A 144,179-nucleotide genomic window follows, 5' to 3' on the forward strand; every position below is an offset into this window, starting at 1 on the left:
CTTGTTTCACAACATTTCACCAGACTCTGCTCAGTGAACACACCCACAGCAGACACAACAATGCTCTCGCGCTGCCTCCTAAAACGTTGTCTCCACTCTGCTGTTTTAAACAACCGGGACAATGATGGATGTCATTTCTCTACATAGCTGCAGTTGTAGCAGGAGAAGAATCAATGTGAAATCCCTGGAGACTCATCCTGCTCTTTGTATCCCTGCCACAGCGCAAGACACAATGACCTCAGCATGAGAATCACAACGGGCCCCATTCATCAATCCGAACTAGCTGTGGGGGGGGGGGGGGGGGGGGGGGATCTATTCAGAGTGCGTAATGATTCCAAAAATAAATGTTCTGACATTTATTTAATCAATGCAAGGAGATAAAACTCACTTTGTTGTTTTCACCTTGGAGCTGCAACAGTCCTCAACACCCAGATCAGCCGTCAGAGATCATCGGAGGAAACTTTGAGATTCAACGTTCACAAATGTAGATGTTCGTTCAGGTTATACTGTCAAGTGTTTGTTCACTTTGTTTTGGCAGGTCAGGTTAGAAAGATGCCGTTCAAACTCCAAAAACAGGTTGTAGTTTAAACGTGGTCTTCTGTCCACGATGTTTCTTCAACCGCAACTACTTTTTGAAAACACAGTTCAAAGTGGAGGGACTTCGGGGCGAATGGGGAGTTTCAAAAATGCTACAAGAAAGTTTTGTTTTGTGATGCTTTGATATTTTGATGTGAACTTTTAGAAGACGTTCTTCTCTGAGCTGTCAGATCTTCGTTGGACCAATCAGAAAATGCGTGAGTTTCAGGAACATTTTCTGCCTTTTCCAAACAGCCAATGAATTTTAGTTTGAAAATCAGAAGCAAAGACTGATCGCAGCCAAGTACATCATTCAGTTACTGGAAACGTAACCTGTCTTCACCTTGTTGTTGTGTCAAACTGTTACACAGCGACATCAGCATTCATTTGGAGTTGTACTTTGGCTAACTGGCAAGAGCAAGTCTAATATTCACTCTGCCTTCAGCTCTGCGTTGCTTTCTGCCAACTCCCGAGGGAAACGAGGTCTTTCGCTGCTAAACGGTCCACTGTGTTCACCAGCTAACTGCTAACTTTGTCTGTCTGCTGTGTGCTGAGCAGTTCGTGTACGGCGGCTTCATCAGAGGTTTTTCACTGAGAGAAGCTTCCTGCAGCTGAGAGCCGTGAGAGTCAACCAAAACAATAACCCGACAATCAAAACAATGTTCTGTAGAGATGGTCATCACTTTCTGTTGGTTCATCGCTACGAGCAACACATTACACATTGTACATTACACATTATACATTACGCATTACACATTACACATTATACATTATACATGACACATTACACATTATACATTACACATTATACATGACACATTACACATTATACATTATACATTACACATTATACATCACGCATTACACATTATACATTACACATTACACATTATACATTACACATTACACATTATACATTACACATTACACATTACACATTGTACATTACACATTACACATTATACATGACACATTACACATTATACATTATACATTACACATTATACATCACGCATTACACATTATACATTACACATTACACATTATACATGACACATTACACATTATACATGACACATTACACATTACACATTATACATTACACATTGTACATTACACATTACACATTATACATTATACATTACACATTACACATTACACATTGTACATTACACATTATACATTACACATTACACATTATACATTACACATTACACATTACACATTGTACATTACACATTACACATTATACATTATAAATTACACATTATACATTACACATTATACATGACACATTACACATTATACATGACACATTACACATTATACATTATACATTACACATTATACATCACGCATTACACATTATACATTACACATTACACATTATACATGACACATTACACATTATACATGACACATTACACATTACACATTATACATTACACATTGTACATTACACATTACACATTATACATTATACATTACACATTACACATTACACATTGTACATTACACATTATACATTACACATTACACATTATACATTACACATTACACATTACACATTGTACATTACACATTACACATTATACATTATAAATTACACATTATACATTACACATTATACATGACACATTACACATTATACATGACACATTACACATTATACATTATACATTACACATTATACATGACACATTACACATTATACATTACACATTATACATGACACATTACACATTATACATTATACATTACACATTATACATTACACATTACACATTATACATTACACATTACACATTATACATTATACATTACACATTATACATCACGCATTACACATTACGCATTATACATTATACATTACACATTACACATTACACATTGTACATTATACATTATACATTACGCATTACACATTATACATTATACATTACACATTATACATTACACATTGTACATTATACATTGCACATTACACATTGTACATTACACATTATACATTACACATTACACATTATACATTACACATTGTACATTATACATTATACATTACACATTACACATTATACATTACACATTGTACATTATACATTGCACATTACACATTATACATTACACATTATAGATTACACATTACACATTATACATCACACATTATACATTACACATTGTACATTATACATTGTACATTGTACATTGTACATTATACATTACACATTGTACATTGTACATTACACATTACACATTATACATTACGCATTACACATTATACATTATACATTATACATACTTTGAATTGGTTTTATATATAAACCAATAATGATTACATATTGATTATTATCCAGCAAGGAACCATATATGGTAACTTCATTGATCTTGATTTTCAACATAAAAATTGAATATTTTTAAAAATGTCACAAAAGTAAAAAAGTCACAAAAGTAAAAAAAGTCTTGTTGTGTCCTGCAATGACACTCTAGGGTTGAAATTTTGTGTTGTAAGTATTTCAATGAGTCTCTGATAAAGGGTTAACCAAATGTTGAGGATTTGGACACAGAGAAATGAAAAGTGTGGGCTAGTATATTAAAACTCTTGCCTCTGCCTACCTGTCTGTCTGCCTGCCTGCCTGCCTGCCTGTTTGTCTGCCTGTCTGTCTGTCTGTCTGCCTGCCTACCTGCCTGTCTGTCTGCCTGCCTGCCTGCCTGCCTGCCTGTTTGTCTGCCTGTCTGTCTGTCTGTCTGTCTGTCTGTCTTTGCTGCTGTGACTTGTAAATTTCCCCGCTGTGGGATAAATAAAGTCTAAGTCTGCCTGCCTGTCTGCCTCCCTCCCTCCCTCCCTCCGTCCCTGCCTCCCTCCCTCCCTGCCTCCCTGCCTGCCTCCCTCCCTCCCTCCCTGCCTGCCTGCCTGCCTCCCTCCCTCCCTCTCTCCTCCCTGCCTCCCTCCCTGCCTCCCTGCCTGCCTCCCTCCCTCCCTCTCTCCTCCCTCCCTCCCTCCCTCCCTCCCTGCCTGCCTCCCTCCCTCCCTCCCTCCCTGCCTGCCTCCCTCCCTCCCTCCCTGCCTGCCTGCCTGCCTCCCTCCCTCCCTCTCTCCTCCCTGCCTCCCTCCCTGCCTCCCTGCCTGCCTCCCTCCCTCCCTCTCTCCTCCCTCCCTCCCTCCCTCCCTCCCTGCCTGCCTGCCTGCCTCCCTCCCTCCCTCCCTCCCTGCCTGCCTCCCTCCCTCCCTCCCTCCCTCCCTGCCTCCCTGCCTGCCTCCCTCCCTGTCTGCCTGCCTGCCTCCCTGTCTGTCTCCCTGTCTGTCTGTCTGTCTGTCTGTCTGTCTGCCTCCCTCCCTGCCTCCCTCCCTCCCTCCCTGCCTGCCTGCCTCCCTGCCTGCCTCCCTCCCTCCCTCCCTCCCTCCCTGCCTGCCTCCCTCCCTGTCTGCCTGCCTGCCTGCCTCCCTCCCTCCCTCCCTCCCTGTCTGCCTGCCTGCCTGTCTGTCTGTGGAGCTTGTTAGCTTGTTTTGAAGCGAGGTTTGGTCGGTGATGTCTTATCTCTCAGACTCGGGTTGTATCATCCTTCACTGACCCAAGACCAAGATAACAAGACTGAGGAGCAGAGGGCTGATAGCTGAGAGAGAAGAAGAAGAAGAAGAAGAGGAAGAAGAGGAGGAGGAAGAGGAGGAGGAAGGGAGAGGCCATTGTTGTCTCTTGGATTATTTCATCTCTCACTGAGGCTTCCTTCATGTTTTGCTGCAGTGAAGCAGTGACTGCAGTGAGAGCTTTGGTGTTTTCTGCTGAACTGCTGAGATTTGTAACTTTGCTATGAACACATGGATTTTCTGTTGAGGTGTAATGACAGCCATAAGATCTGATCTCAGATCATTTTGTATAGAATCTGCAATGACTGCTTAATATAAATGATTTGATTTGCTTTTTCAGAACTACAACAATAGTCAGTCTATATAAGCTAAGAGTCTCCAGCAGGAGTCAGCAATTAGGTTCAACCATGGGCCACTTTTTCAGCTTTGTTTAATGTGGGGATGTGGGGGGGGGGCAACAACATAGTTTCACAGGTGGAGACGTAGACGAGACGCAGCCCTGTATGCTGTACTGTGATTATTCGTTTTTTCTTATATTTACTTTACTTGTATTTTCCTTTGAGTATTTCTTTCGAGAATAAAACAGATTTACAAAGCTGGCTGTTTTTAGGGTTGTGTCTGGGGAGATCGTACCTGCTCAACACAAGCTCACAGTGCAGGAAGAGGCGTTCAGGGCGCAGAGTGGGAATGAAAGAGGCGCCATTCTCCCTGTTACAATTCAGTGTACCATCACAATGATTTTGAAGCTGTTATTTTAAGGTAAAGCTGTTGCATAATGTTGCTTTAACTGGTCCTGGTTTGAGTCCAACAGCGTGGGACCGTTCCTGCACGCCCTCGTCTTCTCCACCCTGAAACGTCCTGCCTCTCTCCGTGTAGTTCTCTCCCGGGATGACAGGAAAGCCAAAAACAATCTTGACAAAAGCAAAGTGAGTTTCCCCGCACAGCCCTGCAGTTGAGTCTGTGCAGCCGTCACTGACACACTGTCATTGAAACAACTTTCCATTTTGCTGCGTAATTGCAGGGAGCTGTGGGCCGAGAGAGGGGGAGGGAGGGAGGGAGGGTATTAGTGAATTATGGGAGACAATTGGATTGCCTTTTTCTTTTTATAATAGTACCGAGCCCAATAAAGAAACTTAATGGATATCTTCAGTGGAATGCTGTGCTAATGTAATAGCCTGATCTCTGTCCCAGTTACAGCTCATGACTCTGAGGGAACGCTGATTATTTGCTAATTAACTGGAAATAAATATGATTGGGGAAACCATTACGCAGAAAAAAAAACGTCTGCAGATAACATCAGTTTAGTTCGCACACACTGAGAAATGTAATGTAATGTAAATCCGATTTAATTAGCATTTTGCTGCTAAACTGTTCTCAGTTTACTGATTGTGTAATTATGTGAAAGTTCCAATAACATCTAGGCTATAAAGGGTTCTCACAGTGCACCAAACCCAAATGTTCCCCCTCTGCCAGAGCCGCTGTGACGAGTTGTGCATTACGTGACGTCCCCAGAGACTCACAGAAATGGGCCGACTTGCAAAAGCAATATCACTCCAGCCACGAATAAATCACTGAAACCTGAAAGCTATCAGAGTTAGCGGGTTGCCAGGGGAAATGATTATGGGATTAACATTTGGGGAAAGTGTGTTTTTTTGCACCATCGGTCACAGAAACGATTAAAGTAATACAAAACCTACAACAAGAAGTGACAATGGGAGGAAATTAGAAAGCTCTGGGCAGCAGACGTCCATGCCGAAGTTATTTAGAAGAGGCGATTGTGGCGGGAATGAGCAGCCTGTCCGTCCACCTGGTGCTCTGCCGTCTCCACTGTGGAGGTCGCTGCTTCACACACATTATAACAGCTCCAGATAATGTTCTGTTGGAAAAGATGATTCAATCCAATTTTATTCATACAGCAGCAAATCACAACAAACGTCATCTCGTGACACTTTACATATAGAGCAGGTCGAGACCGGACTCTGTAAAATCTTCATCATTCGCTCAAATGAATGAGATTTGTGAAGTTCGGTGACATCTGTGAAGGTATCGGCTTTTACATTATGACTGTTGCACTGTATTGAATTAGACTTAGAATTAGATTAGGTCTGTTTCAGGCATACTGAACCCTTTAGGCTGCCTCAAAGTAAGACATACAGCTGTTCCACATGGCCACACTCGAAAAGGCCAGTCATGAGTTATAAGGGCTCCATCCAGTGTGTGTGTGTTTATTCTATTAACTAATATTGTTGTTCACATCATTTATGTTATTTTTCATTCCTTAACATTGTCTTTCATCATCATAACTGCTTTGGCAACACATGTCAAATATCAGGCCAATGAAGAGTCTACAGGATCACCAGTGTCAGTAAAATTACCGACACTGATCAAAAAATAATGAAAAAGAACATGTACAGAAGAACACCGACTTTGTTACAGTGATGGGGGTAAATGCAGTCCGTTACCCCCACCCCCGGTGGTGAGAAGGTACACCACTGGAGGTCTACAAAAACAAGATTTTCAGGGGGCGCTATGTTACTCTTTAAAACCTGTTTTTGAGAGCATGGGGAACATATTTACCAAAGATTAAGAGCTGCAAAAAACTTGAAAACATTAAAATCCCTCAAATCTGCTGAATTACCCAAATACGGATATGTGATGCAAATACTGATGACCTTTACTTCAGAAGCAACTTTTCTGAATTTTACAACTTGTACAATCCTCATGGTGAAATAGACAAAAACAGGGATTTTTGTTTTCTTTAAAAGCTTCAGAAGGCCTCATGTGAGCCATGTGTCATGTGACTTGGATGCTTAATACACGTCAACATTGTGAAACCTTCAGTCTGCAGTTTCAGCTCTAAGATGTTTTAATTGCTGTCATCAAGCAAAATGGGCAGCAAGAAAAGATGAAAAATGACAATGATACAAAGGGAAATGGAGTAAACACGTGAAGCCACGGGTTGTTTTTAGACAGGTTTAGATTTTCTCTCCTCAGCCAAGATTGAAGAAGAAAGAGGGATCAATAAGGGGCTGTCGGGCAGCATTCAGTTGGCGGTGACGAGTGCTTAGAAAGGACACAGCGAACCAGGACTGTAATTTTATCTCCAATTTCAGATGAAAAACAGGAATCACATACCTGCTCATCTGGGTTAGAAATGGAAGAGGAAGAGGAAGACAACATGGCGGCATGTATTCACTACCGTGTTCATCAAGTTTGTATTTAATTCGTCACCACAGACAAACAGACAGGTCTTCATCCAAATATAGAAACCTTTTTATTTTACAATTTCAGCAAAAATATCATACAATTCCAGTTTAATTGTACAGTTTGTTAAATATCTAAATACACTTTTACAGTTGCAATGTCAGTAGAAAAAAATATTGGATATTTTTCATGAGATACAAAATGTACACTTCCCTACACATCGAAACTCACACAGCGTGGTGTGACTGGCCGACGCCGGCCGCTGACATTAAAAACCTTTGCTCTTATAAAATGAGATTTCCTCACATTGCTCAACGAATTTTAGTCGGACCACAACATCATGGGGTAAAAAAAAGACATCACGAGAAAAAAGGGCAACACATTTATGACGGTCTTACCTCAAAAACTGTGGATGAGAATGTGAGTACTAGAAGAAACGTGTTCGTATACTTGAACTGTGGTTATGAAGGAGATTTTCATGTAGTGGATACACAGCAATAAGAGACACAGCTGGAATGAAGCAAACTGTCCATTAAGACTCTTAACTCGACCCGAGATACAGTTCGATGTAATAAAAAGATGCTTGTGAACATATAAATATGTATATTTAAATATTCAATTAACAAACTTTACTTCAGTTAGCGACATACGGTCGAGAGAGATCATGTCAGTTCTCTTGTCTGCTCCTGTAAAGAGTTGCTTACCAGATGGACTGTGTGTAGAACACAGTAACGGCACAAACGTTCATTAACATGTAGTTCGCTTCAGATCCTGGATCTGTCCCACAGAACAGTTCTTTATCATCATCATCATCATCATCTGCTCGTGTCAATTCAAACTAAGAGTCAAATAAAGAGCGCTGCACTGACTGAACACCAGCCGCAGGAAGTGAGAGCTGTGGAATTAAGTAAATACAGACGTGACTGTATTGTCAAAAAGCCAAAAGTGTGTGTTGTGGTTTAGAGGCAGAAGAGCTCCACAACAAACTGACAGGCACACATATTATCACCTTTATAATATTTAACATTATACTCCATTCAGTGTGGTGTTTAATAATATTCACTCTCCTTTCAGCTTTGTTTTGCTCGCCACCAACTCCTGAGGAAGAAAAAGATCTGGCTTTCAAGCAGCTAATCGTTGCACTGTTTTCATCAGCCAGTCACTGATTTCGCCTGTCGGCTCTTCGGTGCTGTGCAGGTAGCACACGGCGACTTTATCAGATCATATTTGGTGAAATCAGCTGCCTGCTGCTGCTGCTGGAAACGAGAATGATGGGAGTGCTGAGACTGAACTTCACAGCAGCTGAAAACAGCTCAAATGCTCCGTTGAGCTGCAGAGTTTGGTGATGGTTTTCTGTGGGTTTCTCACTGTGAGTTACATTACATGTAGCCTTTTGGTGTATTGTTAATATCAAATAAATTGATTAGGGAAAATAATACCATGCATGACTATAACTGCTCAGTTTGGTACGTGTAAGAATCCACCTTCCGCTTTATCGAAGGTTTGACCGACAGGAATCGAGTCAGTCAACAGTTTGTTATTATGTGAAACGCTGTGACTCCACTTCACTGTGCGGCTGGCTCGGCTGGCTCAGGGCAAACCAGATGTTATCAAACTGTTCTGCAGGATAGATGTGGGACAAGAAAACCTTCTCAGTTCTCAGTGTTCATATTAAACAGTCCAGTGCAGCCCAGACTGCACGGCTGACCCAAACAGAGCTGTGTCAAAGAAAAGAAGGAACCGTAACTGGACTCAGGGTGTAAAAAGGTCCGATGGGTGTTCAGTTTGATCCTGTTTGGTCCTGTAGTGGAAACCTGGCTGCAGCTGCGACTCAGTGGTCACCTCTTAACAATCTGACAATGTACAAGTTGTCCAGGCGTGTAGCCTGAAGGTCACATTTAAAACTCGAGGCTCCTCTGCTCAGAGTGTAAAGTCAGGGTTTTGCCAAATCACAGATTACATGACATCAATGATGCATGGGCTGCCAAATGTATAATAAAGTCTATAAAACATGGGAAGTTATGCACATCCCTGTTTTATAAACCTTGTTTTTAACTCTTCAGATGAAACATGTAAAGTACTGAAACATCTTCGGGATATTCTGACTTCACAATTAGCAAATGTAATAATGGTTGAGCCATTTTCCAAAGACTTTTAGCAGATTTCAGCTTTCAAGTCTGAATTAAAAGCTCGATCTGGATTCAACCCACTAAACCAATGTTCTGAATCTTGCTTTAGTCCTCGGAGGGGGGGGGGGGGACCAGCAGATTAACATACTTGTATTTGAATATGTACAATTTGAAAAGATGAGTGAATAAACACGCTCTCATGTTAAGCTAACATCACTTAGCGTCTCATCTCCTGGAGCTCGGCTGTATGGAGTAGGTCTACCCTTCAGGTGAGGACTCCTAATGACTGTGAAGGATTTAAGATTTATTTGGCAACTTATCTTTCTTGCTTTTACAAGTGTGTGTACCACATTAATTATTCTAATTATTATTAGCATAATCTGGAAAGTTTTCAATCTAATCTACACAGACAAAGCTAGCCTAATTTGAATTTAAAAGTTCCTGGACTAAAGTGTGTTGAGGATACACCTGGCTGTTAAAAACCTGACAGGGCACAATACCTGGAACCGATGATTAATACGGCACACACCGTACATTGTTCTGCTTCACATAATCGGATTAGAGGATGATGCCGGCGACAGACCAGAACATCACGTCGAGCAGGAATTCAAACAAAATCATCACGAGCTGAACCACAGGATCAAAACAAAAAGGTGAAAGAACATTTCATTAAAAACAAAAGCCAATGGAAAAGGTGGTCAACAACAACGATTCCCTCCCCCATAAAAGTACTTTGGATTGAACAGGTGGGGAAACAACATAACAGCATCACGTCGTGATTAAAACAGAAGAGAGGTCTAACTATTCAAGGCAGGAGGAACATATAGTGGAGAAAGAAAAGTCTCTTTAGCTCTATTCACAGCCAGCAGTTACACGTGTTTTCATTTCGAAAGCCAGTGGTGCCTTCCATGTCCTGCACCACAGTCCAGGTTAAATCCTGTTCACTTCCTAATGAGATACTCTTTTGAACAAAAGATTCATTTTGGACGACATATACACACACACACACACACACTTTCTGGAAATACACGCCTACATCTAGTCCTCTTCTAACAAGGCACTAAGATTTCATTCAAGTTTATCATTACACAAGTGCTTTATGCATTTTAAACCCCCACATCTGTCTCAACCCCAGAGCTACCTCGCGAGCCTATCCAGAGTAATTCCCCCACTGGTCTCCCCTCCTGCTCACACTGTACGCTAAAGTGATGTGTCAGCTCGGCAGCCGGCCAATCAGGCGGCCCTGCTGTGAATCAGTTGGCCCGCCAGTCACAGAACTAGTCATCCAGTCCGTTCCTGCCTGCTGCTTCGTGCCGTGACGTGACCCGGCGCTCAGCCGTCTGCGACGAGGTCACTCTGGCGACTGATTGGCAGAGTCGGGTGGGGAGCAGCAGGGGGGTTCAGAAAGCAGGGGTAAACTCTGAGAGGTGCGACAGCATCTCCCGCCCCCACCATCACCACCATAACAACAAACAAGCCCTTAGATAGCAAGAGGTGGCCCGAACAAACCCTGGCGTTAGATATCGCTCTCCTCTGAGGAATAAAAGAAGAACGTGGCACAGTGACAAACCTGCAGACGAGAACGCCGCGTCTTTCCCTTACACTTTCACCTGCTACAGTCAAAGGCGCTCTGCCCACATCGGCCACCGAGAGGAGCAGACGAGGAGACTCTACAAGCCAAGCGGGGGCAGGAGGCGTGAGGGAAGGTGAGGGAGGGAACAGAGGGTGGATGAGGGTTGTAAAGGAGAATCAATTCACCAGGTGATCTTCAGAGTGGTTCTGCCTGGCTTCACCCAGGTGTCAGGATGACTTTGGCTCAGCAGAAGCCCCCCCCCCCCCAGGGAGCTTGTCAGAGCTGGAGAGACATAAGGGGATGTGAGAGGGAGAATGGAGAAGGTGGGCAAAGATGCAGTCATGCAGGCAGATAGAGACGGACGTGCAGGCAGAGGCGGAGAGGGGAAAGAGATGGAGGCCGAGGATAAAGGCAGGCAGACAGAGAGGGAAAGAAAGGCAATAGATAAAGCCAGAGGGAATTTTAAATAGACAATAGGAATGAGAAAAGACATGAGAGGAATGTCAGATAACCAATCAACAGCAAAATCAGGAAGTGAGACGGATCCACCGCCACAGCGACGCTGCGAATGAACACAAACATCTCACACACAAAGTCACTTTTAAACACAAACCCATCAATCAGAGCTCAACTCAGTCTTTCCTCTAACTCCCCCTTCGGTATCCCATCCTGCCTCACTCTGAGCACCCCAAAGAGAACCAGCTGTCACCTCAGCGCCAGGTGAACGGGGAGTGAATGTAAAACCCCATTTCACAGCATCAGCAGCACCAGCAGATCCACGCCTGCGTGCGTCAGGAGTCTGTTTTTTTTTTTGTGGGTGCTGCAGGGCCTCAGTTGGTGCCCCGGTTGAAGTGCTCCAGCACGGTGCCGTTGGTCCTCTCAAACAGCCACTGCTGGCTGAGGGAGGAGGGGTCGCACGTGTTCATGAAGATCCGCCGCTCGGTCGGGCTGCAGTCGATACAGCTGTTACTGACGGGGTGATACAGACTCTTGTCCTGGAGGACGGATGGAGGGAGAAACAGAAGGATTGTCAAAGGAACAAAAAAAAAAACCTTTTCTTATTTTAAAATGTACCATCAAAGCCCCCAAAAATGAGTTGAAACTTCACTCCACATCACAGTATCTCCCTGCGGTGCCTTCAGGGGCCATTTCAACACATTTGGCGGTGCTTTCAATGACACTTAAGATTTAAGGATGCCCATTTTAGCATTTATAGGGATTATAAACAATGAATACATGTTTATGACACACTAAAATGTACTTATTAGCAGATAAAGGGACTCTTTAAACACACACACACACGGCAGCGGGCTACCATACAAGGTGACCATCGACCCCAATATAATATAAGACAGTTGTAATCATAAAAAAATCATGTTTCATATGATCAAATATGAAGAATGTATTTATCAAATATTCATTATGTTTACGTGGATTATAGTTACTTATTCATTTGTTTAATAATGTATCTACTTATTTATAAATAGACCTTCACTCTCATGAAAACTGAGCGAACTCCATCTGCTAATGAAGGCCACCCGAGTTAAGAATTTGTTTTTATTAAACTATTATTTCTTAAATTCAAGATGCGTTCATGAGTTTTAAACAGCTTTATTTGATAAATGTGATAAATAAATGCTTTCTGAGACGCTATAAGGACGTGTCTATATACTGCTTATTAATGCCAAATAAGGGATGTTCTTAAAACGTCACAGGTTGGATGTCCCTTATTGAGATGACTGACTCAGATCCTTATTGATTCCTGTTCTTATCGAGTCCAGAATCTAATTCTTGTCAGACCCCAAAATATGTTGAAATTAACAAAAGATAAAATATATGTATTGTGCGACCCACTCACTGCGTTCACAGTTTTTAACTGACATAACGATATACAGCTGCATTCATTTACAACGCAGCAAGAAATGCTGTCTCGTGTTAGAGCATTAAAATGATTATTTTTGGCTTTTTTATTATTATTATTATTATGATGTTTCTCTAAAATTACATTTTGCTATATTACTACTGTCTTGTCTTTTTTTTGCTTTTACTGCTGCAAAGCACCTTGTTTGTGACACTAAATGAAATCCTCGAGATGTTACCAGGACGGCCTCCTGTGTGGCATGTTTTTGTAATAAGCTTAAATGCATAACAACAGCATAATGAGGTCCTATGAAGGTCCATCAGCTTCAGGGTAGATTCTGTTGAAATGTGCAAAACTTTGTAGGGTGATAAAGTCGGCGTGAAGTCAGTTATGTTTGGAGCTTTGTTGTTTCGTACAGGAGGAGGAGGAGGAGGAGGAGGAAGGGAGGGAGAGAACAAAATGTTCGGAGAAGAGAGATAATGTGTTTACAGTGTGAACACCTTCCTCTTACCTTTCTGTAGCGCCACAGCTGGTTTCCCTTCATGCCGTGACAGTCGTACAGGGTGACGGGGCTGTTGTGGGAGATGGCGTCGAAACAGACTTTTTTAGTGTGCATGGGGTCGCCCACCCGGACGTCCTCTCTCCAGCCGAACGTGAACACCTGCAGGACACACATCTCAGTTGCAATGTCACGCTCTCTTTAAAACACTCAAATTCTAAAGCAAAGGGAAAAAGATGAATGGGCCGATGATCGGTGACGAGATCAACCTTTTAAGTTTGATCAAAACAGACCAATTAGAGACGCAGCTGCTGTGGTGACCTTCAGTATATATCTTGCACTTTCCGACTCTTTATGAATCTTTATGACTTTTATCGCTTCTTTCATTTAGACGCTGGCTTTGACCTTTGCACTCAGTTTTACTGGCTGGACACGATTAAAGCTCTTTCATACAGTTTTACTTTCAAAAGCGTTGGATGAGTTGTTGTGGACTCTGGATCATGATCGGCTCGGTTTTGTGTTGGTCATACTGGCTGCTATGATGAATCCATTAAATGCAACACATGACCTCAGAGAGAGAAACAGCCTCTGTGGATAATAACTATACAGTTAATGTATCAGACAGGCTTGTGAAGGTTGCTGATTATCTTATGGAGGCAAATGGAGGTTAAATATCTTACAAGGTGTCTGAGCTGTATTGTAGCTGAAAACATGAGAGCAGGCACATCATTTATATTCTTACTGACTGCATCAAGATGAAACGTGAGAGATCCACCGACACTTTCTACATTGTTATGTACACTGCAGGTACGTTCAGACACACAGTATAAACGAAATGATTGTAATCGTACACGCGGGCTTGTTTTGCTGCTGTGTACAAACGTGAAGCCTTTAACAGCATTAGATAACACTAATGATGAAGACTGTGTGATTCTGGAGCATCTGAATATACGTTTTTATTCTAAGTATATATATATATATAGTATATAGACATAATATAATACGTAATATACATATATCCACAAAGATTACTGATAATCAATATCTAGCTTGTACTTGTGTAAATCTGTTTCTGCATCAACTTCACAGAAACACATGTTTTTGCTTTAATTTGTCAAAATAAAAAGAAGCTCTATGATTATTGCAATTGATTTTAGTTTTTGGCCGTCACTCCTCCAGCTCAAAGACTTGGTGAACAAGTTCCTCCACCGCTCTGGTTCACAATCAAAAAGCCCTGACGAGGACAGCTGCCAGAGGGCCTCCTGTGATTTGTAATGAATCCATTTCTCGCTGGCGCTGAATACAGATTGCAACTGTGACACAGATTAAACTACAATGCGTTTTCAGATTAAAGCAACTAAACTGTCAGAGCTCTGAGGCGCGGTGTTTCAGCTGTGGAAACAAAAGGACGTTCAGTCTATTAAGTTTGTATTATGAGCTCGGCTTAAAGACCTTCAGTGCGACGCGTGAGAACAAACAGACTCCTTTAGAACAATGCAAAGATAATGAAGCAGCGCCGCTCGGGTGTGTGCGGTTTATGTGTCTGCGCAAGTTCATCTGACATGAATGTTTGTTTAGCAGAAGAAACACAATTACTAAGTAAACAATATATCAACAATGGTGGTGGTCTCAAAGTTTGCCCTATAAACCCTTTTCTGTACTCACGGCAGTCAGAGTGCGGATAAAACAAGAACCAGCCAGAGCTAAAGTTCTGGACCCAACCCTGAACTGACCCGTGGGAAACCTGCCCTAAACCAGATGTGCATACATTCATTTTCAAAACAAAGAGACCCGATTCCAATCAAACCCTCCTCGGAGCAAAAACTTGAGGATAATTAGACCAGATCCGAAGTGCGGTCGACCTGAACGGACCTTAATATAGAGAGAGACCACCAGCACGGGTCAGTTTCCTGCACTACACTGTTGGTCTGCCTCAAAAAGCAGTGATGATGATGATGATGATGACGACACGTCATATGATCAGATAGTGAGTCCACTTGGATCCACTCAGGTAGTACATATATTGACGCACGGACCTGGAATAGAACAGGACCCTACTTGGACCAGATTAGAGTGATATAATTTGGACCCAGCCCAGCTCGGGACCCAGGTCGTGTCTTGGCTACTAGGTACCAAGTGAACCCATGAAGTCCTCTACCCAGAGCACCTAAGCACTGAACAATAAGTTCACGTGAGCGTCGAGTGATTCACTGAAGCTCTTAAAACACGAATACTGCATTTACTTATTCACTTCACTTCAAGGTAACTTCAAAGTGTTTGTATGCATTTACTGATTTATTAGATTAATGTCTGTCAGTTTCATCTGTGCATGTTTAAGGGTGTCCTCTTTGTCTCGTTGGTCATTACTGACAGGGTCAAAGTTGAGTCTTCTGCATCAGTTAATGCTCAGTCCTGGCTGTAAATTTAAAGTCAAGCCTAACGAGTGTGAAGAGGCTGCTCACCTGTCCATGGCTCCAGCTCACCTCGCCCCGCCCCTTCACACAGCTCTCCAGGCGGATGGGACTCCCGGACACAAAGTGTTTACTCTCCATACACATGCCGCTGCCCACGTTACGGACCTACGACACAGACCAACCGGACGGCAAAGGCATTAACAGTTTCAACTCAAACCACATTACGCACAAAACTGTTGAAGCAGAATCAAAACTTTTTAACTTAATTTGGCAACAACATGCAAATTCATCTCTGATTCAGATTAAATAAATGTGCTCTCTTCTGTCTGAGTGCCATCAGACAGCAGCGACATGATTAGATAGCTATAGATATGATTATTAGCTTGAGTTATTTTAGAAAAATCTGTTACTAATGATCCTGATCTTTTGGTCTGATGGTTATATTGAATAAACTTTCAAATTAAAGCAATTCATAAATTAAAATCCTCCAAGACAGAGCTACGTTTTAAAAGGCAGCTGAGAGAAAGCAGCGTTGGATTCAGTTTCTCTCGAGCACAAACTTTAACAACTGGCTAGTGTATTATCTTGTAGTCATGACGTCATGGTTTTAAATCGGACAAACCTACTGTTGAGAACTATCTCTCACTATCTCACTGCGTAGTGAAATGAAATCCTCCATGAGATGGTTCATGTGTTTAGGGTATGAAAGGCGACTGTACCTCTCCCCACGCTGCAGCAGGAGGCTCCACCGGTGGGTAGTGTTTGGGCAGATCCCAGGCCACCTCGCTCATGAACCACTTGAAGCTCTTGCAGTTGAGGCGGTTCCTCAGCTCCTTCTGCGACGTCATGTCACCTGCCGACAGGTGTCGGTACTCGGGCCGACGCTGGTAGACGTATTCGGCGTATTCGTCCATCCACACCTCTGCCACGCGCTTTAGGTTCTGAAATCAGAGCGAAACACTTTTGTTTTCATTCTACATGTCAGGCCTTAGTATTCACATCAACAACACTACAAACAATGAATACTATCAACAGACAATGAATACTAAGGAGTACAAACATCAGAGCCACAGAGACAATATTTTGTGTAGCGCTAGAAAAGACAGAAAAACAGAAAGACAGCGAGAGCAGGGACTAAAGGGATTTTCAGTTGGTTCATTGTGGTGCTCAACAGGCATTTGTTTGGGTTAGGGGCATCATCAATGGATGTAGAGCTGAAGGGAACTGCAGAGTTGGGTCTCCCTCTCACATTACACACAAACTTTAAACCCATTGGAAGTATAAAAATACTGATTCTTTGAATTTTCATGTTGTTGTTCGCAAGGTTGAGGAGTTAAAAGGTGACAATTTGACACTCAGTGGTTTGAGGAGTGGACTAGATAAGTTCAAGTAGCACTGATTTCAGTCCAGTGATTCTCATTGGATGTTCTCCAGACTAATATCTCGTAATAAAACAGACATCCAGCAATTTATGTATTCAGGTCCAAAAGTAGAGGGTGGAGGAAGAAGAGTTTAAAGTTTGGAGAGAAGATGAGCAACGGCAGGATGCAGGAAACGTAAAAGGTTTAACACAGATTTTTACAGTGAAGCTGTGTATCATGAACGCTGTTAATATTTTGTTATTTGGTGTAAACGCCGAAGATTATTGATGCGAAATGAATTCTCTGTCACTGCGGACTGTCTTCGTTGAAACATAAGCTAAGCCACCGTCTGTACATCCTGCCATCCTTGATGTTTTGATTGATAGGACGTGACGAAATGATCAAAGCCGCTCAGTGGAGAGGCAGCCAATCATCAGACGCGACCTGTCGTCACGTCCCAGAAGGCGAGAGAGGACAAAAGTACTGAAGAGCCAAAAAACCTGATCTACACAAACGGAAAAGCATCGTTTATTGTTATTTTAAATTCTAGTAGTTCCCCAAATTCTCCACTAACATCATATATCTCCTTGCACTACTGGGAAGTGTGCATAACAAAACGCCCCAAACAATATTAGGACATTTCTGTCTGATGCAGCGGTGCAGCCATGAAAACATGGTGTTTGTTATATTATTTCACTCAGTGTAAACATCATATAGTTCCAATAAGACACAGGGCTTGTATGTGACAGTCAACACAGATTCAAACACTGAAGAATGTAGAAAATGTCAAAGAAACTTGGGTAACTTTAAAAGGGAATCTTCAAGGATAAAAAGGAGTAAGCATCAGCTTAATAGCTTAAATGTGTACAACAATAATATATATATATATTATATAACTGTGGATATTCAAAACGAGCCAGGCGAACATATCTATTAAAGCTGAAACACTGTCATGTCACTGCGGTTTAGATGGTTATAAAGACAGAAGCCTGATTATGAAGCAGGATGTCTCTTTGTTTGTTTCACTCCACCTGCAGGTCTGCTGTTAAGACCACTTCCTGGGGAAAATAATGTGCCAAGGAACTGTGTCAACTGTGCAAAACACGCGAGTAAAATATCATTTTAACTTTAAGATACAGCTAAAGAAAAGTGTCAGACAGAAATATCTTGAAACCGGCCTTCTGTGTATTGTATCACTTGCCTGTTAGTGTGGCCTACATACTCGTCCCAAAACAGCCGCTGGCGTGGGAGCTGATTTTATGTGTTTGCATTTTGCAGTTTTTAGGTGAGAAGTACCTTTTGGTTTTTTATCTCTTCTTTAATCTTTAAACGCCTTTTTATGAGCTTGTCACAAGTGTTTTCACCGGACTAAAAGAAAAGCAGCTTGGAATTAACTGAAACGACTGCAGGCGGTTTCATGTTGGCCAAAATGTGTGCAAGAAAGAGGGTCACACATTTGGTTTCATTGGCTCTTTCAATCATTATGAAAACATCCAACATGCAAAAAAAGAAAAGCAGGCGACTAACAGACACCGTCAGCTTGATGAGTGCAGGGCAGGCAGCTTCTTCAACAGGTCCTTTAAGGATATAATATGAAGCATTTCTGTATTAAAATGTCTAAAAACGATTAGACTTATGTTATATATTCTGTTGACGTGTACTTATATTGTCCCAAATGTTTACAACAATTTTCAAATCTGAAGAAATACGTAATTTTAACGTTTAGTTAATGGTCCGTTACGTTTTCCTGTCGATGCCGTCATAGGCATCAGCGTTGTGGTTGTTTTTCATAAGTTGACTTTTTATTAAGTTTTAAGCCACATTTTCATGATACAGTTTTTAGATCTTGTCTTTTTTTAACTATTGGTTTCATTGGCTTGAGGATTTTAGTCATCAGACGTCTGGATCTTAAGTTATCAAACCAGATGAGTAAATGTTAGCGGCAGCTGGGCTCGCAGGCCCTCTGAGACGCCGAATAGTGTCGGGGAAACACTTATTTTTAAAGTGAAAGTGCTTTATTCAGTGGTCTGTTTATTTTGGAGAGGTTGAGACCTCTGCGGATAATTCAGCTCCCAGTAAAAACCTCCTGAACAATGAACAGTGAAGGAATCCTAACCAGGAGAAGCTGACTGCAATGACAACAACTCCCACTCCCCACACTACCGTATGACATCACCAAACACCATCTTTTGTTATGGTTTTGATGGAGAGACCCCATAGCGGCAGAAAAATTACATATTGTGCGTTTAGGACAATTGCAAAAATGAAAGATTTACACCCGAGCAATGGGAAATCTGTAAATCTGAAGGCTTCGAGGTGTAACAGAGTGAGAAACACAGAGCCTGTCAGCCTCTGAGGTACAGACACCTGTCTGAGAACAAAGATGGAAGCAGCCTTGGAGGTATGAAGGTGAGGTGAATGAGAATACAGGTTCAGCAAGCCTCCAGGGAAAGTATAAATACAAATCATCTGGCCTTTGGAGGTACAGATGTAGAGGAAAAAAGCCTCCAGCCACACACACACAATCTCTGTAGCATAGCTCATTGCCTGCAGCGAAACTCGGGCTCTCCAGGCGAAGGGGAGTTCAGTGGTTCTATCTCTCTCCATGTTGGCTGGACTGGAGTGAGGGTGTGCGTCTGGAGGGCCTTTGTTCTCCGTATCTCTACCTGCTGCAGGGAGTGTTCTCTAAGATAACGAAGGCATCTTAATGTGCACAGAGGACATTACTGGCACTTAAAGTCAAAATGTTTTTCTCACCATGAAACGATTATATGGATGAGAAATGCCTCCAAAATCAGCAGTAGCTTGATATTGAAACAGCAGAGAGGAAAAGAAAGACCTGGAATTAATTTTCGCCCCAGGCAAATCATTTTTAGACCATGACTGAAAGCTCCTCTTGGTGAACCATGACCAAAGCTTACACTAAATAAAACTGTGTTGACTCCCTTAAGAGAGTCCATAAAGTTGGGAGAAGACAAAGAGGCAGAAGACAATAAAAAAAAGGACAAAATCAATGCAGCAGTCTCTCATATGGGAATAGCTTCAAAAACCCCGGCTCCTACATTTCCCATAATGCAACTCCATAGTGTTTTTGGTGAACCAGCCGAGGAGCTGCAGATTCGGGTGATTGTCACATTGTTATTCTATAAATTTCCACTATAGCTGCTTTAAAGTGAACCTGTAACCTGTGACTTCTCTCTGTGAAACCATTTCCCTTCTTTCGTCTCTACAGTCGGAGGCAGACACGAAAGTTTCATGGTTGATCTTCGTCAGGTGTCCAATGGGATTCTGGTATTGACAGTTATGATGGAAATGTAGTATTATCTCCATAGATATTAAACTCCCACGAAAATCTGCAAAAAGTATTAAAGCATTTGTACGCACCACCACCCCTCTCTACTTTGCCAGTACAGAGGCAAAACAACGCAGGTCATTCGGCAAAAACTGTTGAACCTGGCTCAACCTTTGTGTTTTCCACACTGTTGTGACGGAGGATAAAATCCAGAGTTATAAAAATCCTCAATAAATCTCAAAACGCTGTTTATGTCTGAAAACAACATTAGCATTTTCAGGTCATTTTTGAGACCAAAAAATCCCAAAGAATAACAAGAAAATGGCTAAATCTCTTCCTCCCCCTCCTTCAGTCGCCCACAAAACCTTTCTGCAGAGCTCTCCCTCCACAGACTCTGCACCCAAACTACTTTCAATCAAGCTCTTTGCATTTGTGGCATTTTCTTTTCCATCTTGAGTGACAAGTCTGTTGTGTTGCTGCTTTTCAGAGCATTCAAATTGTTTTTTGTTTGCACCTTTGTGAAAACACACTTAAATGAAGCATCTCCACACCTCAGCCCAGCCTCCTCTTCCACGGAGGACACAGCTGTTTGTCTCTTGTTATGTTTAACAGCATGCCAGTGTCACATTGTGTAGTGAAAACAATTGTATGTATTTTTAATTCAGATACACAGCTTAGTTATGTCGACTACAGTCTCATCCATTCCTGACGATATCAAACAAACACAGCAGGCATCAGTTCAAAGGGAAAGGACCGCTTATGTATTTGACTCTCTTTAAACTACTATGCAGAGAAGGACACAGGGGACAAAACAGAGTTCATCGCAGCCCGAGGGACAGTAAGTACTTATGCATGCTGCCGGTTTGATATCAGCATTCGATGCAGCCTCAGCGAGGAGCTAATGGTCAGACCGACGAGGCAAAAACAAAGGCCAAGAGGTTTAATTACATATTCAGCCGAAACAAACAGAGCCAGGTGTCAGACTGACGCTGAGTCATGCATAATGAATAGAGCTCAGCTACAGGCCAGATGAACCAGTTTTTGAAAATGATCATACTGTGTTGAAGTGTTAAAGGGATAAAGAAGTGGTGGATTGTGGATACAGGGGTTTGATACGTACACTGCAAGTTAAAACATATGAAAGCTGCTAAATTGTGATTTTAATCATCACCGTGGTGCTGAATGCAAAAATGAATTGAAATGATGATTTAAGCATTTTCCGTTTTTAGATGTTTCAGTTGTATTTAGGGCTGGGTACCATTTCTGATACTAGTGTTGATAAACAAACTCATTTTCAAACTCACTTATTCCACCAATTCTCTAGTCTATCAGACTCAAGATGGACAATAAGAAAAAAGGAATCAGAATCGATTCAGCAAAACCAGAGATATTGTCTTGGCACCTACATTACCCACAATGCAACTCAGAACTCACTGTTAACAGTTCAGATTAGAAACCAGCTTTTCCTGGAATCCACTTATTGAGAAAATATTTTTATTTGAATATTTTACATTGAACTGTTCATATTTTTTGGCATTTGTTTAATTTTGCAGCATGGTGTAATAAATGTTTCAACCTCCACACATTCAATGTCAAACATTTGACAATGTTTCCACAGAAGCAGACCTTGTGTCCACACCAACATGCCATAAAATGATCTGAGACTCACCCTGGCCAGGCTGACCCCACCAGGAACTTTGTAGGGGACGTACTTCCTGTAGATGTGTCCTACCCTGGAGCAAGGGATGTCCTCCATCCGACCACCACACATCCACACCTACAGAGACAGAGAGAGATTCAGCTGCGATAAACAGTGAGAACATCAGACGAGCCGACCAAGAAATAAGAGAGATGAAACAGACAGTGTGAGAAAGACAAAGCGCTGGAAGACAGAGAAGTCAGCGTACAGTCGGACTCATGTTTACGACCAGATGCATTAATATGACGTCAGGTTAGACTAAAGCTTAAAACCCTTCTATGAAGTGCAGGAGTGAGCACGCCGTTTCTAGACTGCATCGAGACCAGACATCAAAGAGCGCAAGGCAAGTCAGTCATGCTTAGCTAAATGACAAAGACTGAAATTGGATTGGTTATGCTACTTTTGGAAGGCAGAGCCACCTTTCAAGTCTGCAGTCTGTGTGAGTATCTGAAATCTTAAAGATAGATTTGGGATTTTAAGATTAAGATTTAGAATTTCCACTTTCAGTATCTGAAGAAACACTTGCCTGGACGCAGCTGAACTCTCGTCTCTTTGTTGTGCAGGAATCTTTGAAAGTGCGACATAGCTTCGTTTTTGCTCAGGCAGGTATACGACTGCACTGAAAGCACCAGGTTACTGTTTTAAACTGTTTCACCATCCCAGCTAACCATGTCGCAAATCATGCTGATGTGTTTTAAAACCTCAAAACTGTTTTTCTTACCGTTCCACACGGTCGGTCTGAAAATCACACGGCAGACTACTGAAACTTGCTTGAGTTATGTTACGTATCACAGTGCTGAACTCTAAACTGCAGTATCACACAACAATGCAGCCAAATGGATGCCGATGGTGATGTTACGTAAGTCAAGCGTTTGCTAGTTGTACGGCTCCACCAACTGATTATTTCCATTATTAATTAGAAATGTCGACCATGGACCCAGAGAATGTTTGGCATCTTAACTTGATAAAGGACATAAATGTGACTTGATCTTACAGAGATAAACGGAAACCAATGGATGCCTGAAATGGTGAGTGAAAGACTGAACACACCCCCCCTTTACAACACATCATCATTTGATCCCCTTTTCAACTGATTGTGCAGCATGTTGGGGTATTCTCAAAATCAATCATATCCCATACAAACTTTTCAAAACACATAAACTGTGATGTAGGAGGCTTCTTGTGACTCTACGGTCGCAACCACGCTGGGTTATTCATACTTTCCTTGACCTCACTTGCCACCTCACAGCACTCCGTCCTCCACAGGCTCCCAGATCTTGCAATCTACTCCTACTCCTGTCGTGACTAGAATCCCTCAGTTATATCGATATCGTTTTCCAGACTACAACTAACATTTTTCAAGTCATTATTTATTTATTTTTTTTACAATTTTGCCACTGTAGTGCTTTTATTCAGATTGACTTACAAAGCCTTAACAAGTTCGGGGTCTTTCTCGAGGACGCATGTCTGATGATGGACATGGACTGGTCACAGGGGAAGCTGGGTAAGTCAATAATGAGTAGAAACTGACTGATGGACTTTCCTTTTGGTAATTTCCAGTTCGTTGATATTCTGTATCACTCTCCCTCCTGATCCTCCAGAGTGGATATCAGCTGGCTCTTTGTCAGGTTTGTTGCACCACTCCAGCTTGGACAAACAAACAAAATATATATAGAAATAACAGATTGAATCCACCCTCTCCACATCTCGCTGTAGGGAAGGTCTGACCTGCTGCGCCAATCCCTTCCGTCGTCTTCATCCCTGACTGAAACACTTGAGCTTAATAACAGGGGCGACTTGCTGCAGGAGGGATCAAGAGCTTGAGTTCAGCGCTCGTAGGATTAAATTGAAAGTCTTATCACTCACCTCGAACACACGACCTCTACAATCTGCTCACCTCAAACCATGAAGACTAAAACCACACCACCACCTCTTTTAAAAATAACAACTCCTTTATCTTCACAGTGCTTTTCAAAAACAAGCTCCAAAATGCAATGACGTTGGTGCCAGCCAATATTCTACAATGCAGGTGGCCTGTCGCCCCACTTCCCCCGACGGCATCGACTGCATTTACATACCAGTAATTAATCTGATTATTTCTGTTTGTCAGCAGTAACCTCATTTTGAAAAGGCATCAAATGAAGGCTGTGGTTACCTGCTTTAGGTGTTACCTGGAGAAACCAGAATTTACTTAAAAGTAGACCACTAGTATCACTAAGGAGCAATGTTTTTATGAGCGGGTCCCTGTTTTGTTTGTATCTTGTGCACATGAGGATCCATATTCATGTGCGTGTTCATGCAGGCAATGCAACACACGTCATGCTTTTCTCCTGATCAAAAGTTGGTGGCGGTGACATGCTAAGAAACGTAGCAATGCTCCACCAAAGAAGAAGCAGACTGCAGCGAAGCAAACATGGATGTAAACAATGCAGGTTTAAAATTTGACGAGGAAAACTACCTTTAAGTTTAGAGTCTTTGCATTTAAAGGACAAAGATTCAGGACAGAGAAAGTAGTAGTATGGCAACAAGGATGAAAACTGCAACCATCTACATGTCATTGTCCATTAAACTAAAATATGCATTAAGCCTAAACTCAAACCTTTTTTCTGTGCATTTGTATTTTAACAAACATTGACGTCAAAGTCTAAAGAACGATCCTCTCTCAACTGTCAACTGGCATTCAGTAATGAAATCTAACAAATCAAATATCCTCCTCCTACCTTTGGTTTTGGGTCACCTGTAAACTGGCAGCCAAACTAAAGCTGATGACATTGACACTGATCAATAACAACTTGGCTGATTGCTCTTACAAAGCTGTTAGTTGTAAAAAGCGTCTCCGTCTACACTTCGTATAGTCAACATCAGCGTAGACTTGGCTGACCTTGCTGGATGTTCGAGCGCGTCTTTACCTTTTCTGTCACTTTCAGCGTTGCGTGTTGTTCGTCTTTCTTGACTAAAATGTGATTTAAAACAGCTACTGCTCTTCTACACTCCTGCACTGTGAATGCTTTGGTCCTGTTCCAAACTGCCAAAAGCTTAAATACACGTGATACATGCTGAATCGCTTTTATTTCAGTATCAATTATCAAAATAGAGCAACAGAAAGGGTAAGCATTAATGTGAGGAAGCAGTAGAAGGTAAAACAATTTGACAGCAAATTTGATTTGGATGCTCAATTTTTATCAACAGCACATCCGCTCCACTGGAAAGGAACGACATTTAGTATCGCACTGCAGCATATGTCCAATCAAATCAAACTACACAGCAGTGGTCTTTGTGCTTAATTGAGTGAGACGACAAAAGTCCTCACTCATTCAAACCAGAATTCAATTATTGTGACGGGCCGCGCTCTCTGTCCAGAGCTCACAACATGCGGGCCAAGTCGCAAGCAGTTATGGTTACGCTATAGAATAATTCATGCTGAAGCACCAGACAAAAGCATAATCTAATATGTTATTCTGAGGATGATTAATGTGGAGCGTCTTCCATGCTTGGTTCAAATGACTGGAACAAGAGTTGAAACCATAATGAGGAACGTCTCATGGGCACGTTCTCTGTTTTTCTAGCAGAACTGTGCATAAACAAATAAAACACTCGCAGAAACATTTGGAACACACACTTTCCTCCTTAAAAAGCAATTACATGTCAAAATGTGAATGTTTTAAGATGCATCTGAGCTCAAAATCAGTAATTGTCCGTTAAGTTGAAGGAGCTCTGGAGGAACATACATCATGGGCAGAGTCTGTATGTGCGAATATTGAATATACAGCCGATGGTGATCAAAATCAAATCAAATAATCAAAACTTTCCTGTTTTGTATCTTCTTTTGAAATAGGCGTCATTTTCTATTCAAATATTGCTCATGTTTCTAACAAAATAACTAAATCTGCATGACAAAAACACACATGGTTCATAGTGCTCCTTACGTTTAACATACGGAACAGTTTTCAATCATAGTGTAAAATATTCAGAACAAAATGTACAAAGTTGGAACACTGACTTCAAACATGAAACATGGACGGACCCACTTCCAGTCAACACACTGCAAAACTGACACAGAGGTCAAAGTGACACTATTGATTATTTTCTACACGACCCTGTGTGTGTGTGGTGTGTTTCGTTTTCTACCTTGAAGGAGATCTCGTACTGTTCTCCTCCCCAGATCTCCAGACCCGTGTCGTATCCTCCCAGCTCCCAGAACCACTTCCTGTCCACAGCAAACAGTCCGCCTGCCATCACTGGTGACCTGGAAGATACAAAAGACACACAGCCACACACAATTAGGGACAATAAATCTTCATTACATGAGATAATCTACTCTCATAACATGATGTGATATTGCATCAGTGCAGCTCGCAGCTCTACATCTCTTGTCAGTTGTGGATTTTCAACAGCTGGCTGTTTTGGGCAGCTGTCAGGACACCAGGAGGTGGTTTGAAATGGTTTTCTGTTTGATTGTTAAGGTGTTGCTTGGCGGTTGCCTGGTGATCAGGCTGTTGATCCACATATATTACTTAAATTCATTTCATTAATACAAAGAATATTAGGCTGTGGTTACACTCTGCTGATCCTGATCCGATAGCTGATCCTATAAAATGGTAAAACACAAGCGTCTATTTGTGACCACAGATGATGAGAATATTTTATTACAGTTTACAGGCTGTGAGGCGAGTCAGGGTTTATTGAGATTCAGAATCAGAAATACTTTATTGATCCCCGGGGGGGGGAAATTACACTTCCTCCCTGGAAGTGGGTATTTGTCTGTTGTATGTGCCTGCATGTGTTTAGCAACCCAGTGACACTCTGCACAGCGCACAACATATCTACCCATCTGAACCATTGTGAATTCTGACTTGTATGACAAGCTCTGCGGTGCCAAACAACATAATGGTCCTCAGCTCAGAGTGCAGAGGGAGCTCCTCCCTGGGGGGGGGGGGGGGGGGGGGGCTGAATGAAATGCATTGAACAGCCTCTCATCAGGACACCAGTGTCAGCTGGAAGAAAACAGGAGCAGCAGAAGGGAAGAGAATCCATCTAGAGAGCCTTTGTGTGTTGAACTATGAAATTATACAAGATAGACGATGGTGGCTAGCTACTCCACATTCATACAAATATTTAAGAAACTGCCCAACTCCACACACACACACTGTTCCTACATTGTTAGCCATCTACCGTTAACACCTGTACAGTCTGTATATTGGTATGTTGTTTGTGATGAATACGTTTCTTTGACATAAACATAAAGCAATAATTTGCTCAATCATTACAGGGACGGAGCTGCAAGTTCATTAAGTCGAAGAACAAGTAAACACGAGTGAGCCCTCAAATCATCACACTTTAAACCTCGTTAAATCCACAGAGAGGAGATCGCTGAAACCACACTCTCGTTTCCCTGCCTCCCTTTGTTTGGACAATATGGTGGACGGCCCTCTGAGACCTCCTTCCAGACTTTCCACTGTTCTAATACTTTATGACTGCACTGCATTTATCTTGTCTTTCTAACAAACTGTAGATTTCAAATCAGTAGAAAACTGTGATCCAGGCTTGACAAACCTGATTGAGTGGAGACTCAGTCAGGAGGCACAGACGCTGCCCTCCAACTCTTTAAATATGTTTGTCACACTGACTGACTTGATTTGCCTGACTGGGTGACAGTGTGTCGCACACATACTTCCTCGTACCTCCACGGAGTAGCGCTGAATGACGTGCAGCGGACAGACTTTCATCAGCAGACGAAACAACAGTGGCTGCAGGGGGACAAAGGAAATGTGTGTGTGTGTGTGTGTTTGACTGCACAAAGAGTAGTGATTGCAAACTGCTGTATGTTCACTGGAGTGTGTGAGCTTAGCAAAGAGAGCACGGACACTGTGTGGGCACTGATTTGAGGGGTGGAGATTGTTAGCTGTTGTTTGCCAGTGGGAGAACACAAACACACTTCACCTCCCTGGAGTTGTGCGGAGGGAAACACACACTGACGTCTCACAACTCGGATGAAGCTGGTGGAAATGAGGATCGTTTAAAAGACAAGATCCAGAACAACAGCCAGAGGCATGTTCAGATACAAATGTTTGCCAATAAACACTGATGACTCTGAGCGTCACCTCTCGAACCAGTTTTTTACCAAATATTACATTTGAGGCTTCACACAACCACTTGAGGAAGTTACGTAATTCAATGGTTCATGTTTTCGGCATTAAGGCTTTTATAATGTGCGGAGATTTGACACAGCAGACGACTGCGAGGATATTAATCACTGTCACACCGGGAGCTGACGTTGGGTTTGCTGGTAGCCTTTCAATTTGAGATCTGCTGTTTTTATTGAACACAGCAGTCCAGCTAAAGGGCTGTAATCAGCTTTGGCAAGCCCTGCAAGCTTAGCCACGTCGCAGTGGGCACCAATTTGATGAATTTGTATGTAACGTTTTATACATTTGACATACCGTGATATATGTCAGTGTCATGAATATTCTTATTAATATCGTGATATTGATATCAGCTATATAAACACTAGTACAGCTCTAGATGACATCCAGTACTTGAGCTGTCGTGCATGTCCGACTGATTGTCAAAAACTACCTTTCACACAGCACCAGCATTACAACAGAAATAGGAATACTTCTCTTTTATGTCAGATAGTGAGCCACAGTTTGAACACACCTGTAGCTGCACAGCACTTCATTTAAAATGGTAATGCTCTGACCCAAAGTCACCACTCACACTGCTGCTGTGTTGCTTAGCAACTACTTTGTTAAGCTGATGTTCAGGAACTGTGTTTTAGTGAAAGAGTCTTTTGCTAGAAGGCATTTAATTGATATTTTGATATACACTAAATAACTATATTATATGGCTTTAAATGAAAACAATAAGCCTCTCTTATTCAAGAAGAACAATTCAAGAAAGGTGTTGGAATGTGTAGTTTACTACTTAAGTTATTGTTAATTTGAAAACATTGTAGTCACTCCAGCAGCGTGGCTCTGGGGGTGGCAATGCTGGTCAGTCTACCACTTAGTAGACCATTCTGGTCCAGAATATCTCAACAACTATTGCATGGATGACACACTTTTGTACAGGCAGTCATGGTTCCCAGAGGATGAATCCTAAAGGCTTTGCATCTCAACATCCACTAGATCGATTTGCACAAGATTTTGTAAACACAGACTCTGCCATGGGACACCATCAGAGACTCCTTTTCACTAGCTGTTCACACATGTTATGAGGTACAAGCTCACTATCGACCTGAATGATGGAGGCAACAAATACGTGCAGCTAAGTCTTTCAAAGAAAAGTAGAGAGAGAACGGTGGAGCTCTGAACGTCTGTAATTACCTTCTCAGCCATTGTGATGGTACATTTTATATTTTCGAAGGAGGAAATCACTTTGAAAACACAATGGCAAATTGGATTTGCACAGTACAACTGCAGACTTCTACTTTCAGCCAGTGAGCAGCTCCACTGAATTAATATTGACCCGCATTGACTGGACTGAACTCTCTCCCCCTCTCTCTTTCTCTCTCAACCCAACCGGTCAAGGCAGACGACCGCCCACCCAGAGCCCGGTTCTGCTCCAGGCTTCTGCCTGTTAAAAGGGACATTTTCCTGTCGCCAAGTGCTTGCTGATGGTGGGAACTGTTGGGTCTCTGTAAACAACATTAGAAACAGGACGGTCTAGGCCCTGAGATAACTTCTGTTATGGTCCGAAGACAATACCATGAAAGTAAAAGTAAAATACTGGGCTGTGCGTCAAACCTCAACACTTTTCGATTGCCTAGCTGTTTAGCTCAATACAGCTGGCTATAATAGGACCATAATAGGACTAGACTGCTACATGGTCCCAAACTGTACAAAACATACCACAGTCGCTGTTTTCCACCCAGGAGTATTGTTGCTTCCACAGAAGTAGCCTCAAATGTTCATTTTTTTGCAGTGCTGGTAAGTATGTATGATGGATGAATGACACTACAGCCAGGAAGAAGAGAATCACTTTGCCCTGCAATCATTTTTACCGGCCTTCGGTTACGTTGGACCCTGAGCAGGTATCAGTTTCCTCAGCTGGACAAAAAGCTGGCAAGTGTCAGAAAGAGAAAAGATTTAACTCAATGGTCCATGAATAGTCCAACTCACAATTTAGATTTAACTAGAAATGCTCAAGATGATATTCTGTATTTCAGTCTATTGACCTTGAGTCAAGGCCTGAGCTCATCTCTCAATGAAAACATTCAAGGAGAGATGAGAGACAGCAGGAAAAGAGAGAAAGAGAGAGACGGGATTGCCCCCCCCCCCCCCACACACACACCCAAACACCTCCAAGATGGATTTCGCTGTCCTACTGTGCCTCATTCTCCGCTGTGGCAATGTCAATCAGAATGAAAATGAAAATCTTTGTGACTCAAATAGGATTTGCACTGATGAAGGTCATTTCATTGGGCTAGAAGAGCAGACTAATTCGGGAAATGAAGATTGATTCTGATTGTTCTGCAGCTCATTTCTTCTTCTTTAGTCTCTTATCTTCCTGCACCACAGCCACCCTGCCTGATGATACCTACTGTATTTCCCAGGACACCCAAATAGTCTTTGGCATCCAAACATAGAGAGATGTTGTCTAGCTAATTCCTCAAGGCTCACAAATAGAGTGTCTGGCATCACATGTGTCTCTAGGTATAGTTTATTTATTCCGGCTTCCATTAGTTAAAGGTTACATATCTGTGCTGCTACGTGTCGAGGAAGGACACTGAGGTCGAAAGCTATCAGTCCTGTTTGCAATGAAGTAGTATTACATGCGGATCTGATGTCATATAATAATTTACGTGTATGTTTTAAAATTTAAAGACAACTTTCCAAGGAGTGACTACACACGTAATTGAAACAACCAACTAGGGTGCAACTAGTCATTATTTTCACTACTTTTTCAATTAATTGATCCATCCTTTAGTCTACAACATGTCGGATTCACGCCACCATTTCCCAAATAACTTGGTGACAAAACGTATTCTATCCGACCAACAAAATGTTCCATTTACAATGATACAAAAGCAGAGAAATCAAGCAAATCCTCACATTTGAGAGGCTTGAACCAGCAAATGTTTGGCATTTTGCTTAATAAATCTCATTTATCATTTTCTGTGAAACTTAAAATTGCATTAGAAATATCAAAGTCTTCCTGGTTTGAAGTTTTTTCAAATCGAACTACTGTTTTCAACCGCTCGATCCTGGAAAGTAACACTCGAGAAGAGCAGCGGCGTGTGAAATGGAACTTGTGTAGTTGGAAGAGTCTGTGTTGGCGGACTTGCGTGGACCATGTTTGTGCCCTAAGATCATCGGGATAATTATCGGGTCAAAAATGACTGCACTCACTCAAAGGGTTCACTGGGGTCATCCTTCTGCAGCTCTGTAGGGATGGGGATACGTTTGTAGTACATCTCCCAGTCAAACGCCCCTCGCATGGCGTCCCCCGCCTGCGTCTCGTAGCCAAAGTTGTCGTGGTCGATCACGTCGATCATCGGACACACGATGGTCTTCCTGTTCTGGGCGATTCGGTCTGAGAGAGAGGGAGCAGACGCCAGTTAATGCCAATACAGAAGTTGTTCCCAAGCAATGTCTACTCGCAACTCCTCCTCACTGATTGCAGACGTCTGGGAGCTGTGAGCAGGTCAACGTTCCCTTCTCAGACTGTCTCCTTTTAACAGGTTTTTGAGGTCTACATTTGTCTGCTCTTCACATGTTCGAGAGATTAACTGAGGTTATGACTTGTGTTGAGGTAAGAATAAGGATTAGGGGAGAGAGTAGGCATATAATGCTGATAAGTTGTACGCGTTTGTTCCTCACCCAGCAGCGGAGGCAGCCAGTTGACGTTGGACTCGCAGTGGGAGTCCAGGAAGGTGATGACTTCCCCTTTAGCGGCGGCGGCTCCAAGCAGGCGAGTCCTGATCAGCCCCTCCCGTTTCTTGGTTCTCAGGATGCGAACCTTCGGCAACCGCACCATGTACTCCTCTAGTGCCACCTTTAGGTGCTCTGCAGAGATTGAAACAGAGACAGCAGTGATCAGAATGGTTGTCCCTAACAACTCTCTTACAACAAAGATCAAGAGGAAAGTAACCCATTAGCCGTCACCATCAAACAAGACATCTGCCGGTGCCACATGCTCCAGGCTGACACGCATCCCTTTAAGCCACTACATCACAACACACTCTCACCCGTACTGGGATAGACTTTATATTTTCACTTGCACTCAGACTGTTTTTATATCTTTACCACAGTCATTAGACAGAATGTTACCCTAAAGAGAAAGAATCCAACTGTGAGGAATGAAAAACGAATTAAATCAGCCCCTCCTAACATGTGCGGTCATAAAGCCTTTTGGCAAAAAACAAAACAAAACAGCATTTCTTCTCAAGCTGCAATCATGCTCAACGTTTTACCAAACAAAATTCATAATGCCCTGTGAGAGAATTACATAAACTGCATCCTCCAATAATCTGTTCATTGTCACATGACAGTCGTGCCGGAGTTCGGATAAAAACTGATTTTGAGTCTTTCACAAGCTGCAGTGATACGATACCTTTCAAGAGAGGAAGAAGTCAGCTAAATGGGCAGCTTCTTCTGCTAAAACATCAACTATACTGGAAGGTGAAAAAAATCTAAAGATACTGAGAGAAAAGGCAAACCAAAACTCGAAAGAGCAGCATTAATCAATCAAATGGAGGGCTATACATACAGATTTTTCTCCGATCTTTCCACAGAGCGGCCTTCCACAGAAATCAATCCCTCCCTAAATGGAGCCTGTAAATCTTTCTGCTCAAACTTCAAGTCAGTTCTGACAGGTCAATAAAAAGAAATGGAGCCAGAGTCAAGGCCATGTTTCATCCGCTGTCTGTCTGCTGTCACTGCGTTTCCAGAGCTGAAACAGTCAACCGTCACAGAGAAACACCAAGAAACAGATCCTGGTCCAGCTGTTTTTATACCCCTGACTACTGAAGAGGTATAAGCACCTTACTTTTTAGGAACAACCCATCACTGTGACAAGCCTATGGTTTAAAGAGCCAACATAAACCATTATGGTTCGGAAAAAGGTCAGCAAAACTCCAATTCTGCATTCTGCCTCTATTTCTTTCTATCAATGAAACTATCTGTCTATCCGTCTGTGAATCTATCTATCTATATGCATGTATCTCAGATATGTGTCAAGGCATCTGTCTAATACCACCCATCAGTCTCTGTTCAGACTTCAGTCTCATTAATGCCATCTTGATTGGAAGAGGTTTTGATTAAATACCATATGGTGCAAACCAACTGTCCAAGAATGGTTCCAGATATAATGTCGTCCACCATGAGGACACACACAACAGATGCACGTGAAAAATGAGACTCCGCTCGTCTCCACAGAGAGACATGACTCAGCAGTGTTTTCATCAGTCTCACTCCTTTGAACCGAAGCTGCCGTCTACACTGACTCCATCACACCTGCAACATTTGTTTTTACAATATCCATTTTCTACATAATCACAGTGCAAATTAAAGAGTAAGGCTGGTGCTAGCTTAAATTTGCATAAAACAAAAAAGAGACAACAGCCCCCCCAGTGTTGCCCCAAAACTATTAAAAGGACATGAAAGAGTCGTGCAATGGCAATGAGTTCATTTACTGTTATCAACACCGCAGGTGAAGTTTGTTCCCTTCAGCTCGTCAACAGTGCAGCTCTTTCAGGTGTTTTTAGTCATATCTGGACAAAACATATGTTATATCACCCTGTGGCCACACGGACTGGTGTAGGGTATTTAACTTCACTACTTCTTCCAAACATAGCATAGAAATGGCTTCAAATTCTTCAAACGTCTGGTCAGAGTCTTTGCTCACATAGTTCCTCATTTAAGTCAAATTTTGAATACATTATAAGCCAAACACTTGTACTGCAGCTCCTTGTTTAGACACTCTTCAGAGGGTTGGCTTCCTTTGTTAAATGAAAATGATATATTATAAAAGTATGGTAACAGGCACCAAAGGGCACTTATATTTTAACCTTTGAGGCTGTTCATCAGTGTAATTAGAGAATGGTTTTCATCTTCCTCATCTTTTCTGCACGACTCTCTAAACTTCAAGAAAAGTAAGGCCTGACAAAAAAAAGGCCATTATTTGCAGAACATTAATAAAATATTACCTCCGTCAGTATTCCTCATTGATAGCAGTTCTTTGGAAAGGGCCACTGTCGCTGAGGACCCCCCCCCCCACCCCCAACACAACCACTAATTGGATTCTGAATATCAGAGGAGAGGATGGAGGAAAGGCAGCAGTCCTTTCAAACCTTCACAGGATAAAGTGCAGCTGCTAAAATGGCAGACAGGATGTCTTTATCTCCGCTGTCTGTTGTTTCCTCCCTGATTCATTCTTGCTCTCCTTTTCGCCCCTTCTTCGTTCCCTCTCTTCATCTCCCTCATTCAGCTCGTCCCTCTGTTTTGATGCTGTTTGGCAGCAGCTGCCTCTTGGGGAGGCACTCCTGATCCCGACGGACGGCTGAGACATCGAAGACAGCAGGTCCAGCCAAAACCAACAGACCTGAAGCCAGCAGGTCCTCAGATCTGTCTCTGTGCCATCTCACAATCTCCCTCCGTCCGTCTTTCCTTCCTCTCTCCTGTGATTCCATTTTTAATGAGTCTGAGCAAATGACAGCCCGTCTCCTCAAGTCAAACAGCATCAAAACCCACCACTGCTTCCCCGGACGAGCCAGTCCAAACCGTGTGTTTGGGCAAGACCAGATCTGACCAGACATTATTAAAGCAGAGCAGACCCAATTAGAAGAGAGCAGTAATCAAGACCAGAGTGAGGAGGGCTGTCTATCAAACTGTCACACAGGCCTCTGCTAAGCCTGAAAGCCCCATTTGGGATGCAGCCTGCCTGGAGTGGTCTGACTCAAATTAACCCGTGTGTGATAGTGATAATTCAATCTTTTTGTGACAGAAAGTAGAAGGACAGCGACATATTTAAGACACAACAGCATCAAGAGTTGACTTCAAGCTTTGATTTGAGGGTGTTTTCACATCGTAGGAACTGTGGCCCTTTAATCCACAGTCCCCCAATTTAAGGGGCGAGAATGTAATTAGAACGGCTATATTAAAAGATTATACTATAAGCTCTATATAAAGATTTATGAAATGGTTTATAACACTCTGTAATGTAGCTGCATGCTGACATAAGGACATTTTTAAGTTTAATTTAAAGTTTAACAAATGTGCACTATTTAGCAATTATAGCTTGAAGACATATTTCCTATTATCACAACTGAGTTTTAATATTCTGTGATTCATTATCAGTTTGTTCAGCAGCCTCCACTTACGGGTTCCTACAGGAGGAGTAATAGTTAAATACATACACATAATTACAGATACATTAACAAACTACATTATAGCATGCCATAAAAATGATTCAATATGTACACTGTAAATGCTAAATACGAGGGTTAAAGTACTACTACCACACACACATATATATATACACATACATATATATGTATATATATATATATATGAGAACGTCTGCTTTTGGCTAATCCATCTAGTTTTTATCAACCTGCCCAGCCATTGCTGACTGAACTACATCCATTTGGCTAAATCTGGCACATTTTTATCATAATAAAAAACAAAGTCTAGTCTATATCTGATTATTGTATATTAAACTGACTCTCAGAGTTAATATGTGACGCAGGGCTTCAACAGTGAAAGATCAGCTGAGGGGCTCCATAGGGCCGTGCATGCCTTCACCTTCATAATACAGCAATAAATCAGCCCATTAGCTATTAACCATTAGGAGAGTGATTCAGGCTAAACTTCTGCCCTGCATGGGAAACCTTCCTAATGATAGCCAGTGAGATTAAACAATCAACATTTGCATTGCATGTACAGCATATTCAACGAGGGAGGGGGCAGCGGGAAAGGTTACCGCGTCTAATTATGAATGGTTAATTTGACCTGAATAAATTAGAATACGGCTCCTCTGGTTTACAGAAAATTAGGCTATAAATCACCCAAACGAGAGCAGGCTGATGTCCGCAAACACATTAGTCATTATTAGAATGTGAAGTCCACGACATGATGAGGGCTCAGACATCATCGATGCCCGGGTCACCTCCGTAGACCCCATTTAGCAAACAGCCGAACATTCGCTGCCCTCCATCTGTTTCTGCTGCAGGAATGCACTGCACCGTCCTCAGAGCCATTAAATACAATTCAGTCACAAACACTAAAGTCACAGCACAGTGTGGCCAGCAGTTCTCCACAAGTACTCATATACAGTCATGGAAAAAATTATTAGACCACCCTTGTTTTCTTCAATTTCTTGTTCATTTTAATGCCTGGTACCACTAAAGGTACATTTGTTTGGACAAATATAATGATAACAACAAAAATAGCTCATAAGAGTTTGATTTAAGAGCTGATATCTAGCCATTTTCCATGGTCTTCTTGATAATAACCAAAATCACTTAAGTTCTTACATCAATAGCTTTGGCATTGTACTGCCAAAAACAGTGCTTTTAGGCATTCCATGTTTTCTTTTCTGTCTGTTTTAGTCACATGATACACACAGGAGTTAGTACTTGATTGCATAACCATTGTTTTTGATGACTGCAGCCATGCGTCTTGGCATGCTCTCCACAAGCTTCTGACATTGTTCTGCTGTCACAGCAGCCCATTCCTGTTGCACAAATTCAAACAAATTTGCTTTGTTTTTGGGCTTGTGGTTCTCCATTTTGAGTTTGATGATTTTCCACAGGTTTTCCATTGGATTTAGATCTGGTGATTGAGCAGGCCAAGGCATGGTTCGAATGTTCTGGTTCTCCATCCAGGCTTTAACTGACCTTGCCGTGTGGCAAGGGGCATTGTCTTGTTGGAAAATCCAGTCATTCGAGGCAGGAAAGAGTTTTCCAGCTGATGGAAGAAGACTGTTTTCAAGAGAGAGACCTGGTTCATTCGCCCTTCACACAATTGCATTTGCCCTGTTCCACCCATACTGAAACAACCCCAGATCATCACTGATCCACCCCCATGTTTTACTGTAGGGGCAAGACAGTCTGGTTTGTAGGCTTCTCCAGGCTTCCTCCTAACCAGTAAGTTGGCTGGAGTAGGCATCAACTCAAAATTGGATTCATCACTGAAGAGAACCTTAGCCCAATCATCAACAGTCCAATCCTTGTGATCCCTAGCAAAGAGTAAACAGGCCTTCCTCTGCCTTTCGTTGATGAAGGGCTTCTTCCGTGCCCTGTGTGACTTCAGACCGGCTTCAAGAAGTCGGTTTCGAACTGTCCTTGCCGAACAAGTCACATTTCTCGACAGTGTCCACTCATTTTTAAGGTCCCTGGAGGTCTGACGACGATTCCTGACACAGGAACGGATGAGTGCACGGTCATCTCGTGGGGTAGAAAGACGTTTCCTGCCTCGACCAGCTAGCAATTTGGTAGTACCATGTTCGGCTTGTTTTTTCTTGGTGTAATGAACGGCTGTCTTGGAGATCTTCAGTTTTTTGGCTACCTGTCTCTCACTCATGCCAATTTCCAGCAGTGCCAAGATGGCTGCCTTTGTGGCTTCACATAATTCTTTTGTTTTAGGCATTATGTGAGAGCTGACAACTTCTGAGTTGTGCTACGGCTTGAATGTAAGCAGGAAACCACTCCAGGCCTTTGCATGTGCAGTGCTGCTTATGACATGAAATGGCCTCTTATATACCCTGGGAATACAATTAAGCTTAAGCATGTCAAATAGGACATAAAGTATTATGTAATCAGCTGCATTTTTTGTCATGTTCATTGTATTCTTCAGGTAATATACCTTTAGTGGTACCAGGCATTAAAATTAACAAGAAATTGAAGAAAATATGGTCTAATAATTTTTTCCATGACTGTATATATGGTTTACTTTGGGTCAGAAACCAGCTGCATAAAACATACAATACACACTGTATTTTATTTCACAGAGTTCTTCATTTCCTACTGCAGATTTGTTTTTTTTTGGATGAAGTGAGGGGGGGGGGGGCTGGGATTTTCAATTCAATTAACCTCAAATTACAGTGAATCCAATATGGCATCCAAATCTTTGTTTTTCCAAGGTGCTGGATTACTTCCCAGAAGTCTTGGCACATCACCAAAGAGCCAAGCTGCTAATTTATTCCTCCAAAAAATCCGGCTGCTCCTGTGAACTCCATCATACATCCTCCCTTCTTGCCGACTGCCAGGCTTGGAACATTTGAGGCTGCTTTTTTGCAACCGTCATTACAAAAAAAAAAAAAAAGATGCTGAGGGACAGTGTGTGGGGATATAAGCCAGTCTGGGAGGGGGGGATTTTAAAAGCGCACACAAAATATACACAGCTTAAATAGCCACAGAGGCAATGATAAGAGATGTATTACAGATGTGCACTTTGCCGTCATGTCGTAAAAATGATGAAAGCAGCACTTTGATAGGCAAGAGGAGAGGATGGACAATTTCATGTCCCTGCCTTCAAGCACTGTCACACATTTACAGCACAGGCACACATGCTGCTGCTTCACAGTACAACCACAACACTAACATCTCCAGCAGGGCTGCTGCATTTTATATTTTTCAGAATATGAATTTGCAATCTGGATTGATTTGCATGTCTGCACCACAATAATAAATAAGAGTCGGTTTTGCCATAAATGCTCTGTTTATACTCAACCATTCAATCTAAACAGAACAACAGGGTTGGGTTCTGACTAGAGGTCCTCAAGATGCCACCTAATTTCAAGTAACCAAGACCCAAATCTTCTCAGGAGCAAATTTAATCTGGTGTTATCAGGTTGGGTAAGGTCCCATTGTGTGGTCGCTGGTCTCAGGTCTGTGTGTCAATAGATTTAATACACTCTCAGTTCTGATCATGTGGTGTGTCATAATCCCAAGAGAAAAATATGTTTATTTTCGCTAAACGAAGAGTGAGAACTCTAAAAATCTATTGCTACTGTTTTAAAGGGCAGCTGCTTATTAATGCCAGTGTTAGCGGCCTGTTATTAATGCCAGTGTTAGCGGCCTGTTCTGGTCGTATTCTGGATCAGGTATTATTTTTATATGTATATTATTTTTTTTCCGAAAATTAAAATGTATTTATGCACCTTGGTTGCGGTTAGGTTTTCCTCGTCTAGAATTGTGGTTCCAAGTAGGTAAAAAACCTGAATTTGTTGCTCAGAGTCGAATTACCCTCATAAATGACAGCAAGGAACAAGTCCTTTTATTTTATTATGTTTTGGAGAGAGATGACGGGACATGAGCAGAGAGAGAGATGGGGAATGACATGCAAACAAAGGTCCCCAGACGGACTCAAACCGAGGACACTGAGGCCCACCAGGGCGCCCATGAGGAACCACAATAAGCCATTTGGAATAGTAGAGCTGAACCAAAGTTTATTTCTTTCTTCATCCAGCAACCAACGTGTGCGTTAGGTTCATCTCAGGCAAAAGGAAAAACACTCTCCAGTCCTCTCTCCTTTGTAATGCGAGGGGAGAATAAAATGAAGCAGAGGCAGTGATACAACAAACGACTTCATAAAGGCAGAACAGTAACAGCAACACAGATCGAGTCACTGTTAGTCACCGTTAACACGGCAGCACTGATGTTGTGTTCACTCTAAATCTCCAAGCCTCATCCTGTCGAGCGGCTCTCGTACTGCTGCCGTCGACTGCTGTAAAAATATCCCCATGGGGATTGTTAGTCCTTGAGAGAGTCATAGTCTGAACAGCAGCCTGCCAGCTCGGACCTGTGAGTTTAAGTTTTCTCACACACACACACACACACACACACTGTCATCCAGCTTCTGCTGTGAGAGGAAGAGGAAAAAGAGGAAGAGCTTGAAACCTTTCTGGCCCTTGATCCCATTTTTAGGTTTCAAAATCCACATGAGTATGAGTATGATGTCCAGTACTCACAGCTCCAAATGGATCATATGACATGATGACATATTTCCAACCATATACGTGAAACAACTATCAGTACTGGAAATCTTCCACAAGCATGTCTGAATAATAAGCGACCCAACATGTGGCTCTGTCCACAATGTTGAGGAACTCAGCAGGTATCAAACTACTCACTTCTTTTTCTTAATCACTCCAGAAAAGCAGCTAATGCATCACTTCTGTGACGTGATGCTGCGTGTTGGGATCAATGAGGCTTTCTTGAATTAGATTTAGTTTGAATCACTGTTGCTGAAACAAACCAGACTGGAATGCCCATTAATACATTTCTTGTAAAGACTTTACGTTAGCAGTTGCATTTGACTGCTGCTGAGTATTTTGGGATGAACAGGTATTGTAGTTTAAGGTAGTTCAAACACTCTTCTGTTAATGTACTTTGTATTTTGGAGGGATCCTTCCTCCAGCATCTTTTTAGCAGTAGAAAGATTATTAACTAACATGCCACATATTGTTTCAGAGCTCTTATAATTCTGCACTCAAACCTGTTCAGATAATCAAACCAATGTCTTTTGGTCTTCTTTTAATCTATCATAAAAGACACGAGCCAAAACAAAATAAATTATAAGAATAAATAATATGAGCAAACATAAGAGGTGGTTAAGGGTAAGAACTGAAGCATTTTCATGCCCATTATTTCTGGTGACAGTCTTGTTACTGCAGATCAGTAGACAGTCCACGCAGCAAGTGACACCAACATGCATCCTGATTAATAAAACACGAGTCTCTAGCTATTAAGAATCTGTACATTCAGCGAACCAGTTATTTCCTCCTGATCCACTGTTCAACCATCCTTTAGAGTTGCTTCTTTTAACTCATTCAACAGAAATGGCTTCTGTGCTCTGCAGGGAAGCCTATCAAAACATAACAACAAGTCTTTAGCTCAAACACCACCCCGTCTCTTATTGGCCATTTCCCTTTTCCTCCCCTTCTCTTTTGCCTCGTCCTTAACGGTTAACTTGCGTTTATGATTGTTTTGGTACTAAGATTGCCCCCATTAAGCTGGCAGGATGCCAGTTACTTCCACTATTACAGATGCTAATGACGCTCCTTGGGGAGCAGCTCCAATTCTCAATTTAAACTGCAATTAAACAGAAATAATAATAATAACCGCTTTATGGAAACAAGACAAAACACAGAGCATGTCTCTGTGAAGTCGTGTGTTCAAACAGAGAAAATTACAACGTAAACTTCAGAGCATCACATTAATTGAAGCACACAGGTTTTGTAGAACATTAGATAACTCAAATATCTTGTGACAAACATTTATTAAAGACAATTCTCCCAGTATGCATTTCTCTCTCAATCTCTGCCTTTCTGCTAACATGCCTGGACACTTACAGGTGCTAATGAAGTCAGCCTCCCCAGAGAACAGCTCTCATCTCCAAAGTACACTCCAATTAAAAAGGAGGGAAAAAAATAAACACTTGCTAAAACACGATAACACGCTCCACTGCTTCGTGTAAAAACACCGCCTTTTACCCCCTGGCCCTAAAAACACAGCTTTATTAGAGGAAGCAAAATTAGCTAACAGAAATGAAACCAGGATGTGGCTGCAGAGCGAGGCAGAGAAGAGTAAAGGGAAAAGTGCAGTTTAACAGTGTTGAAATGTCTATGCTGCTTTGAACACGCTCAGTGAGCAGAAAAATCGATATCCTGACCCTACAGAATAAGTGGGGCCGCCCTTTCCCATACCTCCATACATAAATATAACAGGAGCACAAAAACTCAATTCCTGCACTTACTTTGCATCTGAAGAAATAACTCCTAAAGTACTTTTTGATAGACTCTCAAGAAGGCGTCATTATGAGTTTGAGCAAAAACTTTCAGTAGGACACAATTTTAAAAGGGTACAAAAAAGGTGACGCCTTGAAATTCCGACCACCAGCCCAAAGACATTCCTTTACAATGATACTAAACTGACTGGTAGGTGTTGTATTGTAATCACAACCAAACTTGTCTTGGAATTATCCAGGAACAGTTCAGGAAAGGTGAAGCGATGTCAAAGACAAAACAGGAACTTCACCTTTGTGGAAAAGAGTGAATCTGTAAGAGACAAGCTCATCTTGCATAGAAAGACGTAGATGTAACAAACAAGGAAACAAAGCTTTCCTTTCACAGTGTTTCTTCTGTTACAAACAACCAATGGGACAAATTCAATCATATCAAAATCAACATTTACAATTTCTACCAAACAGGTCTGCTGCTGCTGTGATTCTTGATGACATCCACCTATAAACGTTTCGGGGAGATAAGGATGAATGTCCTTCCAGGTCTGTGTGGTCAGCTTTAACACTGGGACGCTGCAGGTCCTTTGTTGAGTCACGGCCACATTGTGTGTCAGCTGTTACCAGAGGTGGTCCACTGCGGTACAGAACAGGGTCTCTAGTATCCTGCTCTACTCTATTTCAGCAGCATCACATGGTGGATGGTGTACCTACATGTTCAGGCATGTAGATGACAGATGGCGTGCAGAGAAATCCGGGGAGAAAGTATCCCATTAGCTGAGCTAACCTTGACAGTATCGGGGAGGTTGGGAAGCCGGAGCGAGCCAACGCTCCCCTGCAGGGAGAGCGAGGGCTGAACATCCTTCCTGCGCGGGCTGCGGAAATTCAATTACAGCCTAATGAAGAGTGAGCTGACCTCCCCTCACCATCACCACTCTCCTCACGCCTCCTCCCTCCCTCCCTCCTCTCACCCAGCTGAAGCTCATCATGGACTGTGGACTGTATAACTGGTTTCACTGAGACTGGTGGTGTCTATCGTACTTGTTGAACTTGATGCAAAATATTTGTAAATCCATGAAATAATAGATTTGCTTCAAACCTACAAGTACTTGATATGTGTGGAGTATTCCTTTAACCACCCGCTAACAGAGAAATACCATTATGAATACATGAGGTTTTATCAGCACTGACGACTCAATAAGTACATTTACTGGGGCAGCGGATTGATTTATGCATTCACAAGATTCCCCTGGTGAGTTTTTCATGATTTAGCTCGAAGAATGTGTGGTAGCCGACAGGACTGTGAGAAAAAGGAGGAATATAAAAGAGGACTATAACATCAAAAGGAGGCTGTTTGTTTTCATCATCATGACAGCCATTTTGCCAAATTTAAATGTTTCCCCTGTCCTGCTGCCAAGAGATTGGCAGTCCAGCTCTTATGCTTACTCAGACTGCAACGTGAGGAAGACAATCTGGTTAAGGTGCCGTTTGTTTGCCAGAAACTGACGCGCTCACTTTTAGGCTCCGGACTCTTCTTGAAAAAAATATTACCAAGTTCTCAAACATACTTTCCATCTCAAGCGAAAAGAAAAGAAAAGCCACTAATATCCTGTGTGGAGTTAAATGACCTCTAACGATCTATTTTATTCATCCCATTGTGAAGGTAACCATCAGACGTGGCAGAGATCTGTTGATGTCGACCTTACTCACTGATTCAGGTTGATAAAAGTCACATCATTAACACCCCCCCCCCTCTCTGAATGCTGTTTATGTGTCTTGATTGCTCCATTTCTCACTGTATGACTACATTTATTGATCGTGCCCATTTAACACCTGCCTCCACACTGAACTGTGCTTTCATTTTTCCTGCCAAAACATGAGAACCGCCATTAAAAACATGTCAAATCCACTCAAATTGCTGCAAATTGGCAACCAAGTATACAGACCTAATTACATATTGAAAAAAAACTAAAACAGAATCAATTCAGCATTTCAGAGTAGAATCAGTATTTTTCCTTAACACTTAATTCCTCCCATACTAAGATTTCCCTCACATTAACATCCAGCGCTCCCAAACGAAATGTTCCCATTTCTGCAGTTTTTCAGACAGTTGTCTAATTGATCCCATCAGGCACTGGACAGTGACTGAATAATTGGACAATCAATCAGGACTCAGTGACAGGTTTCCATGGCGGGAGGTGATGCTCGGTGAGGCTCGGTGGTCCTGCTGAGAGGGATCGTCTCCGTCACAGACCACAGTTAACCATGATGGATCCATCTGGGCTGACACTGCCCCTGGTTTAATGAAACTCTGCTATGAAGACGTCTGAGCCCAATAACATGCCAGAGATGAGATATGAAAGCAAAATATGAAGCTGTACAAAATCTTTTTATATCCAAGGTTTCTTAGTATTTCAAGAATCTTTCATAACAAATGACATTAAAGATATAAATGTCTAATCAAGCAGTGACGTCATCCTCACTGCACAATTCAAAATGTCAAACAAAGAAACACACACCAAATGTGGCTCTTACAGATGCTGTGTTACAATTTACAGCTTTAACCAACAAGGCAAGAAGAACAGCTGGACTATAAACTACCACAGTAGAGATACTGACATTGAGAGTCACCAACCGAGCCAGAGCGTTTGGTGAGAGCTGTACTAGTACAGCCTGATAATCAGACTGAATTATCTGGCCTTTTAGCTGCTAAATGCTCCCCTCCGTTCACCAGCTAGTCTCTAACTTTGCCTGACGGCCGGAAACAAGGTTGATGAGAGCAGAGAGAGTGAAACAAAACGGTCCGCTGAAAGACGCTAAAACGCTGGGAGATAATGTCTGCGGGTTCATCACTACGAGCGACACCTTTCATATCACGTGTAGTCACTTCATCCATTGTCAAAACAGAAACATTGATTAGTGCAGCTTTGAGTAAGTAAAGATGCTACTTCATGTTGTGTTAGCATACTGACAATATGGTAGTTAAGAGATACTTTTTTAAATCTATAGTTCTCAATGGTTCTTTCCCAGCATCCTCTTCTCCTCTCCACGCTATCAACCAGGTGTTTTACTCCACTTAGCAGTACACCTCAGGCCGTGACAGCCTCATCTGAAGAGATTTCCTTTCATCCAGAAAAGAAAGGTTTCCATTTGGACCCGAAGCAACAGAAATCAGTCCAAGTACTTACTCAAAACCCAGCAAGAGCTGTGGCTGCATCATATTATGTTCTACTGAGGCTGCTGTGGGAAGGAAAAATTAGTCCCTCTGGCTTTTCTATGATGGATTTCTGTCTTTATGATTGTTGAATGTCACAGGGAACAGGAAAAAAAGAAACAACACTTGCTCTTTGATTGAGGGACTCAGCCTGAAACCTGACATTTACTGTTGCCAGCAATCTTCCACTGCATAAAGTTTTCCAAGTCAATAGCAGCAGAGATTAGCAGGGAGAGCAGACGTCAGGTCAGCAACATGACAGCCAACAATCCCAGCAGTCACCAAAGCAAGAGTCGGATTCAGGAGCTTTGTTGACCTGATCCCTGGAAGAGAAGGAAACCACATCCACAACAGTCCGAGTGGGACAGGACAGAGGACCGACTGATGTATCGGCCGGTCACGTGTCGGTGTCTGTTGTTGGTGGCCGATTAACATGAAATAGCAGCGCAGAAATGCTAAACATACTGTACGTTTCAGGTACTTTTGAAACTACAGATGAATACGGGTCGAGGGAGGAAGTTAACAAGCTGCCATTCAATCTGCATGTCTGCATTCTGAGAGGCACGCCAGGCTGCTAAAGGCCGGTGCAGACGGATGTTACACCTTATCACTGACACATTTTCAGCATTTACAGAGGAGCTATGTTGTGTAGCAGCGAGGAACAACATAAAGCACATGAAGTACTTTGGGGGAGAAATGATTGAATCGTATGTCAAGTCTCTATTACAATGACAAGTTTATTCTGCAACCATAGAGTGTCAAGCTCACAAGTCTTTAAGAAACACATTTAAGGCAATGTATTTCACCGGTGTCGCTATCAGATATTTGAGAAGAAGACAAGTGAGTTCAAAAAAAAGGGAAAGACAAAACCATAAAAGTCATTAAGAAGAGAAAACAAATGAAACAAGAGGGAAGACAAGCAGAGAGAGAAAATTGAGCAGATCATTGAGAGGAGAATTCAACTAAAAATATTAAGAAGGCATTTCAAACTGTAGAATAAAATCTCACCACAGCACAATGGTCACACACACACACACACACACACTAAAAGGTGAGGAAAGAGAAGCACAAACAAGAAGAGACATCAAGAGATGAAACAGGGTCGACGTCAAGAAACAGACAGAAGCGCTAAAGATAAGAGACGTCAAGAAAAGACAAAAAGAAAACAAAAAGAGATCAGAGGCGTGCAGGAAACTACAGAGACGAGAAGAGCAGCGAGAGGAGAGGAAGAACCAAGAGAGACTTTGAGGAAGATGAGGGGAAGAGAGGAGATGAAAACAGCAGGTTTGTGTGTTTGCATGTTGTCAGTGAGTCAGTGTTCTGCCTGGATGAACAACACGGAGGTGAGCGTGGGCGAGAGAGAGAGGGCATGAACGCAGAGAGCGACTGGGATCATTTTACATTAACAAGGTATTGAAAAACAGACGACTATGGATGTAAACATTGCTAGATGTAATTTCTGGGTGTTTTTCCGCACACTCATGGGTGGAACAGGAAAGTAAAGTAAAGTGTGCGGAAGCGCTTACTTCTAACACATTGCATTATTTGGAAATTACAAATACTGTGCTATAGAAAATTACAACTTGTGTAACTTGGTGTCATTTAATTTGCAAAACAGAAGTTGTTTTTGTTGTGTGTTTACGTGCACTTACAGCTGGCTAACCTGATTTCTTCAACATCCTGTAAACAGGAAACCTTTGGGGAAAGAAAAACAAGATTTCTCGGTCGTGTACATGTGTAACCAGGAGAAAGACTATTCTTTATACACCTTATAAAACCCACACTGAGCAAAGCATATTAAGATCGTAATTCATGTACAACAACTTCCTTCCTTACTATCAATAAGCAGTAATTAGGAAGTTATTGAAGGAAAACTCTTAGTTAATGGCCTAGTAGTTGTAGAATATGGTCATGCAGAATACAGCATTAATAATTGCTTTATAATGACTAATATGCCACTAATATGCATGCTAATAAGCAACTAGTTAATGGTGAATATGTGTACCTTAATATAAAGTGTTACTGAGAAATCAGATATTAGGACATTACGAAGTCTGTTTCTGGTCTGGACAGCTAACATGACACTCTACAGACGGTGATGTTGAAGGATTGTAATCGTCTTCTGCTCCTGCCATTTATTACGATTATTATGAACATGTTTGATGTTTACAGATGGTGTGTGGTCCGCTGACATCGCGAGAGCAAGCGGGAAACTGAGTCGCTCTCATTCTATAATCCACTTCATTGGGTTTTAGTGCAGAGCTGCAGCTCACATGAAATTCACCTTTGATGAAGTTCCATCTCCTCCGGCTCCCTCTGTGGACTTTGCCCTCATCTCTCCATCCACCATCTCATCCAAATGTAGTTTTAAAGTCTGTTTTTTCCATTTTCCACATGGATTGCTGCATAGATTAGTGTGTGTATGTGCCCCTTTCTGGCTGCAAAACACAACAAATGTGTGAAAGTTGGTGGAAACGGTTATTAATTACAGGCTGTCCAGTGTTTGTAACCTGGTTTCTTGTGTATGAGGGGAAATATTCAACCACCAAAGCCATTGACTGTAAATAGTGTATAATTACTACTATACATTTTCTTTGCACCATGAACATCATCGTGAAAATGAACTTTTGACTGCTCATATCTGTAAAGTCATGTGCTACCGCAGCTCCAAACAACTGAGAATACGCTTCAGCTGCCAGACAGAAACCTTTTAATAAATTCTCATTATACTTCACAGCTTCCAGGTCTGCTTAGTGTTTGTCTCCTTTTTGACTTTTTAACAAGCTAACTCATTAATTCAGCAGCAACTCCGTTTGTTGGACACTGAAGCCCCTTTGAATTCTCCTTCCTGCTCATGACCACACCACTGTGATCACATCACTGCAGGTAAGACAACGAAGGTATCTCAACCATCTCAAAGCTAAAACCCTCAGTTTGACTGCAAAGGATTCTCAGCAGTAAAGTGAAAAACATTAGTTAGTGGAAATACACGAATATGGACTGTAAAGTCTGAGAGCAGCACGAGGCTAATGAGCTCAAACACCTTGTAGCTAAAAGCTGAGGAGAGATTCAACAGGTGCTGTGCAGTCAGCCATGTGTAAACAGGTGGACAGAGCAAGATAAGGAGAAACAAATCAGATTACTATCACGTCAGGAGGAGAAGAGGAGGAGAGGAGGAGAGGAGGAGGAGAGAAGAGGAGGAGAAGAGGAGGAGGAGAGATTCAACAGGTGCTGTGCAGTCAGCCATGTGTAAACAGGTAGACAGGCCAAGATAAGGAGAAACAAATCACATTACAAGAGGAGGAGGAGAGGAGGAGGAGGAGAAGAGGAGGAGGAGAGGAGGAGAAGAGGAGGAGGAGAGATTCAACAGGTGCTGTGCAGTCAGCCATGTGTAAACAGGTAGACAGGCCAAGATAAGGAGAAACAAATCACATTACAAGAGGAGGAGGAGAGGAGGAGGAGGAGAAGAGGAGGAGAAGAGAAGAGGAGGAGGAGAGGAGGAGGAGAGATTCAACAGGTGCTGTGCAGTCAGCCATGTGTAAACAGGTCGACAGACCAAGATAAGGAGAAACAAATCACATTACAAGAGGAGGAGGAGAGGAGGAGGAGGAGAAGAGGAGGAGGAGAGATTCAACAGGTGCTGTGCAGTCAGCCATGTGTAAACAGGTAGACAGGCCAAGATAAGGAGAAACAAATCACATTACAAGAGGAGGAGGAGAGGAGGAGGAGGGGAGAGGAGGAGGAGAGGAGAAGAGGAGGAGAAGAGGAGGAGGAGAGGAGGAGGAGAGGAGAAGAGGGGGAGGAGAGGAGAAGAGGAGGAGGAGAGGAGGAGGAGAGATTCAACAGGTGCTGTGCAGTCAGCCATGTGTAAACAGGTAGACAGGCCAAGATAAGGAGAAACAAATCACATTACAAGAGGAGGAGGAGAGGAGGAGGAGGAGAAGAGGAGGAGGAGAGGAGGAGGAGGAGAGGAGGAGGAGAGGAGAAGAGGAGGAGAGGAGAAGAGGAGGAGAAGAGGAGGAGGAGAGGAGGAGGAGGAGAGGAGAAGAGGAGGAGAGGAGAAGAGGAGGAGGAGAGGAGGAGGAGGAGAAGAGGAGGAGGAGGAGAGGAGAAGAGGAGGAGAGGAGAAGAGGAGGAGAGGAGGAGGAGGAGAAGAGGAGGAGAAGAGAAGAGGAGGAGGAGAGGAGAAGAGGAGGAGAGGAGAGGAGGAGGAGAGGAGAAGAGGAGGAGAAGAGAAGAGGAGGAGGAGAGGAGAGGAGGAGGAGGAGAGGAGAAGAGGAGGAGAGGAGAGGAGGAGAAGAGGAGAAAAGGAGGAGGAGAGGAGAGGAGAGGAGGAGGAGGAGAGGAGGAGAAACAAATCACATTATTATCACGTTTTATCCATTTCATGCTGCTCGGGCTGGAGGGCAGCGCCTCAGCTGGTGGGGGCCAGAGGAGGCCAATTCAGGAGGAGAGGAGAAGAGGAGGAGGAGGAGTTATATTTATTTAGTTTATAGTATTAAATACATGTTAAGTGTGGTATTACTGCATATTCACTGTGGAAAGAAATCCTATGACGAAGCTGTGGAGTCATATTAACGACATCATTATTAAGTCATATTTGAATTTTATCAGGCTATAAGGAAATACACCCATTTCATGTAGGGAACGTCTTATTTTGTTCATTAAAGCAATTTATTTACAGATGTTTGTATGATGTGAATGTTCTGTCATTATTAAAGTTCACTAAAACGGTTTTATTCCACAAAAGGGATGCATGAAGTAAGTGTCGTCCATAATGAAGACCTCACGGTTATTTTCATTTTATCCACAGATGTGAAGTCTTGAACTGAAAGCAGATGACCATCGTTCTACACATGTTCTGGTTGTAGTCACACATTCAGCTACTCACTCAACAGAAACTCATTTCTTCTTCTTCTAAACTTCTAAGTTTAAAGGAGCCCTTCAGTGCATCTTTAGCAAGTTCACACTTTGATGAAAACAGTTAAATAAAAAGAAGTCCACGATCCACCAGAGACGTTCCTGAACCCAAAGAGAAAAGTTTTCTGCTTAAATAAAACATAAATTCAACTACAGCAGAGTATACAGATAAATATAAATCATCAGGTATCCTTTGAGTCAAATATAAATAGTTGTATTAATTATGATTTTAAAAAGGAGAGAAGAGGCTGTTCCTGAAACGCCGCTCTGCAGTGAGGCTATAATTATACGACACAGAAACCGGCTACTAATTAGTAGCTCAGAAAATATATCTGCACTCTGAAAAAGCATCTCATCAATTGTTTATCTTCCTCATGTCGGCTGTGAGGTACCAAAACAAAACAGCATCAATTAATGTAACAGGGCATCAGTATTCCTGCGGGCTAGCATGCTGCCACGGAGGAGAGAGACTGTTCATCAGCATCAAGGAAAGTGACTGAGTCATTCAGTCTCTGGTGATTCTGTCGGCAAGAGCAAATTAAATACGAAAAATAAAGCATTAATACTTAAAATATAAATAAACAATTTCCATCAAACGCTCTCCAACCGGTAGATGCGTTTAAAAACACAACGTTAATGTGGATAAAACAGGAACGCTTTATTGAATGAATATGAGTGACTCTTACAGTATCTGTATAGTATCTGCTTTATACTGTGATGTATAAATATAAGTATATATCACTGCGTTGATAAACCTGCAGCCTCTGATTTGAGAGAAAGACAACACATGTATACCTCAGTATCCTGCCTGTCTATGAGGGAGGCGTCGCGTTACCCAGACTCATCATCCCGTGCGTCACGGCCTCTTGTACAACTCCTGACAAAGAAATTCACTGCTTCACGTTTTATTCTTGACATGCATCACAAAGCACTCGCTGCTGTGTCACATTTTAAGATCCAATGCGACCATCTGCACCATGAAATGTGGAATTATGACTGAAAATCATGTCAATTGATGCGATAATTTGTTTCCATCACCACTGTATTAATCAGTTGTTAAGAAAACACTTTAACTGCCTTCGGCTGCAGATTTGCGGTGCTGTGTGTTCACACCGTGCCGCTCAGAAAATAACACGATGTCCTGAAGATTCTTCATTTGTCATCATGTGTGAAACGGCTGTTTCAGAGCGATGAGACCAGATGTGACTGGCCGAGAGCATATTTATTAAGCACCACACCCTCTGATCCATATTCCGCCTCCCCCAGCCCTCTTGCACTTTGCACTGCTGCACATACATGAACCAAAATAGCATGCCACGAGCCCCATGTGTCCCTCTGAAGCTGTGACATTGAGCAAAGAAGTCACACACAAAAACACGCAACAACTGATCAGCATAAGCACATACTTCAGCAGAAAATACTTCACATCACTTCCTTTTCCTCTCCCTCTCTCTTCGTATATTTTTAGTACACTATTTAATATCTAAGGAAATGGAAAAGTGAACAGGAAATTATGCTTCACGCTGTGGCAGTGAACCGGGCTTAATGATGAATATCCTGTTCCCTCCTCCACTCAGACCCTGGCGATAATATTGCACTTGTCCTCGGATTTATTATGTAAGGGCTCAAAGCTGTGCATTAACTCCAGAGTTCAAACTGATTAAGCCACCTGTGAGAATACCAATCCACACCGGAAAGTGGATTCTTCTCACTAACACTAGCAGGGTCACACGATGCCCTCATAATCACCATCTGTTCAGAGGTTGCTAGAGTCTTTAGCTATAAACACAATAATAATATCAAATCAAGAAACTTCTTTAGGGCTCAGAGCCGCTTCAAACCACCCGCGAGTCTGATGCACAAAAGCAAGAGTGTCACATTTGGGTCTAGAAGCTAGCTCATGCTTTTGTTTCTCAACGTCACTCACACTTGCAAACAAATGACTTCGTGGTTTGTGTGTGTGTTTGTGTGTGTGTGTGTGTGCAGCGGTGCAGCTGTGTGTCCTCTGTACCTTTGTCGCTGAAGTCGTCGACCAGGATGACCTCCGCTATGAGCGGCGGAGGAGAGCGGTTGAGCACGCTGTGGACGGTCCTCAGCAGCGACGACCAGCCCTCGTTATGGAACGGGATGATGATGCTGGTGTTGGGCAGCTTCTCTGCATACAGCTTCTGTTTACAGCTGCACACACACAAGAAACCAAGTAAAGACATGAGGGAGGGGGAAGCAGACCTGAGTGTGTCACCTCTGCTAAACAATGACCATATTCTCAGCCACCCTGGCGGTGTGGCTGCAGGGAGGGCTGGTCCAACATGAAATATAAATAACAACTGGATTTGTTCCTATGAAATTTGGTACACACCTGGCCACCTCCCCGCAGAATTCAACGATGACTTTTCATCCAACAGATCATAACTTATTTATTATTTAACACTATATGCCATGGCAGCTCTTACATGACCCAATTACCGTCAAACCATGAAAGTGCTGCTGACATAACATGATACATACGTGCATACATATTTTACATGCTTCAGATTAACATGTTCATATGCTTTAAACACGTTAGCGTGAGGCGTGTCGTGTGTCAAATGACCCAAAGCCCAACAATGTGACCGATGTTGCCTGTAAGTTTGCTAGCATACTAAACATCATTGTATATTGTATATATATATATATATATATATATATAATGCTGATAATGTGAGGAAGCAGTGACGCTGCCCTCTCGACCAGCCCAACCTGAACAATGTGTTGCTCTTTAAATAAGATGTAATGAAGCACACTACCTGCTGGCTTCCCCTTCCATCCCTTTCTCTGTTATCTCTCTCTCTGAGAAGTCAGGGAGGAATCTGTAATTATCTCTGGCTGCCTGAGAGCCCCCCCCCTCCCCCCCGCCCCCTCTCTCTGTCTATCATGTCTCCCACTCAGTGAGTGAGAGTGAAATGAATTAATGAATGCTGCTGGGAGGTCTGGGACCACTGAGGACTGATGTGGCACCTGGCTGACAGACACCTGTCACTCTGCTGTCACTTTGACCAATCAAACAGACACACCTGCTCCCCTCCACCATCCAGCGCACCCCCATACCCCCGTCTGCCCTGTGTGAAGAGTACGGGCCCCGGTATGGTGGCTTGTTGTCGGTTCCTTCTGGGTCTAGAGCGCCCCCGACAAGTAAATGATGTGGTTTTGGCGAGAGGGTTTCAGTGTTGGATACGATGGTCCTTCACCCGTCGAGTCGGACTTTGACTGCCTTCCTGTGTCTGTGCATGATTGAGCTGAGAGCTGGTTTACAATTCAACAAGCCACGAGTGTTTGCTTCCCATGAACCTGAGAGTCTGCTTATCAAGGACGATCATTAGAGAGAGAATAGCAATGGTTGCATAATTCTGATTCAGAATGAACAAATAACATCCACCTTCAGAATGTTTCAGAGAAAAGGCTGCTGGCATGGAAATCATACAGTCCAGATTGGCTCCAAAGCTTTGAAAGCGTGCAAATTATTTTGTGTAATGTTCTCATTTCTGACCGTATGGAAAACATGTTTGGTGGCTAATGCTTCATGTGGTTGAATGGTGCAGGAGATATGATAGATATGAAGGGAAAAATGAGAGAGAACACGAAGCGTTGTCCGGAAGAGACCTAGAGAAAACATTTAAAACTGCTTTCCACATGAAAGTGACGGCGAGGTCAAAAAAGGCTCCTGTCAGGTAGAGGAAAAGCGCTGAAGGCTGATCTGTGATGAATCGGGTCAGCAGGTCTGAAGCTGTTTAGCAGACGATATTTATAGTGTTGCTGGTGTGTTTATTTTCAGTATTTTGTTCTTTAATGAGTCAGAGGAGAGCTGGAAGGAACCCAGCAGTGTGTACTGTAGCCACAGGTCCATATGGCTCATCATGTCTCGACAGCATCTGTTCTGTAACACTTTATTCTGCTAAAACACTGGGTATAATATTGAGCTTCATGTATGTACGCCTCAAGTCTACGATTAAAAGGGCAGAAGTGACTTCTTGTTTGAGATTTTAATGAAATGTCCACCACAGAGATAAATCTAGCAGTCTCTAAGCTGCATTTTCTCCGCATGTTAACTCGCTAATGTTTAGCATATTAGCACAATTCGGTGTTGACATGCTAAAGTTTAGCATGGTACCATGAGCACGGTTAGCATGCCAACATGCTGACATTATTCCATCCATATATGGCTTTTCTGCCACTAATCTGGGCTGCTTTTTCCTGGGGGACTCAAAAGTGTTTCCAGGCCAGATTAGAATTCCTTAAGCCAGTTCTGGGTCTGCCCTGGGGTCTCCTCCCAGTTGGACGTTCCCTCCACAGGGGGACATCCAGGAGGCATCCTGATCAGATGCCCGGACCACCTCAACTGACTCCTCTCAATGAAAAGGAGCAGACCCTGAGGCTCAGCCCAGCTATCCTGCAAAATAAAAACTAATTTTGGCCACCATTTTGTGTCTGCTCTCTAACTCTCTCAGTTTCTAAGCAAAGCTTAAATCGACTCGTAGATAGAGGACAAAGGCCCCTCTTCCCTGCAGAAGTATGGTCCAATACAATCTAAAAGTCATGCTAGGGCCGACAGCAATTCATTCATTAGTTTTGTGCCAGACAAGTGAACATTTGAACCTGTTAGGATTCATCCTCTGGAGTCCCACAAAGAGTGATATCTCAACAATTAGATTTCTATGTTTTTGCTCACCTCCCACCTTCCCTGTAGTGCCACCATCAAACCAAAATCAAAAAACATCTGTCAGCCATGAAATTGACTTTGCACATTCATGTTCTCCACAGGGCGAACCTTTTCTATTTTCCAGAGGGTCAACATTGCACATAAGATACCTCATAGCATGAGAGGCAGATTGCCTGCTACCAAGGCAACTTGAATAACCCCATGGCATTTCCTCTATGGTGACAGATTAGCAAGATCATCAATATTTCAATTATTCCATCCAACTGTTTCATATTGGGGGTCATTAGCAGGGCTTTTGACAATGTCTTGTTTAGGATACTTCACTTTCTTACTGTAACCAATGTGGTAAAACTAAACTGTCTGCTTCCTCCACTCTCATCTCTGTTACGCTTCATGAGGAACGTCCACTTGGAAAATAACCCCAGTCAGAATAAAAGCTGCTTCAGTGCAGCACAACACACATCTATCATCAGTTCTTCACACCTTGCGCACAGAGGGGGACATCAATGACACCGATAATTGCTGTCAAGAACACAGTTTATAAGTACATAGGTGTTGTGTGGTGTGTAATCAGCTTCTGTCAGTGTGAAGCGACATCTCTCCTGTGAATAGACTGGGCAGGTTGATAATTGGAACAATTGTTCCAAACAGTGCTTGTTGTAATGAGCTGGAACAGGTCCAGCATGGAAAATAGAGGTGTAAACAATGCTATAAGTAGGGTTTGGTGTGGGGGCAGAATTGTCCTAATAACAGTCATCCGCTCACAACTGGAGGAGGAGGCCAATGTAACTACTGATAGCACAAGATTTGTGTTTTGTGTCAAAAGATATATTCTGTTGTGATTTGCCGTTGTATAAATAAAAAATGAATTGAATGTTAGTAGCATGTTTTACATACGCGAGACAAAGTTGTTTCAATGCACATGCTTCCTAATGACACATTCACGCTGTGTGGCTATGTAAGGCATGCCTGCCGCTGTCTCATTCATTTTATATTGCTCTGGGATTTCAGCAGGTCAAAATTTGAAACTGGACTGTTTTGTGAGTCGAGTGTCACAGCAGTCCGGTCCCCGGTACTCTGGAGATAATTCTAAAGTCCTTTAGCTGCAGATCTGGCTTGGTCAACCTGTAACATTAAACACATGCATACAAGCGGTCAATCCCACATTTCTGTCTCACACTCCAAATTCAGAAATCAACAGCTCTCTGATCAGAAAACTCAGATTTGTATCAGCTATTTGTTTCCATCTCTTTCCCTTAAGAGCTGATTTCCCAGGTCAGCCCTGCTGGCCTCTCCATCCATAGCCGACCTTATTTTGGAGGAACAACAACCATCTGCCACGAAGGGCTGGGAGTCTGCATGTTTTCAATCCAGCCAAAAAGTACACCAGGTGATTCATTTTTCCTCTGCGGTTGATGGAGTGCCAATCTGTGAAATAACCTGCTGCAGTCTTTGGCTGGAATGAAAACCTGCAGACTCTTGGCCTTCTGTGGACCGTTCCTGCCCCTATTCAGATGAAACTGCTCATACAAACAAACAAGATTTATTTTTTTGAAGAAAAAAGGCCGTTTTGCCCGAGGTTACTGGAAATTTTAAAAGGAAGCGTTTTTCGTCTGGTCACCGTTGCACAGTCCATAAAAATGACTGATGTGGCAGATGGAGATGGGATGAAAATCATGAAAGTGCACTGAAAAATAAATCTGTTGTTATTTATTGAGTCATAAAATCTAATTATATCAAATCTAATAAAAAATAACTATACTGATAGTGAGAGTCGTGGTTGAGAAAGAGTCAAAACAACTCATCAAGACAGATGTTTGTGTAGATTAATAGTAGGAAGTTCATCAATATTTATTCTTTATCATAGTTGCATCATGACATTTGCATAATAATAACACACTTTACTGAAAGTCGAGATTTCTCCAAAACAAATGTTTAAAGTTCTTGCAATGCATCTCACATTAACAAGCAGTCCAGTGTGGGAATAGTTGTGCTGCGATATGTAAGTGTAGTTATGACTCTGAAGAGTACAGCTTTGTAAATATATGAACGTATCTGAAGCGTTAAATGTTGTGTTCTTTGGTTCCCGATAGATTTCAATTTAAAACTGGCCACACCTAATAGTTTATCTTGCTTCGTCTCTCACTCTCCCGCCACCGTCTCCCTCCCTAGACAAACAAACACACACACACACACACACACAGGACTCACTTTGCATGGCGGATGTCCGGGAGGGAGCGGTTGAGGGAGATCCGGTCGCTGACGTAGATGTTGAAGCCGTTCTCCCTGTAGGCCTGGTCCACCCGGTCAGCGTCCGTCAGGGGGAACGGCTTCCCCTGTTCACCGTTACCTGCATCAAACACACACATTTCATTATCAAGAACCTCAGTCCGTCTGTTCCACCACAACGGATCTCCTTTAAAACATTAGCTGACTTGAACTGCTTGGCAAAAACAAAACTTTCAGATGATGAACAGAACTGAACACATGCACAGAACGGACCATCGACGTGATTAACCCACCAGCGCTTTCTCATGGTTATTGTGGAGGAAAGACCTTTTAGTGCGAATATGAATGGAAAACAGGGCCAATTCCATCATTTAAAAAAGGTGAAAAGGTGACATGTCTCAAAGAACACAACACAATGTCCAGTTGTGGATCAAAGCCGAAGTTAAAAACTGAATACAACATATTTGTTTACAGCCCTCTGTATAAATCAAGCTTGGAAATTCAACGTGCTGATGAAATTTGATGAAATAAATATGAACTTGAACGGCTGAACTACTTAAGACAGTTTTTGCAGCTTCGCATCGTGCAGATTTATTAGAATCAGAGACGTGTTGATACCCGGAGAACAAAAACAACCCTCATCATTCACAGACATACATTTCATCAAGAGGAGATTATCCAACAAGTGTGGAAAATAACTTTTAGCCATTATCGGCTCATTTCAGGGATAAACCCACGACTAATTTACGCTGTTTGTACAGAAGCTGATTTTCCTAAACAGAAAATAAAACTGAGTTGGTGATTATTGTAGCAGATATAAACCGTATTTATGACATTTGTGACATTAGACAGAATATCTGAAAGGAGGGGCTACGAGGAGGTTTGGACCTACCAGATCGAGAGGAATCTCTTTTGATTGTTTCATAGTCGTGCCAGTCTTTCCTCCGCACACCGTCGCGTCCCACCTGAGCGTCCTTCCCCACCCGATTCACCCCCTGTAGACACAGAAGCATGTAGCGAGACGGTCATGAATGCTGTCACACACACAGGGACACACTCCTGCACACTGCCTGCACTGCGTTGCCCATCATTGTGTAAATGCACCACGGGTTTTTAGATTGGTTTCCATGGAGATCATTTGCATGCACAATGAAAGTCAACAATCCATCACATTCACCAACTCGTTGCATTTATCTTCATATTTTTGTAAGATGATCTTAATGATTGCAAGGTATAACAGTGCAAGGGGGGGGGGGGGGGGGGCATTTTGACAAGCATCTTTGCTGGTGCTTTTAAGGACCCTCAGGCATCTGAGGTTTGAAAGTCAGCGGCAATAAACTGCTAATTCATGAGCTGTTTTATTAGAAAATCAATGAGACAATGACAATGTGAAAAGGATCTATTTCTCAACCTCAGGAATCTGTCTGGAAGTGAAGAGTGAAGAGCCAGAATGTTTTATTTGGACCATAATAATATATTGGAAACTTGCTTAGCTAGAAATTAGCTTGTGAATGTTTTGCATGCCGGCTTGACTTCCCCACCAGCACACGGCCTCCCACCCCAAAGCTGCAAAGGTTTGGCCAACTCAAATAAATCCTCTTCCTTGTAGGAAACACTCAGGAATGGTCAGCAGTGATGGAAAATATACACACTCTTTTTGTTAATGAGCTCAAATTTGTCGCAAATCCACCAGCGTGCACCTTTAAAAACGGTTATACAACAGTGCAGCACACACAACAAGGTTTTTTTTCTGGCACTCTGTCAGTATCAGTGTCAGCAAAGAGAGATTTCTCCAGAGCATCAGACTCTCACCATCCAACAGCGCTCTGCTGAGAGTTTATCCGTAGAAAGTGTGCTCTTCTATTTCATGCCCGACGACCCTGTGAGGAGAATATCAATGCTGTGACGCACAACTCCACGGAGGCCTTATATACACAACCACACACATACAGACACATGCACTGCAGCTCAGCATACACAGGCAGAGGCTGTTTCTTCTTCTCTTAGTCATTCTACACACCGAGTGACTTTCAGGGACTCTGCATCGTGAATTATAGGATCACAGCACAATGGAGAAATAATTAGCCTGATGGGAGGAGGCAATTAGTGAAACACTTTAAATACAAATGACACCACTGACTGCATGAAATACTGTGAATTATTAATCAGACTGCTGGCTCAGAGAATATCACACTGAATAACAAACTCATGTACAGTATACACACACACACACACACACACACACAGTGGTTTGAGGAGTCTGGGTATATATATGTGTGTGTGTGTGTGTCTTTGTGCTCTTATACTAGGACCAAGCTTAAGACCCTGACAGTGAGGACACGTCAAAGGTTGATTGAGGGTTAAGACTTGGTTTAAAGGTTTGAGTTAAGTTTAGGTAAAGGTCAGGTCCAGGTGTGCAGTAGGTAGCATCATGTGACAAATATCAAGGCTTTATGTCGACTACAAACTAGTCTAGCTCACGGGACGCAGGCTGCGGGTTTAAGCCTGCCATCGGCAGACTATTTCAGCTTCAAGTCTCCTCCCCTTCCAATATCTTCCAACACTACTTTGAAAGGACACGATCGCTGCATCCTTGGCTTAGTGCCGCCCAAGACGAATGTGATTGGTTTAAAGGAAAAACAAGCCAAGAGCGTTTTTTTCCCCCTATCCAAGAAGTTCAGCCAGATCCTTCTCCAGCGGCGGGGGAGTGCAGATGGGTCTGGCTATGCAAGACTAACTAAAAAGTGACGAAGGATATGAAGGGTGAAGTTGGCTAAATCTAATGAAAGGGGGATTTATAGCTCTGTGTTAAGGGGTTATGGGGTAGCTTTCGAAGCACGTAGCACCGCTGTAGATGCATCATGTCTCCCTCGTGTAGACGGTAAGACCTGTGATTAGGCTGCTTGTGTTTTCTCGGTCCAAACGAAAAAGGGAGACAATTATAGTCCATCAAATCTTGCATAAAGCAGTAACGTCCGCTTTCTATCACAGGCAGAGCAGACGGTCACGCTGAGCCAGCCTACACAACATGAGAGCCACAGACTCTGAACAACAACCACATTAGCTTTCCCGCTAACCTCAAATCTTGTCCTGCACCTGCGCTCGTTGAACGAGCCACCAAACAAACATTCACCAGGGAGGAGCGCGCCGCTAACGTCAGCGTGCAGGCTTTACAGCTAATTAACGAACAACACGCTGCCTGCCCATGACATGTAGGCTACAGTCCAAGTCTGTTTAATTTGTCTCTCGTTCCCTTCGACACTCTGGCAGCTGCTGGATTGTAATATTAGTTGTAACTATTAATGAAAAATTTGCCTTGATAGGCTTAATACCTATATTTCAGGGTAGCTCACACTGTTCGAGGTTTAGGGACAAATTGAATTAGTGTTTATTTTAAATTCTTACTCTGAAATGACAGCTCTTATATACGCCTCTGCATCCTTCCTCTACGCAGTATCCGACTGTTCAGGTCAACCTGACACACATTTCAGCCTGTTTGTGTGATGAATGTATTACCTATTATTCAATCCCCCAACCGGCCTCTGCTTAGACAGAGATGCTGTATATGAGCCTAATATAAAAATCCATCCAGCCCTCCCTACTCCCTCCTCTTCTTCTTCTCTCGCTTCTCCTCACCTCTCTCCTTCTCCCCCTCTTCCACTCTTGTTCTCCTCTTTCTGTCACAGGCAGACGCCCTCAGTGTGTCACACAAGGACCTGACAAGCAGCAAGAGTCCATCTGTGCAAATTTATACTAAAAAGAAGCGAGATTGTGCCGCCCCATTTCCTCCTGATTAAAATTTCAGTGCACGTCGCCATGATATTCCTCTGGGGCTTTTCTTGCTGCTCAACAAGACCTTGAAAAACAAGACAAGGAGAGAGGAAAACTTTTCAGCTAATGTGTGCACATGCTTAGATTTGTGGAAGCAGAACGTGGGCGGGTGCTTAGACTAAAGTAATTGAGACAGACAGCAAAGAGGATGAGTAAAAAAAAAAAAAAGACAGAATAATCTTGAGGAACAGATGGGGGATGCGATCACGTGTGTAAATGAAAATGGGGTAAGACAAGTAAAAAGACTCTGCAATGCAAAGCCTTAACTTCAGAGCACACTCTCCCTTAATAGCCGCTTGACTTGACTTGCACAAATGTTGGACATTCTCTGGCTGAAAGACGATTAAAAAGCTCAAAATAAACTCAGCTAGCCATTCATTTTGCAGGTATTTGGTCAACACAACAAAGAACTGGACAAATCACTAAAAATTCATCCTGAGGGCTAAATGAATATTTGTGCTAGTGATGCTGACCAACCGACCAATCAACAGGCAGACATTGCTATTCCTAGCATGGCTAAAAACAAGTACACCCAAGGCTCATCTTATTCCTTAACAAGAGACTGCAGCTATGCTAGTGGCTTTGTGATGCTGTCTGCTTTGAGGCAAATGCTAATGCAAGCATGCTGGTAATAACAATGGTAAAATGCTAATGTTAAGCAGGTACCAAGTTCACAATATTATTTTAGCATGTTGGCATGCTGACATTACACAAAGTACAGCTGATGCAGATGGAAATATGATTAGTGCGACAGGAAAAATCAGGGAGTCTACAGAGTCAGTAGATTCATCCTCTGGGGACCATGAATGGCAATCCAGCTAATAGTTGTTGGGATTTTTAAGTCTGTACCAAAGTGGAGGACTAAAAACTACTGAGCAGCCTTGATTAATAATGACCAGAAGGTCTGGTTACAGGACAAAGGGGACACACAGCAACTACAACTATCTTGAAACTTCAGTCTTCACATTTGTTTTGTTGCTCAGTAAAATATTCACATCTTGTGCCCGCTGTCCCTCAAGGGACACAGTTGTAGATTTATAGGAGCTGAAATCTTTCAAGTAAATACTGGGTGAAAAAAAGGTGCACTGTTGATCAGAAAACAGATGAGCATGCAGCCAGAAGCAGGATTGTTAGGGAGCGTAAAGCTCGATGAGCACTGCTCGATCCTATAAGTCTCTAATTAATTTGACAGGAGGAAATATTCCAGATCCAGATCCAGTATGAAAATACACATTGTGAAACAAAATCATGGGACACATGTGCCAGACCTGTCTTTATTAACGTAAGTGAAATAGTTGACGGGAAATAAAGGAAACATGAATTATCATAATTGATCATAAGGATACACGTGAAATAAACGATGTAAGAAACGTTGATTGTAAAAGACAGTTGTTCTCAATAAAACCTCCCCGATTTAACTTTAAATTTGGTCAATGTCAGCGCAATGTAGTAAATGTAACGCAAGACGTATTCACAAGACGAAACCCAGTTCAACCTCATGAGGATACACATTCACAGGCGCCAGCCCAGACGAGGCACTGAAACAGAGCTGAAAATGAGGCAGTACCAAACACAGTCATCCGTTTCTCTGCTGTACTACACAGCAGAGTATTGCCTTCCTCCACTCTGCTAATCACCATCATCAGGAAGCCGAGGCTCCATGCTGCCACAAACTCATTGCACTCTGGGCACTTTTCCGCTCTATTAATATTCGAGACACAGCACAAACACTGATAGGACATTGGAGGAGTGACGCCACGATCCACACAGGCTGTTGTCTCCATCATACCGGCTCTCATTAACTGGCACGCCCCAAAACGTCTTAGAAGTGACCGACAAAAGAGAAACGGATCTTTTAAGAGTAACACACATCCTGCCAAAAGTATGGAAGCAGCAAGAGAAAGATGTGAGAGCAGAGAGGACAGGGATGCAGCTCTGGTCACCTGGCAGCATGATCCCTCATTAAATTTAATGTCGCCTTTTAGTGGTCTATTTAACTGATGACTAAAGGCCACGTGTCAGTCAGTGTTTGCACACGGATTCAGGAAAGACAGACCGAGAGTGTCAGTTAATGTGTGGGCGCATTTGCAGAAGGCCGGCACATGCACGTCGCCTAATCTACCTAAAATGAGACATTAGCTGTGTCCAAATTCAGGAGCTGTCTCCTATTGTTTAAATATGAGGATAAATAACAAGTGCACATTTTCAGACAGTTCCTCCTGGAAAAACAGTTATAGAGTTGGACGAGGTTGTTCACGTGAAAAGTGACAGAAATAGAGAAGTTCAAACACTGGCTCCTTTCTCACCTCCATACAGCGGACCAATCGCGGCGTGAAGTGGGCGTCAATGTCACATCATTGGTTTCAAAAAGTTACAGAAATGGTCGGGCAAAGTCCCCCAAAATCACGTTTTTTTCCGTGGCCATGGTATGATGTAATTTAATGTACCAGGGACCAATTTGTTTACAGCTTACAGAAAGCCTTGGCTTTATATATATATATATATATATATATATATATATATATATATATTTACATGTACACCTTTCTTTCACCTACCTGTATGTGTTCAGCTTTGTTGTCATTGTTTTTAACTGTGTGTCTGTTTCTGTTTGCCTGTAAATTGTTCTTGGAACTGTGTAACATTGAGAGCAACTTCAAACCACAGTCAAATTCCTTACATCTGTACACATACTTGGCCAATAAAGCTAATAATTAGAATGTGATATGATATTTCTTGACTCGAGTTAATGAGAACTGTTTGAATGCAACAACAAAGTGGCACGAGGGGATTATGGTATAGTCAGATTTAGTCTTCTATATTCGGGCAAAAGAAAGCAACATTCCTCAGTAGCCGAGTGGAGGGTGGAATAGGACGGCACTGCTGAGTCATTACAACAAATTCAGTCTTGAAATGTGGACAACACCTAAATTAGGACATTACGGGAGGCACTGAAATCGCAGTCAGTCATTGCACCATCAGCTTTTCTCCTGGTGACCTCGATGGAGGGATTTGTAGATTATGAAGAGCCTCTGAAACGCTGGCTGCATAACCTCATTTCCATGCTGCTGTGGTTTTCTGTTAATCTGCCCAACAGCAGATTATGTTTGCTGTTCGGTCAGATAGAGTGGGATTGGTGTTGCTGCTGTGGGTTTAGGCTCTCAGCAGCTGTTGTGGGACATTACACAGTAATACAGCACCAACATGCCAGAGAGACGTGGACTGAATGTTGCTTTCTTTCAGTCTGTGTTAAACAGTATCTTAAAGTATGTACGGTCTACTCCATCACTCCATCTCCTCTCTGTTGTTCCATTGTCAGCAGCAGAGCCTGTCTGGAGTTGTCCTGTACGGCAACTGGTGTCTTTAATCATAGTCTCGCAATTAAAGTGGAGGTTTTCTTTACTTTTTTGTCATCGTTATTTGGTCTGATGAACAAAACACTGTCCTTGGCTCTGCTTTAGTTGCATTCAGGCCCACAGTACTGAGGTCGCAACCAAAGGGAGAAATCAGGTGCAAATACCAGCTAGCTGAATGTTTTCAGAGTGGTCTTTCATTTCAGGAGGTACAGTGCCCAGCTAATATCGCTGTCACCCATGAATGATCACCTTAAAGGTGCTGGAAAAATAAGAGCTCTGCAGAGTTATACAAGGGATTTTTTTTTCATTTCTTCTGAATTACAAATTCATTTTCTTGCCTGGCTCCTTCAGCATTTAGGCTTGAATAAAGCCCTGATGTGTGAAGTGGACCGCTGCAACACACAGGTGGCAACTCTACATGTATGTCACCAAGTGGTTCTGTTGTGGAACCACAAAACATACATGTTGGCAGGCAGAACACCCTCTCAGGCTGCATATCATTTCTGCTGCAACTGATTTTAGGATATAGATGGAGAGCAGCACTGCCAAAAGGGCCAGTTCACAACATCCCTTTCCCATTTCACTCGTGCTATGAAGGGAACGGGAAAGACAAGACCAGAGGTAATGATTTTGACCGGCCAGTGATGTTCAATACTGCCCCAGTACTAACTGGGCCATCAGAATTTACCTCCCCAGGAGGAGGGACATTTTGGGGGGCAAGACCAAAAACTGGAACTATACTCCTGCAGTCAAAAGGTAGAAAAATATCCTGAGTGTGTTAAAAAGGTTCTCGTGGTTTCATGGAAAAGTCTCTGTTGTGGGAAAAGTCCATCTGACACGTTGCTGTCGCTGCTGGAATTTCATGGAGCACAAAAAGTAGGTGAACCCATTATCTTTGGACTTTGGACTGCCTTTGGCGTAGTGGATGGGCTTGTTTTACCAGCAAAGCAGTGAGTATGATAAGAACGCGGTTGCTATTCATTCTGAGGTGGACGAATCAGACCACCTTGGGTCAATACTTCCCTTTTCTGTTTCCTGCCCTCCTGCTGAGCCTGAGAGTGGACAGAAGCCCGGAGTGAGAAGAGGACGCTTTTCTGTTCTTTTTTTCTTGCCCTTCCTGTTCTGTTAGATCACAGACGGATCCACCTCGACCCCCAGAGACACAATTACCTGTCTTTCCTGCTCCCCCTCCCCCTCTGCTCCTCCTCCCCCTCTTACTCTTTTCAACCACTTCACAGACAAGTCAATTTGCCCCGGCTGTCCTGGCTCATCACACAGAAACATAAGCTACCAATCCTCTTTCTCTATAAATAGTACCCTGTGCCACAGCACCCACCACCAGCCTCCACCAGCCTCCACCAGCTGCAGATCCAACTGTAAAACTGAGGTGAATCATATCATCTGGTGCGAATTGGTTTGGCAAATGGTCACCTCTGTTGTCATAGCTTTGACTTTTCTATGATATGGTGCCTGTCATTTGTTTTCAGATAAATATATCAGCAAAATTGTAGGCAAAGGAAACAAAAAGGAAAAAGAAACTTGACACCATTAAGAAAAACAACTACGGGCAGCGACTGCGTTGCTGAACCCATTCTGTTGTGCTTTTCTTAACCCTCAGAGAAATATTGAGTTATAGAAAAGCCAGTTGGGAGTTTTGACTGTAGAACTATTCCAAATCTCTGCCTTCCCCTGGGCTCCAGCTCCACTGCTCTTTGCTGCTGAAGTTGAGGATCTCCGGGCGGACATTGAGGCACTGAGACCTCCCTGGAAGAGGAGCCCTGCAGGGCTGCCACACAGCGTCTCATCTCCCAATAGGAGTCATTATCCACAGCTCGGCTGCAACCAGAGATACCAGGCAGAGGACTGGACAAAGGCCATGGCAGATGGCTGCTTCTCTGCCTTCTGCAGGCACAGAACTGTGCTTAATTCTTGGATGCATGACATACAGACGCAAAAAAAGAGGCAATTTTTAGACTTTCATGTCGTGTGAACAGTTTCAGCCCTTGCAGGCTGTTTATTCTGCAGAAAACTGTGAGTCAGTGTTTATCACAAGTGCCATCAATGCCAACAAGGAGCCCTTGCCACACCTAAACCAGTCTGCCGCAAAACTAAAGTACCAGTGAATGTTTTGCAAAATGTATGAGACTTTGTTTAGCAGCACGTCACCACACAAACACTTTTTAAATGTTTGTTGAAAAAACGACATGGACAGAGCTGTGCATTTATCTAAAGAGGAGAAACAATAATCCCGACATCCTACACGCCACACAGATGTATGACAGAGCAGATGTTAACCTGCTGAAGGCATCTCAGGCAACATTTCGTACGAGAGATTACACCAAGCCATGCAAGTTTAAAAATTGAATTTTAACAGGAGACATAGTGTGATGGATGTGTAATGGGCTTCAGTGGTAATTTACAGCTGTGTTGCCGCTGCCATGATCACAGCTTCCTCTGGCTCCCGTCCAAACCCATCTGAGCAAAGTGCTGTTCAAATAAGCTCCTTATTATCATGTCTGAGGGAGAGGAAGCAAGGAAATACTGTACAGTGGCCATTGAGTGCTGAGTTGTGGTGCTGTCAGCTCAAAGGGCAGCTTCTGTTCCATCAAAGATAGATGCCAAACCTCTCCTATCGTCCCATGGTCCCGGGATCTAGTGCAGAACGGGGGACTGTCCTTCAGGCCTAGGCAGGGTCAAGGTACAGTGATAGAAACAATCTGCCCTACAGTAGCATCCTTGAGCATGGCAAATAATTCTTCCAGGGATGCTGTTCTGTTACACTGCCCTTGTAGAGATTTCTACACAGAGATAAAACAAGAGTAAAAGTTCCCATGTATGTATACTTTGAATTTCCATGTAAAGTCAAGTGAAGGGAAAAGAGGGGGAAACCTCAGCGGAGCCACAAAGAGAGATTCCTTTTCCAGGACGGACAGACATGAAGCCGATGTCTTTTTATACAGAACAGACGTAACAAAAGCTACACGAAAATGGCAAAATGAAACACTAGGCTGAGACGGAAAGGCTGCCGTAACGAGAGACTTATGGCTGATTGAGATGATGAAGCTGTGAGACCTTTAACAGAATACCACTCCAGACAGTCCAAAAGTGACAGCCATAAAAACACAGCATGGTATGTGTTGAAAGAGGAACATTCAGATGGGAAGCAGCGATAACAAACCACGGAGAGTCTTTTAAACTTGTTTGGCAGTTTGATAAATGACTTAAATGGCTAATAGATTGTCAAGATTTGACAAACATTTCAGAGTTGCAGCTTTTCAAATATGAGGATTTACTACTTCACTAGGTTTTATTTCATTGTACATTTTGGCTAAATTATGACAATTTACAAGGTCTCATCTGAAAAATAGACGGATCAATGCAGGAAATCACTGACTTGCAGCTTATCATCCAAGGAAAATGTGATTTTCTGTCTCCGTCTGGAGGCTTTTGTACAGGAATTGAAAGGCTGGTCATCATTCTGTTACATGAACGCCACTTTCTCAGTTACCCCCATCATCTGCTCAGTGTCTTTGAGATGAGCAGCCAGGAATGTGTTCACCTCCCCCTCCCTCACTCTGTCACCCCCTCCCTCGGCTTCCTCTCTGTAAGCAGAACTCCGAGGCCTTGTCTCTTCATGTTGCCGCTTTGGCTGCATTCAGCGTGGGAGGCCGGGTGCCACCGAGGGGACAGAGGACAGATGTGGCTTACATAATGATCAGCAAATCAGTTGTCTCAGCGGCCCTAATCCTGCTTGCATCCCTTCATACATCCCCCTACGGCTGCCTCGTCCTGCTGCTTACTGTGCCGTGCCGAGCCAGTGGCACGCTGCTCCTTCCCACCACTGGTTAGGAACAGCGAATCAATGATCTCAGCAGGGAGAGCTTTTACAGCTCCACTGGAGGGCAATTACCAACTTTTGTCAGTGAGGGGACGATCAGGCCACAGGATGATAGCTCAGGGTTCAACTGACAACAGTCCAATATGAAAGCATAATGTGAAACAAAGTGGGCAGAGGCAACGCTTTGAGAACTGAAAGACCCCTATTCAGTGGCTGCTTCGTAATGGAGTAACATGCTGTAAATCTACCAACATCAATGCTGGGTACCGAGACAAGCACCAGTTCACCTGGACAGCAAAGACACCCAACTATAGAAGCAGAAATGACTCATCAGCAACTCATCAACAATAGTAATGGCATGTTTAGTCAACTGATCCATTGTATTGGGGTGGAAATCTGAAAACTGGAACTGTCTGCATGGCTGCGTACCACTGGGGGTAAAGGAAAAGATGTTGTTTTTTGGAATTTGGATGAACTGCCGCTTTAAGAAACATGGTTAGATATTTATTGAAATCAGTTAGCGGAGCAGTCTTTGTACTCCAGAGCCTTGAAGAACAATTAACATTTCCGAAAGGTTACGCAGGATCCTGTGCCATCAACTCCAAAACATTTGGTTTGTCTAAGAAGGGCATGACACAGTTTTACAGAGAAGGTGCTCAGCATCTCAGTAATAGTGCAATACAGCAGCTCAACAGCTCAAAAAAAGAAGCAACTGATAAAACTGTGTGCACAACCTCTAAAATCACAGAGCTCTTCTTCGCCTTCTCAAACATCCACCAGACCCACATGCAGTGCAAAGGTCTGAAAATACTGAATGATCCCCTTTGACCCTCTTCCCGCGGGGAAGGACTTGATATGAATGAGCTCCTTTCACTCCGTTGACATGTAATCTTTTGTTGATTTTTTTTCTTTGAATATTTTAGCAGTCTGAACTGTTGCCAGTACAATTAGAAACTTAACATTTGTGACATATTGAGTCTCTTCAGTGGCAGCATGGTAGCATTTTACCGCAGCTCAGGATTTCGTTATTTTTCCCTCAGCATGACATGTTTGTCATGAGCTTAATTCACATGTGTCAGTCACACATCGGCAGCTGAAAGCAACTCCTGCAAATCACATTTCCACAAGCGAGTCACCAATTGGCAGAGCGTGTTACATTTCCTACAAGGTTCACATAATACTTTTATGCTAGAAACAAGTAACATGAGGTAGTCCTCTTCTTGTTTTGACACTTTGTGAGTTTGGTCGTCTTCATCTAGAAAAAACAACCTTATTGTGACATAAGTGGTGGTGAAGACATAATATCTAGCCCATGGTTTCTTTTGGCCAGTCACATCAGCAGCAATGGCTGGAAATTTCAGACCAATATTTCAGTGGATTCCCTCGTGAAGTCCATGCGTGTTCAACTTTAGTGAACCATGACAGTGAATTTGAAACTGTCTTTCCTGTGTTAGATAGTTCAAAATGGAGAAAGCTACCATCTTAGCCATTCAATTCTATGGAGATGTGGTATGGTCTTGCTATCAGTCGTGAGATATGAGTGGACGGTTCAACAATGTTCCCTTGATTTTGGGGGGCATTTTTTTTTTTAATGGCAAGCAATCAAACTATTTTGGTTTTCAAGCTTGGTAGCTCGCTAACCAGAATCTTTTGCCTCACAGCTATCTGACCAGCTAAATACAGAGATGCAATATGTTTTCTATTCATTTATTTATTTACAAAAACAAAGTTGGAGTTTGCTGAGGACACACATTGTCACATCGCCAAGCTCCCAGGACCATGATTAGCACATTTAGCAGCCGGCTCCGGATGTGCTGACTTATAAAAAGCAATCAAGGAACAATTCAGTCTATAGCATCGCTAAGTACTATTGATAGTAGTATTGATAGTGGCAGCAGGCAACTACCAGTTGTGGATGAGTGTTGGTCAACTGAGGAAGAGGAGGAGGAAAGAATATGTTTGCAAATTGTAGTTTTAAAATACAACATGCTGTTCTGTACTGGAGCCTAGATATTGACTTATCGTAATAATACCAAAAGTCATCGGACTATAGGAGCGTTTTCCAGTGTAACGCTGCAAAAAATAAATAGTAAAAATCCATCCAGTCTATTCAGCAAGCCAGCAGTTGAGTGATGGCAGCGTTAATGTTGACAGTAAACTGGACTGGTCCTACGTTGCATCAGCTACCACCTCAGCTTGGAAAAAATCCCAGCATTTATAGCTTGTTTCATTTACCTTCTCCTCACCACACAGCTTGTCTTTTCACGCATCGTTTTACAACCCTAATCAACGCCAATGAAAATATTTTACAAGATGATGGGGGGGGGGGGTAAAAAGGAAATTTCCCCTGATTATGATCCAAGTTGAAGACAGGTGGGGGGGGGGTGGTGCATATGTGTGCGTCTGAAATGATCAAAGCCTCATAAATGCTAACAGTGACATCACCTGCTGTTCCTGCGAGTAGCTCTGTAAGGAAGGCCACGGTCTAGCGGAGCAAAAAATGCAGCAATTTCTTCCGGAGACAGCGCGTCAATCTTCAAACAGCTGTTCAGAAGTGCTGGCTGCAGTCTGATTGCTGAAAAGTGCTTTAAGACTAGAAAACGACACCGACTGCCTCAGTTCAAACCTTTTCTCTGAAGCTCTCTGAACTATAGGAAACAACTACTGCACCATGATCTGTCAAAATGAAATGAAGTCGTCACACTTCACAGAGGAGCAGCCTAATGGCGAGAGAAGAAAGGTTTCACTCGGGTAGTTTGAATCACACGAATGTGGGTGAGGAAAGGTGAACAAAGTTTACACGACGCCAGCAACAGCTGCTGATGTGCTGCTGAGCAACGAGCTGAACCCTCCATCACCACGTTCACATTCATACACAGACACAAAGAAGAAGAACGGATTATTCTGGGTTATCAGGCTATGGCAGCAAATCACTGAAAGCGTTTAGAGCACAGCACCTGCTGCAGCACCCGGCTTTATATTAGCAGGTTTATTAGCCGGATTTTCTCAGCTGATGTTGATAGCAGATGGAGGAATCAATGTTTATGATACAGCTTCATTAATAGTTTCATTGCAACCAATATAGTGCAGTTAAACCTAAAATGAATCCTACAATAAAGGCAATATTTTCATATAAACAGCATTAAGCGGTCGGACAGAGTCACTGCTCCTGTGTTGTTGACTGGGCATAACAGTGTTTCAATTAGGACATCAACTAAGTCTTACAAAGCTACTTTCTCCGGTTACTACTGCACTAGTTCATTTCCCACAGTGGCCACGTAATGTTTCTCCAGCTGTTTCTCATTGAGCGACTCTTAATCATTGAACCTGATGCAGGAAACCAGGTTTATAGTTGACACTGACACTTCTGATTCAGGTTACTGCCCAAAGAGGAGAATAACCACATTACTGAGGAGCACGTGGACACGCCACAGTGTTCAGAGGCTGTTAATAGACACAGCTGAGTGAGAGGGACATACAGTAGCAGAAACCTGCCTTCGGTTAAATGCTTCATCTGCTATGTACACGCAGACTGTTCCTCCTTTCCCATGATGCTTAGCTAATTTTACTGTCATGACTGCTGCTTGCCTTATCACCTGATCTTTAATGCCGTGCAGGCGATGTGGAAAAGACACTGCTTTGTCTTCTGTCCACATACACACACACACAGAGCTTTTATCTCATATGCACAAAGCACACAGCAGTCTGCCTTTAAATGCCGTGGACTCCAAGAGTTCGAGCTACAGAAAGACACACACTTCACGCATCAAAGCGTACTGCTGGAAGAAGAAAACCAGAATAATCTCTCCAGAAAAACTACAGCACAGCACAGCACCTGACCTATGACGAGTTCATCTTTGAGAATCGAACCACCAGTGAAGTACACGTGGAGCTTTTCAGCCAGGAAAAAGGAAACACGTTCTCCAGCAATAATACAACTAAACACAACAAAGTCAACTTGAGGTGAAGAGGAGGTAAGGCCCATTTATCAGTTAATAACATGTTCTCAATGGTAAGAGTTCATCAGAAACACTTTACAGTTCAGAACTTGAACCTGATGTGATGAGTAACTAGAACGATAACAGCAGTTAGCAATAGGTGACCTTTATTTCCTTATTCATCAAGATTACCAGCAGCTGATAACAAGGAGTTCAAGGGTCAGAGTTAGTGTTCAGAAACCTCACAGACACAGATAGTGGCTCACAGAGAAACAGGACAAAAAAATCTACAACAGAAGGAGTTTTTTGTGAGAGTAAACTGATGCATGTGTTAAATCGTGGTGGAAATGTTCATATGTGACCCCAGGTTAGTGCGACTGTGAAGCGGATTCATGCTGAAAACAAGCCTACTCAAAAAAACGAAATATGCTCAACATAAAACATGAGAGTGCATCTTATTCTCTGTGAGGCCGTGTGGCTTTGCCAACACAGTGAAGCAGAGCTGGCCTTAAATTGGCATCCAGGGATTAGCTTAATCATCTGAACATAAAAAAAGAGGCTCCATAGCCCACGTGGCTGTAATTAAAAGCCTGACTCCTCGCTCCGTATCCACAGGCTGTCTGCTGCACCTGTCCCTCATTTGGCTCCTTGCACTGATCTGGGGCAGCAGATCCCTGACAGGCATATAGAGCAGCTTCTGCACACGCTCAGTCGGTGCCGCAGCCAGCAGCGAGTCAACGTCTGCCTTGTGTGAGGAACCTGGGGAGGAAACGCTCTCCAACAAAGTCAGCTTGTGAACAAACACTGCTTTTACCCGCTCCCTCTGCCTTTTTCTCCTGAGGTGTTTCACCCCCTCCCTTCCTGCCTTTCTCTCTCAGCTCTGAGTGATAAAGTGCACCGACTTCAGTCTGCAGCTAGGAACTCCACTTGTCTTTGCAAATGACTTTCATCCCTCTGCCTCCCTCGTTTCCAGAGGCTTAACACATTAAAGGCAGAATCTCATTTCCCAGTCTGTCAGCACAGGTAGCCCACAGCTCAGTGAGATCTCCTGATCACAAGTTGTGTCATTTATTGTCTCTAAATAATCTTACTGTGACGAAATGTCAATTTGAATAGGTCTGTAGACACTGTAACATCTTGCTATCAGAAACATGACTTTCTCCCGGATCACCCGTCCCTGCCTGATCATAGTACCAGTAATGTATAGAGCTGCTACTGACGATTATAATCATTACATATTCACCTTATGATTGGTTTTGCGATTAATCAGTTGTTTTGTGAACACAGTGTTGGTACAGGACAACGCTCACTGAAATGCTCTCGTGTACTCGTGCCGTTGTTTATTTGGTTGTCATGACTCCGCCAGTGGTTGACGTCCTGTCCCTGTCCCAGTAGCTCAGCCTCAAAGTGGAGACAGAGCGGACTACTCTTCGTCTGAGCTCAGTGGGCCGGACAGCTCCGCAGACTCGCGTATTTGCGACTTCATGGCGGCTTTAATTACTAAAACAGTTGAATTGTCAACAGTTTAATCAGATTATCCGAGCCACTTTATGTGGATGTAAAACTGAAAGTGAGTCAGGTATAATTCCTCACGCACAACTACAACGAGTACCGTTGGTCAAAGCAGGCACTCACGTTGGACTTTTTAGCAATTTCACCATATTACAAGATCTCAGCATTAACTTTGGTGAGTACAATGTTATTATTATGAAAATAAACTACAGCCAAAGCCATAGGCCAAGACAGTATCCTGGTGGTTCCTTTTCAGGACGTTCCTCATCGCTGCATTGATAAAAGACTATTTTTACAAACACATAACGTACAGCCCCGTGCAGTGTAATAAACTCTAATGAACTCTCACAACTGTTATCATAAACCATGTTAAATTGTCTTAATCCTACTCACAGCCTCTCTAATTGCTCTTAACCTCACAGGATTCACAGAGTTGATGCAATTTCCTTAATTGCAGAGAGCCCCCAATTTCCCTCACTTTGCAGGAAATTCACTGTAGCCCGAAATTAGTCCAGATTCCAAAATGTGCCTTGAGGAGGTTCGGTGTTTCTTTCCTTGTGCATGTGTGGTGCAATCCGCGAGAGCTGTTTTGCGAGGGCAGCCTGAATCCATTCAATTTCAATTTTGTTTCTGTGCACTTTGGATTCACGCTTCCTGTAGGTGCAGCCTCGAGGTTCCCGAGCGCTCTGAAATCACTGCCTGCTATTGGCATGAAACATCATTCCCTCTCTCCCACATGATGTCAATAGAGCAGAAAGGAGAGATTTTTCACAGAACCACAGGCTAAACTCTTATTCAACTTTAATGTTTATCAGAATAGCAACGGAGAGGAAACAGACAGGGAGCTGCGGGTCAAACAGTTCGACACTGCCGGAGCGCCGGAGACGAGCAGGGACCAGGTCTCGCGGACGTTCGTACAGAGGCATCAGACTCCCTCACCCTAACCCTGGGACATTTAGTTCCTGGAACTTAGTTTTAGTGATCAGAGACATGTCATCGCCAAGGAAGCCTTCTCAAGTGGCTGCATAATGAACACCAACATTATATCAATATATACAGGAAGACATGTTGGTTTTTCTTCCCAATGTGTTGCTATCAAAATATTAGCTTTTCTTATAATAACAACGTAGGCTACAAAGCAAATGATTTCACTGGGTCCAATCACATCTCAGCACACTTGCTGTCTAATTACAGCCAACACGTGTTCTTCGAAGGGTTTTGAATAGATAGAACGTAAGTGAAAAAGGGCTGGTTTATTTTTCCTCAAAAGGACAAATGTCAGACCTTCAATGCTTTTAAGGCCTGTGGGAGCCCTGGAGGACAGAGGGGTCAAGCAAATATCTGATTTGCATTGTGACCGTGGGGTAGGAATACATCACAAGCAGACAGCCAGGGAATTCAAAATCAGGCACTGGGGGTGTTTATTCAGAAAACCAGTTTGTTCTAGAGTCATAATTTGCCTGGCAAGCTGTGGTTTTACAATCTGTGACTTCTGAGGCAGAAATGAGAAATTCAAAGATGTTCTTACAATATTGTTTCAGCTGGGATTTCTCCTCGTCCTGACATGTTCTACATAGATGTCCTTGTTTACTTTGAGCTCTGCTCATTAATAAGACCAGACTGTCGCCGACTGACCTTCTACAGGCTCTAAAGCAGTATATCTAAGTGTGTGCGAGTCAGGTGTGCTGTACATGTGTCAGAGGCAAAACGCACAAGGTCCCGCAGTGATGAATGAACAGTAATCCAGCCTTCAGTACGTGGTCATAAATGTAGCCTCCAGCGTACAGACGCCTGTACGGGGGCCGTGAATCTCAGCCAACTTTCCTTTCAAGAGCACACTTTATCTTCCGGACTTTTATCAGAGCTGATTACATCCAGTTAACGAGAGGAAAATCCACCAGCAGGTTGCCCCAAAAATAGAGCCTGACCTGGGGACACATACTGTACATATAAATACATATATAGCCTGCATGGCTCTCTTGATTGGGCCTCAGCCACCTCAATCTACTATTTATCTTAATTCCCTCGAGTCCTTAACAATTAACTTATTGATTATTGTTCATATAGTTGAGAAATTTGAAAAAGTTTAGTCTAATTGTCAAAAATACTGACCAACACCTGTCATGTTATCAGAGCCCAGAGTGATGCCTGTTTCATGGCTGTGAGATGAACACCTGTGTGATAGTTTTGATTGTCCGCACATCTCAGATGCTGCAAGTTAAAAGAAGAATTATTGATGAAATTTCTCAGATGATTGATTAATAAATAATTCATGCTGGTTCCATCCGCAACTGTTTCATAGCAAAAGCCAGAATCCGCCGCCTTGGCTGGAAGGCTTCGAGGGCGAAGCAGCTAGTAGAAGAGTTACAGTTGCTGGAGGCTTGGTGGATCTGAACCCCGAGGTTAGAAGTATTTGGACATTTTTCACCTCACATTTGCTGGAAAATCGCATTTACAAAATTAACTTTTTAGGAGAAGAGGCTCAAACATCCACTAACAGTCACATCGGCAACAGTACAGGCATATGATACTTGTCTGCCAGGGTAAAAGCTCAGGTTTTAACTGAGTTCAGGCTCATTAAATCAATAAATGTTTGGGTGTAGCGCAATGGTTCCCAAAGTGGGTGCAAGATTTAGTAATGCAACGCGCTTTCCAGACGCAAAGCAGTCAGAAATAACTGAGCTCTGAACAGAGCAAACCATGGAAAGATTTATCACCGTATAAAGAGCTCAAAGAAATCCTGACGCATCTCATCCCGAACGACCAGAAGTCAAATTTGACTTTACAGTGAAAACTTGGCCCACAGCTTTTCAAGGAGAGGAGCTCGCTGTCCCACAGCGCAATACCTCTTCTGCAGGGAAAACTGTCAAATGCAGAAATGGTGCCAAAAAAGTTCGAGAGGCTAAACTTACAAAACACTAGGCTGCCTGATCCATCCACCACGGTAGAACATGTTTAACATACTTGAGACAATATGAGGCTCAACTGATCTCACAAATGCGGCGATGCCCCCCCTTCCTGTCACTAAAACTGGGTGGAAGAAATGAGCGCTTTGGGAGGTTTGCGTGAATGCATTTGTCGGTCTGTCCGGTCAGTCACGCCGTTAGCTGAGCAGCACAGCAGGAGCTGATCAGACTGTGCGGCCTCTTTTTAATTCTACCCACTGCTCTCATCTTCTCTAACCTCCACTTAACCTGAGCTGCTGGAGCAGGCAGGTGGAAGCTGAGCCACGTCTGCTTCAACAGGCATCTTTAATATGAGACGGGAAATGTGCAAATTACCTTTCTGTCACTGTCACAGTGGGGAAGCTCTGTGGCAGCTCATGTTTGCTAGAGCAGTATGAAATACTCATTCAGGCCCTGCATTCGTGAGCACACGATTACAGCGTACACGACTTGTAGCTGCTGTATTAGATACAGGTGTGTTAGCACAGTACAGAGGGCCAGCCCCTCAGAGAAAGACTCTCTTATGCTGCGCTAAGGTCGAGGTTGTACCGGCGTATCTACATGTGAGGCAGGACACCGGGGTGTTGTCAGAAAGCAGGCGCATGTGATGTTAGTGAGCTATAATGTGCAGGGGTCCCCACACCCTCCCTGCCTGAAATATAACATGAACCTTCAGAGGAAAACGTGCTTTATCACACAGCAAAGGCCACATGTTTAATGAGCGAGGCCATTACTCCGGCATCTACTAACTATATTGATCACGAGACCAGATGGTCAGAATCTGTGAGCTCAGGTGACGACAGCTGACGACGTAATCTGTGCCTCTCGTGTGTTTATACATATTTTACAGTTTGACCAATAAACAAACAGAAATACTGATGGCTGTTGGACAGGTGAGTAGTTGTTGCCAATTGCCATCTTTGTTTGGCAGACAGGAATGGAGACATACCTTGTTAAACTAGTTTCAAATGTTTCCCTGTTGAACTCTCCCTCTAAAGCCCCCCCCCCCCCCCCCCCCCCCAGTTATGGGAGAAAGTTGTCCTCATTTTTCAAATCAGCCTGTCTGTCTCTTATCAAACTGTTCTGGAGGTTGACAGCTGTTATCACACAGTTTTCTAATATGTAACAGGCTTTTCTCGGCGTTGCAGATGTCCTTTAATCCCATTCATAACATCTCTTGTCATTTAAGATATCAAATCCAAACTTGAGCTGCGAAAAGTAATCCTTGGAGAAGATCTGTGCAGAATAAGCTGGCTTTATCATTCCCACAATTCAGCCTGCAAATTAGCTGTAGCAGCTGATAACAACAAGACATAGAAAACATCACTGTGGACTTCTGGCGAGGATTTGTCAACATTCACAGACTAAATGATGAATTGATGATGAAAATGATTGTTTACAGAGCTACTCCATACATCATCCCAGTGTTAGTTAATGGCTTTTTATAAGACGAGCTCGAACTAACGCATCAGAACTGAACTTTGCCTTCACTTGGTCCTTCTCACGAAACGTCTAAGTTTGCTGGATTTGGACAAACACCCCCACCATCCAAACCTGACACTAACACACATGCACACACACACACACACACACACACACCATCAATGAAAGCCTCCATTCAGCAGCATTTACCTCATTTGAATTAGAGGAGCTACAATTGTCTGCCAAATAAGGTCCTTTTTGGTGAGGTTTTTCAATTCTTACGCGGACCAACAAAACTACATAAAGAGCTCCAGCTTCTCATTTATTCATCATTCTTTGTTGTTACTTTTCCATTGATGACTCAATTCAAGCCACAAAAACAAGCTTCGGTTTTCCTCAAAAGTATTAGTCAAATATTGAAAACCCTGATTGACAAAATGTCTGTCTCCTTTGTGTATTTTTACTGTATGTGCTGCAGTATATTGTTTTGAGACTTATATTTATTTGTAAGCAAAACAGTGTCTGTGACGGATTTTAACATTTAGGACTTTGGCGGACTGAAGTTTTCACCAAGATTGTCTTATTTATTTATTTATTTAATGACTTAATTTATCTAGCGACAGGACATTAATGACAATGATTTCAGTATTTGCTGACATTTTATAAAGTGAAAACTAATCAGCTGCAGCCCTCCGAGCTTATAATAACATAGTAATCCTACAAAGAGGCTTTCAACTTTCATATGTAAAAAAACAACAACAACAAAAGAGATGATTACGGGGGGGGGGGGGCACGTGAATGCATCACCATGAAAACTGGCCCTTACGTCGCACCTTTAACTGCCCGATGACGCACGTCAACCTGTGAACGCACCACCGCCCGCTTCATATTTTTTGACAACTTCCTGAAGTCAGTTATTGTAACTTTGCTGCGACGCCCAGCTGCGGGGGTTAGCTGCGGGGTTAGCTGCGGGGGTTAGCTACGTGGCTCCTCACGCATCCTGCTCGCTGTAACTGATGGACCTGCCACGCCGACACGGTGTTATAAGGAGGTCCATCTTGTAAACCACATCACACACACACACACAGTATGGGAATGTAGCGGTAGACGGTGTCGGGGGGGGGGGTGAACGGTTGAGGCGAGCACAGCAGCACGCAGCGTTTCTGCCCAAATCTCTGCCTCCGCTGCAGCGACCCAACTAACATTTGAGGGCTTTCTGGCGGACACCGTCACCGCTGTTACACGGCGAGACAGCCGACAAACGGCGGACTGCCGTTAAGACCTCACCGCTACACCGAGCCGCCCGTGGCCGAGCAGCCTTACCTGTATCGGGGGGACGCCGCCCGGACCGTCCGCTGTGTCGGGCGAGTTGTCGAACACTCGGTCCCGGTACAAAGACCACAGCCCGACGTTGGGGAGGAAAAGTAGAGCCGCTATGAGCAGCCCGGCGACCTGCAGCAGCCTCTTCTCTTTCCGCCTCATCTCTCCGGGAGAAAGCGTGTGAAGCAGCGGCGGAGGAAACCAGCGAGTCCCGAACCCCCGCTTTTCCGAGCGGAGACAACTTTCACTGTGACTGGGGGACGGACACCGGCGCTGTGACGCTCCGCGACTGCGAGCTCTGCCGCTAGGGGGAGCGAACCACTGCGCTTCCGCCAGAGCCGGGGGTGAGGGGGTGAGGAGGTGAGGAGGTGGGGGGTTCAGCCGGCAGCAGGGTTTTAGTTGTTTGAATGGGATGTAACGTCTCTTAAAATCCGTCGACTTCCCCTTGTGTGACCACAGCCAGTAGATTACACGGTGAAACGGAAAAACGGCCAAAACAAAGCGACATTAAATCATCAGGAAAAGTTCTGCCGCCGTCTGACGACTTGTGCTGCCTTCAAATGCACTTCGGAAATAAGACAAACGCTGTTTTCTGGGGTCATAACCCCCTGTACACACAGTAACCCCCCCCCCCCCAAATAATGGCAAATACATTTAGTTAAACGTGACATATGAAAACCACTTGATTTGACTTGTTTTGACTCACTTGAAGACATTATCTTATGAATATAAAATGACATGAATTCTTCCCTCAGGGGACTGAGATTATTATAAACATACAGTTGAAGCCTTCAGCTTCTGATCTGAGGTCTTATTGGATGGACTTGTCCTGTCGCCGCTGAACTAAATCTCTTCACCAATATGACAATCTTAAATTTTGATTTATTTATTTATTGTAAGCATTTAATGGGACTGCGATTAATGTTACTTTCCTGCATCATACAACCCCCATCACCAACACTGACACTACCCAAGGTGGACTCTCTGAAAACACCACAATGTGGGGAGAAAAACAAAACAAAAGAAAAGCGAAAAAGTGACACATATCATTTGTCACATGGGCGACAAATTAAAAGACAAATATAAATAAATGGACTTATTAACATCAAATGCAGATGCTTCCATGCAGGACACAAGGGCTGGTTCAATAGCTTGACGAGTATGAAAATGATGTGAATCTTATGCTATGGGCTTCGTAGTCACCAGACCTCAACCTAACCTAAGACCTGTGGGAGATTTGGTTGTGACTTATTAGAGAGCGATCTCCACCACTGTTATCAAGAATGGTGTTCACCCCCCACTCAGCTGCTGGAAAGGTGTTGCTTCACGTTCTCTTCTCTTTAGCCTTCAGCTGTTTATGCTTGTGCAGTCCATAGCACGTCAGCTCTTCACCATTTAAGCAGCGTATGTGAACGCACAAAGGCAGAAGCTGACTGTTGTGTGTTTGCCGCTCAGAGGGGAATAACCGCATTCAGTGATGTCACGTGAAAACACTCCATACAGCTGTACCAAAATCTGTTGAACTGTGCAGTGAGGATGTTGAGCTGATATCTCCTGCTGATACATGTACATCTTTTGGTTTGTGCTATACAAAACATGCTGCTGAGAGACCACTCCAAACCCTTAACCTAGCTATACTCACTAACTATTAACCTGTTTAACCTGTTTTAACACGCATGACATTTCAGGGGAATGACAGAGCACTACTGAAATATTTCACTCATCCAAAACAAAATCTCAGTGCAATCAAGGTGTGTTTGAAATGTCATCAAATGAAAGCTGTTGTACAGCCCACTGAAGAGGTATTAACTGATCCAGTGGGGTCCAAATCAACAACCATCTGTTCCTTCAGGTTTCTCCTGCAGCTGAGCCTGAGCCAGCAGTGAAGCTTAGTTTTGTCTCTGATGGAAATCCAAGCAGCCACCTCATCTATTGTGTCAGCACAGAACAAAGCCTACGTTGTGAACCGACTGCAAACTTGCGTGAGTGCATTTCCATACATATTCCTTGTTGGTGAAATATGCCGGATTCAAAAGGTGATAGAAAACCTGAACAATTCATCGTTTTTCAAAATGTTAATTTGAAAGAGTGTGATTTTCAGATAGCAAAGCTACTAACAGTGCATTAACATGCTGGTGACCGTTGATTTCATCGGCTGCAATGACGACTGTTGCCGTCAGATTTGCTCAGCTGCAGCTAATTAGCATTAAATCCACAACACAAAAGAAACGCTGCTGTTGTCTGGTTCATACTCTGTCTGCATGCATCTGTACTATTTACTGTGTATTCTGCGGGCTTGCTCCTGAACTTAACTTAACATAAATTCCTTAAATTCCTCCTTACTGCTTGTGGTCTGAAAGAGCAGGTTTTTTTTACATGTGACATTGACACACTTATACTTCACACATCATAGAGGAGGACAGGTTGGATATTTGGGCGTACAATTAACACGATACAATCTTCTCCTCTACAGACATGTATCCACAGCAGGTAAAGATAGACTTCCTGGCCCACCTCTGAACCATTTTTTTGTTCAACATTTTTGACTTTCGACTCAGTCCTGCCTCACCTGGAATCCCACAGTGCTTTGCAAAGCAATTTGCTCGGGTCCCATAGAAAATGAAACTACACGTCACGCTCGCTGGATCTTCACAGCTCCCCTCCCTGCACGTTGGCTTCAGGAGGGGAGTTCTCACCCTCACACAATCCATCATCAGTTGACGTCTGGTCAGGTCCAGTCGTGCAGCAGATCCACTTGAGACAGTATGGAGGAGATGAGCCCGTCAGCTGATCATCACTCAGGACAGTGGGAACTTCACTTGAAGTGACAGGAAAATAAAACAGGAAGAAACACATGAATGAAGCAGCCAAGTGTTTGGTGATCATCTCTTAATACTGAACAAATGTCGGTTTACTGAAGAAAAACAGAACAGAATGAGAAGAGGGGAAAATACCTTTCACTGTGGTGACCTACTCTGTGCCCGCTGACTTTCTTTTCTTCAGTGTTTGTTGCGTCAGTGTTATACCTGCTGCCTGGGAGCACCACACCATCGCTGCTTCTATGTCTTCTACGCAACCTGCAGAGTTATGGATTTAAAAAGTGCTCTGCAAAAAAAATCAATGCGAGTCGAGACAGAGGAGTGTGGCTGACACAACAAAAGGCATCAAATTCATGAGCAGAAATAAAATAAAAAAAACGTGAAAACGTGTTCTGAGAGCATCACACAGCCAGAGACCTGAGCAAAAGATCTGAAACACAGATTCATATTGTGGACGTATATGTATGTGTGTATATAGTGTATGTGCATGAGAGAAGATTACATTGCTCTATCACAACTGCACTATGTGAGAATAGCATGAAATGGAAAAGCTATTTTGGAAATGTTGCGGGGTCATGAAGGATCAACGTGTGAACAGCAAGCTGATACTGAGGAAGAGGTCTATCAGCTGCATACTGTACATCAAAGTGACTACAGGTAGTAACATTACTGATTAATCACGTGGAGACACGAGGGGCTGCTCACCACAGCTCATAGCTGAATAAAAAGAACATACGTTTTTAATGTTATATTGATTATTTGACAACTGAAAACAAAGCATTATTGTGTTAAGGTCTTGTTGATGATACTTCTGTGATCCGTCCGTCCGTCCTCCTCTGTGACTCCTTGTACAGCAGCTCATCCAGCCAGCCGCTTTTAGTAAGCCTCAGTTTTATAAAACGGTGAAACAAAGCACTTTGCTTAACTTTGTCACGAGGAATAGAAAAGGGTAATTCTCAGCGATACCTGCGCCCCTCCACTGCTGCTCAGCAAAGAAACACTGTGGGTAAAAAAACAAGGCAACGTTTGCTCTAAAAAGTCTAAATTTGGAAGATACCCACTTGACTTGTCCACCTCAGACTGAAACATGTAATGTATTTTATCCCTCATCTCATACAGTGGAAGTGCATTAGAAAGGGATCATACAGCCAGTATGGACAGGAGGAACAATTACAGCAACAAAATGTTGAGATGTGGGCACGTGAGTGTTGTTTTAAGGTGTGAACCTATCATTTAAACAGCCTGTCAGCGCCCACTCTTCACCGACGGTGGAGTTTCCATCACTTGAAGTACTGAACATAAAGTTAAGCCCCAGTGACACATTTCCCAAGATGAATTGTGTCCTACAGACCCGGGTCATCCTTCATGACACTGCACAGTGATATCACTCTTCTCAACTGTCAATCGGATGAAACCTGGCATCAGATCGTCAGCGGTGACACACAGACTGAACTCCTTCCATACTTTCACTGGAACAGAACTCATCGTTGGACTATAGCGAAATCATTTCAGTGCTGACTTGCGATCATCACAGGTGAGCTATTAACAATCGCTGTGCGGTGTTGCCCGTTATAGATTATTCAGCAGATGGACGCACGTTTTCAGCTGCTGTTTCAGTGAGTTTAAATGGAATGGACGTGTGGTTATTTGGCCGCTGTGCCAGGATATTGTTGTGTTTGGTAAGCTCACTGATTTGTTTGACTGCTTGTGTTTTGTTGCCTTTCTGTACATATGGTGTGCGGTAGTCTGTGTGTGTTGGTGCGTGCACGGTTATCAGGGAGCACGTGGCTTTCAGTTTGTTGGCAACAGTGCTAAGTTTGGTAATAGTTTTTGCAAAAAATACTTTACCTAACGCAACTCAACAGTCTTGGAACTGTTCTGTAATCTGCTACGTGTCACTTTCCACACATTCAAAACTGCAGTAGTAAAATAAGGAAAGCTAATGTAGCATCATGTCATTCATGAAATAGTTTGTTGTTGGTCTGCAGAGAAAATATCATCATCATTTATAAGTGATGAAGTTTGCAGTCCAGCAGCTTCAAGGCTGTACTTAGGCACAGTGGTGAGCTAAATGCTAACACATCTTAGCATGCTAATATTTGCCAATTAGCACAAAACACAGGTAAATAATTACTCAGGTCTGGTAATGGGAAAAACATGAGGGGTTAAAAGGATACGGCCTCACAGTTGTTTTCATGTCTTTTAGTGGCACCATAACCTCGGTCTCCGCTCTCTAAATGTTTTTATTGCACCCGACTAGATTATACATCTTTCCACAAATCAATGGCTTTTATTTATGTGACCGTGAGAGCGCTGTCTGCTGAAGTGGACTGATGCTTACTAATTGTTATCAGAAACTACTCCATGGCAGACACAACTAATGGGTTTCAGCACACAATAGTCAATCATTGGTCTTCCACCAGGGGAATAAAGGCGTGCTAACAGGATGCTTTGCTTTGATGCTCTGCAAATTACCTTGATTTTCTTCCGACCTCTTTCAAATCCACGCTGAGCCTGTGACAAGAGCAGGAAGAGTTATAAAGCGACGGGCTGCTCGATCAATGTAAATCCCCACCACATTCAGAGGTTGCAGGGTTCATCCATAATTCATGCGGGACGACGCTGAACAGATTGAATTGTCACAACTGAGGCTGATACATACGAGGAGAAGGAGAGAGGAGTGAGCTGCTCTCTCTCTCTCTCTCTGAGAGTCCTGAGCAGGAATAGAGGGAGAAGGATTAGTGCAGAGAGCAACTCCAACACATCCTGAGTTCTCGTCCACTCTGCTAATGTGGCTAATCTTTGCCCTCAATGACCCAGTCTGTCTGCATGTCAAACGTGAGAATTAATGTCGGCCAAGAGCTACAACTGGCTGGTTTATGATACCGAGAGTAGGGAGGGAGGTGACGAATTCAACAGTAATAATAGGACATCGACGTCTTCCATCATTGACACTCTAAATACCAAGATCCACACTTTCTGTATGAGCTGCGAGTATTCATACGACCGTGAATGCACCAGGTGGATTCAGCAGTGTAAGATAAAGAAACCACTAGAACATTGACATTACATGGCCAGGTGGGAAAATAAATTGTCTGCCGATCTCAAGGCTGGTATAGGGTTGCTTAAATAATAGGACATAGGCTCCCACACTTCCTGTATGAGCTGTGAGTATTCATACAACGATGAATGCACCATCCTCTACGCAGAAGCTTCAGTCGTCTCCATGCAACTCAGTGCTGCCACGCATGCAGGCTCTGAGCAGGTTGGAGTTGTTGTTTCTTTTATTGATTTATTATCTGCTTTGGGGCTGTACAGAACAACTTCCAGGCCACTTCTGTTGTTGTGGAGATGGTTGCTCTTAGTTGATTTGCTGTCAAGTTTATAGTTATAGCAAATTGGTTTTATATAATCGAAAACAAGCAAGGTCAGGTGAAAAAAAAAAAAGCCTTTTAGCTTCAGGCAGCATTAATCTGTTGTGGAATATGTTGGTGTGCTGCAAAAGAACTTTGTTTACTGCAGTTCAGGGTCCTCAGGTGATGTGGACTGTTCAGAATATGTTTGTTACCAGAAAGATTACATTAAAATATGTTTTCCCATGTATACTTTTATCCGTTCTACAATTAAACACACACATGAAATGCCGATCCTTTTAGTGGAAGTTCTGCTCAGTATGAGTGACTGAACATGTGTTACATGTTTCAGTTTGATCCCCGGTGAGGAGCATTGACTCGGCTCCGTCTTGCCATGAAACCAATCAATGATAACTTCATGATGGACAGCGAGTTACTGACAGAGCATGTTAAGTACGTTTCTGAATGTGAAGCAGAGCCATCTCTACAGCTGGATGTTGAAACTATTATGGAAATGTCTTAAGTTGCTGGCTCCAGAGAAACACTGACTGTGTTGAGGGAAAAGGAAAAAACTTGTAGAAATACAAAGTCAATCCACGTGATGGTATTAAGTGTTTTAGTTTGGTGTGTTCGGCTCAGTTTCTCCACCGTCACTATGTAAGGGAATAATACTAACACTTGTGCCATGTTACTACTTCATATGCAGTTTGTTAGTTTAGTCCATCCAAGGGGTCAACCCCCACCAACGCGCAATTTTGTTTTTCCTCCACGTGCAGTTGCAGATAACGCCTGTGGCCTTCACTCAGGCATTTTAAACCTCCCACATGCTCTACCATGTGGCCACCTGTCCATTAAGCCCATATAATCTGCTGGATATTGATGCAATAAAAAGGCCACAGTAGAAGTGCCTGATTAGATTGAAACATCTGCTCCATATGGCCGGTTTGGCACGTGCACCGTCGCCAGCCTTTACTGTCTCGAAGTAACACAGCAGTCACCAGTGACGCAGGCAGTTCAGCTTTACTGGTGGCATCTGGATCACTGGTTCTTTGATGGCTTGATTCACAGTAATCTGTGCTTTGGGCTTTATGAGCTGGAGAACTCTTGATTCTGGTGAATTTACTGATGTAGCAACACGAATGAATCCGACCAAATGTCATCATATTATATTTTATTGATTTATTGACAGGAGGCAGAAGTTTACTCAAACAGGAATTCTTCTTTCTGAATTTAAAGAAATAGTCCAACATTTTGAGACTTGTTTGCCACTTTAGGAGTGGGAGCTGTTGTTATATATTGGATATTGATCTTCTCATTTATTGCTGTGTTCGATGCCAAACAAGCATTTATATGTTTGTAAAAAAAATGTCCTTTAAACAGGGCAGGTGGACGTGACCATGTGAAGGTTAGCAGATTGTGTATTTACAGAAACCCTCAATTCTTACAACCTGGGTTCACGTCCAGATCCTTGCCAAGATGTTTTATGCTGTTTGAATCTTTTATTTTATCATCAGCAATATTTCAACTGTAACTTTAATTTGTCTTGAATTATGCAACCGCATAGTTACAGTATACACAGCTCAGGATGCTCCAGGACGTCTGGGGACCCTGATCTGGATAAGAAGTGGAAAATGGATGGCTGGATTACATGAACAGTTTATGAGAACAATTCAGTTTTGACCTTGCTTTTTTTACAAGTGACCCCTCTCACACATCACACAGTCGTATGATTCATTTATATAAAAAGTGTTAATTTGCAGAGCTTTATGTAAACAGTTTCCATGGAATAAAACCCTGAATAAAAGCAGAATCTTAATGGGTCTCAAGAGGAGGTTTTGCTATATTGTACATCGTCAAAAATGTTGGTTTTCTCCTCAGCTGCCTTTGTAAGACAAAGAGAAACCAATGCTTCCAAACAGAAAATATTACTTCTGGCCCTCCAGCCAGACTGAGAAACTGTATGCAAATAGGATGAGAAAGCGCTCAAACAAAGACTTAAACACAAAAATGATCTTCAATGAAATGCAAACACAGTCGCTGGCCGAGTCCTGTCAGTGGCCGGGCTGTTTGATTTAAAGGCCGGAGTACTTTGGCTCCCTGGTGACATTTTAATGTACAACATTTTGAGCTGCGAAGGCACGGCGGCGTTCAGGCATTTTCCCGACGTAATATCGATGCCTGCTGTTTTGTGTTTTATATATAAATCAATACAAGGCCAATGTTTCTCCTTGAGTGATGAAACCCTGTGGAGCTGGCAGCGAGGGCATGATCGCAGGCCTCGCAGTTAGACTGTGTGGTTCCTTAGTGGAGAATGAGCTGTTATCTAAACCTACTCATGGACAGTAGTTATATTCAGACGTGCGTATGTAATTTTGGGGCCTAAGTATAGTTATTGGTAATAATAATGATTTTAACGTGAGCCTTCATTTTGGCTCACTTAGTTTTGAACGCTTTATTTTAACAGCCTCCAGCTCTTATGCCACTTATGTCAAGCCCACACCCTCCAGCATGCAACCAAATACACAACATTTATCATTCTGGTGGTTACGGACGACAAAAACACATCAAGGACGCAGGGCTTGTTTGCGGAGAGCGAACAGGTTAGCGTGAGATGCTGGAGTGGTGGCTCCTTATCGTCTCGTCAGTGAAGTCGTCATGGTGATCGATAAAATCCTGCCAGGGTCGCGACCTCTGAGAGCCAATTAGCGGTGCTCAATCTTTTTCCTCTCTCCCTCCATTTTTCTCACCGAAGATCAAACTGCAGAATTCTCAGGATATGTATTTTTATCTTGTTCCTGTTTGTCAGAGAGCGAGAGACAGAGACACAGAGAGACAGAGACGCAGAGACACAGAGAGACAGAGACACAGAGAGAGAGAGAGAGAGAGAGAGAGAGAGAGACACAGAGAGACACAGAGAGAGAGACAGAGACGCAGAGACACAGAGACAGAGAGACACAGAGACACAGAGAGAGAGAGACAGAGACGCAGAGAGACAGAGAGAGAGAGAGAGACAGAGACACAGAGAGAGAGACAGAGACGCAGAGAGACAGAGAGAGACAGAGACACAGAGAGAGAGGCAGAGACACAGAGAGAGAGACAGAGATGCAGAGAGACAGAGAGAGACAGAGACACAGAGAGACACAGAGAGAGAGACAGAGAGAGAGACACACACACACAGAGACAGAGAGACACAGAGAGAGAGACAGAGAGACACAGAGAGAGAGACAGAGACACAGAGACGCAGAGACACAGAGACACAGAGAGACACAGAGAGAGACACAGAGAGACACAGAGAGAGAGACAGAGACACAGAGAGAGAGAGACAGACAAAGGCAGAGACACAGAGAGAGAGGCAGAGACACAGAGAGACAGAGACAGAGAGACACAGAGAGAGAGACAGAGACACAGAGAGAGAGAGACAGACAAAGGCAGAGACACAGAGAGAGAGACAGAGACAGACAGAGAGAGAGACACACAGAGACACAGAGAGCGAGAGACAGAGACAGAGAGACACAGAGACAGAGAGACAAAGAGAGAGACAGAGACACAGAGAGACACAGAGAGACACAGACAGAGACACAGAGACAGAGAGACACAGACAGAGACACAGAGACAGACAGAGAGAGACAGACAGAGAGACAGACAGAGAGAGACAGAGAGAGAGAGAGACAGACAGACAGACAGACAGACAGAGAGACAGACAGAGAGAGTGAGAGAGAGAGAGAGAGACAGAGACACAGAGAGAGAGAGACAGACAAAGGCAGAGACACAGAGAGAGAGACAGAGAGAGAGACACACAGAGACACAGAGAGCGAGAGACAGAGACAGAGAGACACAGAGACAGAGAGACAAAGAGAGAGACAGAGACACAGAGAGACACAGAGAGACACAGACAGAGACACAGAGACAGAGAGACACAGACAGAGACACAGAGACAGACAGAGAGAGACAGACAGAGAGACAGACAGAGAGAGACAGAGAGAGAGAGAGACAGACAGACAGACAGACAGACAGAGAGACAGACAGAGAGAGTGAGAGAGAGAGAGAGAGACAGACAGACAGACAGACAGAGAGACAGACAGACAGACAGACAGAGAGAGACAGAGAGAGAGAGACAGAGAGACAGACAGAGAGAGTGAGAGAGAGAGAGAGAGACAGAGAGACAGACAGAGAGAGAGACAGACAGACAGACAGACAGACAGACAGACAGACAGACAGAGAGACAGACAGACAGACAGACAGACAGACAGACAGAGAGAGAGACAGACAGACAGACAGACAGAGAGACAGACAGAGAGACAGACAGAGAGATGTCCACTGGAGGTGTAATTTATCATAAAATATTGACCTGAAATTTGAATCAGATTATAATATTATTATATTATTATCATTATTTTAGTTGATTCACTTCTTTTCATCAGAAAATATGAATTTGTTTTTTTAAATTCTGATGTCCTGATTGCTTTCTGTATTGATTCATCCTGTTTCTGTGATATATTGTATCTGTGGAGCCGATGTATTTGGAAATACAATTGTAAACTGCGTTTCCCATGTACACTTGAAAAGGCACAGGTGTGCTCTGAGACGACTTTCTGTAGAGACTTACTGTCCCACATAATAATAATAATAATAATAATTATTATTTAATAACTTTGATACATGGCAGTTTAATACAAATAAATGCATTTCCCACGAGATCAATATATCATAATATGCAAACACCTGTAATAACATGTTGCTAATGTTTTACCTTGTTGTGCTTCAACATCCCCTCCTTCTTCTTCTGTAGTCCTTTTTAATTTGTTGCCTCTGCGTCAGTGTGCCCCCGTTCGAAATAAGTTCTCTGGGAATGTTTGCGGCCCACAGCTTTCTAATTTCCTTCCCTTGTCACTCCTTGTTGTAGGTTTTATATTACTTTAATCGCCTCCCTCACTGATGCCGCTAAAACACACATTCTCTAAATGTGAATCCCATAATCATTTCCCTTGGCATCCTGCGAGCTCTGATAGTCCGCAGCTATCAGTGATGTGTTCATAGCTGGAGTGATATTGCTTTTGCGGTGTGGCCCATTTTCCTGAGTCTCACGGGATGTCACATAATGTTCGACTTGTCACAGCCACTCTGAGAGCGGGAGACGGGCCGTGGATATATTAAGGGGCCGCATTATATTCAAGATGATTTTGGAGCCTGGACATGTGTCCTAGAGGATATAAACTCTGACGTGCAAAAGGGATTTAGATTTCCCTTTTAAGCTCAACAGTAAGAGACCCCACGACTCATTTATCTCCTCTGCTGTTAGAATATCTCATTTGTAAGTGAAATATAATGTCTTTGGTCCACAAGATATCTGGAAAAACTCCTGGTCCGCATGCCATGCGATGTGCTACGGATATTTATGGTCACCAGAAGTTGATTTCTAATAATTTGTCTCTAGCCCCACCAAGAGGGCAAACTTCCCCCCAGACATCACTTTAGTCCAGGACAGATTATCGGAAAGTAATGAATGGATTTCCGTGAAATTTGCTGTGCACCCAGTCTAACAATCCTGCATACACTGCCAACTGGCGGGGGTCAGAAGTGCATATTTTTTTCTTTTTTCAAAAAGAGGATAAAACCTTTTGTGTACATGTGTGAACAGATCGTTTTAGGGACTAAAATGTGGGCGGGTGTTGTTCAGGTGTTGCTAAGAGGCATGTTGTCAGTTGTGTGCACCACAAACTGCAGAAAGTCATTTCCCCTACCGACATCACAAGGTGTTTTCCCCCACATGGTGGGGGCTGTCTACAGTTAGAAATGCATCATTTGGGAGGGCCCATCATGATTTTATTTCGACCCCTGCTCAGTACCATTGGCAAGTTCCTGCACCCCTGCAGAAAGGAGGCTGTCTAACATAGCTAACATTAGCTGGCGTCCAGTTGTGTTCATGAGTAGTTGGCCTGTCCCGGGAGGCTGTAACTAATTACTTTCATTATTGATTAGTCTCATAATTGTCTTTAATTAATCAATTAGTCAATAAAATGTCAGGAAATACTGGACAATGTCCGTCACAACTTTCCAGCCCAAAGTCATGTCTTCAAATGGCTTCTTTTGCCTCATCAACAGTCAAAAAACCCAAATTGAGAAAATCTTATCTTTTCGGACGAACTCTCTGTCGATTGCCTTTCTGCCCTGAAAGACACAATAAACAGATGATCAGATATAGATTAGGCAAAGCTGGGCTGATTGGCTCTGATACCAATATCGCAGGCTAGCTCGTGACTGTAGTCGACGTCCCACAGCAACACTTCTCTACCCACTGACAACAAACTCTAAACTGCCTCACAGTCTCCCTGCTAAGAGAAAGCTGCACTAAACAATGTAAGATCTTTTCCCTTCCTCGTCTCTTCAGAAGAAAGCAGCGCAGAGTGGGCGGGCTAGTAAACACGAGCGCGCTGTGTGCAGTTTACTGATGAGACACTGCAGGATCTCTGGGCATTATGGTTCAAGATTTTCACGCAAAGAAAAATCTCTCAGCAACTTTAAAGAGGAGTCTCCAGCTGGAGTGTGATGTGCCAGGTGACTCCTCTGACTCCTGGTTATCTGAGTCTTTGGTCAGTGAAGGAGGACACAAGCTCAGTCAGAGACAGAATAGATCGCCTACCGACCCTCACTACAAAACAAACATGTCAATAAATTCCAGACCGCATGTCGCTTCCCATCGCAGGAGAATCATCTTTAATGAGACCAGAGGTGAGAACTAAACTGCAGGTTTCACATATTGTAGAACATTACTGTTAAGATAAAAGAGAAACCACCTGTTGTGTTCCCTGATGTCACGCTGATTTCTGTCAGCCACAATACGGATGCAAGCAAAGTTGTTTTCTTTTATTGAGTCCCGTCGGTGTTTTTGTTCTTTTATTAAACGGCAGGAAGTGTGAACGGCACAGGAGGGGAGACACCAGAGAGACTTACTACATAGACTTGCAGGTCACCTTCAGAGGAAACGTATACCTGCTTGCTGCTGTCTGCAGATGTGGAAAGCCCCTACGCACCCCCAGTCCACCCTCACACGTATAATCCCCTGTGATTGGCCGAACTATTTAGACAGGACCCCTTACACCGTTATTGTGACTTCATGTAACTCTCAGCCTTTCCACCTTTAACTCACTCTAATTAACCAGTAGGTGTGTGTTGTGTAGGGCCTTTAAAGTCGTAGTTTGGCCTTTTGGGAGATGCGCTGAGAGTCAGATGAGAAGGTCGATACCACTCTCAAATCTGTGAGCTAATTATGAAGCTGGAGCCAGCTGACGATTAGCTGACAAATTGTGGTTTTTACATTTAGATTTTCGTAATGAAACAAACAAGATAGTGTAACATGTAATTAGTGAGATTTACTTCACCACTTTTTTTAATGTTTGGACAGAGCCTGACAAGCTTCCAGTCTTTACTCTAAACTGATCGTCTGCTGGCTCCACGAGAGTCGTATTGATCGTCTCATCTAACTCTTCCAACAATGCCAAACTATTCCTTCAAATTATCCAATAAACAATAATAGAGACAAGATAAAATGAAAATAAGAGTACTGGGGTAGAAAATGTAAAACGCAGACAAGCAGTTGAATCAGTAGCGGTTGGTGACAGGAGATAAAACCATCACGACAGTCTGATGATGAATCCTTTAAGGTTAGATTAGACTGGACATATGTGGACGTCTTAGCTCTGGGAAGCTGCCTGTCCAACCAGCTTTACTTCCTTGGGACGGCAAGATAACGTTTCCTGAGCAATTTTTCTGGATTTGTCTGATTTTGCTTCGTAAACCATTAATAACGTATATAGCCAGAGCGGCCAGAACATTTAGATATATTTTGATGTCATTATCCAGATGTCACGTGGCATCAGAGGGGGATGTGGTTTTACAGGCAAAACGGGACCCAGTTTAAAACTTTCCTCCAAAAACACATCGCAGTCACTTCACTAAGTGAAATTCAGAGCTGGATCCTTTCAAACTCAGAGGACGGAGGACATGACTGAGCACAGGCGTGTCCGTGACTCCCTCCTCCATGTGTGTAAATCGAGGTGAAAAAAGTACATTTCCTCTCAGCCTCTTTCAAAGTCTCTACACAGAAAGACTGAATGATGAATGAGGTGTCGTTGGGATTCTCTTGCTGCGGCAGGGATATAAAGAGCAGGATGGGTCCCTGGGGGTTTCACATTGATTCTCCTCCTGCCAGAACTGCAGCGCTGTGGAGAAATGACAACAACATTCATCATCTCGCTGGTCATTTGTATAGACAGGGCAGGGATACAATACAAGGTGGCAGTGCAGTAGGACTGTCTCTGGCAGCTCGAACTGCCGTGAGTCTGAGTCGACTACAGCAGCCGTCCTCCGTGAAGGAACAAACTTTTAAACTTTACGCCTTTAAAGCCACAGACAGCGAGTATTTGTAAAAGGTTGTGTTCCTTTAAAGCTTTTTTCTGACCACTAGAGGGCGAGCTGCATTGCTGCATTTTCTAAGGAAGTAATGCACAATAAAATAACAACCGGGTCAGTTATCTCTAATAATCACAATTGACGACAGAGTCAGACCAAGTCTTTGTGTCACAGGAGGACGACACTACTCCGACTGTTTGGCTCAGTTTCAACAAACTGTGGAACGTTTGTCTGTTTCGTTGGCTTCGTTTGGGCTGCTGATGGTGAACCTTCTGATCTCCTGATCGTATAAGCGACCTTTATTTACACAACGTGGTGCAGGACTTTCCCCGCGTTCATCAGAAAGTGAAAAGGAGTTAAAACAGTGTGTTGTCTTGTGTCGCACTCTGAGTTTAATCCAACAAGTTCCTCAGTCAGATCAAGTGAACCAGTGTTATACAGCTTAAATGTTGTTTTTGCCCGATGTAATGCTACACAAGGCCCCGTTACAGCCTCAGCTCATGATAATAATGACACCAAAGACCATAAATATACTTTTAAGGCGCAGTAATGCATGACTTGCTGTCTGTCATCGTGTTGGATTTCCCTCGAGTTTCCCTCTGCATGATGATGCAATGACTCACCTGTCACTCACTTCACGTTTACGCGTCTTGGTGCGACTGTAGACAGTCAGCGTGAACAGAACCTGAAAGGCACTCTGTTTTTCCTTTGTCTGGACTAAATGCATCCGACTACAGGTGTTTGTTTGCCACAGACTAATATTTGATACCCTAGTATAATTCATTTCATAATTTGTCCAACGGATGAGAAAACTTCCCTGCAGCACCGTGAAGGTGAGTCCACACGACTCCGACTGCGCACGAGGCTGTCCGATGTGGAATCAATGACTTCTGTGTCGATGGAAGCTTGACTCGAGATTTTAAACCCAGGGCTTTGTCAGACGCCACAAAGCTGCTGAGGCAGCTGACTGGATATCAATAATCAAATTGTTTAGCCCCTCAGCATCCTCCTCATCGTCACCCTCCTCATCCTCACAAGCTGCTAGTGCTGCTTTATACTTTATATTTAAGACGTAGCTCATCATTTCAAATGATCGTTTTCAGCTGAACATAGTTTTAACTGATTATTCGGCTTGTATCCACATGGTTGGATGCACGTCAGCTACATAAATGCAATGTGATGATGAAGTGGCTGAAAACGTTGGATCTTCAACAACTGGCTTCATCTCCCATCGCTAACCGGTGATCATCATGATCACGTTAAACGTGGACAGACCTGAAGGAAACAGTAATGTGCAAAAGTCCTCCTGCATCGTCAGCGATACTCGAGCCCGTGGGGGGAGTCAGATTTTGACAGAATGTTTTGCTGCATGTGTTTATCTTCTGTGGCCGTTCAGAAAGAGCTAATAAAGAAATATATGATTATGAGAATTTATCAAGAATGTAGCTGGACCTCATCCATCATTTCAAAATACTAAAAAGTGGAGAAAAGGTCTTTCCTTCTGGGGTGTGTGGAGTGTTTTTTCCTTTCTCCTCCTGCTGCAAGATGTTTTGCAGGAGCAACACCCAGAGGAGACGGCATCCTCCTCTCATAAGCTGCACAAACAGCTTGTGATGCAACAGCTAATGTGTAACAGTAGGAAGCAGTCAGACAAACTGGTATCTGATTAATAATTCTTTCTCATGCTGCCAGATTTCAAGACCACGTCAGCGAGAGAGCACAAACATATAAACACTTAGCATATTAATGCCGTGGTCGGGAGTCAAAGGGGAACTGCATGAAAGAAATCATACATTAATAATCGCTGCATTGCAGAGAGAAACCACTAACAGAGATTAAAGGTGCTGTTGAAATTGTTGTTTAAATGTCTTGAATCTTTAAAAAAATCTTCTGAATTTGTATCTCACATGTAGAAGTGATGACATATCAGGACAAGAAGTGTTTGTAACCAGGAGAAGGTTTTTCATATTTCAGAAGTAAATTGAATATTTATGGATAATTAGTTTTCATTTCGGTATCCCATCTGGTGTTCATGGACAAGTTTTATAGAAAGCTGTAAATCAGCTGTAGCTACCACTGAGGCACAACAGGACTTAATATCTCAAAGTATAAATTATTTTTATCCTTTAATAACATTTTAGAATTAGATTCACACAGATGAGAACTGTATTCACGGCTCTGCGACATTTAGACCTTCATGTTGGGAAATATAATTACAGAAAACGTGTTTGGCTTTTGGATTCACTGCTAGCTGGATGTCAAATGATTTACCTTGATGATTACAACATTAAGGGAAGCACAACACAATCTCGAGTACACGCACAGATTAAAAGTAAAAAGAGTAAAATCCATCGATTCCAAGTAAATGGAGAGGCACGGCGCGTCCGTGGAAAATGTTTCAATTTGAGAGGAACATTTTCACTTATCTCGGGGCTTCATGAACGTACGACTAGGAAGGCAAAGAAAAGAGACGGGGGGGAAATAACTGGGGCTCCTGGTGAGTTGTGAGTTCTGTTCAATAGCGGCTTCTGAAATGTTGTGTGGTGAGTTTAACAGAAAATGGAAATACTCAAATAAAGTATCTCATAATTGTACTTAAATACACAACTTGAGTAAACGTACTTAGTCACTACTGCCTTTATACGTAACCCCCCTCTGTCTTTATCTGTGTATGTCCTCTAGCTCTCTACTGTCAGTGATGTAGTGAAGGCAGTAAAATCTTTAACAGATCAATTCTTTCAAAAAGAAAAAAGAAAGCAACCCAATTAACCACATTTAGTTCGTGAAAAACACATAAAAAATCAGTGACAATTCCAAAATGTGGAACTTAACTTCCCCTCGCCAGGAGTTAGACCGTTCCCTTACCTGAGTCTGCTCTGTTTCTGCTGAGTCAGGCTTCCTTCTGCTCAAACCATCAGACTGTGTAAACAGCCGTCTGTGGGCGATTAATCATGCCTGGTGCAGAGACGCAGAGAGAAAGAGGCAAAGATGGAGGGAAGAGTGAGTGTGAACATGATGAAGAAGATGAAGAAGAAGAGTGAGGGGAAGGTTACACTCGAGCACATCCTTATCCTCTCAGCTGCACCTGCTTGTCTCATCAACAAGTGAAAAATGGTCTTTTTCTAAGTCAAATAGTGTTTGAAAGTGAGGAAACTGAGGCTCTATCTCTCATTCATCAAAGGAAAGTAACACAAGCCAGTGTGGGTGACGTTTCCTGGTGACCACTGAACAAGCTGCTCGTACAGCATCAAGGCTGAATACTGAAAAACTCAAGAAGAAGGAAAAGTGAAGCCCTCAATGGCTGATTTCACCAATTTATTGGTGTGTTTAAACATGCAACTGTCCAACACAGAGAACAAATAGTGCACGTGCTTCCACACAGTAAGATCTTTGGTTTGTCTGAAGAAACGTTTCCAAACAAAACAAACAAACATTTTTTACTCTCCTGCTGAAAATATCAACATATTACAAAAGTATGAATAGTGCTGTAAAGAGTAGCTGAGTCCTGTTGGAAGGAACGACAGTAACACAAATATCTGCACTCTGAGATGCTGAACTGCCATCAGCTCGGAGAGACAGCACCGCTGTGAAGAGGCCTCTGGAAGTGTGCATGTGTGTGAAGGTTACTGGTTTCACACTGCTGTAAATGACCTGCCCGTATTACTGGTTAATCAATCAATTTGCTTTGTTTCTGGTTTTTAATATGTCGTCATTGTCTTTCTTTTGCAACAGTGACCTTTATGTATTCATGCAAATAAAGTACATATGAACTGGACGTTCAGATAAGTAACAGAGAGACAGAAGAGAAAAAGAAAGACAAAATAATAATAATAATAATTTCCTCCGATAGAGCGTCGAAGTGGTTCCTGCTGTTTCTCTTAAATCAGCCTAAAAATCATAATTATAACTTTCTTGAATTCGAGTCTGTTCAAATGTCATTCTGTGTTTACTGCTTTATGTCTTCACTCATGACTCTCATTTAGAACCTGTGTTAAACATCACTGAGTGTGTGAAATAAATAAAATGAGTCTTTTTTTGCTTGTATTTTGGGTCCCAGGTGTAAAACGCTGAGGCCAAACGAGCTCACATTGAAGCCGTAATCAGATAGCTGCTGCAACTGTTTGACATTCAAGTGTAATCGCAGCAAACAGCAAATTCTTCCTCTGAAAAGCTTCATTTCACAGTGAGATATTCCACATTTGAAAATGGGACGCCTGTTCCAACAAAATGATTGTTGGCATGAAAATGCAAGTGTCTGTGGCGGGGGTACTGAAGTCTGCAAAGAGGGACGCTTTAGTCACAAAGTCGTAACATTTTCAAAGAGGCAATCCTCTGCTGTGCTGAACTGTTGAGTCTTGAACACCTCGTTTCCACCTAAATTGAAGTGTTTGGCGGTGAAACCGTTGACTTATTCATAACTGCACCCTCTCTGGAAGTCTCAGTCTTGGGTTTGAACATGAGAGCAGGTCTACTGTTACCATCTGTACATGTTTAGAAACCTTCTCTCTGGTCTGATGTATGTTCGAGAGGGAGAGTTTGTGTTTATGTCGACGTATGGGCCTGTTTCCTTCACAGGAACCTTTAAAGGATCCGCGGGAGCTTTGTAGGAACTTTTAGGAAAATGTACCTGCACTTTGACTTCAGTTTTGGTTCTAGGAACTAGACCATGAAGTCCCCCCTCCCTAGGTAGGACTGAAGTTTGTTAGTGCTGAACAGGAAGTCAAAAGAGAACTCAAATGTATTTTTTGTTTAATAATAAGGTCAGTCGACCCGCTCACACAGACTCATTCTTAAGGGGCTCCAGTGAAACAAATGTGTCGCCAATCTTTTCCAACAAGAGCAGGTTAGCTGCTGTCCAGAACAGGGACGAGCTGACACTTATCGTGGCTTCTGGTCCGCGTCCCTCACCGCTGCTGATCAGGCCTGAAACCAGCAGGCCGGATGAGATGGACTGTCCATTATCCCTCATTATCATACACCAACAGTACTGTCACCGGGGTCCTCTCCCTTTCACTGATGTAATTCTCATTTAATCACTTGTCGACAATGGGACTTAAACACAATGACTGCTGACGCCTGGCTGGAAGGGATTTGGCCACACAATGGAGCACGGTGGGCAGTCCGGAGAGAAAGTGTCTTTTTCTTTTTACAAAGTCTTTTTTTCAGTAAGCACAGTTCAAAAAATTAAAAAAGGTAGAAGCATCGTGAGATTTTCACATTTGTTTTTAAATAATAATCAAATTAGGTACAAACCTAAAAGTCTTCAGATTTTCTTTTTCGTTACACATTTTAAAACATCACTGCTATTTCGTAATTCATTTAATAGCTCAGCCAGTCAAGTTTATTTGTCATGTAATCATATAAAGTACAACCACAGTGAAATGTAATCCCGCCAGTTCCCTCAGTTTGTGCATTAGTGCCACCAAGTGATTAGTAGTAGCCAAAACATTTTTATTAGGTTGCAGTTATCGTATTTCTTTCCTCAGAGTCTGCAGGACGCTGCAGAAACAGAAGAGAAGGTTTGATAAGCAAACAAACTGAGCTCACAGGGTGATGGATTGGACCCTCCCTGGGCTCGCAGATGTCCTCGGCTGACTTGACCAGCCTGCTTGTAAATATTTTACAAATTGCCTGCTGACTTGATGCGTATCGGCCCCTCTGGCCTTGTTGGTTCTTTTTGTGTATATTTCGAACTGTCAAAATGCGTTACGTGCTTAACGCGCACGTTTGTGTCTGTTCATGTGTCTTAGCGTTTGTTCGTCCTCCAGCGCGTTGATTTTTCACTATGTGTGTGTTGGTGTGTAACCTGGCCGGGTCCTGCGCTGTGATAAAGGGCCAGCTGCCACCTCCGCTCTCTGCCATGTGGAGCCAGACCAAGGCTGCTCCTGGACGGAGAGATTAGAGAATAAATGAGTGATAACTGGGAACCAGAGAGACGCATCACGGCCCACTGCGACTGCAGAGAGACAGAAGGAATGAAAAGAGGGAAAGAGAGGAGCGAGGCAGCACAGCTCTCCAGGGATTAACAGTCTCAGAGTACCGAGAAGAAATGTTTTTTGTTGTTTATGGTTGGGCGTTGAAAGCACACTCCAGTCCTGCGCTGATATAAAACCATGTAATTGTAATAGTTTGAGAAGAAAGGTTTCATCGAGCTGCTGTATTTCCTCCGTGAGCTCATTGTAAGTGTTGTTGAGGAGAAGATTGTGCTGCTGTGCCTGATTTGGAGTTTAGACCTGAAGGAAAAAAACACTTTCCTAAAAAAGAAAAACCCAATAACCAGACAATTTAAGAAAAATTAGACTGGAACAAAATGAAAATCCAGGGAATACTCTGATCTCGACTCTGATTTAAAATGGTTTCTGAGACACAGCGAGGGTAACTTTAACATACACATTTCACAATATCATACATATATATGTGAATATATATGTGAATATATATATTCACGTCTTCATTGAAGCTATATGACGTTTACCTGTTGTGTCCCTGCTCGTCCACCCAGCATGAGTTTGTAGTGACTGGTCAGTGAGGTTTAAAGGGTTGAACGCAGTCTCTGTTTTGCCAGTAAGTAGAAGTGGAGTTTAGGCTTAGCTCGGTTTACCTCAGGCCTGAACCAGCAGCTGCACGGCTCGCTGTGATTTGCACAGTGAGAAACTGAAGTTAGCTGGCAGCTAAATGACGGATGGTAATGGAAGGTTTTTCTTTCTCAACAAAGACATTTTGGTGTGTTTAAGGTTTTAATGAAAGGCCTGTGCATGCTGGTGTTAAACAGGAAGTAGCGTTATACGCAGGGTATTCATGTAGTAGTTCAGCGTAGTTCAAGAGATACTCTGCTGAAAATCTACATCTAGTGTCAAATACTGACTACTTTCTTCCTGATTAACTATGAATGAGCCACTGAGCGGCACAAAACTACAAACGCCTCCTTAATTACTGATTACTTAATCATTAATAACTCTTTATGGTATGTATATCATATCGAGAAGTATTCCCTCATGACTTAATGCTTACCTTACCATTACTTACCCTTTTATACTGAGTGGTTCCTAAGTAGTCCCTCATTACTTTATGATGAGTAGCTACTGAGTTTAACCAGAGGCAGCAGGGTTCTCCAAAAAGCTTTGAATCGTCATATATATTAATATTGGCGTCCATGTCGTACTCTGTAGCATCAGTGATACCTGAAAGCACTAAACAGCAACTAGCCGGTGAAGAAAGTGGAACATTTAGCCCACGAAAGAGCAAGATATTTATCTTCGGAGCTAATAGGAGAGTGAAATGTTCATGTTAATGTTGCTCTGTCTGCTGGATGTGCACCGTAAGTAAGGAAATGCTTGCGTTAGCCGAAACTACGCTCTAAGTCGGTGATTTGTGGGGGCTGTGTATCATGCTTTTATGTTTTGCACTTTAGCGGCCAAGAATTGATTAAAGCAGCTTGGAGTTCATCCTTCAACATTCAGCAGGTCTGTAAAAGTGTTGACTGCAGCCCTGACGCACTACAGACATTGTCTTAAAAGAGTTCACTGCATAAAGATGTATGGATCTCTTCCGCTCGCAGCTATAATGGAATGAACCTTGAAGTCTCTGGATCGGAGAATTGACTGCACGGTATTTTCTGACTGACGTTAACTGATGTATAAAAATGTGCATTTAGGTGATGGACACATTCAAGCAAAGTGCGGCTGACCTTCTGTTCCCTGACGGCTACAACTCACTGCTGTTTACTTCCTGTCCATAACTCCCAGAGGAGCTGTCGCCGTCTCGTTTCAGCGAGACAGTGTCCCATCTTTGCTCTGTCCTCGCTTTGTAGAGCTTTCTGCTTACGAGGGAAGAGCTGCAGCCTCGACAATACCAAACACAACTTAAGCAGGCTGTCTCTTCCCCTTCGCTGTTTGGTCCCTCGGGGGGTGCAGGTGTTGCGTGTTTCATCGGGTGTGTGTTCACAGTCGAGTGTTGGCGCATCGGATCGGATGGTGTGAGGTTTTAAAAGCAAAGTTTCGGCCTCTTCCTTCCAGAGGACAACAGTTCTGTCCTCACCTTGAATGTCTCCTTACCATGCGATTCATCACCATCTTGATAACCCCCGCCTGACCCATCTATGTGCATAAACCACCATAATGCAGCATGTAGAACTAATTCATTAAAATTTCAATTTTCCCTCACCTTGAATATCGCCATAAAGCTCCGGAGCCACAGGTGAAATAATTTATCCTGAGCTTGATAACCTTCTCTATTTTTCAAAGATAAACATGTATCTTGGTAAATGGAGCAGGCAGACAGCGTAATGAGTGAGACTAATCCATTAAAGTTTCAAGGCGTATCAATTTAAAACCACTGTACACACTGATAAACCTTGGGCTGCTTTTGCAAATGAAAATTCTGCTCGTGTAAGGTCACTGCAACCCCTTTACAATCACTAGACTAAATATCTAATTTCTTGCCCGTCCTCACTTTGAAATTTTATCCTTTATATGCCTGAATTTGCTGATAATAGATGACCTTGTGTATAACTGTGAGCGTTCCTTTTTATATCCAATACACATTTAAGTTGCAAGCTGCAGGTGTGTTCAACCGTGCTCTGATCTCCAACATTATATACTTCCTCACACTGGCACCAAATCAGCTCTAACATTCACGTTTGTGTCCACCTGATGGATCATAGTCCAATATGCTCGAGTCAATAGTCTGCTTTGATCCATCTGTGACATGAAAATATTGATTTGTGTGGCTTTAACATACAATATCGCATCATATCTGGACGTACAGATTGGCAGAAAAATCAAAGTCATGGATAAATGATAAAACACTCATCCATCATATCGATTATTTATGTATTTATGAATATAGAGCTTCTTTATTTCTTGGCTCTGGTAATTGAGATTTAAAATATATCCCTAATACAGAATCGTTTCATAAGACTATAATTAAGTGTCCTGCAGTCTCAAAATAGCAAAACTAACAAAAACTTGTTCACTGTTTTTGATGGTTCATCTTTCTCCAGCTCTCCATCTTTCAAGCATTTGCAAGTTGATATTCACGTTTACGTTTTTCTAAGTCTTAGTTTATATCTCGGATGATGACGACTTACTTGTGTTTATCTTCATACATGCAGAAACAGAGCCACTGCCCCCTCCCCAAGAGGTATCCAGAGGTTGCTAACCTCTTCCAGTGGGATTTGGTAATTAATGAGACGAATCCGTCAAAGTTTCAGGCGGCCTGAATTTAAAAACACTGCTCCACTGGGCACTAAGTGACAAAATCCAGCCTCTTTGACCACTCCTGTGCCTTTTCTGCTGCCAAACGGCTCAGGCGGCGGGTGCAGATGGTGATGCTGGGAAAGCAGTCGGGCCGTGGATTACACTGAAGATTAGATTGGGCAGAGGCGAGGCGTCCCGCGCTCCAGCGGCACCGGGGCAGATTGAAGCCGCTCGGAGCGGTCGGCATTTTAACCTCAGAAGATGCTGCAGTGAAATTAAGACTGGTCCTCCACCTCGGAGCATTATCTATTACAGGTGTGACTGTGTGGGCTGTTTGTGTGTGTGTGTCTGTACAGAGGCATGTATAACTTCATCTGTCAGGATATTAGTCAGATAGGCACTTCATTCAGACAGATGGATTACTTTCAGTGATCATCCCTTCTTGTGTTTAATGTTTAATTAATAAGGGTTTCCACTCATTATTGCTCTCATACCTGCACACTGTGTGGAGAGGGTGTGGCTACAGTCAGACAGTCGAAATGCTTGGGAAAGATCCGGCTGATGGTTGTAGAAAACAAGCTGTGGTACTTCTGCCTCTCACAAGGAGGACTGCCTTGGGCATTGATGTTGTCTGTTAGCCTTTTTTTTTTTTTTTACATCTGAAGAGCCTCTTCTGGTTCGAGTGTGCAGGCTTTCATTTAAATATTACAGGACTGTTCACCTTGGCGACACGCACTTGATTCCACTCCATGGTGAGTCTTTCTCTGTTGGTTATTTTGTTTGGGAAAGGCAAACACTGATTGTTGGTCTGAGAGCGGGTCTCCGTCACCTCCACCTGAAAGCCCTGAGAGGAGGTCTGATTGACGACTGATGCTTGACTGGGGCTCTGCACTGACACCGGATGAACTGGATCACAGAAAGAAGAGCTGACTGACCTCTTTTTCCATTTTTTATAAAATGTTATGTGTCCCACACACATTGTTGTCAATCGGACCTCATTCCAGGAGGCATTAACATCACACCAGTATGTTCAGGTGTACGATTATTATTGTGTTCAGTATCGGTAATTCCAAAAGCCCCAAATGTACAATAATTTTAGATCTTTATAGTGAAAATGTGAAATGTTACAGAGCCTGTTTAATCATATTCATACATTTTTAACAATATATTTAAAAATATAATAATGTATTACAGAAAACTAACCTACATGTGGTTTAAGTGTCAAACGTTTTGCTTGGTATGGCTTGTGCTGCAGAAATGTTAGCATTGTGAAACAATGAGCAGAGACTCACATACACTGTACACTCAGTTCTGGTTGTTCCAAAGTCTGGATTTACATGTACAGTGTTTTGAAATATGCAAAGTCTTTGTATGATTACCTGGTTTTTGGCACCTGGCACAAATGTATATAGTCAGTTTCATCCTGCCTAAAGGGCTGACTGGCTTCAACTTGGTCTCAAGTCAAAATCATAGATATAAACTTTGTAATAAAGCGCCTGCGGCTCAGGACGTAAAGCGGGTCGTCCACGGATCACAAGGTTGGTGGTTCCATTCCCCAGCTCCTGTGTCCCTGGGCAACACACTGAACCCCACATTGGTCCCGATGGTTAGGCCAGCGCCTTCAGAACCAGAAATACTTTATTGATCCCCGGGGGGAAGTTAGACAAGGTACAGGTGCTCCCATTCAAGAGCAGAAGAAGTAGCATCGAGCTAGAAATGAGAAGTATTAAAAAAGTATAAAAAATATATACATTTGCAGTATTCAAGTGAAAATAAAAATATATACAATAACAATGTATATATATATGTATTGCACTGGTAAATTATTGCACAGATTATTGTAATTTTAAGTCAATAGTGCACAGTTCAAGTATAAATATAATATAGAATAAATAGTGAGGTAGTATATGGCAGGTGAAGCAGGTCCAGGTTTCCAGTCTGTCTGACACTCAGAGGGAGGAGCTGAACAGTCTGATGGCCACAGGCAGGAATGATTTCCTGTGGGAGGAAAGAGTCTCCCACTGAAGCTGCTCTTGTGTCCGACCAGTACGTCATGGAGAGGACGTGAAACAACAGCGTCCTCCTCTCTGACACCACCGTCAGAGAGTCCAGCTCCACCCCCACAATGTCACTGGCCTTGCGGATCAGTTTGCTGAGTCTGTTGGAGTCCGCCACCCTCAGCCTGCTGCCCCCAGCATGCAACAGCATAGAGGATAGCACTGGCCACCACAGACTCCTAAAACATCCTCAGCATAGTCCAGCAGATGTTGAAGGACCTCAGCCGCCTCAGAACATAGAGACGGCTCTGGTTCTTCCTGTAGAGGGCATTAGTGTTCTTTACCCAGTCCAGTTTATTGTCTATGTGGACTCCCAGGTGCTTGTAATCCTCTACAATGTCCACACTGACCCCCTGGATGGAAACGGGGGTCATCGGCGCCTTGGTCCTCCTCAGATCAACAGTCAGCTCCTTTGTCTTTGTTGAGCTGCAGGTGGTTCTGCTCGCACCATGTGACTAACCTTGCTGCGTAGCTTGCTGCCATCGGTGTGTGAGTGCGTGAATGAGCTGATGTGTGTTTCCTTTACATTGGCTGTAACCATGAATAAATGGAACGATCCCACCACAGCACCAAGTACACATGTCAGCCTCACAACATGATGCGTAAGTAAAAAGGCAGGAAGCACATTTCTGTCATCTGTAACTAAAAGCTCGTGAGAAAACATCAGACAAGAGACATTGATCGTTTTAGCGTCCTCTTTCTTTATTTCAGCGCTGCTCGTTGTTATTGTGACATATTTTTCCTCTGAGCAGCGTCACACAGACAGCAGGATCCCCGGGAGGCTGGAGCCTTGGTTCTGTTGATGGGTCAAACTCTCATTGTCAGCTCATTTGCTAAACTATTCTGCCTCCAATTTGCCCATTTACTCGGTCTTTGTTTATGTTCTCTGCCTCTCCCTCTCTCTCTTTATCTCTCTTCCCTTCCTGCATGATATGAATGCTAATGAGCGTTACAGGAGCCATTTTCAAATAGTGAGGGCTCATGAGTGGGCTGTGCAACTTCCATTACACAGACTCACTGTGGCATTGAAAATAAAGAAAGACAATTTCATTTCACAGAGTAATTGCTTCTCAGTTATCAGAGGAATTGAATGTTTGATTTGTAGTTTCAACTGTAAATAATAGTTCACAACCTCATAATACTGAGCCAAATGTTGTTGTTGTGGTTGTAACATATTGAACCACAGTTTCTGACAGACTCTCCCTTCACTTCCTCCCCTCTTCCTTTTGTCTCTGTATGTTGGTGAAGTAGAAGTGCTAAATGTTCAACTGAATTTGACTTTTTTCCCTTTGAGTAAATTTGCATCTGTCATATGAGTGTGTTCGAATCTTCCACCTCCAACGTTCGCTCAAGTTTAAGCAACTTGAGCTACTTGGTTGAAATGGGAGGAAGATTGTGTTCATGGTTCAAAGGAAGCGACGTTGACTGTTAGGAGACAGGATGCAGATGTTTTAAGCATCTACACCAGGGGTCACCAACCAGTCATACGAAGGGCTACCAGTTTGATACACTCTTTTGAAATAACAAATTTGCTCAGTTGATAAATGATACTCATCTTTGTGAAGACACTGATCACGTTAATGATTTCTCAATATAAATATGACTGAACAAGGTAGGAAACATATCAATATTCAACACTTTATTTCTATTAATCTCAGCAATTGTTTACATTTTCAGATGATCACTTCTACAACATTTCATAGGCAAAATGTCCCATTTTCACAAGTTATCAATTATGTAATGTTTAACAAAAATCTACTTTCATATTTTTAAATAAATCTTATCACTAAATACTAAAGACCAACAGCTGCGCTGTACTGCTGCTGTCCACGGACTCGTCGCACTGGATGCTGAACCACCTGCACGTCGCCAGATCCCGGTCCAGCCGATCGGCCAAGTTACCGGACATAGCCGACACTCGTCTAGCCATCGTAGATGCCCCCAGTTGGACATCAGAGGGAGTGGAGATTAGATCGGTTCCATTTTTCTCGTCTTTAAGTACAGTGTTAGCAATTATCATCATTGCTTCTTTGAAAACTTCTCCGTCTGAAAATGCCTTCCTCTTCTTTATTTGAAAATGTGTAGCTCTAAACGAGGCTTCGGTTGCTTTTTGGGAGTCTTTCGCCGGCCTCGTGAAAAAAGACTGCTGCTAACCCAAAGCTGCCTTTAGCTCACGGGCTTTTTCTGCCCGTAGCGCGCTTCCCGGTGGGTAGTTAGCATTGTAGCTTTTGTGATGCGTAGTGAAGTGTCTCTCCACATTGTGCCGCTTTGCCGTCGCCACTTTCGCCCCGCAAATGAAACACACGCAGGTTTCTTTCACAGTAGTAATAAAAAAAACCCTTCCTCCCATTCGCTGTGAAAATGATAAGTTTTCTTTCTTTTTTCTGCCATGTTTTTGGGGTAAGAAACCGCATTCAGCCTCCCGTCTTCGATGCACCCGCTCAACTTCATACGGGAATAGTCAACTTCAAGACGGGAATAGTCAACTTCAATACGGGAATAGTCAACTTCAATACGGGAATAGTCAACTTCAGGACGAGAATAGTCAACTTCAATACGGGAATAGTCAACTTCAGGACGAGAATAGTCAACTTCATACGGGAATAGTCAACTTCAAGACGAGAATAGTCAACTTCAATACGGGAATAGTCAACTTCAGGACGAGAATAGTCAACTTCAAGACGGGAATAGTCAACTTCAAGACGGGAATAGTCAACTTCAAGACGGGAATAGTCAACTTCAAGACGAGAATAGTCAACTTCAATACGGGAATAGTCAACTTCAGGACGAGAATAGTCAACTTCAAGACGGGAATAGTCAACTTCAAGACGAGAATAGTCAACTTCAATACGGGAATAGTCAACTTCAGGACGAGAATAGTCAACTTCAAGACGGGAATAGTCAACTTCAAGACGGGAATAGTCAACTTCAGGACGGGAATAGTCAACTTCAAGACGGGAATAGTCAACTTCAATACGGGAATAGTCAACTTCATACGGGTATAGTCAACTTCAAGACGGGAATAGTCAACTTCATACGGGAATAGTCAACTTCAAGACGGGAATAGTCAACTTCAAGACAGGAATAGTCAACTTCAATACGGGAATAGTCAACTTCATACGGGAATAGTCAACTTCAAGACGGGAATAGTCAACTTCAATACGGGAATAGTCAACTTCATACGGGAATAGTCAACTTCAAGACGGGAATAGTCAACTTCAATATGAGAATAAAAATTTGACAGTATAAAAAATAAATAATTTAATTTAATTTTAAAAATGTTATTTTTAGTAAAGGCTTGCCGCGGGCGACTCATGTGGTCCTTGGGGGCAACCTGGTGCCCGCGGGCACCGGGTTGGTGATCCCTGATTTACACAAACGCCCAGTTCTGTTGTTTTTCTGGTCCAGTGTGAGAACCGTAATGTAACCCTCCGTAACGTCCTCTGGCACCAGATTCGTTTTTATACTGTGCAGGTTGCGGCATTGAAGCTTGTCTGTCATCTGTCAGAGAAACTGAACAGTTTGTGAATCCTCTCCTCGGGCCCGAGCTGAGCGGTGTCTGAGGTGCAGCAGAGCATGATGTGGGCCGTCTCTGAACACCGTGGAGACCACTGTTGTTGCAGTAGATTGATGAGGTTTATTTAGAGAGAAGCACTGTGAAAGCTGGGAAACAGAGAGAGAAACACTGAGACAGACACGGAGGGAGAAGAAGTAAAGGGTGATAATAGATTTTCCAATCTGAAGGGAATGAGTCGCTACTCACAAGACGTAGGGAGGACAGAGAGAACCATAAGGAATGTGAAAGGAAAGATAAGCATCACTCTGCCTTTATTCTGCGAAGTCTGCACAGGCAGCAGCGCTGGCAGCGTCCTTTTGCTGTTGCTAGGCAACTAATCAAATGACATTAGCTACTGTCACTCAGCTAAAAGCAAACAGTCAGCAGCTGTTTCAGATGAAACACTCAAAGCCACTTTCTAATATATATTCTTCTTTGGTGAAGCAAGCTGGGCAGGAAAAGAATTACTACAGAAAGCAAGAGGCTAGTCCCGTCTGTCCAGAAAAAAAGCAATCGATCGATCGATCAATACATCAGCTGCAGAGGCCATTTTCTGCCCACTGTCTTTCTCAAAACTGCGAGGAGTGTTTTTGAAGATATTCATCCAAGAGGCTTCGTTAGTCCACACAGTCTGGACTGCTGAAGCATCAATTGTTCACACATTGATCCCATTATGGAAATGACTCAACCATTTTACAATTGATCTTTTACTATTTTACATTCAAGAATAATTCCACTTTATTAGAAATGGTGAGTTATTTTAGTAGCTTTGACCATCGTAGCTACCAGCGAGGATAACGTCGTACTCGCTGAGTTATGTTTAACCGCTTCATCCTCTGCAGTTATGATATAAACAACATTTGCATGAAGGTAATTTATATATTTTCTGGTATGTTGCTGCTCATATGGATCTTGAGGCCAGTTCAGCTGGATTGGCAGGAAACAAATCTCTCTCTTTGTGTTAATATTGCATCCTTTACCACATTATTCTCATTGAACCACAGGATGGGGAGATAGAATAGGAAAAAAAGAGGGAGCGAGAGGGGAGTCATTGGAGTACATGCATTATGTATCATATCCTACAGTGAAGAAGACAGCGCTGCGAGTGGGAACGAGAGCGGCCAGCAGTGCACCGAGGTGAATGCAGTGAATGCTAATGAGGAAGCTGCATTCGCTGGAAGGTACATCTGATTAAAAGCACAAGTAATGGTGAACACAGCACAGTGGTGTTATCAGCAAAAACACACAGAAAGTAAAGGACGCCGTGTCCAAAAGAGATGAGCTTTTATGGTATTTTTGGCTCAGCTGAAGATAAAAGATCTGATTAGTGATTAAAGAGCTGAGGATCAGGGATCACATTCAGTGTTAACTTCCACAATCTGATGTGTCCACTTTGTTCATCAGTTGGTCAAAAACACAACACACAAGGTTTGTATCTGCTATGTGATTATCTAACTATCCTTTGTGTCACGGCGTCACACCGACACGTCAGCATACACAAGGTTAAGTGATTCTATTCATCCTCTGCTTTGTGACTTTAAGCTCTCCACAAGGATAATTAAGTTAACTTGAATGAGGTCTTTCTCAGGGAAAATCCACTTTCTGCCATTTCAAAAAAGAATAAAGAGGAAGTTACACAGAGGTGGATGGTGCAACACAGCTAATACGCTACTTTAGCTTCCTCCATTTGGAACTTTTGAACAGGCCTCTCAAGACGGCTTGCTTTTGGGTTACAGTTCATCAAAGCTGAAACATTTTGAGCGGATCCACTAATTGATGAATGAATGAATAGATTTCGGCAGTTTAAATGCCGGTGTGACCAGGCCTTCATAGGTGTTGTAGATGAAAACTAAAGATGGACAAAAAATACTTTTACAGAATTCCTACAACCCAGATGATGATTAATTACATTGTAGTATACCAATAAATCCCATCGCACACATCTGATGACTTTTGTTGTACTGTGGCTTTTCTATTTAGCTAGAATATATTTAATATTTATAATATGCATATTTATAATATTCAACAAGTATAAAATATGGTGGCTGCATTTTTCCGTACATGTCTAGGACTTTGTGACCACGCTCATCACGTGCAGGGCCACATGGGACTACAGCTGATCCCAGTGTGCATATATTCTAGTCTAATTAATGCCATCGAACATTGTTTTTGTCAGTTATTTCAAACTAGGAGTGAAGACTGTTTAAAATTCAAATTTTAATTAGTGATTATTTTAATTTAAATGTCAGTTATGTTGGCTAAGGTTACGTTGACATATCGCTCATATTTTCAGTTTCTTTACTGTCAAAAGAAAAACCTTCCTGACTGAGTGCATTCAGTTTAGTGCAAATGATACATATTTATTTGTTTGTTTATTGACCTTTCAGCATTGTCACAGGTTCATAAAGACAGTTGTCATTAAAAACACTGAATGAGTTTGCTGTTACAACAAGACGACAATACTGAATAGACCACAGAATTTAGAACAGAGTAAAAACTACGGATGGTTGGATTCAAATCTACTTCTCTACGCACTAACGCATAGAGCAGCCATCTTGGGCACCATTGATTTATACATTTACATTTGTACAAAACACCACTGAAGACACATGTATGGTTCGCAGATTAATCCAGGTAAAAAAAGAGAGAAAAAAACTCTGATTCAATTGATAAAATTGATAAAAAAACCACTTCAGTGATGAGGGGGTGCTGAAGCTCGAGGAGACGTGACACCCTGAGGACAGTTTTCAGTCCAGTCACCCATGAAGATGTAAAGACATGACCTTTGCACAACAGAGTGCAACTCAACAGCAGGATGGAGCTTGATATTTTATTCACAGTGCACATTAGTTCTAAAAGCCTCATAATACCATTATAATGGATTCATAATGCACTGCAGTCTCCAGTGGATCTTCCTGATGACACACATAATATCGTATGAGGTACTTACAATGCTAAATCATCTCATCTGATGTGAACAAAGAACCTTCGCAGGAACATCTTAACTTCCTGTTGCTAGCTTTTTCCGCAGCTTTCAACAGCATTGCTCTGGTAATATTGTATTAAAACTGAAAAAATCCAAACCAGTCATATAAGAAGTTTGTTAGTCAAACTACTTTATAAGGTTAAAAATAAACGTACACACTTAACTTACAGGAACACAGCTGTCTGGACTTACTGCTCACGTTTTGAGTTTCCTGCAGCGAGCCAAACTGGCAGCTTTTGAAAAATACAGCTTGTAGCGTGAGTGAAAACCCTGAGACGACTGGGAAATCGCAGAGCGGGGCCACGACTGTTCTGTCGCTGTTCCCCCTTGTCTCTATTTTTACTTCTGTTTCTTTTATTTTGCTTTAATATTCAGGCAAGTAGCATGTTTTTGTCATTTGCTTAAATTGAAAGTACGTCTCAAAAGCAAGTCAAAAAATAATGTGAATGCATCAAAGAAGCAAAGGCACTTATCTGAATATCTAACTATATGTTCTCTCTGTTGGTGCCACGCATGAGCTTGTTACACTGGAAAACTTGATGCCTTATTTCCATGTTTCTTTCCGTTTTTTGAAGTTTCTATTATTGTTTCATTGTGTTGGAGACTGTTTCCCACTGCCAGTACGCACCTTGTTTTGTTCCCCTCTCTCTTTAGTTTGTTTCTGTTTCTCAGCAACAGAAACAGAAAGAAGGAGTGGAGGGTTACTTGTCTTACCTCAGTAGATCAGCTAAAAACAGAGTTTTTCAGCAGAGCCGGGTGAAATTTTGCCTCAAAGCTGCGGCGGAGGCACTTTGTCGGGGCAGAGCCCTGCGCTCAGTGAAAGCGAGCGTCTCCCTGCTGGTACATGAAAACATTATCTGGTAATCTCTGCCCGTTGGCAAAGACAGTTATTCATGAGCACTTAATACTCTTTTGGATAACCCTCCTGCCGGCGCTTTCTTTTTTCTTCTCAGAGTAGAAGTGTGAGTTGACTGCTGGGGTGATTGTACTTTGTGTGTTTGCTATTAAACAGATAAACACTGTGCGGCTCGTGTACAAGGTCAAGCAAGGAGGTGGTGTCCTTCAAAAACATGCTGCAAATCTTAGCTGTAATGAGATTTTATTGCTTTATTTGTACTTCATAAAAGCCTTAAACGACAACACAGATTCGTCAGTCCCTTCCGAGACAACCTGAGACTGCTTGTGTTTTCTAACTGCTTAAGTTTAGGCAACTACAACGTCTTGGTTTAGTCAGAGACACTTATGTCAAGGAAATAATTGACCAAGGTGTTAACATGAAGCAGCTGATAGCAGTCAGGTGACGCAAACACAACTTCTGTGTCCTCCTGAACTGATGCAACGCTCGCTTTAAGGTTAAAGACACATCACCCTCGTGGTTAAAAGAAACCAAAGTATTGGTAGGAAACATGGACATGAACCTGTCAGACTCTCTGTATACCCAACCATGACCTACCCTTAAATACTTTCTACATACATGTGTAAGAACGTCAAGCTACTTCTGTCTTTGTCCCTGAGAGAGGACATCCACAGGACAACGAGATGTCACTTGGCAGAACAACAAAGTTGTTTTTGGTGGCTGTCATTTTTCTGGTGAGTCTCCAACCTCTAAAAGCTTCCAGCTGACAGATAATGAGGCGATTTATTTCTGTCGAATTGTGAATATGAATGTACCAGTTAGAGCTTGTACACAGAGAAGCAGTTTGACAGCTGCCTCTTGGCTTCTTCAAGATTGTCTCCTTGGCACACGTTCTCCCGACTGTTGAAGCCGAAATGTGTGAAGTTACAACTGTTGTTGCTTTTTTTTATGTGTAAATAATAAAAAAGTAGAGTGCCAGTAAAGTGGTTCCCAAGTCTGTTTCCATCCATCTGTCTGTTTGCTGACAGGTTATCTTAATTCAACAGATTTGGATGACACTTACTGAACAGATCAGATAGACGTAAATCTGGGAATTCAGCTTTTAAAGCAGTTTCGCACCAAACATGTGCTTGGCTCATTTGAATTATTAATATGAGACTGTTAGCGGCCGTCACTGAGAGTTATCCTTCAAACGAGACGCCGGGTTGAACGACTTGCATTTCACGTTTGAACCGTATTGTGTTGCCTTCATGCCAGCGGGTAAGTTTGCAAACATTAACATTAACAAAGATTATGCAGAGGATTCAAACTAGGTAGACATTACATAAAGAAAACAAAAAGACTCAGAACATTTTGTAATGCAATAGTCAACAGCTTGATCTCCCTCAGACAGATTAAGACACGTAAAGAACTAAATTAATCATCAATCCACATTGCCATAAATGTCATTTTACATTTGACGTTTGGCATTTCTTCCTGGTGGAGGTTCGTTGTTTCCACAGCAACCTGCCACACAAACACAAATGAATCTGTACGGTTTAAAATTAGCTCTGTCTAAGCAGGCGTGTCATCGTGTCAACATTAAGAGCCCCTCCTGTTTGAATCATCTTTGACGTGTTGCCCTCAGTAGAATGAAGTCACCCGCTCAGCAGATCACACCGGATGCTAATGAGAACAGAAAAGTTGTGGCTATAACTTGTTTTAAACTGAATCTGAAACCTGAGGCAAAGCGACATTCAGCTGGTCCGAGCCTAAATAAAGTAAATCATTTGTATGCGGTTACATTTGCCATGCGATGCATTAGCAATGCTAAGATGCAGCAGTAATGGATTCCCTCATTTAAAGTCACTGAACTCTGATGGGAGGGCCGCACATTTGACTCAATACGTTTGGCGGGTGGTGGGCAGTTTCTTTGCATCAGTCATAATATCGAGCCATTAGGCTGCGGGGAACAGCACACACCAGCCGAGCCATTAGCTTTGCATTATGTTTGCAAATTCCAGCAAAGTGAGCAGTTGCTTTTCTCCAGCAGGCAGGCCTCTGATGTCACTTTGGTTCCCAGATAAGGAACTTACGCAAGCAGAGAAGCCGAGCCATCGCCTTCACCAGAACGAGGTTTCCGAGCAGCCCTCCTTCTCTCGCTGCTTCGCTGTTGTGTGTCCTGTCATATGTTTACTTCTTCGTGTGATTTACATCCGCTTGCTATTGTTCTGGAGGATTGCAGGCTGCACCGGCTCTCTGAGGGCTGTGATTCAACAAGACTCCTTCCACAGTGATTCATTTACTGTCTAATATTTACTCCATCAGAGGCAGGTGCTACCAGAAAGATTTACTGTAGATTTAAAGTCCCTCTCCGCAAGCATTTCTCAGGCCAACTCTCTCTAATGACACACACTGCCTTCAACAAATCAGCTTTTTTACAGGCTTACACGGTTGCCCGTCACTCTTAAGTTATGAGCCCCTGTAGTCCCGCCCCCTCTCCCGGCTCGGCTCGGATCCACCAGCTTCGGCAGCTCAATGTACTTTCTCATGGCGAGTTTCTGTCATCAGTCTTAATGAAAAGTCGAAACATGTTAGTGAAGTTTTCTGCTTCTGTAACGAGAGTAAAATGCGCACTGCAAAGAAATCCCCTTCTGCGGACGAGCAAAATATTCTGTCATCAAGAGATATTATTATATTATTATTATATTATTATATCTTAGTAAGATAGACCACGTACCTCGAGGCAAGTTTAATACTATGATGGTAATGGATAATGACCCACGAGGTGTCCATTATCAGGAATTAATGGGACAAGGAGGAGGCCAGAATACGCAGTGGAGGGGGGGGAGGGGGTGTTAATGTAATTACATATTGCAACATCAAAACCTACACAAAAGAATATGCAAATGTTTATCTCATTTTGCTAATTTAAGCTGTTAAACTGAAAGATGTTTTATGCACCAGAGACTTCCGCCAGCTAACTTCCAGTTCAGCCAGTTCAACGCTAACTTGAATGTGGATGAAATAATTAAATCATGCGGCTCTTCTAGACTTTCCAAATGTTAATCGGCCCGAATTGATCAAATTCTGATGGTGAAGCGAGTCACTTTGCGGGTGTTGGGACGCTCAAAACGACTGATCCCGTCTTACAGCCGCAGCAGCAGCGACGGAGGAGGCTACGACGGAGCCTATGCGCACCCCAGTGACAGGAACACAGAGCGGGCCGGTACAGAACGGGACAGGGACGGACGGCCGGTATGCCAGATGTCCAGTGCACCACAGTCACAGTCTGCAGATCCTGCTTTCCTCACTTGTCCCTCAGTCAGCATGCTGCTAATCACTTCATCAAGGCCTTAATAGCATTAAATGGCTGCCTGAAGTGAGGGCAGCAAAAGTATCTGATTGGTGTGCTGAAGAGCAGTGAAACAGGATCCTTCAGCAGCTACAGTACAAAGTCTCATTAGAGGATCAAGATGGCACAATTTCATTCAGTGTAAAAACTGTTTAAATGAACTGATGAATCCTGATATAATGAAAAGCATTTCTTTTCCAGACATCTGCCTCCTCCTCCATCCTGCAGAATCGCTCTTTAATGTTCATTCCTTCTCTCCTCGAGGCCAGGCGGTAACAGCATGTTGCTAATCACTTCATCAAAGCCAGAGATGCATGTAACAGCTTCGTGAAGTGAGGGCAATAACAAAATCAGATTTATTCAGTTTACAAAAAGGGTGAAGGCACATGCTGCTAACGTGGAGGACCATAACCATGAAGTGCTGGCCCATAACTGAATGTCTGCATTGCTGTTACTACACGGTGACCAGATGTCCCGGTTTCAAGCTGGGTTTCCCGAGTCCCGACAAATATCTGTAAAACACTAAAATGTTTTCACCACAACTAAAATAATAATTACAACATTATACTTGTTTCCAGCACTTACAAAGACGTTTATCATTCGTTGTTACCTGAAAACATAAACAAAGCACAGCAATGATTTGTCTGTATGTGTGTCAATCAATCAAAGCTGTTGCTAGGCTATGAGTGATAGGCAAGCGTCATATGCTTTGTCAGAACCTGTCAGTATGCTAACAGTTAGCTGTCTTGCAGAAGAGAAAGTTGGTCTTTTAGCCCTTTATAGCTCCTTGTTTTGGTTCATTAGCACATTTAGGGTTCAGCCTCGTTTCCAAAAAAGCTCAGACAAAACCTCGTACACTTCTTACCCGGCACCAAACGGCAGACGGACAACGTTGGCGTACCTGGTGAAGAAAGTGGAACGTCCAGCAGTTAATGAGCCAGAGTTTTCCTCAGGAGTCGGTGGACCGAAAGAGATTTACTGCTAAGCGCTACACGTTAACCCCTGCTGATGTTTAATCATTGATCAGCCTGTATTGTGGGATGAGATTCTCAGAGCACATTGAAGCTGATAGAAATTAGTTTCTTAATGGTGCTGCTAAATGGATAAACATTGGCCGAGTTGGTGAAAGGTTGATAAATAGTGTTATTGAAAAGCTCATTAGCCTACAGCCTGTGCTCCAACTTAACACCAACACTTTTCTTAAAAAATCATGTTGTGGTTGTTGAAAAAAGGCCAAAATGCTGAGAAACAGCAGAGTTTTCACATTTATCTCTTCACCTCCAGCATGTCTGTCTATAGAGCCAAATACAGCAGGCAAATGGGGGAGACGCTTGAGCTCATGATCCCACCATACTTCCACACACACACACACACACACACTTCCCTGCTAAAAGGTCACTTCTGTTATCAAAGGTTGTTTTTCACGTCAGTTCTACTTTATTAGATAAAAAGGCAGAGTGTGACAGGAGAGTTGGAAAGAAGCGCTGCAACAAAGATCACTTGTGTCTGCCTGCTGGAGCTTCTTGGTGGGAGCCCAACCCTCAGAGCCCTGACATCTCCATAATAGATGTCCTCTAAATGGCAGCAGGAAACAGCGCGCCAACCTTTACTCCATCTTGGGCGTGAAGAGAGAGAGAGAGACGCAAGGTGGCTTATTGTTTTCCTATTCTCTGTCTGCAGAGAATGATTATGAATATACAATACTGGTGGCATATTTTCATGATGGATGGCACAGCCAAGGCCGGTGACTATCCTGCTGGTATTGTGCGCTCGCTTATTAAATGACAAATTGTCACCCCGGAAATGTGTGTTTGTCCCTGGAGTTGTCAAACTTTTTTTTCTAATTTGTTACTGTTGGGTTATTGTCTGTGGGTGTTGTGCAGGCAGACATGGGGGGGGGTATATGCACACAGGGGTTTACCCTCATGGATTTGTTTTCTCTCCTTTGTCTTAATTGATGTATTTCACCTCGTGCATTAAAATGCCATCAAAAAGGTGCATCACAAATCAATACATTGGAGGCTGTGGCCTCTCTGACCAGGGAGCCGATCTCATGGGAAATCTGTGGATGTTTACACAAAAACATCTTCTCGTTAGTGTGAAACAAGCGAAGTGAGTGAATTAACAATACACAAACCCATCATCAGAAAAAAGCCACTGATTGCTACTGCTGCGGATTTCAATCTGTTGCACGATTCTGAGAGACAAATATGATCCAACGTCACTTTGAAAGCAGTCTATAATGTATAAAGCGTTACACGGAGATTCATCTGAGCACTTGCACGTGGCTGAGCGGGGTCTGATCTTTATTACATTTCACTCTCCACGGTGCTGGTAGCAGGTACACAGCCACTCTGAAGTCCAGCAAACTACAAAGCCTCTCTCACTATGCTCAGGGACCTTTTTTCAGTGTAGCATCCTGTAGCATTTAGTTGCAGATGCTAAAACCATTAGCATAGCATTGGTATAGGTCTAGATCTAAAAAACGGCATTTTGATACCACTATTTTCTTAATTTAGTTATTTTTTGGGAGGGTTAGCATGTCCAAAACAACCGCATCATTTATTATATTTCATTTTATAATTTTTGGTATAGTCATGTGTCTATCTTTACCTTTTTGTTGTGAAATACTGGAGACTTTTAGCTCTTCAAGCCTCTAAAAGCTATTCAACAGGAACAGTCCAGTCTGACGAGGGAATATTACTCTCTGGTTGAGCTGCTCACAATCAAAGACAACCAGTATGCACTTGTGACAAATGCTAGTGAGTAGGAATTGCTTTTTATTTTGAAGGGTCATCAGCCAAAGCAATTGGGAACCAGGCCACTAATAAAACTATATATACACGTTTTGTGCTTCTCTTAAGGCTCAAAGCATTCGGTGCAGCAAAGAAGAACTGTATTAGTATTATAGTATTTATCCTCTCCATGCCCGAAGTAACAAGCTTTGTGGATCAAATCAATCACACTGATGAAGGAGGTCAAATGAAACCAGCTGTGCTGTAGTTGTACTGCAAGTGAAGAGATTGGCTTCAACATGGTTTATTAGTTGCACCTGCACACCGGCTTGTCCTCAGGCCACTTCCTTTCATCAGAGAGATCGGCGTGAATTCACTTTGCTGATGTACAGGTGAGCAGTGCAATAATGACCCCTAGATCCTGCTAAAATATAATACATATGCTCCTCACATACATGAGCCCATTCATTTAAATGAGAGAATCCATGTGTGAACTGAACTGAATGTTTTTTTAATCATTTTTCACTCACTTTCATTATTTTTAGGTGGCAGCTTGTTTCCTTTTTTTCTTTTTAAATACAACCTTCATCTACATAACACACGCAGACTATTACTACTCTTCTGCATCAGTTTTTTCTAATACATTCTGTTTCCGTTCTTTGTCACTTAATGAACAAGAAGGTCTTGTAAAGCATTAACACAACAAAATGCATTATGTTAATTCTGTTATCCATAAATTAGTCATTTATCGGGTACACGGTGAACTATGTGCTGTAATTTGTGAAAAGCCTTTCACCACTGCAGGGCTGGGGGCTGTTTGAGCTCCGGTCTCTTGTTGGGTGCTGGTAATAGTGATGTATGTTTGAAACGAACCTGACCTTCTACACTATTTAGTGTTGTCTGGAGGAGTTTTTATTTTTTTCTCCCTCCAGGAGCCAAACTCTAGCCGAGCTTCACAGTCTGCTGCTGGACAAATGGCATTGAAGCAGTTCATCATGGCAGGTTAACTAGCATCTCCTGTCTCGCTGTGACACCAACTTCACACAGTTCAACACTTTACTGCTGCACCAAATACATCTCTCCACTAAACCAGACAGCGGCTTTAAGTCTTGGCTGTCCGGCAGGACTGCCTCTAGGCTGAGAGTCCAAGCCAAACCCAGAAAATATAGATGCAAAGTCTGGAACGCTCGTAAATACATTTGACACTAAATTAAACCGAAAATTGGGGAGCTAATTAAATACAAATAATTAGCAAAGATGTGCGTGAAGAGAGTTGTGAGACAGAACAAGTGACAGGCTGAATGTTTAATATTACAAGCGAGTAGTAACTCACTATCTCGCTTTCCCAGGCTTGCACCTCCGCTGTGTCTTTTTACTGTAACCTTTGCAGGTTAACAGCCACATTCAGCGGATGCCTGGTCTTCTGTAAAACTTCTTTCCACACTCCATCAGGAAGGCTTCATCCTGAAAGTGCATTAATGTCTTGCTCATTCATTGTGTCGAGCCAATCGTGTGAGGGCAGCACATTTTGTCAATTTTAGTCATTCGTAGAGACCACGATGCCACTTAGACCACCAAAGTCCTCCAAATGAAGCATGGTTGCCCTCCAGAGCTACACCCTGTTATGATTAACCACATTTTGTGGATTTAGTGACTCTGTAACATCTTCAGCGTCATATTTCCCTCGGCAGGTGGAGGTTTTTGTCACTTTAATGTAAATATATGTTATTATTGGTCTTTTGCTGTAACAACTTTTACATTAAGTGCATTCAAACCACATAGGAGCAAGAGCTTGATATAATCCAAATTATGAGTGAATCCCAGTCTCAGTCTCCAACATAATAACAGTGTTGGACCTCATTCACAACATACTGATAACTCCACAGCTCTTAAAGCCTTACCAGTTTACAGTCGTAGTATTTTTCCTGTAGGTGGTTCTGAATAAAACACCTGTAACCTCAACAAACTTCATCTCAATCTGCCAGAGTTTTCTTGTGTAAAAGTGATGGTGGTGCGAGAGGAAAGATCAGCCAGTCGCCAGAATCATTAGTCAAGGACAACATTTCCACCGGAGATAGGGGGACATAACCCCCCCCACTGTTCGTGCTGCCTTCAAATTCACTTTGTAAAGAGCCTGGACGCACTTTAGGTCACGCTGATAGAGAGGTCAAATATACAGTCAGTGTTCACAGGACTGCTCACAGCTTATTAGCCACACTGACTTTATTTGCTCCTCATGTTCACCAGAAAAGCAAACAGCTGTTCATGATGTGTGAGCAGGTCTTGGGAAAATGCATTTCATAAAATACCTGTGAAATTAAAAAATGATGGGATGTCAAAAGCCGGCCAGGTCTTTTCATTACATATCACCCTGTTTACATTTTTTTTGCAGTGGGTTGTCAAGTAATAACACATGTAGGTGATTCATGGGATCCCCTGACTCCCAGTGTAATTCTGTCCACTGCGCACTGGTTTAGAAGAATAAAGCATCTTGTGATCAGAGAACAAGGAAGCAGAAGGAAATGTCAGCACCATGCAGGCAACAGCGGAAGAAGATCCGCACGATCTTAAAAGCATTTAAAAACAGGCGTTAAATGATGATAAATAAATCTTTGTGGTTCATGTGCATTCATGCAGCGCAAATGTAATGAAGTCAGTGGGTGGGAGTACAGTTCAGGGGGTAGGGAGTTTATGGAAAAATACGTGTTTAGATACTTTGTAGTATCTATGAGGCCGTTTCCATCCTGGATGTGTGTCTTTGATAATACGTATGCATGTTCCTCTCTGCTCGCACGTCAGTCAGACATTTCCCATCTTTTGTTTTCTCGCTGACAATACAAGAATGACACGGATCATAAACAGTATTATAATAATATTATAATAGTGATGAGGCTACCGTTAGTTGGTTAGGGTTAGGGTCAAAGGTCACCAAAGTTTGCGATGGACCACACAAATTCATGCTACTTCTTTGGGTGCAATAAACCGCCAGTGTGAAAGTGAGCTAAATCACTGACATCATTTAAAGGCCCTCATGTTTTCAAACTGTCACTGCTGGTCCTCTTTTTTGCTCTTCACTTCTGATCTGACATATCAAACTGCTCTTTTACAGCTGACAAATGCTGATAATTGCCGTTCAAAGTGAAACGATCCTCCTTTGTAGTTTTTAAGTATGTGTTATTTCTGTATTCAAGTTTCCTGTTCGTGTTATTTGTTGTCTGTGTGAAAAGACAAAGCTCAGGTCACTTAAGAAAAGCACATGAAGTTAAATGATAAATATGGAATCTTTTATTTATAAGCCGGCGCAGGATTTTCCTGGACACTGGCTGGTTCTGCAGCCTGACACTGACAGACAGGTGATGTGCTGCATACTGAGATAAGCATCATTCAAACACATAAACACTCTCAGCCAAAACCCAAGAAAATCAATATCATCACCTTTTTGGAAATGATAAGAATAATCCACAGATGGATCGACAGAAGCTTCGGGGGACTGTTTAGCCATCTGTGTGTGTGTGTGTGTGTGTGTGTGTGTGTGTTCTCTGGTGTTGAGCCAGCTCGTCCGGTCCTGCCGGTGACCTTGCCTGGGGCTCGGCTGACCTCTGCCCACCTCCGTCCTGCTGAGTCATGGTTCTCATCCAGACAATGGCCCGTGGACAGTTTTGGTAGCCAGATGGCCGCCGCTGCTCCGGGGCTTCATTTATAATAAATGTACTTTCATTTGACCTTTTACTTTTAGTTTTAGTTTTCAAACCAAAAGCCCATTTTATGATTAAATTAAGTTGCTGACAAGAAGCACAAGATGGCCAAGAAATTAGCTCTTTTATTTGGATTTCTGCTGATGCACCTTTTCGGAGATCCAATGTGGTCCTTGGATCTTTGATGGATGGATCTTGGATCCTTCTTTGAATTAAGTCCTTCAACTTACACAAGAACAGTAGACCTGGGTGGTTTTGTGGCAACATAACATCCTTCCGCCTTTACTACTTAGAGTAGGCATTAAGGACATTTTCCTACGTCTCTGCATCCAATATCCAGAAATACATTTGATGTTAAGGTTTTAGTTAAACTATTTTGTTTGACCTTCAATCCATAACCATGGCCACTCCGGTGTCACTGTGACAAAAAGAACATTGAAGATGCTGCTATTGTAAACCTTCAGATAGCAACCCTCAAATCCATCAGCAGTCATTTCAAAGACGTGCTGCAGTCCCCTGGTCAATGAATTATACCATCAATGTAATTAATGAAAGGCCGATTGTTTTCCCTCCGATGAATATGTCGAATCTTCAGGCTGTGACAGAGGAGGCAGTTAGTGCAGGCTTTGAATCTGTAGCTTCAGAGTCATAACTCAGTCTGGGTGGTGACAACCGCAGATCCTCCCCTAACTTAACGCCCCTAAAATTCCACCCTTTTCATTTCCCGACAAAACAATCAAAGCTCCACCTGCACACTTGGAAAAACAGCCATAAATCGTGTCTGTTTTCTGTCCAACGCGTCAGAGTGAATGCACATCGAGAGCTGAGCTTCTTAATTCACCATCCAATGAATCAAACTATGTACATAAGAGATGAAATACATGTGACAGGAAGCAGCACCTCGTCTTGTCTCTCGTCATAATTCAAATAAATGACATCGTTACCTCCAGAACGCCACAACTACAGTCATTATCACCCAGAGGGTACAAAGAAACATCATGTGACAGCAGCCGAACAATGATGTATTATAGCCTCTCGGCCCTGGGTCGTTTAATATAAAATCTCTGCATAAATAACATGAAAGTTGAATTTGGGTCTATATATTCTCAATACCAGCCTAAATATTGCAGCGGGGCTTTTACAACATCGGACACTGATAAATCAGAGTCTTCCACCGAGCAGCAGGGCCAAACAGAAGCTGCTGGTCGTCCACAAACAGACTGTGGAAGAAGTGAGAGAATAGAAAGCAGCAGCGCTAAAACAAGCTGCAACACGCTCTCAGTCACACATGTTTGTTAAAAGCTGGAGATAAAAAGATGAAGATGCCTTCTTAATCTGCTCGTCTCGGCCACACACACACACACACACACACACACACACACAAAGCTAATCTACTGAAATTGCTTCAATGAGGTAATCCCCAGTAGGAGCCCAAAAACACTTTCTGTCCCTAAAAGCATCAATGAAAAAGGGCACAGAGGGTGACTATACATATGTTGAATTATGAAGTAAGGGTGGCAGAACATCATATTTAATGTGTCTAGCAATGCGTGAGAAAATTACTGTTCAATAATTTATTGTGAAGTGATTGTGAAGCAAACCATTAATCGATTAACTGAGAAAATGATATGCAGATAATGCTAATGGATTACTTCCTTTCAGAGTGAATTGTGTGCAGAGCGCTTGTGTCCTGACATGCACAGACTGAACACTCCAACCTACGGGCCGACGAGAGATGAAGATGCCTCTGAAGATGTCAGATGTTTATGAAGTCAAAACTTTATTTTCAAAAAGCAGAATATACAAAAAGATACAGAGAAAGCAGGATATACACTCTCAAATTAAGACGTTAAAATGTCTAATTATTTAAAGGAGACATTGAGACATTTTCACACATAAATACTCCAAGAAGAACAGTTTGCTTTCATGCAAAGCGCTTGTTGCCTGCATGAATTGTGCAAAACTTTATTTTCATATCGTATCTTCAGTTTTTAACACCTGTCGAGACGGAAAATTAACACATTTTGGTTTTGGGGGCACTTAGTACATCAGGGGCATTCAGCATTGAAGCGACTGTGTTTGCTGACCTCCTGTAATCACGGTGGAACCATTCAACCTTACACTAAACTTTGAGTTGTGCGTTAGGGCGGGAAACTGTGGGGAACTGATGTGACAGGCGGCCTGACACATAAATGTCATGATGGTGCATTAGTCTCTTGATAGACGTCCATGTGATTGAGTGTGAGCTGCTGTGCTGGCTGATGACCGTGTGGGATTTGTGTCTTTGGTTTTTATTTATTTGCTCTATTTGAGATGTTTACAGTAGCTCTAGATATAGACACACTATACTGCAGTTATATTCTACTTTCTGCTGAATGAATTCAATAACTTCTCCCATCCTATTTTTGAAAAGGTCATGGCACTATATCACTGGATACAGATTGCTTCGGAGTTGAAGGTTGAATATGAGCAGGAAATGAACAGAAAGGCGTTTCAAGTATCATTCCATATGACTTACTCACTCTATCCACTCTGGCAGTTCTTATAGTTTGTCTGAAAACCATAAGAACTGCTCACCGAGCACCGTATGTATAGATACAGCATTGTATAGCCTAAATCTGTGTGTGTAGAGGCATGAAGGTATATGTGCATACGTATCCAAGTGTATATTGTGTGTACAGCGACTACGTGTGTGTTTTTCTATGAGACGAGCAGGCTGTGAAAGCACATTTCACCCGCTGGTCATCCATCTCTGTGTACCCAGCATGCTTTTGTATTTGTCATTTGGTACATTCACATACCATCTGATGATGACATTTTCATTTAAAGTGACAAACATTTGGATTAGTGCTTACATTAGTGGCCTCTGTGAATAACAGTCCTAGCAGTAGCAGTGAGAGAAATACATACATAAATGTGTTCTGCGCGTATGCTGTTCGTGCGTGCTTGTTTATGTAAATGTGTGTTTATTAAATTGAAGGAAGGGAAAACAGGCGAATATTTAAACCAACATGACTAACATGATCATGAACACGATCTTCTTCCTCTGTGTCCTAAAACGATTAAAAACACATCAGTGAGCTGCTGCAGTGTGTGACATGTTCCTTCATCACCATGAACACATGAGTGAGCACAGTACCCAGCTGTCTAAGAAATAACTGAGCCTTTTTAAAAAACAAAAGCCTATATTTGAGACCTGCTTTATAAGTTTGACATCCTCACTAACAAGGGGTTCGTGGCTGAGTGCTAAATATAAATGTTGTTCATTAAGTTGTTCACTTAAGAGAAGGAATCAACTTTAAATCACAACATGTTCAAGGCTAAAGGCCTCTCATAGAACTCCTTCTCCGCTGTAACTGGCACTTTGGACTCATTATTGCAACGAAATGAAATTTTAATAAATGCAGACACAGATTCCACATAGAAACTTAGTCGAAGAACTTGGATCCTGACTGCCTGCCATCACCACTTACATTATGTGAATTGGACAGATACCATTGACTTTAATTGGAAAATAATGAGTGCTTTACCTTGGCTGGAGGCCAGCTGCCTTGCTGCGATAGCGTGGCTACGCTTGCCAGATACATATCAAAATTAATTTTGCTGGAGAGAAATGCTTATCATTTAAATTACCCTGCCTTTCAAAGTAGTGATTTGTCACATCAAAAGATGTGCTGAGAAAGAAATTCAGCCAGTGAAAGTCTCCAAACTCCTTTTTATCACCAGAAAGAAAACAGCATTGGTTGTTTGTTCACATCCTTAACACAACCTGTTTACGCTTCTGACACCAGTTTCTGTTTCTGTTTCTGTCAACAGAAAGAATTTTAACGTCCACTTGCAGAGTTTCAGTGAAGCTCTGGTGTCATGTAGTTGACTCTGTATGTATGTGACTGCATGGCATGCCGTAGCGGGCTTGTGAAAACGAGGTTATGCTAAAATAAGTATGCAAATGTCTGGTCAGGTTGCTGTCTGCGGTCTTTTCACGCGGTGGGAGCAGATGCTTCCCTCTAGGTCTTTAAAGTTGGCTTGGTGTGTCAGGGCCCTGTGGTCAGCACACTCTATGGTGGCTCTATCATGAAGTTAATGTCAGCCTCTCAGTATTTTGTTGAATCTCTAAGCGAGGCATTCTGTAAAGGCATTGTGTAGAGTCGTGGTTCTCAAGCTTTTTAGCTTGTGACCATGTAAAACAAAGGAAAGTCAACCTGTGGACACATTTCTATGAACTGTGAGCCTTTAAAGCAAAGAGTGGGTTTTACCTTCTCAGATTGTTTCATTTCAACGTTTTTGGAGGCCTGGAGAGGTAAAACTACCTGGTATTTTACAGGTAAATAGCAAAGATAAAAGAAATGTCATTCTTTATCTAGACCCCAGGTCAGGAGCCACTGCTGTAGAGGGTATCATTGATCACCGATCCTTTGCTTCTACCTTGGATATATTTTCTAAAGGTGTCAGAGTTTCACATTTTGGTGCTTTATTTCTTGATAGAAAGGTTAACCCACCTGTTGACAGGATTTCTCACTCTGGGGAAATCTGTTTGTGTTTTTCTGTCTGTTAAACAGCATTTTCCAACATGTTGATGAAGCTATAAAGTCCTCGAATCCCTGTTACTTCACTGTTACCAACCGGCAGAATACTAATGAGGACGAAGCACGAAGAGCTTGCTGCAAAAGTGGATAAAGAAAGACCACGTCAGAGCAGTCAAACCTTGAGTCTTTTCATCATTGAACAGTTTGAACATGAAACTGAAATGATGTGGTGTAAACTAATGATATCTCTAGCCTCAGTCTAACAGATTGTTTAAAAAAACTAAAACAGAGTTGAGATGGCCCCCCTTTTAACCTCGGAGCACATTTGTTCCTGTGAGTGCTCACAATATTGTTCCCAAATTCACCCTCCTCTGACTGACAATCCGTTGGATACATTCCAATACCAGTGATTTTCACAATATGCCCCGGCCCCCCTGGGAAATTTCACTTTCAGCACCCACCAATTCCCTCCTCTCCCTGAGTAAAATGGGTTTCCGGCGATTGCAGGAGAGAAAATTGCTCAGTCTGTGCTGAGAGACATTTGCTGTAAATGCAGTTATCGACTTGATAGGACCCCTGTGATTATTGTGAAGTGGAATTACCCTGTTTTATCACAGAATGCACCTTCTGCCATTTGACAATGCCTTCCATTAGGTTTTGCATCAAACTGATGCAGTGATTAGAGACAAATGGTCAGGTTCCATTTTCACCACCTGTGAGACAGAACACCCGTACTAATACCACATTAATGGATAATTCCCCCTCGCACTAACTCTGAATACATTTGCATGCGTCTTGAGTGCCCTCCGCAAGTGGATTTGCTTTTGATCCTCTCCACAGGCCCTAATGGTGCTCGAAATGATCAAATGAAAACTCTTTCTTAAATGAGAGCTCATTCATTTTAAGAGACGGAAATTACTCCTAATTTGATTTTGGGATTATGCATCACTTCTGTGTATCTACTCATAATCTCAGACAGACTGAGTATTTTGTATGTAAAATGTTGTTTTCTTATTGTCACTGTCACATGTACAGTTTTCTATCCAATAGACGGCCCTCTGCAGTAATGCAGCGGCTCGAGCAGCTTGTTTCTTTACACAACAGACATGACGCACTGGGCCTGAACAGAGTACATCACAGTTGGATTCAGATCTGGGTCTGGAAACTAAACCAAGGTGCTTTCAAGTGCTGTCATGAAGCTCCAGCAGCATCATGTCAGACATTCAAATCTGGTAAACAAAAACAAGCACACAGGCCCTGGGTTCCAAACCGCATACTTTTAGAAAAAAACGTTTTGTACGTACTGCAGCTGCCCTTATATGTATATATATATATATATATATATATATATGGCGGTTTCAGAGATACTAATGAGCATGTGCAGTAGTGGAAGTACACAATGTGGAAGACAAAACCTTTGGAGGATTGGGGTATAAAAGAAGAAGTTTGTTGTATCAGTATATTTTGTGAACATATTCATTCTGTGTGGAATCTCAGGAGGCAACGGCTGCTTTTGGTTCCTACCTTCCACCTGCTCCAGGTTTCCTACCTTCCACCTGCTCCAGGTTTCCTACCTTCCACCTGCTCCAGTATTTACTATCATGAATAACAATATGGATCATTCTTGGTCTAAGAAATATCTAAATCTATAAGGACCAAGAATGCGTGGCTTCTGTGCATCTCCATCATTGAGACTAACTGCATAATGTTTCCTTGAGGCAACAAATGGAAGGAGGGAGTTACAAAGACTTTCTGTTGCCTCAAGGCAGCGCTACTTTCAATGCAATGTACGGAGGCCATCGTGTTTGGCCTGGTATCCGCTCCCAAAATACATCCACACTCCACAGGTAACTATGGAAACGTGATTCTTAACTTAGTGGTTTCTGACTTTGGGAGCAGTCTCACCGGTGCATTCATTGACCAGTCCATACAGCTGATATACAATACAATACAGTATGTGTCAGAAAGGTCCGGTCCATTATCTTTACAAGGTCCAGAGCTTGTCCTACTTGACGTATTGGGCGCTATTGAGCAGCAGCCTTTACTACATTCACACCAGTGAATCATTTGCATACAGAGATTTAACGAAAGCACCAGCTGTATCAGGTTGATCCAGTCCACAACACAGAACATCATCTCATATAATAATAATTAACTTTGGACAGTGAAATGGAATGCAGGCTGTTCTCACCCATTCTGCTGTATTGACTCTGTCCTCTGAAGCTCAGCGCCGAGTGCTTTTTGAGCCGTTTCCCTCGAAATCAAATAACATTTTGTTTGTTCTAAACAAACAGAGCAACGCTGCCATTCCTCACAGCCCGGCCAAACGAGGATTTTATCTCTGCTAATGCTAGGAATAATTAAATCAATAATCCGCCGTCTGTGATATGATCTCGTACATGGTTTATATAGAAGATCAACACTGGATGTGTCCTGATGTACTGTTGTTTTCTATTGTTCTGACAAATAATTAGCAAACAGCAAACAGAGTGAAACACTGCGGCTGGGTACAAACCCCTGAAGGTTTTCCATTAAGACTTCCTGAGGAGCAGAGAAGACGATTTTCAAGTTTATGACAGAAAGAAAGCACAAATGATGTGCTGCCTTAGGACTTCAAGAACATTTAAAAAAAATAATAACAACAATGATAATTACCATAACATCATAATGATATGTGTGGCACTTTTTCTTGATATAAAACACCCAAAACGAAAAGTGGAAAGGGACCCGAGGATGATTAGACCTGATCCAGAAGGCAGTTGGCCTGAACAGACCGAGAGAACAGCGGCGGCAGCACTGAACAGGAAGCCGCAGTCGAAAAGAGCAGCAATATGTTCGTGTGCTTCACAGATGGCGATTCCCTTCTACCTGAAGAAAACAGCAGCACATGATCAGACCCTACCAGCCTGGGAACCAGTGGAATCTGTTTTATTTGCTCCAGCAGATGCGTCTGGCCCCCCTCCTCTTCACACAGCGACTTCTAGCCGACCTTCCCCGGGTCGGGCCAATCGCGGCCGTTTTTCTAATATGGGGCAAGTTTGCTACGATGATTCTGTTAAATCGCGTCAGTATTAAATTAACTGGACGGTATGTGGTCTGAGAGGTCCCAGATGGTCTGCTGATGCCAGGCCGAGACTCTACATGACCCCACGTGAACATAACTTGGGACCGGACTGATTCAGATACGAGGCAGGTCTCATTTACTCGGAACAGAGCGGACGTGTGAATAAGAGCAAAAAGGTGTGTTGCTGCTGTAGATGCAAACTGTCTGCTTGTATTTCTTAACTTGGTGAATATAATGTTATTATTGTCCTGCTACTTTTGAGCTTTTCTATTTCATATATGTAAAACTCATTCATCTTTGCCGTCATTCACCCTCATGTCCCCTCAAAAGACTTAAATATAAATATATAAATATGTATTGAACGTTTATTCATGACTGTAAGTACTCAGGCTTTGTGTTAGATGCTGATTATCAGGCCACGTCAGAAACTGTCTGTAAATCACCTCCTATGAGTTGTTTCCTATGCAAGCAGAATTGTTTGTGTCATTTTTAGCTTCATCCACAAAGTAAAGCACACAGCAGTTATCATCTCCATGGCAACTTTAGTGCAGGAGGCCCTGGTGAGCTCTCTGTGGAAATACTGGTTTAATGTTTCTTTTTTGAGTTTAATGAACATTTTTCTCAGAGACAAGTGGATGTGTATAAATAATAAAATAATATTCACTTCAAAAGTCACAAGGTGAAGTCACATGCTGCTCTGCAAATAATAAAGTACTTTATTATACATATTTTGCCTTAATGCTTTTATTATAATGGAGACGTGACAGAAGATGTGCCTCACAGTTTAATAGATAAATGTCATTTTATAATTTACAGTGAGGACAGGAGTGAGGTGGGTGTTTGAAGTGGAGAAGCAAGCTGTGTTTGACCTTCACACTAATAAATAACATGTTATATGGTTCAAACATGAAGCCAGAAGCTGCAGGGATTCAGGTTGCAACTGTAAACAACTGTTAAATAATCAGCACAGTGTTTCTTACGATTTTAAATGTCTGCGTGGTTTTTACTTCTTTAAATGAAGAGATGTGCACTGAGACCAGTGCTGCATGTGTCAGGTGTGTTAAAGGTCACACCGGGCTCGCCATTAATGGTTTAGTTGTAAGCATGACAAGTTGTAAGAGTGACAGAAGCTTTGAAAAGCTGCAAAAGAGCGACTGTGATAAGAATACCATTACAATATTTGTAAGTGTACACTATAGTAAAATGTACTTAAATACTTTGAGGCATTTTTAAAGCATTTTTTAAAAAAAGTACAGACTCTGTTGTATCATCCCATGTGCAGAAGAATAAATTCAAGAGTTATGTTTCAAATGAGGGACGTTTGTCTGTTCCTCCACTTCCCTGTCTTCACTTCCAGAGTAATAAATGTCTAGTTAAAGATAGTAGTAAATAGTTTAGTGGGGTTTTTAGCTGCTTTGCTGCCTTTGATTTAATCTGGACACTGACACTCATCATTTCTGCTCATTTCATCTGTTCTTTGGAATCTGATTAGTTAAGTCTGACCAGTTAAAATTCCTAGTTATAATAGATGCACGTGTTAGACGAAGCATTTTAGCTGTAAATTAAGCCTGTTTTTCTTTCTAATGTATCCTAATTAAAGTTGTTTGATTCAATGGGTTTTCAGCAACATTTAAACTGGAACTAAACCTGCTCTGTCAGGTCAATGGCATTGAAATGCATAAACCATAATGTTACAAACACCTCATGTGAACCCTGCTGGGATGATGTACGGCCCGACGTTCCTCATCTTTCAGCTGAGACAGGAGCTGTGGTGCAGCAGGGGAGAAAAAAGTGACGTGAAGGCAAAGGAGGGAAGAAGAAAAAAGGGCAGGACAACAGAGGATGTGAGGGACACGAAGAAGAAAACAGGGAACAAAGGGAAAAAGTCTGGAGGGAGAGAAAAAGGTGGAAGGAGAAGAGGAGAGGAGGCTTACAGAGAATACAAACCACTGAAACACGAAACCATCCTCAGTTTCCTGCATTTTCTTCTCAACATTTTGAAGAGATTTGTAACATGTTGGCTTTGGATGTTTGACCCTGAAAATTATACAGTGTGTGAACTGAGAAATCTGCCTGCTGAAGAAAGTGTCAGACGAGGCCGAGCTTATCCTCACACATTCGCACAGATCGGTGACTGCAGGCGTTCATGTAAAGCGCCGGCTTCGTCGTCCCAGACGGCTCTCCGGCTTAATAAGCAACTAACACCAACATACACAAACCAAAGGGATTCTTTGCTGAAATGTTGGCTCACATGTGGCAACCAAACATCACTTTACTGACCTTATTAGCCCTTTGTGAAGTACTAATAAACGATGTATGAACCCTAATTGTACACATAAACACATCTGCTCCTTGGATAATGCCACTTCATATCTCTAAACTGTCATCTAACACCACAACGGACGGCATTAATGGGTATTGATAGCATCAACAGGATGCAAGACTTCTTTCTCACTGCAGCTAATTCATTAATAATCAAGTGTAATAACCCCCCCCCCCCAGCAGCCCCTGAGGGAAACAGGCTGATCTGGAAAATGGGGTGAGCTCTCAGCAGCACTGGAGCTTTGAATGCATTTACCTCATCAGACTGCAGCACCTTAATACAGTGAGCCAGAGAGGGAGCTAGGCTAAATACAACCCAGATGCACAGAGATTCAATTGATATTAACTTAAGAAAGACAGCAAGCAAGCAGAAGAAACAACATCCCTTTAAACAAGGAGATTTGTTTGCAAAACACAATGATGAAGAAATCCTGTATGAATTTTGGATGAATGTGGAGCTTCATCTAGGTTTGGGTGCTCTGATGCACTGAATGCATGCGTGTTGTGTGTCAAACCGTCGTTGCCTTGCATGAGATTTCCTTTGATAACCTGAGTGAGTTTATGTCTGGACGCACAGTGTTTGTCTTCAGCTCGTAAACTAAATGACTAAACAAAGCAGTTGTGACAGATGAAATGATCAGCGTGTCCTTGCCAAACTCCATTTGAACCTCTCAGGGTGACGTTTCCTCCCACACCTGCCTCTGTTGTCATATTTTACCAAGGAGCACTTTGTGAAATGAGAACTAAGTCTGGAATGCAAATGACCTGTTGTCGACATTACCTTTAGTACATTTTGAAGGGGTGTGTCCAGTCCAGGTCCAGGTTCCTGTGATGTCAGTACACTCGTGCTGCGGTTTGCTTCCCACGGACCCTTCACCTGTCGCAGAGGGTAAACACAGCTGCATCTAGTAAAGATGATGATGAGGACGTCTGGTTCAGGTGTGGCCACTGTAATAACACTAATGACGGCTGCATTTCATTGAAGTGTTCTAGGTCCAGGGCCTTAAATATGCCGTTCATAAATAAGACAAAGTAACATAACAACTGAGCATATGGATAGACACAGAAGAAGTGGATTTTGCTACTTGAGAAGTTTCTTTGGCTGTTTTGATATTTTCTTTTCCCACAGTGAAAACTTGTCACCAAAGTGAATCTAAGCTGAACACAGCCTCCGTTCTCCATTAAGAACAAAACTACAAAACTCTGCAGCCACTTTTCGAGCCTACAGGGGATGTGTGTTCGTGCTCCAAAAAAACTGTGACAAAACTGTGTCACACCTCACAGATAAAACATGAAACATGCAGGAAGAGACCAACGCTGCCAGCTCACTGTCTCCCCGAGTGGGGATTAGACGGCAGTGGCCGCGAGTGAAACAACAACAAAGGCGGAATCTTGTTAGCTTATCTGCTGTGGTGTGAAATTTGTCTTTGAGAACATCAGAAGATACTATGTACAACAGATAACAGCCAGAGCATTTCAGCACATTAACTCTGTAAATTACCTTTTGATGGATTTTACAGTTAAAAAAAGAACCACGAGGCGTCCAACTTCCTGCGAAGACGGGAGAAACACGCGAGTCTAACTTTTTACGAAATATAAAATGAATAAATAAAGGGTAAGTTAGTTACATCGGTGCTGTGTGGAGTGCTGAGAGTGGAAAGTGTAGTAATGTGAAATGTATAAAGGAAGCACAGTTGACAGTTGACAGACATCAGAAACAAGGTCATCAGTGTCCTTGATATGACGTGCTGTACATCTAACAGACAGAAATACAGCCCAGTGTGATCTGCTTACACAATGTGGCCTACGTGGTGACCCCATGTAAATGTTGAAGGGCCCGGCGGTGTCATTTTCTATTACCGAGTAGCTCCGTTGGTATGGCTGGAACCTTATTGCGTTGTACCTGACCTCCACACAAGCTCTTCTTTGGAGGAGGGAGTCGAGTGCGCCTGAATGCATCCACTGGTACATAGTACTTCCAGGAAATAGCCACAGCCTTGCCTTACTATTTCACCAAACAGCATTTAAAAATGGAAGCATTACAACCTTAAACAGTCTTACCAACTCACTCAGTTCTGCGAGACTTGCTTCAGTGGCTGACTGACACGTTTTCGTCCTGGAGCTCACGGCAGCTGTACATGCGCTCGCTGCCCCACTCGGCTCCTGCTGACACCAGCTCCAGTACTGGCTGCTGTCAGCTCTTCCAGAACATGCTGAACTATTGATGATATTGCTGGGGGGCTTTGTAGCTCACTAGATTTGTTCATGTACCAGATTCAGACAGTAAACTGCTGGTTAGCTTGTGGATATTATTCTTGCTGCCTGTGGACTTCATACTCTGACTGCTGGTCGTCTTATGTTCCTCTTACTGTTAACAATTGTTTTGCGTATTGATTTCAATACTTTAATTGTCTCCGATTAATTTCTAGTTCCTGTTGTACAACATGCACATGTAGTAGATTTTTGTTTATTTACCACCAAAATAATACATAATTAGAATAAACGTTACTGCTAAAACAACATTCATTCACTTCTGGATGTATTACTTTACAAACACATATTACACATTTGTGACTATTTGCTCAATTTATAAAATCTCCTCGTTTCTTTTTCTCCCAGCAGCTGTTGCTGACTGAAACCCCCCCCCCCCCCCCCCCCCCCCCTCACTGTAACTGGTCCCCTTTCGTCTTTCGTCTTCAGTGTTTGGTGACGTTGTCTCTAAAGACTCGCCCTACAGGGATGAGCCAAGTGCAAAAGGATAAATTATGAGTCACAGAGTTTTCAACTGTGGAAACAAGACATTTCTGATAAACAAGGTATCTGAAGAACAACAGGAAGAACCTCCTCCTGGTCTTTACTCGAGGGCCTCACTCTTCTTCTCCAGACGGTAACTGACCCGAAAACGTCCCCCCAGGTCCCCGGCGACCCGAGGCTGCCGCTGCGACACTGCCACGGCTGTAATTTTCCATTAGTGTGAGACAGACAGTGGGCCGTTTATAGCAGCGAAGCCCTGTGGAGAAGCGGGTTAGAGGTAATTATTCAGCTGAGCAGAGCAGGCCTGTCACACCTCTCCTGACTCCCTGGACTGAGTGAATCACAAGCCAAGAGGAGTGTTTGCCACCATGGATATCAGTCACAGCAAGCATCTCACCAGAGAGACAGAAGGATGGCTCAGTCTCACTTACATTGGATTACTTCTTGTTGATGCTCTCTCGTCCGTCTCGAGTTCATTAACCTCCCAGGGCTGAAATGGATTCAGGTGACGTCAATGCAGACCCGCATTCATTGACAGAACACGTCTTTTATAATTGTAGATCCTGTTTACGGAGGCATCGCTGCTTCTGTTCTTCTAAGGTGTTCACCAGTGAACTCTGGCCTTTTATTCCAATTTATGTCAGCTGAACATTTTCAGATAAATGTCAAAGAAACAGCAGAACAATGGCCGAATACATTTTCTGTTTTTTGATCATTTTCGTTTCAGGCTTTAATTTTTATTTTCTTCATTTGATGCTGCCTGATATTCATAAATGAAGAAGATAGCTGGTCACAATTCACAGACTTATTAAATAATGTAGGCAGGGACCTTGATGAGAAATTGAAATACCACGGAGAACCACGTCAATCTTAATGATTCTTCTTTGAATGCGACGAAAGACACAATCTGCTCCGATTCCTGTTATTTCACGCTTCATCAGGCCATCGAAGAATACCAGAGTGCAAAGGTATTTTCCAATTCCTACTGTGGCCATTTAGGGATGTATGTAGCCAATAATGCACTAAACAGGACACTAACATATAAATAAAAAAACAGACATATAAAAATGTGTGTGTGCGTTCCCATAAAATCTCAGACAGTATCATGAATATAGTGTATTTTCCATCAGCCTCCACAGCTCCTCATTGACAGGATGTAATAAAACCTCATGCTGTCATGACTGCATCAATGAAAAAGAGTTCAGTCTGGCATATTTTATATCTAGAGTGTAAAATAAAGTTCTGTTGGTTTGAACAAAGTTTGGTTGATTTCAAAAAGGCGGTTTCACCTCTGGTTTCAGACGGGAATCTGTCAGGAGCTCCGTATTTCCAGCTGGGATTTATCAGAGTGACACTCTTCTGTGTGAATGACAGGGCAGTAAGGAGAGTTTGCAGAGCTGCCAACACAAGTCGAACTCTCAGAAGAGCTGCCGACTGTGACTGAGATGCTGAACAACCAGGTCCTGGAGATCCAGAGAATATCACTGAGCGGACTGAGATTATCAGAGATTATTCTTCTCTGCTGGTCGAATAAACTGGTGAAAGAGGCGTTAGTTTAATGTACGAGGCTCACGGCTGAAAGCTGCACGTACACCTACACGAGGACAGTCTTTGCAGCTTTTTGTGGTAAGTAGATGGATTACTTTCACATTTTATTGAACGCAACTTTGGTGTATTTGCTATTATTACATGTATTTTATTATTAGTTATTATCCTGAAACTTTTTTTAAATGACTTTCAGCGGGACTACAGAGCCTGGACAATGCTGTCAGAGCCACGGCCGCTTCAGAGAACATAACACACTGAGATCCAGCAGTGGGGGCGCTCACGACTCCCAGTCAACAAAGACGCCTGTATCCATTAGCCGCCTTGTCAAATACTTTGGTTTTGGTGAAAAAAAGAATTCACTGCGATTAATAGCAATTTGAGGCATGTGACGACTATGACAAGCAGCAAAGCCAACAGAATTATCGACCCCCCCATATCTAACATTTTCTCCCTTCTTCCAAACAGATCCAGAGACCTTTTCTGTAAGTACGGTACTCTCACAGTGTCAATACCGAACAGCGTGTCTGAATGAAGTAAAACAATCAAATCCCTCCATCTCCATCTCAAATATTCATGAACCTTTTTCATTCTTTTGATGGTCAGGGAGAAAAACATCAAGTGAAGTCGTTTAAAAAACAGCAAACGTGGACTACAGAGCAGTAAATTAGATCATTAAAATGAACGTAGTCATGACAACGTTTGTAGGGAAACAACAGTACGTTGACGCCCCGATCGATGGCCTTCGAGCAGAGCTGCAGATGTGAGGGACGTGGACTCCGTTGAGGCTTGGAGTCGTCTGGATTGCTTCTGTCCTCGCTTGTTCTCTTCGGCTTCCGCGGTTCTTATTTGCGGGTTTCTTCTGTGTTTACACTTCACAGCAGCCCTGCAGCACGCTCCCCACATGCTCCACAATCAGCACTGATTACAGCGACTTCCACCCTCACCTGCTGTGTTTGTTTGAATATTTCAGACATATTTTATCTATAATTAAATGAATGTTGCTTTGACTTAATCATGGACGCTCTCCCTCTTTTGTCTTTCCCATAAGCTGTGACAGCACAACACAGCACCGAACAGGAAAAGAAGAATTCTTATGTTTTTTTTAAATTTTTATTTTGTCAATATATTCAAATTAGCTTGTACAGTATTTCCTAAAATTGTGGGGGTTTGAAAAAAAAAAACATCCATCTTCAATGAATGTCAGAACATGAGTTAATTCTTGGTCATTTACAGAAGAATTAGTTGTTTTAATGAACAACACTATATACAAATAATGAAAATCTGTACTACTATATCTGTATTTTAAATAATATTGTATTTAAGATACTACTTAAACAAGAAACATGTCCCTGCAGTTTTCCTTTGTTTAGCAGCATGCAGTTGGAAAAATTAAAAAATGATTTTAAAGCTGATTTTGTGACCATTGTAATTGTGATTTAGTCACTGTTGGTGTTTTACCTGCCTCTGTATTGACCTCGGAGAAAACAACTAAACTGACATTTCCACACAGGCCTGAATCATTACCAAAAGGTGAGCGAGGTTAATGCAATAAATGAGTCCGCCCAGCAGGCGAGTGATGAGACTGACTGTTCTGTGTGTTATCACAGCGGCCCACGTCTTTCTGTTTGATCCACTCTTAAATGTGTGTGTGTGTGTGTGTCTGTGTGTGACGTTAGTTACCATAACTCCAGATCCAGGCTCAGCCTATAAGTGACTGACAGACCGAACGCTTCCAAACTCTCCTCTTTGAATTATCAGCGAGAGAGGAGGAACTGTATTAGAAAAGATCTGTTCTTTGATTAAAAAACTCTGTATACTGGCAAGATCGTGAACTACGGCTCCCAAGGTGCATTTTGGTAAGAAACATCCAATCACCAAGGTTCAAATTCTGTTGCAGTTTTTAGTTCACTTTCAAAATGTGGGTAGAAGAGTTCAGCAGCTGTGGCACAGTATTTTGTTCCCAACTGTGTTGACAAAGCTTTCTGACCAACGGCAGGCTTCTTCTTCATAGTATTGGTGGCTGAGACTCTTGAGCATCAGGTGTTTGGAGCCATTCACCAAACAAAGTTGAAATAATTACACACAACATACCTACGGCATCATAAAATCATTCAGACTTTATATAGAAAAATGTGGTCTCTATATTGAGGAATGATGAGAAACAGAAAACTTTCAAAATGACAATTTACAGTGGAAACACAGTGAGAAAGGAACAGATTAGGGTTGGACCGTCAAACAGCATCTCTCCTGTTTAGCACTGAATTCATAATTGCATCCCCCGGGACACTTCAGGTTATTCAATATTCCAGGTCTCAGGTTGATAAAAGAGGAGAGGAAATCGGAGCGCTGCGGATCAGTTAACACCAGAGCCCTTCAAGAGCTTCTCACTAAGCTCTCGGAAGCAAAGGAGTTGTTGAAATCTTCTCTGCTATTGAATCAAAAGCTCTTTGACGCTGACAACCACCAGAGAGCTGTATCTGTAGTGAACTAGTTTTCCCAGCTGTGAATGCAAATTATAACCGTGAGATTAAGCTATGGGGCTTCTTAAAATTACTGCAGTTGAAGTGTCAGTACCCAGACCTGTAGTATTTCATTTGTCAAAGCTGTATTAGCTCCATCTTTTAGGATGACTACAGGAAGAGATAAGCTCCAGTAGAGCAATGGAGAGATAATTAAAGAGTGCAGTGTATGACATAAACAAAGAGAGAACGTGGGTGTGCATTAATATGAGCTTTAAATCAGGCTTCCCTGTTCAAGACACTGAGAGAAATGAGAGGGATCAGGGAAAGAGCAGGAAGTGAAGCTGGCTGCAGCACAGAGCAAGTGTCTGAGTGCAAATATTAAATATGATAACTGCACTGTGATGTTCAACATGTCCCTTTTTGTTTTGAATTTGGGTGTAATAAATGGTGCTACAAGAGGAAAACAAGACGCCTTCTCTGATTCACTTCTGATGTCAACAGGAACGTTTTTAAGAGCATACGTATTTGTTTGTGATTTCTGTGCGCTTGAGGTTAAACTGGCTCACCAAGTGAAAGACGTTCTCATTCCTCCCTCAGCGATGGGAGACACACACTCACCTTCGCTTCAAATCCTCCTCAGCGAGCCCACAGCGGGACGCGTATTGATTCTGACACACAAACACACAAACACACATGCACACTGCCTTAAGTGTTGATAGGAGGGATTAGTGCATAGATATAGGGAGTGTGTGAAACGTATGAAAGGGGGGAGAGAGGGAAAGGATACAGAGCAGCCGGAGAACAGAGCAGAGAGAAGACAGGTTTAGAAGAGGTTTTCTGTGACAGACACTTGAGGGAATAACCCATCTGCTAAATATTTCACAAGCTGAAGTTACCTCAACTTTATTTCAAGAAACTTTCCAGTGCACTTCACGCCGTTGTTTTGTTAGTGCACTTGTGAGGACTCTACGAATGCTGTTCATCACTTTCTTTTAGTTTTACATTTAAATAAATAAGTTGTTCACATCAGACAAAAGGCTTAGAAGAGCTCACCTCTGTGTTTGTGCATGAACTGCATTTCTCTTTTAAGCATTAACATGCGATCTGGACATCCTCAAGAAACACACGCGTTAATGCATGGTGTAAACACATGATCAGGTTGGCCAGACCACACCTGGAGGGGGTCTGGATTACATCGACAGCCAGGTGTAACTGCGATCTGTACAGCTTCACCACACTCTTAAGACAGCAAGTTGAAAGGTCACCTGACTCCGCCTCTTCCTGCTAGCTTACAGTAGTAGTAACAGTAGCTAGCAAGTTTTCCTTCACAAAAGTGAAAAGTGTGTTTTTCAACTCTGTGGATCCAATCCAAAGATTGCAGGAATCATAGTACAATTAGTACATATAAGTACATCATCTTCACCAAATACGCTGAACTCAATGGGGAGCACATTCATGATCAGCAAGCCGATTAACAGCAGCAGAGCGGAGTGTTCGTTCATGGGATTGCTTCCCTTGATCTGGGATGCATCATTTATTTTGTTGAAAAGTCCACCAGTCCCGTCCAACTAATCTGCATATCAACTCGAACATTGTGATCTGATCACAATGCAGGACGAATGCAGATGGTGTGAACACAAGGTGTAAATGTGAAGGCCCGTGGATCCGATGTCATTATTCAGATAATGTATCCGGATACAGATGACAGAATAACACCAGGTGTAGATGTGGTCTATGTCATATTGGCAGGTGCTGCTCAGGATCAACTTTATCAGAAATGGTCCAGGTCTTCTTGATTTGAGCTTCCAGCGTTGTAGGAATTAAATTGAGGTCCCTACATCAGAATGGGGATCTTGAAATGATTCTGGTCTGTTTTGGTCCAGATGATAATCCAGCCTTGGTTCTGCAAGTCCAGTGTGGGGGAGGGGCCAGACTCACACTTCTTTTCCTCATCAAGAACGACCGAATCATCGCCACCACATTTTTGTTAGGATTTTATAGAAAGAGGCGTCGGGTAGGTAGGCCTACTACAATGTTTTTCTCGGCTTCCTTTCAGGCTCAGTTCTCTCTCTACGCCACCAGCTATCTCTAGACAGCACCGCTGAATAATTCCCTTTCCACCTCTATTTGGCCTTGACAGGCCGGGACTGGGACCCTGCAGCTCAACACCGCTGAGTCTGTGCCCCTGTAGTACGTAACATGTCACCATCCCTGTTGGTTATTCAGCTCTCCGCTGTTTGTCAAGCCCTCTGTGTTCACCTAACACCAGCTAGCTACACTTGTTTTCAGTTTGTTGGCCAGTCGCATGTCTGCTGCAGAGTCAATGTTGTGTTCTGGATGTGGGTAGCTTTTAACCCACTGAGATACTCACGATAGGTATTACAACTCTCTGGGCTGCGACACGCCACCAACAACCTTCATGCAAAGAGACAAAAATGTCCCTTAAGAAATTCATAGTTAATATCACATCTGTTTTTCTTCAGGCTGTGGTGCATGTGTGTTTCTTTGTGTCCATGGTTGGAAGACAGAAGGATAGATGTGTATACCGTGTGTATAATATAGCTTTAAAAATGCATCCGAAATGCTAGAATTTTTCAGCAAAACATGACATAAAGATAACAATTGGTTTCAATGCACACTTCAATGTTGATGTATGAGACAGATATCAGCTGTGAGAACTGGACTGTAGCGCTGCAGACAAACAAACAAACAAACGGCTGCTTTAAACCTCCACACGTACAACAAAAGGAAAGGCAATTTTATATTTATAGCACAGTAAAATGCATGGACATCCTCCTTATATCCACCCTGCAGACATGCACACAGTAACTAATCATAAAGTCATAAGTCATAATCATAAGTTTGTTTCAGAGAACAGGGATTTGTCATGAATGTCATTACTTCACAGTATAAATGAATGAATACAATGTGCTTTAATGGATCAGATACTACAAGAAAACTACAAGAGGCCTCTGAAATGTCTGTTGTGACTGCAGCATCTCCAACAGAAGCCTTTCCTCCTACGTGTTAATGTGTTGCGCACGCTGACATCCTTCCAGAGTGAGCTGCACTGAAGCTGTGAGAGGAGCACTGTCCACAGGGAAGTGTTTAGGAGAGATATGCTTACAATTTTGATGACAGTATCGGCCAAATCAACGCAATGTAACCAGTAAAGAAGTTGCTCGACTGAAATTTGTAAGCTGAAAAGTGCTCAAAAACATTTCATAGAGCCTTAAAGCTACAGTAGGCGATATTATTGAATTATAATTTTGGTTGAAATAACACAGACACACATCTTTTGAAGGAGCCCTTCAATTAAATATTGGTAGTGACACGCAGTGGTCAGAATTCGTTATTTCACCCCAAATTATAGTTCAATAATATCGCCTACTGTAGCTTTAAAGTCTTGAATCAACCCACTGCATTTGTCAAGACACTGCCTTCACAAGGGGAGGTATGGGACCCTTCATGAATGTTTTGGGTCAGCTACTCCCCTGCACCCCCACAAGACCTCATGTCTGGATCAATCATGATATATGCATTTCTACTGTAGGATTAGAAATGCTCTACTACAGCAGTTGGCCTCAGTTGGGTGTTTGTTGCTAGTAGCAACCGCTACTGGCTATAAAGCAGTTACTGATTTTTCTTTATTCTTAACTGTGTTTTGTCCTATTTATTTTTAACGTGTTCGTAACTCGACAGCCTTTTGTCAGATCTCTGTCCAGGCTAATTGACAGGTATCTCACTCCAACACTGGAAATGTATTGCGGCTTTGCTGCGCGTCCGCACGCACCCTGAGGGCAGGAGGATGACGGCTAATTAAGGGTGGAAGCATCCAGGTACCCCAGTGTGGTCAAGGAGTCATAATACTTATAATACCCCCTTAAAATATGACGTCATGATATCTAAACTCTTCACATTTCTCATGTTTATTAGGAATAATAATAATGAAACACAGTTACTAGTTATTGATCATGTAATCTCGTCATGTCCTCTTGATTTCATGAAAACACACAGTGATTTACATTTTGGTATTGAGTTAGAAGCAACAGTCCAGAGGTCTGCATCATTACCTCTTTCTATTGAAATATATGACATAATGTGGATGAAATAAATGTACGTGTTAAGGTATATTTTGATGCAGTTTACATTACAAGATGAAAATGTGCTTCATAGAAAAATAAGCTTCACCTTCAGTATTGTCTTGGATGATGGGGGGCTGGTTTTATACAGCAGAGTGTGTCGAGAGCCGCCCTCGACAGTCTGATGCCACCGGGGAGCTTGCGGAGAACACACTTCCTGTTGATTTGTCCTACCCTGGAGCAAGTGATGTCCTCCATGCAACCACAAGACATCCACACCTGCAGAGACAGAGAAAGAGATGTACTGTAACATGGACAGTGTATCATTCGCAGTTTGAATGTGCGAGCAGGTGACAGGCAGGAAACTGGAAAATCATGGGACACAGAGGGAGAGAGAAGTATGGAATGGAAAATACATACACAGAAACACAAAGGTGGGCTGGGAAGATGAGAGAGAGGGATGAGAGGAAGAGGAGAAGCAGAAAATACAACCAACATGGAGGCAGGGCCGAGGAAAGGCAGAAAATGAAGAGTAGTTCAGACAGAGATTAGTTTAGACTGCAGTTGCAGTGAGGAGCTGAGGAAAAACAGGAGTGAAAGCAGCTGTAGAGTTACAGAGGTTTAATACTACAACACTGCAATATGTTTAATGCACACCTTCCATACTCACACCAGATAGCCAACAGTGGGTTTATCAAAGCCCGTGTGCTGGAAACGACGCTGATCAGATCAGTGAGAGTGATTCAAAGCCATAAAACAAAAACAAGAAGCTGAAAGATGCTAAAACTCTCTGAGTTTGTCTGTCCGAGCATCACCTTCGACATTAGACGTAGTCATTTGACCCATAGTTAGTGTAATAATATTGATGAGTGCAGCTGTAAGGTTGCCTTCTTCTGTCAGTTGCAGTTGGGTTAGCTTGCTGTCATGCTAATGCTAGCTGTGCATGCTGCTTGGTTGATGTAGTCGCCATCATAACTTTCAACAAATGAAGTGACATTTCTTTGAACGGCAGATTGCGTGAGTAAGGACAGTAAAACACAACGAGGTTCACGGTAAAACTCAAACGTTTGGGAGTTGAAATTGTGTCACTGCTCCAGATGACTAGTGGAAAATCCTCAACCTTTATCCCTGTCACACCTTCCTGGTGGATGAAGACAAGGTTGAGGACACCCAGCAGCATCTCCAGTCCTCCATCAGCGCCTGCACAGGATTCAGGCACAGCACTGCATGTAGTAACAACCCTTTCTTATTTGAGGGTGTGCTTTGATTGTCTAGTCGCATCGCTGCAATGCCAACTAAGCGAGTTTGAATTCCAAATGGGTTGATGCTT

General features: G+C 42.7%; 1 protein-coding gene across 1 annotated transcript; it reads right to left on the reverse strand.

Moving 5' to 3' along the window:
- Nucleotides 1–11,895: 11,895 nt before the first annotated feature.
- Nucleotides 11,896–79,256, reverse strand: LOC139295078 (polypeptide N-acetylgalactosaminyltransferase 10-like). The gene is made up of 12 exons (XM_070917159.1): nt 79,098–79,256; nt 57,825–57,927; nt 56,915–57,053; nt 52,019–52,185; nt 32,013–32,198; nt 31,542–31,725; nt 26,320–26,437; nt 22,162–22,269; nt 16,559–16,780; nt 15,888–16,004; nt 13,438–13,587; nt 11,896–12,060 (listed from the first exon to the last, which is right to left on the reverse strand). The coding sequence occupies exons 1-12, from the start codon at nt 79,254–79,256 to the stop codon at nt 11,896–11,898; spliced, it is 1,818 nt and encodes a 605-aa protein (XP_070773260.1).
- Between the last annotated feature and the right edge of the window lie 64,923 nt (nt 79,257–144,179).

This window comes from Enoplosus armatus, chromosome 13 (genome assembly GCF_043641665.1).
Source record: "Enoplosus armatus isolate fEnoArm2 chromosome 13, fEnoArm2.hap1, whole genome shotgun sequence".
NCBI lineage: Eukaryota > Metazoa > Chordata > Actinopteri > Centrarchiformes > Enoplosidae > Enoplosus > Enoplosus armatus.

Bases quoted from the DNA above. Each gene is read 5' to 3' on its own strand.
- LOC139295078 (XM_070917159.1), bottom strand. From the start codon at position 79,256: ATGAGGCGGAAAGAGAAGAGGCTGCTGCAGGTCGCCGGGCTGCTCATA. The intron at 16,005-16,558 runs GTACAGTCGCCT...TCTGTGTCGTAG, and splicing joins CTGCTGCAGCGTGGGGAGAG to GTCCGTAACGTGGGCAGCGG. The intron at 13,588-15,887 runs GTGAGCAGCCTC...TGTGTCCTGCAG, and splicing joins TGAGCTGGAGCCATGGACAG to GTGTTCACGTTCGGCTGGAG.